We start from the raw sequence: 121,896 nt of genomic DNA, 5'->3' as shown, positions 1-121,896 counted from the left end.
TGGAACATGATGGAACATGACTTTATTTCTCAGAATGCTTTAATTTAACAAAGTATTTAAAATGGTTGTCAAACAATTTTCCAAAGTAACTTTCCTAACACTGAATGTATGTAAGATTATTTCTGTTGTGTGACACTGGAATTTATTTGAAGTGCCATGAATTTTATTCCACTTCCTGTCATTCTAATTCAAATTCAACTTCCTGTAGGGTGGAGTCAATTCAATTCAAATTCCAATTCATGAATTGAATGGAGTCCAATTCTGAATTGTGCACAAGCCTGCTATTGTGATTATGACCCTACCATGCTAAGAATATCATTATCATATCATTAACTGTTACTTTTTCACAATTTAAAAATTAGCAAATTCTTATATGAAAACAACCAGCTCAACACATATCATGTTTGCTTATCTTGCTTTATTAAAATAATACTTTAAACCATAATGCATAAGTTTTATTCTTATCCAAAAACTTTTGTGGCCAATGTGGACCGACTGACAGCCTACTGCTGTTGAGTTTGTGTTGCAAATCTTTCCTGGCTCCTCCTCCATGTTTTAGATCAAATAATTTCATGGCATAAATACTTATCTGTTCAGCTGTGTGTAAATCTCTTTTACTATGGCTCTAGTGGAAACACTTCTCCTGAATGTCTCCAGCACAGGAGCTTTACTCGCTGCTCTTCTGCTGCTTTTGGTTATTAATTTCTGCTTCAGGTCTCCAGAAGATGACCAAGAACCTCCAGGACCCAGACCACTGCCACTCGTGGGAAATCTGCACATTCTGGACCTTAAACAGCTTCATGTAAGCCTCTGGAATGTGAGTAGGATTTTATATTTTTATTCATTTTCCAGATGTTTCCTATTACAGTCCCAGTAGAATGGATAGGTGTCTATAGGGATTTTTATTGAAACTAATAACATATATATGTATATATATATATATATATATATATATATATATATATATATATATATATATATATATATATATATATATATATATATATATATATATATATGGAATTTCATCTTATATATATATATATATATATATATATATATATGGAATAAAAAATGGATGCTGAATAATGTTTTATATAGTCTAAAACATTTTATTTTTACTAAACTTGGGCTATTGTTGTTTACTTAGAATATATTTAAAATCCACCCTTTCACGCATAAGTTAAAAATATTTTAACTATTCATAGCGACGCGTCATGATTGTCACGTGACACACCGCAGCCACAATAACTAACAGATTATGCTTTGCAGTATACTATTCGTTTAATTTCGTTTTTCTTTTATTAATACTTACTTGTCATACAAACAAAAGATAAATGTCTACATAATGCTTGGAAAGTCTACTTTTAATATCGAATTCATAATCACAGGTGATTCATCCGCGATTATAAATGTGAAATTTCCCCGCTTGTCAATGAACTATGGCTCTGTGTAGTAAATGCCACTCCATTAGAAAGCAGCTGATAGCGATTTATTACTAATCAAGGAACCGGCTTTACTGACGAGATGCACGTGACAATCGTGTGCGATTTATTATGAAAGCACTCGACAAAACAACGTCCATCTGAACTTTTAATTCAAGGTGTGGATATTTTGAGAAAAATTTATTCATTTTTATATGTTTACTTCATATTTTTGCCAAGAGAAGTAATATTTAATCATTTTTTATTCCAAACACAGTGGTAGGAGCCACTGAGGGGACTACTTTTTTATGTTTAATGGTGGTTTGGTAGGGTGGCCATTCGTGCCAGTTCCGCCGGACACGTCCTGAACATGTTTTCGGGTTCGTTCTCCAGAAGTAGCGTTGGTCAACCGCATACGTCATCAAGGTTTAATATTTCGGGTTTAATTTCAGAAAAGCAACCGTTACATTTCAAGGTAAGAATGAAACTACAATGACTGTATGTCTTAAAATAAATAAATCTTAATTTTCTAATGTATTTTAACTAAAATGTGATGACGTATGCGGTCGAGCAACGCGACTTCCGGAGAACGAACCCGAAAACATGTTCGGGACATGTCCGGCGGAACTGGCACGAATGGCCACCCTATGGTTTGGCAAACCAGCTTTTGGTGCATTGGATGCTCATAACCAGTCTGAATAGGTGATAATGTGTGCCATGTGCAGATCCTCTAAATAGGGATGTCTGACAAACAATACTTTGAATGAATGCTTAGAAGATGAATAAACAAACATTAGCATAGCTTTTAGCAGTTTTCTCTAAATAGATTCACATGATATAGTTTTACGCAACACCTGTAAACCTGTTTAACTTGAATTATTGTGTAACCGGGATCATGCTTAAAAGGGTACAAAATGTTTTGCTTCTTTTGTATTTGTCACAGAGTGAAGTAAAGCGTGACTAATAATAGCAATACTTATTAAAGCTGCAAGCAGCAATGGAAGGGCCCTCGCACGTATGAGCACCGGCACCCGATGGCCTTAGGAAAAACTGTGAACAGTGGGGATATGAATTTTAGTGTGCAAATATATGTGGATATTTTAATTAGACTGACCAAATATGATGTTGATATTGTTAAATCTCTTAGAGCAGTGAATCAGTGTTTTCTGCTGCATCTAGGTGGCGCTATGACTGTATCTGTATTTTACTATATTGATGGTTTCAGGCCGGGCCCCTTATTAACCATGTGAAGTATTGGGCAGGTCGGACATTGTATGCCTGAATAACAACAGTTTCCAGTTTCATTGTGAAACATCAAACTTTGCCAGGCCGCCACGGACACACCTTCAAGATCTTTACAATTTATATATGCAAAGTCCTTAAGATCTGTCTGACCAAATAAGATGATGATCTAATTAAATTTCTATGAGCAGTAAATCACAGTGTAAAACCTGACATTTCTTGCTGCCAGCAGATGGCGCTATGACTGTATGTGAATAATTCCAAGTTGATATGTTCAGGTCAGGGCACTTATCAATCATGTGAAGCGTGGGTCAGATTAGACATTGTAAGCCTGATAGAACAACTTCCTGTTTAATGGCGAAAAGCAGAAATTTGGTAGGCCGCCACGGACACACGCTCCAACAAAAAGTCAAGATCTCCGCAATTTAGCATCGCAAAGGCCTTTAGATGACACAGACCAAATATGGTTTTAATCTAATGAAATCTGTAAGAGTAGTTTGTTATAGTATGATGCCTGGAAATGGCAAAATTTGCACTTAAACTACAGAGAAAATTAAAAATGGCTGACTTCCTGTGGGGTTTAGAGCTTGGCTCCAAGAGACTTTATTGTAGGTCATGGGGTGATACATTATCCTATCACATTTCATATTTGTACGTTTACCATAGCGGGGGGGCTGCTCTCTTAAGTTTTTGTAGGTGGCGCTATAGAGCCATTTTTACACCTCCAGTTCTAAAGCCTATTTCAAATAAAAAAATCATCACATTTTACACATATGCAACATTTCATGACTTTTTGAGTATGTTTAGGCTGTCAAAATTGCGATTAATTTGTCGATACTTTGCGAGGCCACCACGGACACGCCATTTAACGAAAAGTCAAGGTCGTTGCTAGTTATCATCACACAAGGTCTTGAGATTAGACTGATGAAATATGGTGTTGAAATGGTTCAATCTCTAAGAGCACTAAGTCACAATGTAAAACATGGTATTTCCTGCTGCCTCTAGGTGGCGCAATGACTGTTACTGAATTATTTGTTCAGGCCAGTACCCTTATCAAATGTGTGAAGTCAGGGGCAGATCGGACAATGTATGCCTGAATTACAACAACTTCATGTTTCATTGCGAAACATCACACTTTGCCAGGCCGCCACTTGACATGCCCTTAAACGAAAAGTCAAGATTTTCACAATTTATGATCGCAAAGGGCTTAAGATCAGTCTGACCAGATATGATGATGATTTGATTAAATCTCTAAGAGCAGTAAATCATGGCGTAAAACATGGCATTTCCTGCTGCATCTAGGTGGCGCTATGACTGAAGCTGAATATTGGCATGGAAATGTGTTCCGCACAGAACTCTTATCAAACATGTGAAGCGTGTTGCAGATTGAACATTGTATGCCTGAGTTAGAGCCACTTCCTGTTTCATGGCGAAAAGCAGAAATTTGTCAGTTTGCCACGGACACACCCTCCAACAAAAAGTCAAAAGCTCCGCAATTTAACATCGCAAAGGCCTTTAGATGATACTGACCAAATATGATGATGATTAAATCTCTAGGAGGAGTTCGTTAAAGCAACACTAAAGACTTATTGCTCTTTGCTCCCCCTACAGGTTAGAAGCGTAATTATTCATTACCACTGTCGTAAATATTGCAGCATAACTGGCTATGATTGGATTGTAGGTCTGCCGTAAAGCAAGTTTTTGTAGTTTTCACTCGAACTACATGACCACTACCCGACAGTTGGAAACTTCCTTAGTGCGGTTTTGGCCAATAGAGGGCTGCAAAGCGAATGTGAAAGTGCCATTCACCCTGTTTTGAGTGGATGAACCACTGAAACTTTTTTGGAAACGTTATTTTAACGTAAAAAAACTCTTTGGTGTTGCTTTAAAGTACGAAGCCTGGAAATGCCAACATTTGCACAGAAATCACAGAGAAAATAAAAAATGGCCGACTTCCTGTGGGTTTTAGAGCTTGGTTCCAATGAACTTTTTTGTAGGTCTTCGGGTGATAGATGACCCTACCAAATTTCGTATCTGTACATTTTTCGTAGCGGGAGGGTTGTTCTTTTGAAATTTTGCAGGTGGCGCTATCGAGCCATTTCTACACGCCCACCCCGATGCCTATACCACATGTAAATTTTCGTCACTTCTGACGCATGTGCAAAGTTTCATGAGTTTTCGAGCATGTTTAGGCCCTCAAAAATGCGATTCATTTCGGAGAAGAAAATGCAGAAGAAACTGAGCAAAAACAATAGGGCTTTAGCCTTCTGGCCTGCTCCTCGGTGCTCGGGCCCTAATAAAAAAAATAGAGCCTGAAGACTTTTACACATTGATTTGCACTGTGTCTGAAAATTTACATGTTATGTTTTGTTTTGTTTTCTTCCCCAACTATTTTTTTTATCAGTGCTTCCAATTTGTAATGTTATAATGTCAGACAGGTTTGGAGTATAGATGCATGTCCCTTTTCCTTGCTCTTGTTTCAGTTATCCAAGAAATATGGGTCAGTGTTCAAAGTTCATCTTGGACCCAAAAAGATTGTGGTTTTGGCCGGATACAAGACGATTAAACAAGCACTTGTGAACCAGGCTGACGAATTCGGGGAAAGAGACATAACACCCATATTCCAAGACATCAATGAAGTACATGGTAACACATCACTTTAACCGTTTACTGTTGACTATCAGTTAAACAAATTATTTTAATTTATTTCTATTTGTTTGTTTTTTGTTGATCTGTAATTTGAGAAAAATTTTTCAATGTTATATAATTCCAATGCATGAAGGTATCAAGGCACGTCTGAATCCAATGTTACGTTTACTTCCTGACGCCTGTGCGAGCCAGGATTTCAAATGGGCCTCACAGAGCCAATAGCCTCCGACCTCCAGCTACGTAGCCAAAATCAAGATGGGTTTGCATTGTCAGACCAGTTCTTCAGAAAACCCCGCCCTTAATACGCCTTCCTGGATCTAACGTCACACAATTCACAAAAATTGTGTTTCAACTATAGTTGAGGAGGAATGGCTAAACACCTATACAGATAGTGTGTGATAAAGTCCTTCAGATATGGAGTGCGAGCCCTTGCTTGAACCGGTCGGCTCTCCAATGTCATCGGCTGTGGCACAGCTTTGCCACCCTGATTAACGTCAAGCAGTGGCTGAAGGTTTTGAGACCCCAATGCTGGCAAAGATGGTTGTGGAGCCTCCCTGAAAGGGGAACCATGAAAATCCGGGCCTGGCCATGGCTATACTGGCTCCAGTGGAGGGGCCAGAAGGGGCATGTGCTGTGATGTCTCTCACTAGGCTCCCTCACCTGTAGGTACCTGATTGAGTTTGAAATCACAGAAATTTTCATTTAAAAAGATTGACATTGGATGCATAGTTGGTGCGATGGATTGTACTACCACAGTGAGCTAAAATTGTAACCACATAGCACAATCACGGTTTGCTCATATATTAAGGTCACCATATGAGGTCACTGCACACTCACTGGGAGCTCATAGTACCCATAAAGCATATGGGATGAAAAGTACCAGATGTCGCTCAGAGAACAATATTCTAGCGTTTGTTAATTGGAAACATGTTGCAGAGATGCCAGCATTTAATTGCAAATAATAGACTGACAATAAAAAAGTGAAAGAGACATGATTGTCTCTGTATTTAACCCCTCCACTGAGTAGTGAAGCCATCCAATGCAAGTTATGAACACACACGGCAACTATCACTGCAACACCCCAACAATTATTCACTTTCTGTCAGCTGTGGGAATCGAACCACCAACCACTGGGTTACACAGACACAAATCTGACTCTCTAACCACTAGGACACAATGCTTGGACAAAAGAAATCTGTGAATCCTGGTCATTTTTACCTCCAATCTTTGTGAGCTTTCTAAAACCCTTCTTGGCTTCTTGATGCCATAACGTTGTTGTTGACATTTTATATGGTATATACATTACACACCATGTATATGGCTATATAAAAATGCTGTGTAGAAAGTGTCCTAAATTTGATCCAATGATCATTCCTATAATATTTCTTAGAAATTATTATAGGTAAGAAGGGTGACATTCTACTCTTGGGCCAACATTTTCCAGACATGTATGCTGTCCTGTTACAACAGAATGAGTGTGCCGTTCCCCTAAAATTATGACCATAGTATGGGCGCACAGTGGGTGTGCCGTGGCTTCACGTTGTGACCATGATGTGAGTTACAGATCGTGACTCGCGCTATGGTCATGATGTGAGGTTATGGTACACACAAAGTATGCTCATCATGGTCACTATGTGAAGTCATGGCACACTTATTGTGCACTCATACCATGAACTCAACATTCTGAATTCACAATGAGCTCACATATAGCTCACACTGTGACTATAACATTATAAGAACAGTGTGACGTCACTGTGATCCTCCAGTATCCATCTTTTCCTAGTGAGATATAGGAAGTAGAATGCTTGTGTTGTATTGCCTCCTTTTAACCTGCTCAACATTTTAAAATCACATTGAGCTCACATATAGCACTGTGAATTATCACGGTATGAGAATGGTGTGAATTCACTGTTATCTCGTGTGATCTCACAAGTTGACTGGGCACTTTCACCCCTCAGAACTTGAAAAAGCTTTAAGACAGAGAGGACTGTATGAGTAATTTATTTGAAGGAGAGCAAAAAAAGATTCCCAGGACACCTGGTCTTGGTATGTCGTCCAGTCCCCCGTGAAGGGCCGGAATCTAGAATTTGGGGCCCCTCCTACATTCCTGTAAAATTCCACCCGCAATTTATATGAATGGGATTTCCTAGCGTATTCGTGGAAAAGGCTCAGAAATGCCCGAACGACCCGTGATCATTGCAATGCTCTCGTCAGGGGCCCCTCGGGCAAATGGAGAAGTTTTTGTTCGGGGGTCAAATGGTCAGAAAAGGGTCAAAACTGTATTTTTCAGGAGTATTTTTTTTGGGGGGGGGCACTTCCCGAACACCAATGACATCTAGGCTTTGACAACTTGTTCCTGGGGGCCCTGAGTGTCAACAGTCAAGGCCCCTAGGTTGCATGCTCTTTCTGACCCCTTTTTTGAGGCAGACCATAAAAACAGTAGTACAAAGCATTGAATAAATTGCATGTGGAACACCCAGAAATCATGGTCAGAATGGTCCAGGGATGCCAAAACCTTGCTGGTAGTAACATTGTTGGCCCCCAAACCGGGACCCATAATTTGGTTGCTCTGAATGCATTAAAAAAAATTTAAATTTAGGATGAAATCAGGCCTGTTCTGAGTGTCTGCCATTGAAATGAATGGGCAAGCAGAGCTCTACATTACAAATGAAAATATTTATCTCAGCCCTAGGTCTTATCCCTCTGGGTGTGTTGACCAGGGGCATGTGTCGCAACTCTGTGTGCGATTTCAAACCAGCTGCAGCCTCCCTTGTCTCGGCTCTCCAGCCAGCCGCAGCGCCCCCTGTCTTGGCGCCTGTCTCGCCACTGCTGCCAGCCACAGCGTCCACTGTCTTGGCGTCTGTCTCGCCTCCTCTGCCAGCCACAGCGTCCCCTGTTTTGGTCCCTGTTCACCGTCTATATGTGTCTGTGGTTGTGTTCGTTCACTTGAAAATTCCTGACAGTCTGACCAGGACAGGTGGTGTGGTAAGCTGGGACTTTAATGTTTGGATGGCCTCAGAGCATGCTGCAGTCCAGTCCCATGGTCCCTCTTTTTTTAGTAACTGGCGAAGTGGTGCTATGGTTTGGGAGTACTGAGGTAGGAAAAGAAGGTAGTAGGCTGTCATTCCCAGAAATGAGGCTACCTGGGAGGCAGAGGTGGGCTCTGGGATTTTGTTAATCGCCTCGATATTTGACTGAAGAGGGGGCGATGCCCCTAGATGTGAGGTAGAACCCTACAAAATCTATGGCTGAGGCTGCAAACATGCATTTCTCTCCATTCAATGTAAGGTTATGTGCCATGAGAGCACATACAACCATGTTTAGCACTTTTAACAGTGTTTTATTTAATTTCAAAGGGTTTTCTGTAAAATGCAACCCATTCTCACCAAATGTGTACAAATGACACGCAGTGTGATTATCGTGCAATAGATATGCCAAATTCCGCTTTTACATGCATATGATACGCCCGTCCCTCCCGTTCACTTATATGGCGCGTCGTGTTGTTTTATTTATTGTTTTCTCATTAGTTTTCTGTTTTTTAAACCATTTTCGCTTGGGTTTAGGGTTAGATTTGGGATTTGCTTTGGGATGCAATTTAATATATAGGTTTCTCCATGTTTTGTCTACTTTTAAATCATGGTCGCTTGGAGTTGGGGTTAGAGTCAGGGTTTGGGTTAGGATGTCATTTTATGTTACAAAAAGTTGTTCTAACCCTAAACCCAAGTGACTGTCACAGGTCGGAGCGGACCACAGATGTTGTGAGTCTCGCCGCTCCCTAGTTTCCACCCCGAGGAGGTCCCAAGAGCACCCCAATGACCAGACACACAAAGAGCGTAAGTATAATTAAAACAAACTTTATTAAATTCTTAAAAAAAGGGTAGGGGGAAAGGGGAAAGGGAAGCTAAAATCCAACTCTCCGGTTGAAGAGGAACAATCTCGAGTCTCTTAGACTCCGTCGCAGGGAATCTCAGGTGGGTCCTTCTCTCCTCTTTATTTCTGGCTATGCGACGACAATCAGCTTATTCACAAAGTGCCCCTTTTGCTCTGGCTTGCAGGGAGACCGTCCAGGGCCCTCTCCTCTCCTGGATTTAAGGGATACAGGTGGTAAGTATTGAGATTTTGAGTGTGTGATGGGTACCTGCGGTCACACTTGACGAGCTCCGAAATGGCCCAGCGGGTTGCACTCCTGAACGTCCAGATCTAGGTGGGGTTGTACAAAAACACAAAGATCTGTTGTTATTGTGAATGAACACATATTAAAGAAGACCCTTTACCGTTTCAAATGATGTCAAACACATAAGTGTATGATTATTAATGATGGAGTATTTTAAGTTGGTTCTGCCATGATAAGGAAAAAACACGTCAAAATGCGGCGCCGCGTTTTTGGACCCCAGGGGGTTACACCGTCCTGGTGGATGTATGGAGGGTTTCCGCAGTTGATGAATCACTGGGCAACAGGTCGATGTACAGGTAGGCGCTTCAGAAGGGATCTGCTAGATCTACACTGGAGCAGACAGGTAAGTATAACAGGACCGTGTACTAATAGTAGACACAGAGGCCACTGGATCTACAGGTAAGTATGCAATACAGTAAGTATATCGAAAAGGCAACCGGGGGCTCCTTTGGGCATACAGGTAGGTGTACAACACAATATGCTAGCTTTAACTTTTGGCATAAGGTAGCACATGGAAGGTAACTGGGACTTCACTTGGGCATAGAGGCGGGCATACAACACAATATGCTGGCTTTAGCTTTTGGCATAAGGTAAGTACATAAAGGTAACTGGGGCTTCACTTGGGCATACAGGTGGGCGTACAACACAATATGCTGGCTTTAGCTCTTGCATAAGGTAAGTACATGAAGGTAACTGGGGCTTCACTTGGGCATACAGGCGGGCGTACAACACAATATGCAGACTTTAGCTTTTGGCCAAACACGGCCTCCGCTGGTGTCACCACACAGGTAAGTTCAGGTAAGATGTCTCACCCTGGGTGTGCTACACTGAGTGGATCGAATGCTTCCCTCTCCTCTCTTCCAACCGACAGGGCAAGAGATCTGGACCGGGGCGAACCTTTGAAGAGACTCCACAGCAGGTAATGTTACACACACAGCTGATTTCCTCCTACAGCAGCCAACCTTCTCACCGTTAATATTTCCCACTTTATCCACACTGTTCTTACTTGGTTGACTTATCTCACTACCGCCTCGTGGGGAAGAAAGGTCAGGATGTCGCCAACGGCATATGAATGAAGATGTTTACTTCGCCAGCCTCAATGTTCACTTCTTTCACAGGAGTTTGTCCGGCCTAAAAGGTGGTTATTGACGACACGGACACAGCACAGCACTGCAGTTTTCAAGTGTATACACTCACAGCAAAGGACAAGACTCACCCACTGCACTTCACACACTCTTAGTGAATTAGGGTCAAAACCACGTCTGGCTGGGGACTCGTCCTGAAATTCATTGAGACAATAAACCAGCGAATGATCAGATGTAGATGTTGCCGTCACAACACCCCTGCGTCTTCCTTCGCTTGCTATTTCCGGCTCACCCACAACTCCTTTCCACAGTGGGGCCACTCACATGCTATGCCACAACTCACAAAGACTCAATGTTCGCTTAGAGGATTATGCTGCTGAGCAGTGATTTGGGGTACTCACACTGTTGTTGACACAAGGGGCTCTATTTTAACTATCTGAAACGCAAGTGCGTTTCATAGGTGTGGTTTGGGCGTAACGTCAAATAAACCAATCAGAACGCTATCCAACATTCCCTTTAAACGCAAGGGCGCAAGTTCCATGGCGTGTTGTTATTATTATGACGGATTTACCACACAGCAAAATCACCAGTGGTACCCATTTAAACACCAGCAGTGTACATTTAACACTGGTGATTTTGCTGTGCAGGCGCACGCCAGGAGCGGTTCACAGCCGAGGAGACCCACGTTCTTGTAAGAGCAGTCAAAGACAGAGAAGTTGATTTGTATGGGGATAGGAGAAACCCGCACAAATCAGCTTCGGTTAAACAGGCGTGAGAGGAAATAGCCACAATTGTCTCATCAGCTGGCATCCCCATCATTGTGCCAAGCGCTACAATGATGTCAGGAGATGGGGGAATCTCAAGCTTGCCAGCATAAATCCGGCACGCCGTGTAACGGGAGGTGGATCTGCCTCTACACAGGACCTGACGCCAGCAGAGGACATCACTGGGTCCACCCTCACCGCTGAAGTGTTTGGGGGCTTTGAAATCGGACCCAAGAAACGCAAGCAAGGTCCAACCCCAAAGTAAACTTACAAATCAAGTTCAAATACATTAAGGTTTCTTATTAAAACATTTTAATTATTATTTACATAAAATAAACTTAATACAGCCACATAACAAACTTATGAAAATATTTTAATCGTTATTTGCATGAGAATTTTTTAACGCAACGACACAATAAATAAAAACTATCACCACAATGCTCCCACTATGATTTCCCTTATCTCATGTGTTAATATTTTTTATTGTAACAATTAATGATTTGCAAAAATAACAGTTGCATCTGTGTAGATTAGATAAGCAAAGTGTGTCTGTGTTGTGCACGCTATACATTATGGTCAAGCATGCACCCTTAAAATAGCATAATGAACAACGCGCACTGACTTTAAACTAGTTTTTTTCTGGTCAGTGGTGCAATTGTTTTTTGAAACTGCAAAATAGCATCAGGGATTGTTTGCACCGGAACACGCCTCCTTTTTTGCGCTGAACCGCCCATGGAGCGCAAGTTCATTCCCTAGTTTACCGAGGTGCGTCTGTGGAGGGAAAAACCTGCTGTGCGCCGGTGCAAAATATGAATGATACATGTGTCACTGACAAAGTCAATTGCGCTGGGTGCAAGATAGGGCCCAAGGTCTCTATTCCTCTCCCTTTCAGCTACTGGATGATTTCGCCACTGCCGTGTGACTGTCTAAGAAACTGCCTCCTTCGGCAGTACTTCCGGTGAGTTTTCCTGCTTGCAATAACTCAAAAGTTGTAACACATTTCCATAGATCGTTCACAGATAGGTATTCATCTAAATATACTCAGCCCGGTCTCTATTCCTGCCAATTCCTCAATTCCTTCTTCGCCCAGCCAACAATATCCTCCGCCTTCTTTCCGCTGCACTTGCCCAAACACTCCAACTCACTCGCTGTATCGGCTAGAATAAAAACTGCACTCCGTTCGTCTGCTTCAGCCCTGTTCTCTTTCCACTCGCTTCCGTGCGATCGCCAGATTAACGGGGCCTTCTGACTCTTTAGAAGGCAATGAATTTCATCCGCCTATGGCGGAAATAAGTTCTCCCCAAGTCAACGGCGTCATCCTGTATTTCTGATGCTCTATTTGTGTGTCTCCTCTTCTCTAAATTGCCCAATCAGCAATCGCCATGCTCGTTTCCACACCTGTTGCTAATAAAACCCGATATGGGTTGCCATGGAGTTGGAGGAAGTGACTGGTGTTTGAGAATCATGGTCCAGGCAGAACTAATCTCCATCACTTTCGTTCCGCCCTTCAAAAGTCACTCCGTGACACGACAATGGTAAAAAAATAGAAAACAAATGAGAAAACAATAAATAAAACGACACGATGCGCCATGTGGGTGAGCGGGAGGGACTGGCGTATCGTGTTCATGCGGAGGCTGAGTTTGGCGTATCTGTTGCGCGGTGGTCACACTGCGTGTCATTTGTGTGCATTTTGGTGAGAATGGGCTCGTAAAATGATACCAAACTTTTGTATGTGCACCTCTGCAAGTGGGTATGGGAAGCTTTTTAAACTGGGTAAGTTGAACTCTTATAAAAGCTATTACAGAGTAAACGATTACATATCAAACAAACAGTATGAAAATGTCATAAACACAAACTAAGAGAAGCTCTTTTTCTGAAGGAATCATGTTTACAAATGGTGATAGGTGGAAAACCCTGAGAAAATTTTCTCTCTCAACTCTTCAAGACTTTGGGATGGGAAAGAAACTGAGCCAAGAGAAAATTATTCAGGAGACGCGATATCTGCGGGAAGTTTTTGAGACCTTCCAAGGTATATCAACTACAGTGTACAGTTTATAAATTCCAATTTGAGTGCTGATGTTTAACAAAATCTGATGTTCGTTTCTGTATCTCTTGCAGGAAATCCTTTTAATACAACCCAGCCAGTAAATTATGCCATTTCTAACATCATCTCAGCTATTGTTTTTGGAGATCGGTTCGAATATGAGGACCCAAAGTTTAACGAAATGGTTGACAGGGCAAACCAGTTAATCCTCATGATGGGCTCTGCTTCCATACAGGTTCCCATTTTAGCCTTAATTATGATGTTTGTGGTATTTATATGATCACATCTTTAAAAATGTGCAGTAATAGATTGTGTTTCATTTATTTTCTTTAAAGGTGCAATGTGTAACTTTTTAGGATCTCCTGAATAATGGACCCTTTTACAGCCCACGTGGTCAAATAGCCTACGCACGCATTTTAGCAACGGAAGTGGAGTTGTTCCCAAGTGGTTCTAACGTGTCGGCAACTCAAAATGGTTTCCCAGCATCAAAATGTCTGGTTGTTGCATTTGGTTTCACTAATATAATATACTATATAATATATATGCTCACCTAAAGATATCCTTACAGGGTTTTTCGATGTCTTTGCAGACATCTAAAAGACATTTATACAATTTTTAATAATGTTTAATTTCAGACATCCCTGTTGAACTCCATTTAAACCAGGTGTACTATTTTACTTAAGGCCACAGTTCAAAATGGTCTTAACACCAAATATACTACATAAGGGTTTGGACATCAACACTTTTTCAGGTACTGGATATTGACAGTGTGCACACCTACTGCTTTAAAATTTTAAATACGTATCCCCTTGGCTGACATGTACCTATCCAAGAACTATAGGTGTGCAGAGACATTTTGTAATATGGGTCACAGTATGTATGAAGGATGAAGAGGACGATGACGACAGGTAACACTAAACAGAACTGTATTTGACAGACTAAGGGTAAATACACACAACATAGACGAGAACCGACAATGAATAAAGACAATGGTGAGCGTGTCTGTGTGTGTGCGTGCGTGTGTGTATAAAATTTAAAGATGGTGGTTGAGGGGGTGCATAGGATTATGGTAATGTAGTCCGGTGAGTGAAGGCAGATGATCCCTGCGAACTTGCGCTGTTTAGAGCAATGAAGAGTAGGAAGGGGTTCTGGAGGCAGATGGATTGCCAGGAGGAAGAAAGATGCAGTCCAGGATGGGCCTTGAGCAAGGCGACACATGAACATGAGAAGCCATGGAGTAGTGGAAGGAGCCATCATGGAGGAGGCCAGGGTGCCGACTGATGGACACAGAGCTGCAGACGGTGGCGGAAGAGCCTGAGATGTAACCAGACAAAGACGCAGAGCCCGGCTGGAACAAGTGCTGGAGAGCCAAGGCTTTTATTGTGGCCAAGGGGGATTTAAAGGGATAGTTCGGCCAAAAATTATATTAAACCCATGATTTACTCACTCCCAAGCTGTCCGAGTTGCATATGTCCATCGTTTTTCAGACAAACACATTTTCGGATATTTTATAAAATGTTTTAGATCCTTCAGTTGATTAAATGTAATGTTACGGGGTCCACCCAAAGCGCCGCCATCTAAGTCGCGTCCGCATTCAGGAGAGAGTATAAGCATAGTCTACGCACTTTTCATAGTGACGTGTAACAAATTCGGAGGGCGGCGCACAAAGTAGCAGCAGAGTAGCCTCCGTAGGCTGCGTAAGCTCTCATCCTGAATGCAGACGCGACTAAGATGGCGGTGCTACCGGAAGGTATTTATTTTCGTTAATAAAGTTTTAAATATTTCTACAACAACACCGCGCGGATTACCTTCAGAAGACCTTTGTTTATCATCCTGGAGCCGTTTGTTTATACGTTACTCACTAAAAACAGTTGGGTTAAAAATAACCCAATAAATAACCCAATGGTGGGTTACTATAGCACCGACCCTTTGTTGGGTTATTTTAACCCAATGCATTGGGGTGAAAGTTTTACCCAATTAGTTGGGTTATGAAATAACCAATTTGTTGGGTTATTTTTGCAATGCTGTTTTAACCCCATTATTATTATTATTATTATTATTATTATTATTATTATTATTATTATTATTATTATTATTATTATTATTATTTATTACTATTATTTATTACTATTATTTGCTTTATAAATAAATAATACAAAACTTACAAATACATTTCTAATGCTTTATTTTCATTTAGTCATTTGCACCTGCATTTAAATGTATAAATACATACATGTATAGAAGCATAAACACATACACACATACATATATACATACATAAATAAACAAAAACATAAGAAAAGAACAAATGTACTCCATCTTATCCAACTAAAAACTGCTTAAAAGCATAGTTCACACATTTTGTCATCATTTTCATTCTCTCATGTTGTTATAAACCTGTATATAAGTCTTTATTTTGATAACCACAAAGGTATATTTCAAAGAATGTTTGAAATCAAACCGATCATGAGCCCCATTCATTTTCATAGTATTCTTTTTTCCTACTATGACAGTCAATGGGGCTCATGATCTGTTTGGTTTCAAACATTACTCAAAATATCTTCCTTTGTGGTCATCAGAACAAAAAAATGTGTACTGGTTTGTAACGACAGGAGAGGAAGAAAATTATGACAATTTTCATTTTTGGGGGAACTGTCCCTTTAAGCAGGTGACAGTGTGTTCAGGAAACATTACCTGGTGCAAAATGTATTGTATGTTACAGAAACTACTTAACAGTAGTAAAAGGCTTGGGATACTCTGTCTAAAATGTAAAAAATATTAAAGTACGTGTCAACTGCTGGTCTTGCTCCTGGGCCATGCCTCCCCACGATAACAAAGGCTTGTGATTAGTCAAATTCATCCCATAGCAGGACATGGGGTCTTCGTCGCACCTCCTCCTCCAAATACTGAATTATGTTTGTTTTCTGACCTTAAGACAGAATTTTCACAATGTAAATATGCACACATAAACAGGATAAAAAAGTGTCATAAATGATACTTACAGGTTGAAAATTAATAAATGTTTGCTTTGGCTCTTGGTACTGTAGGAAGGCTGAACCATCTTGTTGGCCATTTTGTAAGGTTTTTAATGCAACATCTCCAAGAATGTCTACATTTAATGAAAAGAATAATGAATTATTTAAATCTCAAAGCAAACACATCACGCTGAATAAATACTCTACTTTGACAGTAGATGTCGCTGAAGAGCAAATTCAATTGTTACCGGGGTTACCGTAAACAGTAGTATACGTAAACAGCACTTTATCAGGCGACAGTAAGCCGACAATAAAATAGCATTGAGTCATTTCTTAAGACATTTCCATTCAGAAGCACATTTATGTTACAGCTCTGTTTCTATAACACAGATCGGCTAAAAAAATATTTGGAGCCAAAAACAGCCGGTTGCATCCCTTACAAAAGTTAAAAACGTTTTTTACTACACTTCAAACAAAAAAGCATTGTCTGTTACCCAACGGTTTTTAGAGTGTAGACAATGACATTATGATTACTTCTTTTGGACGTGTTTTTGCTCAGTGGGCAAACGCGGGACAAACGCAGATGACATTTCTGACTGCTACAGTCTGGAAGCTAAAAAGAAACAAAGTAGACATGTATAGAAAAACATATACTTTTTGTATGTACACAAAAGGCCTATTTCTCATAAATATTGTTCAGAAATATAATAGAAAATATTTCAATAGAAATGTGTGTGTGTGTGTTCACATTCTATTACATTTTTTTGTTATAAATTACCAAGTAAACCTTTTCATGGTTTTACTACTGTTGAACATTCCCACAAGGCTCATTATGTGGCTCATTATTCAACTCAGCTGTCAATCACTGATTATTCAGGAGCTTTCCCGCCTCCACGCATTCAGCCTTTCCCCAGCAAAAGTGTCTTAGAAATTATAAATCAATATATTGTTTTATGTGAATGAGTAGGCCAAATGATTTTCACATCATTTTAAAGAAAAAACTCTAGACTACTAGATCCTGTTTTGAAAAGTCTTGTTAAAACATGTTAAGTATCAGTTTTGTGGACTTATATCAGTGACTTAAAAATTTCGCTTTTTCAAAAACCACGCAAAAACATTTTTCTTTCAAAAATACAAACATGTACATACATGTTGATCACAATGTCGTGATATGAATAAAATGTTGTGAACATAGTAGGTGTCGATGTACGTTCGCTAACTCAGACTTAGTATAATCATAATGTTAGTCTCATTTGTAGCAAAATAGCTAGCAGTTCAAGCCGCAAAAGGACAGACGTTATTTCAACATACTTCACTCACTCGGTTGCTCTGATTGGTTGTAGTTCTATTCATTTGAGTGCAGAGACATGTTTTGTCCTGGTTCTGTTGAAACACGACCCGTAATTACAGCCCAATGGAGCGGTATCAGACTGAAATTCTAACTAGAAATTAGTATGACAACGTCAGGCTACATTAACGCTAATAATGTAAAAAAGAATCTCAAAACTGAAAATCAAAAGTCAACCCACGGAATAAACATTTGAAAACTCGTATATTCTGGTCCAGCCCAATTATCAGTGGTGTATAAAGACTTTACCTATTTAACCATTAAGTTTTTATAACTTTAGAATGCGCCGTTTTTATCTCCATACACCGCTGCCCCCATACATGGAAGTCACTGCCATGTTTCCACAGTAAAATTAAGGACAAACTGCTCTATAGAGCACATTTAATCGCTGTGTTGTAGGGCTGCATAGCAATTAATCATAGCAACTTAATGTTTGCAGAATAATTTTTGTTTTGTTTACATCATATATGTGTGTACTGTGTATAATAATTATGTATATATAAAACACACATACATGTATGAAATATTTACATGTGTATATAATTTTTCATTTATTTATATTATATATAAAATCATGCATGTATGTGTGTGTATTTATAAACACATAATTATTATAAACGCAACACACACACACATATTATAAAAAAAACTTTTATTTTGCAAATGATAAGTTGCGTTATTTATTATGCAGCACTACAATGTAATATCAGACAACATGTTTTTTTTTTGTGGCAGCTAGTCTCGCGTACAAGGTCTGGTGTTTTTCGCTGCTTTTTTGGGCAATACCCTCCCATGAGGCCGTTTGACCGTTTTGTCGAGTTTGTTTTGTCTTGTCAAATAGCATCTAAATAAACATCATTACTCGCCATAGAACAACGATGTGCACTTTATCAACAGCCACTCCAATGATATGCTCCCAGTAAACATCTGTTTGAAGCATATCTCTCAACTTATTAACACCTACAACCAATTCGGGACGTCTTTTAGAGAGTCTATACCAGAAACATTTATATTTTTGAGAATGCAAATTTTAGCTGATCATGATAACTGCTCATTATTAGCCATGTAAACACAACTTATTCTCTTCGTCCTACGAATGTCAGAGCTTTGTTTCCCGGGGGACCGAGAATAATCTTGACACTCGCTTCTCTCGGAATTCCAAATCAGAAGACGACTTTGATATTCCCACAGGGTTTCCAGTTAAGTGTACAATACACATCAGACATTTAGCCAACATTCTGTGGGCGTGACGTCTGAGGCTGAGACTATGGCTGTTTCTTAATATGCATTCTTTAGCGTTCTTGCGTCCTTGTGTTCTCATCATTAACCGTCAAAGTTTATGGCTAAACCACGCCTTCAAACGCGATGAGCCAATAACAGTGCGCATAGCTAACTCAATACACTCGTACATTCTCTGCTTATATGTCCATTGAAATGCATTGCAGTTAGTTTCCTTCGTTTTTATGTATTTTCTTGTCATTTTAAGTTTAAAATGTTCAAACGGTGTGCATGGGGTACATGCAACTCAGACACAAGGTATCCCGAGAGGATGGGCGACGTTGTGTATTTTTACCCTTTCCCAAGCCACATCTCAACTGAGATAACTTTAAGGGGTGGTTCACAGACAGAGATTAGCTTAAACCCCGACTAGGCCTTGGATTAATTAGGAAATATAACTAGTCTTAACAAACATGCCTTACTACAAACATTACTGGCGTGCATTTTGAGGCAAAAAAAATGGCACTGATGTATTTTAAGATATGTGAGTGCAGGTAGTTTTCAGTTTGGACAGCTCTTACATTTATTTTAGTCTAGGACTAGTCTAATCCCTGTCCGGGAAACTGCCCCTAAGTGTCTGCTCTGGATTAGGTTATGCAGTAGACCACAACACCAACTAAACGTGGATAAATTAAACAAGGATGTCTACATCTGTTCTGTTCTATGCTAAGTCAACAACGTATTTGAACGTTATCCTTAACATCTCTAACGTAACGTTAGCCTAACATTAGACAATGTTAGCGTTAGCTTCTAGCTGCGTTGTACATCATGTCACTTAGCTTCATTAACGTATCTGTAAATAACCCAGATAACAAATGTTATTTGTAATAGCAATGTTGTGCTGAATGATTCATGTAAATACTGTAGCACCAAACTAACGGAGAGGTAAGTTACTCTTGGTAAAGATGGTAAAAGGGCTTGTCCTGGAAACATATGCAACTTAGACCTGTACATATTTAATTTGATCATGATGGCAGCGATATGCGGTTCATTGCGTTAACACTGTGACCTGTTCATTTTTGCCTGGAGCTAAAGCTTTCCATTAACTTCTCAACAATAAAATTATTAATATAACCCTCCAATGCATAGTTAATATGGAGCGAGATATTTATTACATGCGATAAATTAAATGATCTGAGAGAAATAAAACTATTTGAAAGAAAAAGTTATCACACTGATAGCAAAGAAGCATTTCATGAGAAAAAAAAGAATATTTGAGAGAAAAAGTTTTCATACCAATAGCAAAAAATAATAATATTCGAGACTAAAAAAAGTTTTGAGAGAAAGTATTTTCTCATGATAGAACATAAAAAATATAAATTTGAAATTTTTTTAATTATTTCTGAGAAAAAAAAATCTCTCAAGTATATGTTTTTTGCTATTAGTATGAAAACATTTTCTCTAAAAAAAGTGTTTCTATCAAAACGCTTTTCTTTGCTCTCGATCTAATTTCTTGCTCTCGTGTCAGGATTTTGCTTTCTCTGTGAAAATTGTGTCATGGGCGGGGTCACGTTCCTATTGGCCAGTCGGGTATTATATTATGTGTATTATATTATTAGCTTGCTAATCGCTAATTAGCCATCATGCTAGGTAAACTTGCAAATGCCAAATGAATGTTTTGATTCACTCCTTATTTAGTGAGTAGTGATCTAGTTTCTACCTTTGCACTTGCTAGCCTCAAAGCACCTGAAGAGTAACTGCTTGTTCATCATATACAACCTCATGTACAACTTTCAACCAACGTTAGTGTGCATGGAGGAAGTACAGAAAAATAAGGGACGCCTAGCTGCCGCAGCGCGGGGGGGACACACGTCGGGGCTACGGTGACCACATTTCCCGATGTCGTACGTGCCAGTGGTGGTATATCATAACTTAAATGTGTTTTTTTGTTTTCATAAAAATATTAACATTGATACCATTATAATAAGATAGCTGCTATTGAAATCAGTGTGAACAGATGCACTCAGTCTCTCAATATCACAACTTAAAGGTGGAGTCCACGATGTTTGAAAAACGGTTTGGAAAAGCAGACGGGCCAACTACCAAAACACACTTATAGCCAATCAAATCAAATCAAATGCCGGGTTGCGTATGTGTGGGGCGGGTCTATCAACAGAAGGTCCAGATTCTATTGGGGTAGGGGCGTGTTTGTTTAGGTTATTTCAAATATCAACATTGGCTTTCAAACATCATGGACTCCGCCTATAAGTGGTCATATTGAATACACAGCTATGACAATAATAAATAGGGCAACAAAGTAATAATAATAATAATAATAATTTGTTACACTTATTTAGCGCTTTTCTGCAACACTCAAAGCGCTTTACATATAAAAGGGGAATCTCCTCAACCACCACCACAAAAAATAAGCTTTGCAGGAACTTGTGAGATGTGAACCATATTTTTATTAACTTATTCAATTAACAGATCCATATCTTAGTAATTATAGATGAAACATATGCTTTGATACTCAAAAAAGTATTGGGGAAAAAATACTCCAGTCTCACGCATTCACAGTGAGACACACGCATTTCAGTCAGTTCACATGGTCACACACCTTGTATTTCTCACGCTGAGAAGACTTAACTTTTCCTGCTATATACAATTAATGGACGAGGCGCAGGAAGGTTCTCTGTCAAGTTCATAGCTGTCTCAAATTTTTCTTGCGCTCCTCTGATGTCATTTACTTGGACTTGATTTATTCAAAAACTCCCCAACTGCTTTGCAATCAGAAGCTTAAGCTTACCTGAAACTATAAGGAAAATAGACTATAGAGGCTTTCTGAAATGAATGAAGAGATGACTATTGGAGCATGTCAGACCTACTTTTTTTATAAGTGTAATTCTTGTCACCTTGTCACTTGTCACAATTTAACACATCATTGTGTTATGTTTGTAACAACACTGGGTGTGTTAATTTTAACACATTGTTTTGTGTTAAACTATTCAACACATTATGTTTTATTTCGTATTGATTTTGAGTTCATGTAAATAAAACACTAGATGTGTTGTCCTTATAAGAAAGATATCTCAATTTAACACATTCGTTTTAAGAGTGTATGTAAAATATGGGACAAATCGCGTCCCGTATTGATTTGATTTGACGATTCCGTGTTTCACGGGACGGGTGGCATTGCCACCTTCCATGCACACTAACGTTGGTTGAAAGTTGTACATGAGGTTGTATATGATGAACAAGCAGTTACTCTTCAGGTGCTTTGAGGCTAGCACGTGCAAAGGTAGAAACTACATCACTACTCACTAAATAAGGAGTGAATCAAAACATTCATGAATAGGAGTACCATTTCATTTTTAATGTTTAATCTTCAGTGCTGTGAACTTGCTCAGCCAGCTATCCATCAAGTTGTATGTCATCATCTTACTCAAACATTAGAGTGTCCGTGCTCAACTAAAAGCAGAGATGGCATCTATCTAGGTGAACCGAACAACGGTAATGATTCAGTTCGATTCCCAAGACAAGACGATGCTTACCCGTCTGGCCAATAGGAACGTGGCCCCGCCCATGACACAATTTTCACAGAGAAAGCAAAATCCTGACACGAGAGCAAGAAATTGCATCGAGAGCAAAGAAAAGCGTTTTGATAGAAACACTTTTTTTAGATAAAATGTTTTCACACTAATAGCAAAAAACATATACTTGAGAGATTTTTTTTCTCAGAAATAATTAAAAAAATTTCAAATTTATATTTTTTATGTTCTATCATGAGAAAATACTTTCTCGCAAAACTTTTTTTAGTCTCAAATATTATTCTTTTTTGCTATTGGTGTGAAAACTTTTTCTCTCAGGTATTGTTTTTTTTCTCATGAAATGCTTCTTTGCTATCGGTGTGGTGGCTTTTTCTTTCAAGTGGTTTTGTTTCTCTCGGATCATTTGATTTGTCGCATGTAATAAAGAAACAAAGAAATATCTCACTCCATAAGTTAAGGCCCTTTTGGTGACTTCGAGATGATATATAGTCTTGATGATATATAATCTTTCTGTCTCCAAAAGTCCCCAATTGCCTCCAAAAGCTGTCACGATTATGAAATTTGGCTAATGGTTAATTGTCTAAGAAATTGTGACGATTATTCCGGTTAATTGAAAAATTTTAGATCTTTGACAGGTATAATGATTAATTGACTGTTTTTTTTTACTTTGACATTTAATTCTCATACATTTTTGGTTTGTTCATGAAATTAAATTAAATATTTTGCAAGGTTTATCTGGGAGTAAATATTATAACACATATTTAAAAGTACTCTGATACGATCTCGTTTATACAGGCGCTGCAGCTCCCCGTTGTGTTTTTTAGAGAGATGTGCAATCATTGCGGTGATCAGAAATCATGATTATTTAATCATTGTGACAGCCCTATCCTCCTGTGACAGCTGCCTTAGCACCTGTCATCGAATGTTGATTGTTTGTCAGAGTGAGTGGAGGGGGCGTGGCTTAGCCATAGGTCAATTCTCAAGAACGCAAGTACAGAGGACGCATGAAAATACCGGGATGTGTTCTTGATATCGAGGATGCATCAAGTGCAGACTTGCGCACCGAAATCGCTTTATGCCCCAGAAGTCTTTGCGGCAAAACAATAGCGGAGGACAGGTGACCAACAGGAAGATCGCACACATCTCAATTCTCACAAGTGTGTTCTTGTGATCTTCTGAGTTCGTTCTTCCAAGGTTTCCTAGCAAGACCGATCTCCATGAGAACGCAAGTCCATTATTTTTTGTTCTTGGAATTGAGAAACAGCCTATGTGGCCGCTACCTTAGCTTGTCTTTGCATTTTGAAATTGAGGTTGGTTAATTCGCAATTATACCAGTAGATGCAGCTAAAAACACATTACACCTTTAAAACAAATTCTGTATGTCTCTACTGTCTGTAGTAACATGTATTTACTGTAAAGCTGCAACAAATTTGCATAATTGTTCTGTAAATTTTACAACAATGCAGAATTGTGAAAAGCCAGTTTTGATGTTTATGTTGTACTTTATCGTGTGGCTCGACATGCAGATCTACAACGTGTTTCCAGTGCTTAGGCCGTGGCTGAAGACCTGGAGACTGCTAATAGAAAGTGGGGAGAAATACCATGCTGAAATACAGGTGGTGGTGGATCGCTTGCGGGAGACTTTAAACCCTCTCGACTGCAGAGGATTAGTTGATGCCTTCCTCATCCAAAAACAAAGCTTAGAGGTAGAATATCATAAATTTATATACCAAATGTGTGGGTTAATATATATATATATACCGGCAGAACGTGATGCCCAGCTGATGCCTGACCAACGACCACCGGCATCTATGACCACCGTTTACTCAGTCATTTACACACACACATATATATATATATATATATATAAATCCCATTTATATATATATATATATAAATCCCAAGGGTTTTTTCCTACTAGGACTATTTTTCCCCAGCTAAAAAAGTTTTGTCCTAGTCCAGCCCTGCTCATTTACACACACACACACACACACACACACACACACACACACACACACACACACACACATATATATATATATCCAAAGGGATTTTCCCCAGCTAAAAAAGTCTGGGTTTTTTTCTCCTAGGGGGTTTTTCAACACGGGGAGTCAGCCTTCATTGGCTTAACTTAGCACCCTCTTCTATAAGTTACATTAGTAATACGCTCGCTTCTAATGTTGATTCATAGCCACAGCAAATTTTGCTGCTTATGTTATCTGTCGATTTTTCTGTGTTTCTTCCTGCCTCTATTAATGTAAAGCTGCTTTGAAACAATTACCAATTGTGAAAAGCACTTTATAAATAAAATTGAATTGAATAAATATGTTTAAAACTAATTCTCACCCTAAATAATAATGAACCATGTTTTTTTTTTTGATTTTAACAGAAATCTGGAGAAAATGATTCGCAATTTAATGATATGAACCTGCTCATGATTGTGTCCAACCTGTTTGGTGCTGGTACTGACACCACCGGCACAACGCTATGCTGGGGTTTACTGCTCATGGCCAAATATCCTCTCATACAAGGTCATAGCAGGTCAAACTGTTCTCTTTATATTTACAAAAATAAGAAAAAATATGAAACATTTTCTGTGTGATCTTCTGGGTCGCAGATCGGGTTCATGAGGAAATTGACAGGGTGCTTGATGGACGTGAACCGGTTACAGAGGACAGGAAGAATTTACCTTACACAGTTGCTGTGATCCATGAAATCCAGAGACTGGCGAATTTAGTGCCCTTGAATCTGCCACATAAAACCAGCCGTGATGTGAACTTCAATGGATATCTCATCAAGAAGGTGCGTCTTGCTCGTATTGTATAATATTCACACTTTACAGTCTGTTGTCCAGCTTTTCTTTCTCTATAGAAAGGAAATGTACTCGTTTCCAGACAAAATTAAGGCTCCAAAACCCCCAGTCTTTATCACACTAATGTTGTCTGTGTTTTTTTCTGAAATCTAGGGGACGTGTGTTCTGCCACTGCTGACGTCTGTTTTGAGAGATGAGAGCGAGTGGGAGACGCCCGACACTTTTAACCCTGAACACTTCCTCAATGAGAACGGTCAGCTGATCAAACGTGACGCTTTCATGCCCTTCTCTGCAGGTAATAAACTTTGCAGTGTTAATAGCAGTACAATAGACTTGTGTCTTGTGTTTGTACTGGCATGCTGCTTAGCATAAAATCTGTACTATATATAAAAAATAAAAACGTAAACTCAGCTTAAGCACATTGCCTTGACGCTGAAACATGCAGTATTGTTGGTAAATGTTGTATATTGCCCATAAATACAGTGCACTTAATGCAAAAATCGTGCAGTCTGTAGGTACTGTAGTATGTCATTACAAACATATTCCTTTCTTTTCTCTCAGGACGCAGGATTTGTTTAGGAGAGGGTTTGGCCAGGATGGAGCTTTTTCTCTTCTTCACTTCTCTTCTTCAGTGTTTTCACTTCACTCCTCCACCTGGAGTCTCTGAAGATGAATTGGATCTCACACCAGTTGTGGGTATCATCTTGAACCCCTCACCACACAAACTGTGTGCAGTCAGTAGGGCAGAACAAAAAAATCTCAAGTCATAAATAAAATAGCAGAATAACTAGTTAAATATATACCTCATAATTGTAAAACCTAAAGACTCTTACAGTGGCGTCCAGGGACTTCATTTCTCAGGCTCGTATTTTGACAAGACACATGATTGAAGACATATTTTGAAATTGAGCCACTCAGAGAAGTCACCGGTCGCCACTGGACTCTTATTTTATAAGACTCTTAGACTATTATATTATCTCAATAGCTTTCACATTATACATGTACATTTTGTGCCTTAACAAATTTAATTGTATTTCAAGTTGGTGTAAAAGTGTATATGCTGTATAAATATATATAGATAATTTATGCATTTGACAGATACTTGTATGCAAACTGATGTACAGGGCATTTAAGCTATACATTAATCTGTATTTGTGTTCATTGGGGATGATCTTCTTGCTGGTAACCCCTCTACAAGTTGAGCACAGGAACATGATATTTCTGCAATGACTGAATAAAATATTGTTCTAGAGGAAATCAAATCAGCTTAATTTGTATTTTAAAAAGAAGACTACAAATTAGTCACGGCTTTTGCTCATTTCACTACTTTTTCTTCATTATGTGCATAAAATAAATCAAACATCTTTAAATGAGCTGATGCTGCTCCCTGCTGGACATTTGTTACAAAATCAAACCTGGTATGAGAAAAGAGACAAGTGTGATACACATGTAAGTATTACTTGCTGTAATTTGACCAATGCGAAATACTTCTTACATCCTCACACTGGTAAATAATATTCGATTTCTTCCTTTATCAATTGCAACAGTACACATGTAGTATACCTTTTAAAATGTCCCAGTGGACTGGTTTATATAGCCCACATACAAGTCATCTTAAACTAAGGATAGCTGAACATAACACTTACGCCATGGCGAGACATTATAAACAGGCAAATCACATGGTTCACTCAAACTGAAGGTTTGGGGAAGTTTAGAGGTGGTGATATTATCAAAAAACTGCTATGCAGGAAAGCTTTATGGATACATACATTAAACACTTTGGAACCATTTGGTCTAAATGAAGAATTAAGTTTAACATGGTTGCTTGAAACATTTCAAAATATTAAATGTAGTATGTAAGATAAACATTTTTAGTTGTAGTGTGAATGTTTTGTATGTATCTGTGTTTGGGCATTTGCCCTTTAATGTAGTGATGTTACATTTGAAGCGAGGCTTCGGAGCTTGTGTCGAGCAAAAGTGGGCGTGTCAGATGAAGCTTTGATTCGAAGCTTGTGTTGTTAACGTTGAAATCACGTGACCAATGACAAACGAAGCTTCCCTCTAGAGGTTTTTTATGAGTTATTTGCCTTAGGGGCTGGACACACCAAAACTTTTAAGTGTTGTGCACACCAAAACTTTTACGCCTGCGGCCGGCGCATGTTTTCAATTGTTTCCAATGAAAGCTCTCCATTTTTCAAATAAGCCAGCAGCTAGCGGTTTTCTTGCGCGCTGAGCGCCGAGAGTTGAGAAATGTTCAACTTTGTATTAAAAGCTCCGCTCGTCAATGTCAGTTCTCATGCGGCCGTCCAATCACAGTGGAGGAGGGGCGGGACAAGTATCACAGCAACCAACCGTCTCACAGCTGACATTTTAAAAGTTTAAGGGGGCGTGCACACCAACGCTTTTACGCCCGCGGCCGGCGCATGTTTTCAATTCATTTCAATGGAAACTCTGCGTTTTTCTAATAAGCCAGCAGCTAGCGGTTTTGTTCCGCGCTGAGCGCCGAGAGTTGAAAAATGTTCAACTTTGAATGAAAAGCTCCGCTCGTCAATGTCAGCTCTCACGCGGCCGTCCAATCACAGTGGAGGAGGGGCGGGACAAGTATCGTGGCAACCAACCGTCTCACAGCTGACGTATCACAGCTACCAAAGCGCTCAGCTGAAAAACAGCTGGTATTCGGCGTCCTCAATGCGTTTTCAGCCGCGTTTAAAAGTTTTGGTGTGTCCAGGCCCTAAAAGTTTTGGTGTGTCCAGCCCCTTAAACGCGGCTGAAAACGCCTTGAGGACGCCGAATATCAGCTGTTTTTCAGCTGAGTGCCAGCTTTCTTCAGCTGAGCGCTTTAGTAGCTCTGATACTTCAGCTGTGAGCCGGTTGGTTGCTGTGGTAATGTCCCGCCCCTCCTCTACTGTGATTGGGCGGCCGTGTGAGAACTGACATTGACGAGCGGAGCTTTTCTCCCAAAGTTGAATCTCTTTTCAACTCTGGACCCTCAGCGCCGAGCGCGGAAAAACCGCAATGCGCCGGCCACACACATACACACGCACGCACGCACGCACACACACACACACACACACACACACACACACACACACACACACACACACACACACACACATATATAGGTATTGAAGATATCCATGAAGTATGTATGTATATTGAAAATATCACATTTCTGATTATTAGGGAGGAGATGTCCCTCTCAGCGTCTATTCTGATTATCACCCTGTCATGCAAAGAATATCATTATGCAAATATTCTCATTCTCAAGTCATTATTGTTCTGCAATATGATAAATTTAATATGCTTGTGTTATCATTTTTGTAAGTATATCTATAATAAATTAAACTAAAGTTTGCCATTTTAAAGTATTCATGGTGAAATGTAATCACACAGAATGGAAGTTTTGGAGTAAAGAAATACATGTTCTTTTCCCACTTCCTGGAGAATTATGTCATTGGTGAACTTAAGCTGTTACAGTTTCACAATTTAAAAATGAGCACATTTTTCTATGAAAACAACCTTGTCAACTTAACAAACATCATGTTTGCTTATGTTGGTTAATTGAAATAATACTCTAAAACCATAATCACACTTTTTCTTCTTATCCAAATACTTTTGTGGCCACTGTGGACCGAATGACACACTACTGCTGTTGTGTTTGTGTTGCAAGTCTTTCCTGGCTCCTCCCTCATATTTTATACTGAACCATTTCCTGGCATGAATTCTTATCTGTTCAGTCTGAAGACTCACTACAGTTGTTTGTAAATCTCTTTTATTATGGCTTTAGTGGAAACACTTCTCCTGAATGTCTCCAGCACAGGAGCTTTACTCGCTGCTCTTCTTCTGCTTTTGGTTATTTATTTCTGCTTCAGGTCTCCAGAAGATGACCAAGAACCTCCAGGACCCAAACCACTGCCACTCGTGGGAAACCTGCATCTTCTGGACCTTAAACAACTTCATGTGAGCCTCTGGAATGTGAGTAGGATTTTATATTTTTATTCATATTCCAGATGTTTCCCATCACATTCCCAGTAGAATGGGTGGGTGTCTTAATTGTTTTTTATGGATTTTTTTTTTTTTATTATATATATATTAAATGCCTTCACTTATGTTTTGCAAGTTTTAACAAGCATGTTAGATCAGTTTGATAGTTTATAGCAGGGTTGCCAACTTTGGTGATCGGTCTGGAGTGAGATTTCTTCCCAAACATGTACATGCAGCGGCCAACTGGAAGTTTTGGCCGGCGGCCACTGCTGACGCCACCACAAGCCCAGTACCATCTAAACCTACACCGACTACATTCATTTCCAAAAGTTTGATGTTTTTGTTTCGATAAGTTTCTTTTTGTTTCTGGCAAGTTTTTTTTTTAATAGGTTTATTTTAGTTCACTGTTACTTTGACTATTTGATTTATTATGTGATTGTTATGATCAGGGCATTCCTGAAAGATCCTCAAGCCCCCCTGAATAAAGTATGGTTGATGTTTAACTAAGGTCAAAATCTCTGAGGTTAATGCATGGGTGAGGACTATACATGGCATATATTTTACTTTATCATCAACTCATGATCTCATTCAATAGGTTGTGTTAATAAACTAAGGTTAATACACAGATGAGATTAAAACATGTTTTTTTTTTTGTTTGCATGAAACACAGTGAATAAAACAACGCATGGTGCTTACATTCAGGAAATTACTATATATTGGGCCCTTAGAATGGTCCATTGCCCCCCTGTCTGTCATAATAATTTTGCTTTGGCTAATTGTCTTGGGGAAAAAATAGTGGGAAAGTTTCTTAAAAACATTCATTTATTTACTGTATAGCGCTCACAAAGTCTTTACAATTGCCTTGTGAACTGGAACAAATAAACTGAATATGAGAACGTGTGAGAATTTCGAAATTCTTATAATGTCCCTCTTCGACCACCCTTGCCTCTATCTAAAAGGCAGGGATAAATCATAATTACATAGCATCCTTCTTTCCAATTGCACGATTATTAAAGATACAGTAGCCAATTATACACCCACTAGTCTGCAGAATAGCTGCTAAACAAATGCTGAAGCCTTTGCATCGCACCTAAGAGTCAGACCTCATATACCTGATATATTAATATATTTTATTTTTATACCCACACCCCTGATCCCCAACCCACATTTTTAGCCTACCAGAAAAGATAGGCTACTACCTATGTTTACACATGTTTATCATCTAGGTCAGGTGTAACAAAAAAATATCTTTGAGCTTACCTGATAATGCAAGGCTGAATTTTAAACTACTCGCATTAGATTTACTGTCTGTTAAAGGTAGGGTATTACATTTTGAAAAATGCTAACGGTAGCCGACTAGCAATGAAATCACGATCCCACCCTCCATTCAAATCGCCATCCAAAGTCACGCCTCTTTCAAAACACATGAACACGCACAGATCAGACGGTCAGATCTCATGTCTCATTCACCAGTGAAAAAACTTTGCAGTAGACATTTAAAAACATTACCAAAATAAAAAACGTAAACAACTGGTTTTCAACAGAACTAGATGAGGTTAAAGTTTGTGAACAAACTTTATGTTGGCTTGAGAAAGCCTAGTCTGAGAGTAATAGATGGAGCTGCACTTGGGGCAGTTGAGTTAGTTGGGGCAGATGGGTTGGTTGGGGCAGAATGGGCCATTTGGGGCAGAATTGGGCAGTTGGGGCATTTAGGGCAATTGGGGCAGCTTGGGCAGAATAGGGCAGTTGGGGTCGTTGGGGCAGAATGGGGCAGTTGGGGCATGTGGGGTAGAATTGGGCAGTTGGGGCAGAAATCGTTTTCAGCCGTGGCATTTATGAAGGACAGATATTGCATACACCTGAATATCAACGGTACGCACAGCTTCATAAATCAGGCGGTGAGAGGAGTGTAAGCATAATCTTACGTCAACATATACGCCCGTTTCTACGCAAGAATGATAAATGAGGGCCAATGTGTTTGTGTGTGTAATTGTGTGGTTGTGTGTCTGTGTGTGTTTAGTTGTGTGTGGTTCTGTGTCTGTGGGGGTGTAGTTGTGTGTGTTTGTGCTATTGAGTAAGTTTTGTGAGACAGAGATAGACTGAGAGAGGTTGAGAGAGGATGATGTAATGTTTTTGTATGTATGAAAGATGACAGTTAGAATTTGAAAATAAACACTCAGCCTAAACATTTTATGAATGTAAGTATATGGGACTTTTGGGATGTTTGATCGGACGGTTTAGGAGAACCGTATGTCCAATCCCTTAGAAAAGATATAGCAACTCAAATCAGATCAGACTCAAGGTCTGTGCAAAGTTTGGTGGTTGTAACTTAAAACCTCTAGGAGGAGTTAGAGTTAGAAATTTTGCTCGGAAGAATACGAATAATAAGTTTAAGTGCAACAACAGTATGTTGGCTTTCTCAGGGCAACATAATTAGTTAAAGCACATGTTCGGTTATGTAGATGTAGTAACAATATCGTCACGTTAATCCATAAACAAACACAAATTTCATAAGCAACACAATGTTTCATCAAAGTAGAATCTGAATACATCTCAATAGACCAGTTCAAAAGATGTAAACAACACTGGTCCAGAAGCACTTCCTGTTTCCGTTTTTAAACACTAGATAAACGTTGGGATAAAATAAACCAACAGAACATATAAACCTGAATTTACTGAAGTTAAACAAACATCTTAAAGATAATAATATATGTCAAATAAATAAAAAAATAACTGTCACAAACTGTAACAGGAAGTGTTTCTGGACCAGTGTTGTTTACATCATTTGAACTGGTCTATACAAGCATATCTGGTACCTACCTTACCAAAATAAACCCTTTCAGACCCTTTGCCTCCTGCAGCTGTTTGCATCTCATGGTAAAGCAGTAAAGTTACCGATGTTCATTTGGGTTTTTGCTCTTTGCTGATCCAGGCAGTTTTGCTGTTTTAACAAACCAAAAAAACTCCAAGGCACTCTCTAAAAAAGTAAAAAAGTCTTAATTGATATGGCTTGGTCATAATAAACCTAATAAAAAAACAACAGACATGATAAATTTGACACGTTTCGGCAAACAAGCCTTCGTCAGGGAGTAAACTCCCTCCATCTTACTTAAAGGTCAAGTTCATGATCCCATTTTTTAAACCCTAGTTTGTATGTAATGTTGCTATAACAGCATATATAATACCTGTAAAATGATAAAGCTCAAAGTTCACTGCCAGGCGATATATTTTCTCTTTCAAAAGCCTATAGCAAACGGCTGGTTTGGACTACAGCCCTCTACTTCCTGCTTTAATAACGTCAGTAAAACAGTTTTTTTCACTAAACTCCGCCCACAGGAATACATCAATCACCAGCTGGCTCAAACGGCTCTGCTAAGCTAAGCTGCTATCGAATCATAGCACACTAAACAAACTTCACAATCAGAACTCGTTACGTATTTCTGAAGGAGGGACTTCATAGAACAAGGAAGACATCAGCCTGTACGGACAGTGAAAACAGCGCTATACAGATAAGTAAATTATGTGAAAAATACTGTGTTTTTTACACGTGAAACATGAACACGTGTTATATTGCCCACTATTAACACAATCAAAGCTTCAAAAACACAGAAAGAATGGGAGCTTTAATGTGGTGCAGCGCAGACCTGTTGGCTTGTGACATCACACTACCGCAAGATCAATTTTAAAGCATACTGAATCATTTACTATTGAATCGGTCTCGTGGTGCTAAGACATCACATGTCGCGGCGCCACAAGAAGCTAAACGAGCGCTGAGCTTTGGGTTAAATAAGACGAATGTCAGTCGTCAGGGCTAACAGTCGTCGTCTTCTTTTATGTTTAATGACAGTTTGCAAACCAGCTTTTGGTGCATTTCCGCCACCTACTGGGATAAAGTATGAATACCTATGATGATGAAAAGGAAAACTAATTTCTAAAAACCAAAACAAACAAACAAAATATTTATATAAATATATATAGATAAATCCACACAGGCTGGAGACACCTGCTGGTCATAGTGTAAAAGCAACAAGATCTGTCCAAACATTTTACACTTTTTTACAAAGTAATAGCAAGACTTTTCTAAAAATATGTTTTTAGAAGAAAAAATATTATTTAACTTAATTAAGCCATTAAGTAAAAGTGTATTCTGTGCTTTTAGTTTAATTTACGGCAAACAGATCCATAACACTACCTCTTCTTTTAATTAAGCGACGTACAATCTTTAGACTAAAGCTTGTATATTTTAAACTAAATAAAATTTTAACCACTTCACGAGTTCCATGAGTCTTTTCATGACCTGCTCTCTAGGGGTCACGCGTATTAAAGATCACTCTCCGGCAGTTTCTGAGAACGCACGGGGTTTGCGTTCATATCTGCCGTAATAAATGTAATTCTGTCCACTATGGCAAAATAAGGGTTTATTTTAGATTTAGGGGATTCTTTAACCAAGTCTCTGATTAAGACATGTGTATACGCGCACCGATGGTGACAGAGAACTTATATCTGACGTTAATAAACATTTAAATGTTTTTAAGACGTCTTCATCCCATCTTAGGGGTTTATTTTTAATTAAAGGCTTCTTAAAACATGTTTGAATATGTGTATATTATACAAAGAGTCTTATATTGTCTGCTCTGACAAAAATAAAGTATAATTTTAGATTTTAGGTGAATTGACTGTGTGTAGCCTATCTTATAAATACAACTTGATATATAAGTTTGTTTTGTCAATTGAGACTTCTTTAAAATCACGCAAGAATAAAATATTTTAGTTGTAAATGGTTAAACTTAAATATGCAATTATCTATTTAACTATAAGCTATATTTTTCTGATCAGCCTCAAACAGAAGCTGCTCTGTGAGCGTCTGGGTGTTTGAGATAATTCACAGCAGGGGTCTGATTGTAAACTAGTGTCTTTTAAAAACACTGTGGTAATGTGTAATATGGTCACTCTGTCAAAAATAAAGCATTTACTTGTAACAAATTATTTAATGAAATATTCAGTATGGGTATAGCAATGAACTGTGCCAAAACCACCGGGGGCCGCCAATAACACATTCTTAAGACTAAAGGCTATTTATTTTAAACTAAATAAAAGTTTAATCTTTTCAGGCATAGTATTCTGATCACACCATTAGATCGCGCTCCGGCGTTTACAATAGAGAACATACAACCCAGTCTCCTGCTTCTGCGTATCTATACAACGAGTTTGCATTTTCGTTTGGCGTAGTATTTACACGCCAAAGTCACATTTTGCGTGCATATTGTACGCAAAACCCCTCCCGTTAACTTCCATTGATGTAGAATGCGTATGAATTGCACGCAGAACTGTAAATGGTTCACAACGTCATCATCATCATTGTCCCGCCCATTCAATCTTTTTTGTAAGATTGAACGATTATGCCGAAACAGAAACAGAATATGCTACGTTTAGATCGCTTTTATTACAACTAGCTGTTGTACATTACATACTGTGACGAATCTTGAAACATCTAACATTATACACTGAGCTGTATCGGACGATTGTTTTTACAGTTTAATTCTAAACAATCCGTTTCAGATGCGGAAACAAAAGCTTTCCAGACGCTTTATTAATTCAAAGTTTAAACAGCTGTGCTGCTAGTAGTTAAATATGAAAGCTGTCTGGTTTGTTTAATTTGTTTACTGCTTTTTGGCTTGTGTTCTATATAATATATTAATAAAAATATTTATATATCTCCGTGCTGCTTCACTAATGTGATTGCTTTTGGAAGATTTAAAGTATAAACTTTATTAACTAATAATAATAAAACATCATTTTAGTACTTCGCTGCTTCAGGAACCGCCCACTCCCGCTTGGAAACCAATCAAATGTTAAAACATCTTTCGCGTCGTAATCATTGTCCCGCCCCCGGTAGTTCGCTCAACAACATCGAGACGTGCGTGCGTTGTCGAAGATGCCAAACATCAACATACAAAAGTAACGTTAAGTATTTAGCAAAAATGAGTTATTTTTTATCCATATTATTGTAAATGCGATACTAATAACTTTCGACCTCTAATGTGTGTCAATGCTGTCTGCATCAAGCGTTATTGGCTGAAGAGAGCATGCGCAAGTATGCCTACAGTTGTCAGGCGAATAATGTCTTTTAAAAAACATTTTTCATATAATGTATTAGGGTAACATTTATTTTAACAGTCAGCAGTGCGTAAGGATTGGATGCAACATATGTTTGATTACGTTTTAATAATATCACTATACTTTATGTCCGTGCCAGACATCACGTGTAGATCACAGATGTTTGTATTAATCAAATCAGTGTAACCAACTTGTTTTTATGTTGTCATTTTCCCCATTGTACTTTGTTCAAGCAGAATGTCCAGGGGCTCTTTAGAAGCAGCACTTCTTCTTGGAGATGTGTTTCTTGATCAGATACAGGTAACATGAGTAATTGTGTCTTGAGTGATCATGTTTATTTTTGACTTCTTTTTCTGTCAGTAATGTAAGCAATACTACGGTCTTATAGGCCAATATATTATTTATGAAAGTCAAGTATATTCTACTTAAATGCTAAGTAAAAAAACAATTATAAACCCTTAAATGTACTATTTGAAATTTAGAAAGTGTAAAAAAGTCAAGTTAAGAGGTCTAAGGCCCATCCCACGACTGTAAAGTGGAGGCAAAGGGACAGAGATGGGAATAGGGTAAGGCCGCTTCGAGGAAAAACAACAATAAAGCCAAAACTGAAAAGAAAGGCTCCTAACCAAGGTGAGACATTTGTGAATTTACAATTGTCATTTAAATTTGCTTTTATTTTCATTTGTGCTATATGTTTCCTCCTAGTTTGATAAATGTTTAGATATGTGTAGTCTGTTTAATTTTTTATGTAAACTCATTTAGTGGGCATGCACACCAAGGCGTTTATGCCGGCATATGAAGAGTTTCGTTGCAAAATGAGATAAATCCATTTTTTTACATTTTTGTCAAAACATGTTTATTATTATGTTATCATGTTATTGTTTTGTTTTATGGTGCTACTTGGCTGTATTTTTTAAGTTATGAAGGTTTAAATCAAAACAAACCAACTGCAGTTGCATTGAAATGAATTGGAATGCACAACCAAAAAACAAGATTTCTGAACAATTAAAAAAACGGTGGTTATCTCGTTTTGCAACGAAACACTTAATATGTTTTCAATTGTTTTCAATGGAAGCGCGGGGCTTTTCAAAAAGACAGCAGCTGGTGGGTTTTGTCCATGCTCTGCAGTTTTTCCAAGAGTTGAAAAATATTCAACTTTTGGTGATAAGTTCAGCTTGTCAGTTCTCACTTGGCCATCCAATCACAGTAGAGGTCAACTAACTGGTGCATCATACAACGACTAATAAACAAACCAGAAGTATCGCAGCAACCAAGCGCTCAGCTGATAAAAAGCTGGCAGTTGGCGTCCGCCTGCCGTTTTTTTAGCCGTTTTTAAAAGCTTTGGTGTGCACACCCTCATAGATGGTTTCATGTTTTGTCTTGAAAATAACTTCCGGTCTGTGTTTGTTTATTGGTCTGGCTCTAAACTGACTTCTGGAACAAATACCTTGTTTAAAATAAAAATGTTTCAGTTTCTAAAACATGAGGGCAGACAGTGTGAAGGGGGTTAGGCAGCCAATCTGTAGTTAACATAAACATTAATTTTATTCAGTAACATTAGCTCAGTGTAATGGTTGATAAACTTCAGCTATGATTTGAACTAAGCTAATTTACTTGTTGTTTATTTTGCTTGTTATCAGAAAAAAATCTACATCTATAGGGAATCTGTTGTTATTAAAGGAACATGCCGACATTTTGGGATTTTAGCTTATTCACCATATCCCGCAGAGTTAGATAAGTGCATACGTACCCCTTTTATCTCCGTGCGTCCCTTAACTCTGCCTGACGCACCCTCCGCTGGCTTAGCTTAGCACAAAGACTGGAAGTAAATGGCTCCAGCTAGCAGACTGCTCCCAATAAGTGACAAAATAACACAAACATTTTCCTATTTATATGTTGTGATTTGTAGTCACATGTAAAAATAACAAGGTCATATGAGACACAGCCATCTTTTAACCATATACATACAGGGAACTATATTCTCAGAAGGCGAAGCACTGCTACTTGGTTGGAGTGATTTGCTCGCAGCACCCGTGAAGCCCCCTGGTGAGGAACAGAGAGTTCGGTCAGAGTTGTGCTAATCACTCTGACCAAGTAGCAGTGCTTCATCTTCTGAGAATATAGTTCCCAGTATGTATATTGTTAAAAGATGGCTGTGTCTCATATCACCTTGTTATTTATACACGCTGTGACTTTACAAAATCACAACATATAAAAAGGAAAATGTTTGCGTTATTTTGTCACTTATTGGGAGCAGTATGCTAGCTGGAGCCATTCACTTCCAGTCTTGGTGCTAAGCTAGGCTAGCAGGGGGTGCGTCAGACAGAGTTATGGCACGCACGGAGATGAAAAAGGTATGTATGGACTTATCTAACTCTGGGGGATACGGTGAATAAGCTAAAATCCCAAAATGTCAACGTGTTCCTTTAATTTTATTAATTATGCAGAAGTCTACCAAAGGTTAAGTTTGGGCCACAATAGCGGTTTGTTTGTTATTGCTGCTGAAACTGTCCATAGAAACGGATATAAAGAACCCACAAATGCTTATTTTTCATATTTTATTTTGTTTAAAGCTCCTACCAGTTTGCCCATCCAAGAGGAATTTATCTATCAAGCAGAAACTGGTAACTTTTCACTATACAGTAGTTATGCGGAATGGCAGTGGATTAATAGAGTTTTAAGTACCATTCTGCCAGCTGCAACATACTTAATTGCATAATTTTATACATTTTTTATAAATCTCCATAAAACTGATTATATTGTTTACTCACTTGTGTACTGACTGGTTTCTTTTTCAATGAAGCCTCACTTATTGAAGAATTGGAGCAAATCCTTAATGATGAATGTGATCAGCCTGAAGAGGTGTCTTTAGGGGATCGCACACCGGCCGCGCAGCTCGGCGCCGCGCAGCGCCGCGTCGCGCCTAGGAGAACTCGAAGGTATTGTAAACCGGAAGTGCACATTAAATAGCGCGAGCTTCGTCAGATAACGTCTATTTCAAAATGTAAAATATACGTTAGCAGCCAATGTTACTTGTTAATGATTTGGGACACATATGATGTTATGTAATGTTAAACTGTGTGAGTGGCGCTGTGTGGCGCGACAGGGATTTGAACAACTTCCTGAGTCACAGCTGGGCGGCGCGGACAGGCGCCACCTGGCGGCGCCGGTGTGCGTACACTCATAGAAAACAATGTGTTACATTTTTTTAGAACGGCGCGGCGCTGCGCGGCGCCGAGCCGCGCGGCCGGTGCGCGATCCCCTTTTGGCTATAACCTGGCAAAAGCGGCAATCCCTAAGCCATGAGAGATGGCAGATTGCAAGGGAGTCCATGGTAAGGAATCTTTTGGCAGCTGAATACGTTCAGGAATGTGTCTGCCAGCACTGTCTGTCTACTGAGGCTATTGTACGGTGCAGGGACTGTCTACCTAGGCAGTATCTATGCACCATTTGTGATGGAGATGTCCATCAGCATCTACCTCTCCATAACAGGGAGTCTATGGTCCATGGGTTTTTTAAGCCACTGTGTCCAACCACTGGAGTGAAGAGACATTCTGAGACATACGAGTTCTCTGAACAGGGTATGCTTTTCACTATCTTTTCAATTTCAGTTTGTACAATTTAAATGGCTGTTCATTGGTGTAACCATTATTAATACATTTAATAAATATATTAAAGGTATAGCGGAGGATTTTTTTCGAATTTTAAAAAAGAACCGCCATCTCCACGTTTTTAAAAAAATGAATTGCGAAACAATCCTGATTGACAACTAGGAGGACCAATAGTCTTAATGATCCACCCGGAAAAAGAAAATCCTCCGCAATACCTTTTAAAGGGGTCATATCGTGAAAATGTTAGCATTGCCACTTTGTAGGTGTGAGCAAAAATAGGTCATTGAAATTTGGCTTTCTTTATGATGTCATAAGGATATCTTATTAGAATAATACCGCCCCCTTAATGTACACTATCCAACCACAGCACTGCTATTTAGTGCAGAGAGAAAGAAAGAGAGAAAAGATAATTCACAGCACAATTGAGTTTGAATTGCATCAAACCACCATCATTGTGATCAGTGTTTGCACTTCATCAGCTCATTTGCATTTTAAAAGACACACCCAAAACGACACATTTTTGCTCAAACCTACAAAGTGGCAATGCTAACATTTTCACGATATGACCCCTTTAAGTTATATATTTAATTTACTTGTTTATGAATCCTTCACTGAGGAGTTTGCTATTAACATTGTTTTGCTTTTTAGTCCGATATCTTCCGCTGCTTTTGCCACAGAAAATCTGTGCCTGTTCAGAAAGTTCTTGCAGAGTAATCAGTGGCAAGCCTATTATCCTTATTAATTTAAATGGTAAGATGTAGTTTCTTTCTGTTTATGAAAACAACACATTAGGTTTATTACAGGAAAACTTGCATGTAATATCTGTGATTAGAAATTTATAAAGCTGTTGTGATCACATTTTAATAGGACGGTACAATCTCACCCTTCCATCACTGGAGTGTTTAAGCTGCGGGAAAACCTGGGCAGTGGGACTCAGTAATCTCCTCAAGTCTGGTTACTGGCCAGCCTCTATACATTTTGAGACTGTGTATGAGGCTGGCCTTTTTAGGTCTTTTCTGGACTTAAAACTTTTTGCTCCAGGTCTTTCACGTCAAGCATTCCTTGGAATGCTTGACCGAAGAACGGAGTACAATGGCAGGGTAAACACTGTTAAATCTATATTGTTAACATGTTAGCATGCATTAAAGTGATTGATTGGTTTGGTTATTTCAACAGAGTGGTAAAATATGTGGAGACACATTCCAGAAAAGCTTTCTGGAGTGGACCTTTGCCCAGCATGAGGTTGAGATGCTTTGTGGTGTCCAGCCTTTTAAATGTCCCGCCTGCAGTCCATCCATGCATGCAGTGTCAGTGGATGGTAACAGGAAACTGTACAGGTTCCATAATGCGAAAGGGTATGTTTTTTTTCACTTTTGGTACATTTTATTGTACTTCAATGTTTGTCATGTTTTCCTTTTTATAAAATTAAGGACAGAGAAGGGCTACTTCGATGGCGAATTTATAATGAAAGATGGTGATGTTTCCTCCTTTGTGGAATATGTTCATGAAAAGACCAAGCATGTAATAACTCTTTACTCATTGTCATTTGTATATTCTAATCCAACTGCCATTATTGACATAATAATCATTTGAATGCAATGTCTTGTAGGCCACAGGTAAAGGGGTTTGTGGCTCCTCTCAGTGGACAGCAGCCAAGGAGTCTGCAAAAAAGTCAACATCAAAGATTGATGAGGAAGGCCTTGAGATTGCTGTGTGCCGACATGGAGGACTTTTAAAAGCCCTAAACATGTTCAGAGGGGAAATTTTTGCCTATCCCCTGTTTCTTCAAAATGCCCTCTCAAAAGAAAATGTGACATTCTTCTGCTCAGATGTTGCCTGCAAGTACTGGCCATACCTAAAGAGAGTGGTTGGACACTGTCCGGAGCTAAGGCCTTTATTAAGTATGCACCCACTATTATCAGTTATGCATGCCAAAGCACATGAGTGGAGTTGTGAGATAAGATTCTTTTGTTACATATTTTTATGCTATGGACATGCACAACAGCCATTGTTTTTTTGTTTTGTTTTGTTGTTGTTGGTTTGTTGTTTTTGTGTTTTTGTTTTTTTTTGTAGATAAAATGGTCCGGGAAAAACCAAGAGGGAGCTGGTCTTACAATTGGAGAAGAGGTGGAGCAAGTCAACTCCTTCCTGTCAAGAGCTGCAATCTGCACTAAATACATGTCCAAAGCTGGTGAATATCTTTAAGTACTACTTTTAACCTATAGTTATTTCTAAATATTAATGAATTCTGACTAACATTGTTTATTTACTTTGACCAACTATCTACAACTCTATAATAAAAGCACGTTCAGACATGCTTACAGTTCTTGCTTCTGCATGGAACAAACGGAAATCTGAAAATCTGGCAAAATATTTGTCCCAGAGATACATTAAGGTATTTTACTGATGCAAATGTCAACCTATTATACAACCTATGTATTAAACAAAAAGAACAATTTTACGTACATTTGAGCAATTATGTCTATGGCATACATTGTTAAACTATAAACCTTTATTATCAAATTAATTTATAGTATTTGATATGTATTTAGACAGCCGAAAGGCTGAAAGTGGAAAGAGAGAGTTGTGCAAGTCTGCAGGCTGAGCTAAATATCAGTGATGATGAAATTCAGCAGTGGGTCAGTGACGTCCAACAGTGGGCTGCAGGTAATAAATACATTTTGAAGGACCTGTTTTATAGTTCTTATGCAATAACATTTTTTGATTTATAAAAGTTGTACACTGTCCAAGTCAAGTTGGCAGAATTTATCTAATTTGCAAGGCTAATTTGTGATGTAGGATCAAGTGCAAAAGATGACGCTGGACTTGAGGGCAGAATTCGAGGCCTTTATCTCAGCATAAAGCAGAGAAAAAATAATCTGTACCATAAGACAGGTCAGATAAAATGATTATGTAATGTACTGTATAAAATGTACTTCAGTAATTCCCGCTAAGGAATGGACTTGAATGCTGTTGTATTTATGTATGTTGTTGATTTATTAGATAGCAACAAAAGAAGGCACAAAATGAGGAGAAGAATGAATGAAGACAAGTCAACCTTGGCAGCTGCCATTAAGGACTTCAATGAACAGTCAACCCACCAGCTTCCTTCCGTGGATGAACTGCTTGCAGCTGATAATTTCCAATGGCCATGGGAATGCCCTGACACTAGTAATTAACCTACTATTCTCAGTGTATTTGATAAATATAGCTTGATGTTAATGCAGTGTTTAAAATGGCATTTTAAGACCTTCAACAATTACAGGTAACGGCAACCTCTCAACCAAGAAGGTGGTCTTTGACCGGTTCATGTTGCTTTCCCGACTGAAGGAGGAAGAGCAGATCATAGTGATGGAGGTCAAGCAACACTGGCAATCTTTAAAGGAGGCTGAAAGTTCACTGAGGGATCTTTCTCTAGAAATACAAAATAACAGTAAGTTGCCATAATAAAATTCAATAACCAATGCATTGCTTTATATTGAATAATAAGGACTGAATAGGGATTGATCATCTTTAATGTTTTCATTTCTTTTTTGTGTAGACTGTGACAGTGATCAAGAGAGCTCCAGTGGACTACTGTGCCTTCTCAAGAGAAAACTGGAAGACCTTCATTTTCTGCAAAATAATGCTAGGATGTTATACCGACAGTGTGTTCTGGGACAGGCTTCAGACAGCATTTTATTTGATAACATTTCTGATGAAGAAACTGAGGCAATAAACTACAGCTCAGATGACAGTGATGAGGGCTAAACCTGCACATGTGGAGTGATCAGACAAATATTACAGGGATAGTTCACCCAAAAACAAGAGTTCTGTCATCGTTTGCTCACTCTCATGTTGTTGGGGACCTGTGTGAGTTTCTTTGTTCTGATGAACACGACTGAGGATGTTTTGGGCAATGTTCGTGGTCGGACCGTTCGTGGGCCCCATTCACTTCCATAGTTGGAAAAAAGAATTCTGTGGAGGTGAATGGGGCTCACGAACTGTTTGATTACAAACATTCCTCAAAATATCTTCAGTGGTGTTCAGCAGAACAAAGAAATTCATACAGGTTTGTAACAACATGAGAGTGAGTAAATAATGACAGAATTTAGAGTTTTTGGGTGAACTATCCCTTTAAATAACTATTTTATAAGCCGCTATTTTTCACTTTGAGAAACATATTAACATATGTGTTAAATATTTCCACATCCTAAAGGGAAATAATAATAAAAAGCAGTACATATATGTTATGAATAGTATTTTTAAATCTCTTTAGTGTGTTTGAGACTCTTTACCTGTTTCACTGCAAGCATTTCATCCCAAGCATAGTACAACAAATGCACTGAATGCATGTTCTTCCCAACTGTAAGCTAAATAAAATACATGTATAGTCCCAGTCTTGTCTTTAACTCAGTTCAGGCAGGTTGTGCATGTAGTGTGCATGTGTCACAGATCAGCCAGGTTCCTCACCAGATCACTCACCTGAATTTTTATTCCGTAGCTAATCAGATTCACCCTTTAAAAGCCATCCACAGGCACACGTTCACTGTCCGGTCCCATCGCTTCATGCTGTTTGTATATTGTGTGGATTAACCTGACTCTCTCTCTCTCCCCTTTAGAGGATTCTATTTCATCGTCAACGGTGTTTAGGAGTACTTTGGATTCGCGGATTACATCGGCTGCTGCTGGAGTGTTCTTGTGTGCCTCTGGATACCTGGAGTGCCTCAACTCATCATTACACATTTACCATATCTCTCAATAAACTTTTAATTCTGTTTTACATCTGTCTCCGTTGTCTTCTGTCACTGACAGCAGAGAAATCTGCAGTATATTCTATTTTGACTAATACATACAATTCAGCTGAATAAATACTATAAAATAGTATTAAATAACATACATTAAAATTATGTAAAAATTGAATGTTAGGTAATAGAGCAAGTCCCTGTATATAGGTCCCTGTATATAGTTGTCTTGTCCCACCGCCTTCTATGATTAATACTTTGGGTTAGGATTAGAGTTGTCCTAATGTATAAAAAAGAAAATGTAAAACTTCACTCAGAAAGTGGCCGATTTTATTTATGTTTATAAATATAACAATAATTTAAAATAAGTATATTGGTTAAGAGATTTTTTTTATGGTGTATGCTATAATCAATTAATGTTTAATTAATATTGTTAAGACCAGTTCATTTGAATTATTACTGATTTATATTAGAGTTAATAAATTGTTAAATACAATGACACTCTTTCTTTGATCCTTTTGACTGGAAGAATGTGAAAGCATGAGATATGTATCACAAGCAGGACCCCATGCTGGATAAGGATGTTGGAGCTTCTCTTTTATCAAACCCATTCTCTGGCATCTTGAATCACTTTATCAAATTATTGATAAATCTTACCTTTGGCAGGTTGGACAGCTACACACATACATACATAGTCTTTTATAGAGTTTACTACAAGCTTTAGAATTGTTTTCATTATTTTGTGGAGGATTCAGAGTGAGTTTAAAACTGATAGGGACAGTTTCCCAGACAGGGTTTATCCTTGTCCCACACTAAAAAGCATGTTTAAGGTGCCTTAATTTAAAAACATCCAACATATATCAGTAGGCGATCATTGTTTTGTCTCAAGATGCACACTAGTATTGTTTTTTGTAAGGTATGTTTTTAAACATAATATATGCTATGCTTATATAATACATAATCCCCTGTGGCCGGTTGCATAAAACTTTTAGACTAGTCGTAAAAGTAAGTCATGAATTTTTTTCTTCAAGACTGATCATACCTGTTTTAAGTATGTTGCATAGAAAGGTAGATTGGTCTAATTTAAAATGATGTTTTATATAAACAAGGTTTGGGAGGAGCTGATCAGACAATGAACTCAGCTGGCCTTCAATCATTAATCAATGAACATGGCTGGCTCTTAATCACTAATCAATGAACTTGGCTGGCTCTCAATGAACACGGCTGGCTCTCGATGATTAAGCAATGAACACGGCTGGTTATCAATCACTAATCAACACAACAACTTAGTACCAGCTCTATAAATAATCATAGAGTCCTTACCCTCAATTCTCTGGGACATTATTGCAAGATGTCCAGTCAAACAAACCCAGCACAGGAAATTCACCATACCACACAGGATTATCTCGGGCCTTCCGACAGCGGTCGGGATGTTTCAATCAAGCCCGAGGCCTCCCCACAGGCCGGGCGATCTTCCCGCATTGCTACACGAATCCCGAGAAGAAAAGGACCGTCTCCTCGCACCTCGCAGAGGCGCTCCCCACCATCACCGGCATCTTCATACGCTTCTGCTTCTCCAGGAATCCCCGACCTCAAGAAATGGTCCATCCTAGGCCTCGAACTAGCTCTTGAAAATGCAGATAGTCCATTCTCACGTTAACAAACAAAGGCGCAACTGTTCAGCCTACTCCGCGATAGCCGGAGGGCTACTCAACCCCCGCAAACAGCCGTGACAGCAAGCTCTGACTCCTCGTCTCTGCAAGCACGGAGTACACCGTACACCCGAAAGACACCAGGGAAAACACGGAGGTCTCAAAGACACAGCATGAAGCCATGCTTCCGCTCACGGCAACGGCTTCGCTCCTCCCACTGTCGCTTCTTTCTACCGGCCAATGGCCAGCTGCCCCTCCGTCTCTCTATAACACGGGGTTGCGTTCAGCAGCAGCGCCGGCCGCCTCTATTTTTGCTTCTCACATGTCTCCCAATTTTTACGCCGGAGCAGACACGAGCGCGGCAACGGCTTCGCTCCTCCCACTGCTGCTTCCTTCTCCCGGCCAATGGCCTGCTGCCCCTCCGTCTCTCTATCACACGGGGTTGCGTTCAGCAGCAGCGCCGGCCACATCTATTTTTCTTTCTCACATTTCTCCCACTTTTTCCGCAGGAGCCGACACGAGCTCGACAAAGGCTTCACTCATCCCACTGCCGCTTCCTTCTCACGGCCAATGGCCTGCTGCCCCTCCGTCTCTCTATCACACGGGGTTGCGTTCAGCAGCAGCGCCGGCCACATCTATTTTTTCTTCTCACATTTCTCCCATTTTTTCCGCAGGAGCCAACACGAGCATGGTAACTGCTTTGCTCATCCCACTGCCGCTTCCTTCTCCCGGCCAATGGCCTGCTGCCCCTCCGTCTCTCTATCACACGGGGTTGTGTTCAGCAGCAGCGCCGGCCACATCTATTTTTCCTTCTCACATTTCTCCCACTTTTGCAGCAGGAGCCGACTCGAGCGTGAGGATGCCTCCGCTAACGAGTCAGGCCCCGGTTTTCGCTGCAGGAGCCGACACGAGCGTGAGGATGCCTCCGCTAACGAGTCAGGCCCCGGTTAACGCTCCAGCAGCCCACACGAGCGTGAGGATGCCTCCGCTAACGAGTCAGGCCCCGGTTTTTGCCGCAGGAGCCGACACGAGCGTGAGGATGCCTCCGCTAACGAGTCAAGCCCCGGCACCCTCTATGACTTTTCAACCTGATATTTTCGCCCACGGATTGACCCAAAGCGTGAGGCTGCCTCCGCTAGCGGCTCCAGCGGCTTCTTTTTCTGTTGATTCTGTTCCCCAGACTCGTCAGCCTTTCACGCTGGCTACCGCAGCACAAATGCCCATCCCACCCAACGCATTGGCCTTGGAACCTCCCCCTGTCATCAATTCCATCAGGCAACTGTTCCTCGCAGAAATTGATGCAGTTGTCTTTATTAGAGGATGTTCCCCCAAGACTAGTGCCTCCCTATTCAACTATATTATTCCCGTAATTCATCCACTCAATGACCTTCTTTCCGCCTCTCTAGATACTATAATCCAAGCAGTCTCAATGGGAACTCTTCAAACCTATCTGACAGCTTGGAGAAGCTTCAGAACTTTCCATCATTTACACCAGATCCCTTTAGCCAACTTCTCTCTACTTACCATAACATCATTCATATCGTACCTGCATAAAGTCAAACACCTTCGAATCAGCACAATTAAAGGGTATATGAGCGGAATCCAATTTTTTCACAAACTAATGTTAGGTTTACCCTCAACTGCTATCACTAATCCCCAGACCGACATGCTTTTAAAAGGTATTGAAAAAACCCAACCCAAGAGTCCAGATTCCAGGTTACCCATAACCATAGAAATCCTTTCAAAATGTCTAGCCACTCTTCGCAAAGGCTACTCCTCAGTACATACTGCCCGAACCCTAGACGCCATGTTCGTGTTAGCCTTTTTTGGTTTCCTCCGCTGTTCAGAATTCACTGTTTCAGCCACCTTTGACCCAAACCTACACCCAACCATCTCTGATCTAGCCATAATAGATGACGAAACCATCTCATTTTTTATCAAACACAGCAAGACGGACCAAATGAGAAAAGGACACCACATATACATTTTCAAAATTCAAACTCCCATCCAACCATACCAAGTTCTCAAAGCTTACACTTCCTATCGTTGCCACCAGATTAAATCCTCTTCCGACCCACTTTTTGGGGATGAATTCAACCGCCCAGTAACCCGCTTTTGGTTTCAGAAGCACCTAAAACAAGTTTTGCTAACATCTGGCTTCCCCCCCATGAATTTTCAAGTCATTCCTTCCGCATTGGAGCAGCCACAACAGCTGCTCAAAACGGACTCCCAGACTCCCAGATACAAACCCTAGGCCGCTGGTCTTCGGAAGCTTTCAAAAAATTACATCAGGGCAGATCGTGCTTCCATCAAAGAAGCCCACCAAACACTCACGGCCCAGCAAACGGACATAAGATCACACCGTCACACATAAACCCATCATCACCCTCGATACACTTCCCTGCCTCCGCAGAAGCTAGTACCGGCAACTCAAGCTGACACCCTCATCAAAATCTTACACAGCCCTACCACAACAGATTCCTTCTCAGATAACAACAACTGTCGCAGCGCGACCGCTCTTGCAGAAGCCCAAGCTTTTATTTCACTCTCTGCCACAGCAGATGCCTTTTTTAAGCCAGTATCGCAGCAGCGACCGCCCCCACAGGGGCCCGTGCTTCTTTCACTTCCTCTGTCAATAAAACCTTCCCTTTCCAACTCAGGCCAGTATCGCAGCAGCGACCGCCCCCGCAGGGGCCCGTGCCTTTTCCTCGATCTGCCGCAGCAGTCGACTTCTGAAGCCAGTATCGCAGCTGCGACCGCCCCCGCAGGGGCCCGTGCTTCTTTCACTTCCTCTGCCAATAAAACCTTCCCTTTCCAACTCAGGCCAGTATCGCAGCAGCGACCGCCCCCGCAGGGGCCCGTGCCTTTTCCTCGATCTGCCGCAGCAGTCGACTTCTGAAGCCAGTATCGCCGCTGCGACCGCCCCCGCAGGGGCCCGTGCTTCTTTCACATGCTCTGCCAATAAAACCTTCCCTTTCCAACTCAGGCCAGTATCGCAGCAGCGACCGCCCCCGCAGGGGCCCGTGCCTTTTCCTCGATCTGCCGCAGCAGATCATTTCAACCTCGAAGCCCGTATCGCAGCGCGACCGCCCCCGCAGGGGCCAGTGCTTCCTTCACATTTTCTGCCCAGCAGAATCTATGCATCTATCGCTGCCTAAGCAGTACTGCTCCCTCTGGAGTTTTCTTCTTCCCCAACTACCTCATGTCTGGCTCCTCTAGAGCACAGCCCCATCTCAGGGCACAAACTGCTTCCTTCGCTCCCTTGGAGTCCTACCTTGCTCCTTACAGCACTACCTCACCTATTACCTTTAAAAACTCCCCGCTCTTCTTCAGAGTACAATTTTCTCCCTTCCCTACATATTGGCAGCAGCAGATTTTGCTCCCCCGGAGCCCCCTATATTCTTCAAACTACAGCCTTTGGGTCCAGGCCTCTGCCCCACCTCATATATCCTTCTCAACCTCTTCACAGCACTTCTCAACAGTGCCCGCTCTCCAGAGCTGCCTTTTTCAATTCTACCCTCTACTTCAGCATTTTCCCCAATGAGGGCCAGCACCTCGCCTTCTCAAGCCAGCCTTCTTTGGGGAATTGTTGTTCAGGCGGCTGTCCTGCACCACCTGCTCTTTTTGGGGATAACCCGGGTCAGGGCACGCCCCAGGCCCGGGGCTCCTTCCCCGGTCAAGGGACGAACGTTCCGAACTCGGGGGGTATTTCCCGAGCTCGGAACCTTCGCCCCGGGACAGCACGCCACTCACGCATATTAGCAGTCCCTCGTTATTGTCAGTGAGGCGAACTCGTAAAATGATGTTTTATATAAACAAGGTTTGGGAGGAGCTGATCAGACAATGAACTCAGCTGGCCTTCAATCATTAATCAATGAACATGGCTGGCTCTTAATCACTAATCAATGAACTTGGCTGGCTCTCAATGAACACGGCTGGCTCTCGATGATTAAGCAATGAACACGGCTGGTTATCAATCACTAATCAACACAACAACTTAGTACCAGCTCTATAAATAATCATAGAGTCCTTACCCTCAATTCTCTGGGACATTATTGCAAACCCACCTCCACCCCTTCGCCTCACTACGTACATTTAGCTCAGCACCGGGGATAACCCGGGTCAGGGCACGCCCCAGGCCCGGGGCTCCGTCCCCGGTCAAGGGACGAACGTTCCGAACTCGGGGGGTATTTCCCGAGCTCGGAACCTTCGCCCCGGGACAGCACGCCACTCACGCATATTAGCAGTCCCTCTTTATTGTCAGTGAGGCGAACTCGTAAATCCAAATAATAAGACTAATTACTAACTAATTGCTAGTTAGTCAGAATCATTCCTAAGACGCAGTCTTAACGTCATGACTATGTTTATGCAACCGGCCACTGGTTTCACAGACAAGGTTTAAGGATAGTCCTAGACTAAAACACACGTTTGGCAGTGTCAACTGAAAACAACTTGCACTGACAGATCTTAAAATATCCCAGTGGCATTGATTTGTTCTTAAGATAAACGCCATCTTTTTTCTAAGACAATTGTTTATAAAAGATGCATCTTAATTTAACTAAGGCCTAGTCTTGGCTTTAGCTAAGCCTTGTCTTAGGCCAATATATCCTAATATAACTAGCCCTAGTCTTGGATTAATCTAAACCTTGGCTGGGAAACGTGGCCCAGGGTGTTTATTGGACTCCAACCACTATTCCTGGAGGGCACATGTCCTGCAGATTTCAGCTACAACCCCAGTCAAACACACATGAACCTGCTAATCAAGTTGTTCAGGGCTACCTAAAAATTAGAGGCAGGCATGTTGGAGTAGGGTTGGAGCTAAAATATTTAGGACAGGTGACCTCCACTGCCTCAGTTTTTTTTATCTGAGACTGAAAACATATTACAGCATGGCAAATAAATAAAACTGCCTCCGAGACACTCTTTGGGGAAGTTTTCCAGACAGGGTTTACAGTCCCTTACAAAAAACCCACATGGATTTCACGTTTTTTTTAATGTGAACAACATCAATTTCACATGTGAAATGTGTGTTTTTGGTCATTTTTGTGTGAATCCCATGTGACGTGCATGTGCATAATGTGGTGACAATTTTTTACATGTAATCACATGTGGACAACATGTCCCCTCATGTGATCCACTAATTTCACATGTGATCACATTGGTCTCACATGTGTTTCACGTGGGATTCACACTAAATATCCAAAAAATACACGTTTCACATGTGAAATTCATGTTACTTTTCTGTAAGGGTTAATCCAGGACTAGGCCTACAAACATACCTTACTATAACAGTAGTGGTTTGCATTTTGAGACAAAACAATGGCACTGATCTATGCTAAGATTTAATGATTTAAATTAAGGCAGCTCACACATACAGTTAAGTCTGGGCTATATAAGCCCTGTCTGGAAAACCGCCCTATTATGTTGCCCACTACTTTTGGTGCTGACATTACATAGGCCTACCCTACATCTTTACTCTATCTGCATTGCAAGGTCTTGTGTAGTGCAATTATCTGTGACATAGAAAGCTTTTCATTTTTCATCTGCATTTATTACCATACAATTCTCTTGAATCTTAACACACACACAAAAAAGTTTGCTCAAAAGGGATGTGTAGGCATCATTATTTGTTAAAAACATCTGTTTTGTATTATTAAAAGCATTGTTTGACTATACAAGGGTTATATTTGACAATTCTACTATGGTTTTACTAAATATCCATGAATGCAGAAGTGTTACTCAACTCACTCACTAGGTACATTTAGAAGGATGGTTTTCTATGTTATAGTGTGTAAATAGACTAATTCACTGTATGTATGTATGTATGTATATATATATATATGGGTCAAAGACGAAAAGGGGGTTTAAAGCATAAAAAAAATAAAAGTGTAAAAGAGCTTTAGATTTAGTCTTTTTCACATACATTAGAATATGTCCTGTTTAACTATATGTTTTTCTGAGCAAAAAATAATTACTACCATACATTTTTACTGGAATTGTACAGAAGACACCAACTAAAATGTCATTCAGTGTAACAATATTTTTATGCAAAAAAAATATTATCAGACATTTTTAGAAAAACTATTATTTGATGACACATTACAAGACTCTATTTATAGATCACAGTGCAGACACCAAATACTAACTATTTGTCATTTTAAAGCATTTTACTTCGCCAATATCCTTTAAACCATTAGGTTTTACCCATTTGTCAGCAAGAAGTTTTTGTAAGGAAGTGAAAATCTATTCAAATCAAATAAAATTTTTGAAGGATCAGACATTATTATACATATTTTAATATGTACAGCTCAGAATAAGTATATTGTTTAATTTCTACATAAATATATGTGTTACACCGAATGACCATGGTTTGTTACACTGAATGACATTTTTGACAAAAATAGTGTCATTGTTTCCATTATTGCAATGTTTTGAATATTATTCTGTATCATTTTATTCCTTAACAAATCACAGAAGTAGATGCTGAAATTAATAATCATTTTTATTCCATAATGCATATCATATTCGTAAAAATGAACTGAACAGGTGGTAATACTGTATAATAAGATCCAGAACTGCCCTTATACGTTTAGCTTCTGCCCTGTGTTTACTTTGATTTTCCCGCCATTGCTTTTGCCTCTTCTCAGCTGCAGCATCTGATAAATTCCTGATTGACGGGTGATCAGGATTTGCAGCCAAGGCAGCTTGCTTTCTTCTCTGGTTGCTGAAATACAGATTCCATGTAATTATTGACATAAAATTATTGACAGATCTATATAAAACGTGTTATTAATTAAAAATACTTTCTGTTTGGCAACATAAATGACATGTTATCAGGATTTGTATTATGGGCGGAGAATCCCCTCAGTGGCCTCTCTTAAAGGGATAGTTCACCCAAAAATGAAAATTCCGTCATCATCCACTCGCTCCCGTGTTGTTTCAAACCCGCATAAATGGAAGGAAGATATTTTGAGAAATGCCCGCAACCAAACCTTTCGTGGACCCCATACTATGATACTAAAAATAATACTATGGAAGTAAATGGGGTCCACGAACGGTCCGGCCACAAACATCACTCAAAACATCCTCCTTTGTGTTTATCAGAACAAAAAAAATCATACAGGTTTTTACCAACATGAGAGTGAGTGAATAATGACCAAATTTTCATTTTTGGGTGAACTATCCCTTTAACTTGTGGTATAGGTAGGGTGGAGTCTCTATCTAAAAACAGCAGTAAACTATTATTCTGTAGGGCTAGGCTTGGACACAAATTTCACGATTTGATTCAATTTCAAATCAATTTGATATTGATTAACATCATCTGAAAACAGCATAGACTGAAAGATTGATTATTGGGATTTACAAATCACTATTGTTTCTTCAAAATTAGAATTGATTAAAATCGAGAAATCTATCTTTTAAACCCAGCCCTATTATTTTTAATTGCACTCCTCAATACTTTTCTCGTCTCCTTGCTAAATGCATTGCCCAGGCTACTGGGTCTGCATTAACTTTCTGCCAGTGCCTAGAAACTTTCTCTTTGTTTGTGGGCATCTAAAAGAAATCAGTGCCAAAACGACAAAAATACATTAAAACATTAATATTGATAAAGTTTGATATTTTTTTTGTGCTAAACATCCCTCATTTATCTGAAATAGAAATAAAATGCTAAAAATGTTATCTAAACAGTGACACTATCATTCAGTGTAATGGATGACACTGTGGTGTAACATACAATTTGCATTACACCGAATGACAAAACATTACCCTGAATGACAAAACTTTTACTTAAGCTAATATTAGAAGTTAACAACTAGATACCTATATCAAACAGTGAACTTGACCAGAAATGTTTATCATCATTATTCACAACATCTACTTATTTTTCAAAAAATCTATCAATAAAAGTGTTTTTTTGCATTTCACTGAATGACAATCGTTTTTGTAACTCAAGATACCACACTATGAAAAGGTGAAATTATCAAATATTTAAGAGCAATAAACTTACCTTGCTGAATCACCACATGGTCTTCAGGGAGTCTTTTGATGATGTCACAGACTGCTTGATGACTATTGTTTGTTTATTTAATTTCAAAATGGTTTCCTGATCCCGTTACACTGAATGACCTCTGACAAACTGCATATTCGGGACAAAAGTCCCCTAGTTGTTTCAATATTTAACGAAAAAAATAACACATAGTCCTATTAATATAAAACAGCCAACACTTATGTGAACATGCCAAGGAAGAAAATATTTTTTTAACATGGTATTTTATACGTTTATTTAAAAATCTATTAGTGAAATCATAGTCCGGACCATTACGCTGAATGACGATTTTACACTTTGGATCATTATTAAACTCATATTTGGTCATTGTATTTTCACAAAAGTTATTTGAAACATAAAAGTAGACATTTTACTTTCATTTTATAGGTGTTTTTTGTATGTAAAATCACTTTTGTAAATTATATTTGATGCGGACACCAAAATGGTGACGTCTCGTCTTTGACCCATATATGTATATATGTATATGTATATGTATATATGTATATGTATATATATGTATATATATGTATATATGTATGTATGTATGTATGATTTGTATGTATGTATGTATGTATGTATGTATGTATGTGTATATATATATATGTATATATATATATGTATATATATGTATGTATGTATGTATGTATGTATGTATGTATGTATGTATGTATGTATGTATGTATGTGTATATATATATATATATATATATATATATATATATATATATATATATATATATATATATATATATATATATATATATAATACTGTATACACACACAAAAGGCTTGTATTAAACAGTTACTATGCAAGTCTACAAATGACTTCACACTTCCTTGAGACATTCGTAGTAGGTGGTTTTCCCATTGTTGCTGTTGGTTTCCTCTGGGCGCAGAAGTCTTCTCACTCCAAAAACATGCAAGTATGGTTATTCAGAAACTATTGGCTATTATTCTGTGTCATCATTGTGACAGACTGGTCACCTCTTCTGACCTTAGGTAGCTGAAATAAGCTCCAGCATCTAGATATTTAAAGGTATTGCGGAGGATTTTCTTTTTCCGTGTGGATCAAGAAGACTATTGGTCCTCCTAGTTGTCAATCAGGAGTGCTGCGCAATTGCATTTTTTTAAAAAGTGGAGAAGGCGGTTCTTTTCTAAAATTCGAGAAAATCCTCCGCTACACCTTTAAAATATAAAAACTTGGTGTTTTTTATAGTTAAAAGATGTAAATGAAAGACAAAGTTGCACATAGTAAAATTTTAAACCTTTATTTGTTTACTAGAAATAAAAACGGTGGAAAAAACCCATCATGTACCAGTAATGTACTGTAGTTAACACTGAGTGAGGGTAATTTGAACATGATCTTCAGGCTCCCAGGTGGGCGGCCATGTCTTCTTACTGGGAAAAAAATTGTAAAAAAATTACAACAATTAATAACTAATAAGAGTACAGTGGTGAATTAAATTGGCATGTAGGTTTATTTACCAGGATGGACATGGCTGCCAATGCACCAAAACCTCCTTACGTCCCTGTGAATTAGGTAAGAAAACAGAGCCAATTACAAAAATAACTTTACAATTTCCATCTCTACACATCATTACATCATCACTACATTTTCAAAGCATTTAACATAACTCAAAAATTTTGTCTCAAGATGCACACCAGTATTGTTTCTTTTAAGGTATGTTTGTTAAAACTACTTAATATATGCCTTAATATAACTATAATATAACTATAACCTATTTCTGGATTAATCTAAACTCTTTCCAGGACAGCAGCCCTACATGTTATATAGTTAGCTTATGATATATTCACAGTACACCGTAAAAGCCATTATTATATCAATTTACAATTCTTCACTGGTGTGTGCTCTTCAAACTCATGCTCTTTTGCACATACTGTAATAAGTCCAATGCCATGCACTTAGGACTAAGCAATTAAGAAGTCCATTCTAGATGTAAATTTAGCAATAAAGTACCCTTCACACTAGCATGCATTATATGTGGAGTTTTTAACATTACAACAGAGCCAGATATTTTATCCTAAGTTTATTATTACAGAAATTATGCTAAGAATGATCCAAAAACATAAATACTTTACTTTTTTATTAGGAATTATATAAATTAATTTACTGTACATAAAAAGGTCACCAGTATTATGGAACAAAACATTAACAGACTGTATATACTGATTAATTCAAACCTTTCTGACACGCCTTTTTGAAAAAGATTCCACAGGAAATACGTCCAGAGCCTCATGAAATTGACATTCTGAAATTGACAAAAGTAACATTTGGTTAGAAATTAATTGCTCAATTAGTAAATAAAGTGAATGGAGAATGTCTAAAAGTTCAAATGTAAAATAATCTTTAAACATTAAAAAACATTTAAATCTAAATAACAAATATAAACATCAATAGTATAAGAACTTTCCAAATGGATTACATGCAACAGTTAAAGGGATAGTTCACCCATTTCATCATTTACTCACCCTCAAAATATCTTCCTTTGTGTTCAGCAGAACAACGAATTTTATACAGGTTTGTAACAACATGAGGGTGAGTAAATGATGACAGAATTTTTGGGTGAACTATCCCTTAAGCAGTGCTAAGGAGCTAAACCACTGGTCTCAAACTCAGTACCTGGAGGGCCACAGCTCTACAGTTTTGCTCCAACTCTCATCAAACATACCTGATGCAATTAATCAAAGTCTTTTTCTTAATTGTTACCACTAACTATATTGTATAACATTAAATACCTGTGTCCATCTTTTTTCTCCGCTTTCTTTTTGCAACCATGTTGACAGCTGATTTGCTGTAAAGAAAGTAAAAAGTTTTTAGCATTAGTTCAAGTGTATGTCAAAGAACAGTTTTCACTGAGCCCAAGTTCAAATTTTTATTCTAATTGTTTTACCCAAAGTCCCTTTATGACAAGTCATGTCACTTTGATCATCAGTTCGGTCATTTCTAAAATCCCTCTCGGGCATGCAAGTGCAGCTCCTATCTCTTTAAATGGGAAAACTTTCAAATTTCATATTTGAAATCACTTATAAATCCGACAACAACTTTATAGTTTTATAACCTTTGTTTCTCGTGTTTAAAGGGAGTTAAAAAATGCTTACATTTCATTCCAGACAGTATATACGCAAGGGGTTTTCAAACCTGCACTAGAGGACCACCAATACTGCACATTTTGTATGTTTCCCGTTTGTGACACACCTTATTCAGATACATTACACACCCAGTTCAGGTGTTGCAGTCTCTACTAACAAGCTGAAGATTTGAATCAGGTGTGTCTGATGAGGAAGACACGCAAAATGTGCAGGACTACAGTAGGTGTCATCTAGAACAGGTTTAAAAACCCCTGCACTATACTGTCTGTTTCTATAGACGCACGTATGGTGAGACAATTACGCTTCTGGTTTCAGTTTTTTAATGGTCTGACTAGTTGCTAAAGTGAACTCTTGAACAAATACCTCTTTGATAATAACAAATGTTTTGGTTTCCTACGTAACCTACGTGTTGTTTATTTTGCTTGTTATATAAATAAACTACTTTAAAAGGACTTTGTTGTTATTTTTTCTTAGCGGAGTTTACCGGAAGTTACGTGTTGACCACGAAAGCTGCTTGTTTATGTTGTTACTGCTGAAACAGTCTATAGCAACAACAGCTTCTAACAACATCTGAAATTACATGATTACTTTTCTAATCAACAACTAGCATATTCAGAAAGCAAGATTAATTTGCCATATTGTGCATTACACTTTCATCTATTCTTAAGTAAATGGAGTGCAATGTTTTCCTATATCTATGTCTTTGCTTCACCTCTTCTTATACTCACCAATCTGCTTCCAATATGACTTCCTCATTTATATGTGCACCTGTTTCTATGTTATTCTCTCTTCTCTCCATTTCTCTCCTTTCCTCCATCTCAAGTGCTCTAATCTTTCTTTTCACCCTTTTTTCCTGTTCAGCGTTTTTTCTCTCAATCCCTGGTTCTCTCTCCCCACTCTGTTGTTCTTCAATCTGCTCTTCCTCCTCCAATATTTCCACATCTACTTTGTTCTCAAACAGAATGTCCTCTTCATCCTCTACAGTCCCTTTCAAGTCCTGACTTTCTGCCTCATCGCCCGTGACCTCTTGGTTTTTTGGTTCTCCCTCTTGAGTATCTGATTCTCCCTTCCCACTTTCTATCTGTTGTTCTTCCATCTGCTCTTCATCCTCCAATATTTCCACTTCTATATTGTTCTTCAATCTAATGTCCTCTTCATCCTCTATAGTCTTGTTCAAGTCCTGACCTTCTGCCTTATCACCTTCTGTGACCTCAAGCTCTTTTTCTGGACTAAAACCTTAAAAAAACATTTTTGAAAAAAGCAGCATTAAATTCATATTACAGGGTTAGTTCACCCCAAAATTATAGTTTTATCATAAATCCTTTACCCTGTCGTTCTAAACCACCAAGTCCTTCGATTGTCTTCAAAACACATTTTTAGATATTTTTGATGAAAACTGGGAGGCTTGTGTCTGTATCATAGGCTGCAGTTTGATTTTCACAATCAAGCCAAGAAAAGAATCAAAGGCATTGATAGAAAGGTCCATCAGTAGTTCAATAATACTATTATGAAGCAATTAGAAAACACTTTTGTGTGCAAAGAAAAGCATGCTGCTGATGTGACCTGTGTACGTTGGCAACTAAGTTAGCAGGTGACGTCGTGAACGCGCACTGAACAACCAAGCATGCAAACAAATTGTCGAATTTGTTTTGTTTTCTTGCACAAACAAGAAAACTTCATAATATTATTATTGAACGACTGATGGAACAAGGACCTTTTTGGCAATGTCTTTCATTCTTTTCTGGGCTTGATTGTGAAAATGAATCTGCAGTCTATGGGACAGTCACAAGTTTTCATCAAAATATCTAAAAATGTGTTTGGAAGACAATCGAAGGACTTGGTTGTTTAGAACGACACATGGGTAAGTGATTTATGATAAAATTGTAAGTTTGGGGTAAACTAACCCTTTAAAATACATAAAAAAACAACAAAAAAGTGCAGTTTAACAGAAATAGATACAGAGCTTACTGTATACATTAAAATATTAGAAAAACTTTTAAGTGCCAGTGCTTGCCAATAGGTTTTACCCTGTAAAATATGCTCAAATAGTATGAGCATTTTTTCAATCACTCCATGGCCCTCAGGTGGGAACTCAAATGGGCATTGGACCTCTGCTGTCCATTTTTGGGCCTTGGATGATTTTCCCAGTAAAAGAACTGGAAGGTAACCAAGGGCTTTAAGCTTTTCCATCTAAAATATAAGAATGTCAAACAGTAAACATGTTATTAAATGGTTCATATTAATTGTGAAAGTAACCGCTAAAAAATCTGCTAAGCCCCATGTCACTTTACGCCAACATGCTTTTTCTTGGTTAAACACAAAAACAGAGAAATTTATAAATGTCCAGACTTTTATTTTCCATACAACCTTCAACAATATTTACAAATAAAACCTGAATTCTTGTCAACCATACATCCATAAATACAAGCAGACTTATTTCAAAATAGATAAATCATGGCTTCTGCCGAAGATAAATTTAGGCAGCTTGGTTATGCAAGTTTAACTGATATTTACTTGCCTAACTTAAACTTAAATAACATATTCCAAAACTGCAATAAAATCTGACATGATCTGGGTCATATGATTTGTGTCATAAGTGCAAACTAAGTTCAAAACTGTATATTTTGTTTTGACTTAAAGCGCATGTGCAGTAGTTTCTACTTTCTATAGCAACTACAGCTCTCAATTGCAGCTGCAGTGATATATGATTTTACCAACTGCTAGTGATCTCTGCCCATTTAAATCTGGCACATCAATGGCAATAATATGAATTGGTTTTATCTGTACATGTATGGAAAACATCTTTAGAGGAACATGCCCGTATTTTGGGATTTTAGCTTGTTCACCGTGTCCCACAGAGTTAGATAAGTGCATACATACCTTTTTCATCCCCGTGCGTCCTGTAACTCTGTCTGACGCATCCACCGCTAGTTTAGCTTAGCACAAAGACTGGAAGTAAATGGCTCCAGCTAGCATACTGCTCCCAATAAGTGACAAAATAACACGAACATTTTCCTATAAATATGTTGTGATTTGTATAGTCACACTGTGTCCAAATAACAAGGTCATATGAGACACGGCCATCTTTTAAAGGTGCAGTGTGTAATTTTTAGGAGAATCTCTTGAGAGAAATGCAAAATAATATACAAAACTATATTATCAGTGGTTTATAAAGACCTTTAATAATAAACTGTATTGTTTTTGTTACCTTAGAATAAGACGTTTTTACCTACATACACTGAGGGTCCCCTTACATGGAAGTCGCCATTTTGTGCCACCATGTGTCTACAGAAGCTCTTAATGGGCAAACTTTTTTACTAAGTTGTTTTAAATGATGACATGTTTGTCCTTTGGCAGCTACCGTACAGTAGCTTCTCTATGCGTTTCAAAGCAAGGGGTGAGCTGTGAATTGAGCTCTTGGTTGCAATTTGCAACCTTACCGCTAGATCCCGCTAAAATTTACACACTGCACCTTTAACAGTATACATACAGGGAACTATATTCTCAGAAGGCGAAGGACTGCTACGAGGGCGGCAGCACCCGAGAAGCCCTCTGGTGAGGAGCAGAGAGTTCGGTCAAAGTTGTCACTCCGCCCAAGTAGCAGTGCTTCATCTTCTGAGAATATAGTTCCCAGTATGTATACTGTTAAAAGATGGCTGTGTCTCATATCACCTTGTTATTTGTACACAGTGTGACTATACAAATCACAACATATTTATAGGAAAATGTTTGCATTATTTTGTCACTTATTGGGGCCAGTATGCTAGCTGGAGCCATTTACTTCCAGTCTTTTTGCTAAGCTAAGCTAGCGGTGGCTGCGTCAGACAGAGTTACAGGACGCACGGAGAGGAAAAAGGTATGTATGGACTTATCTAACTCTGGGGAATACGGTGAATAAGCTAAAATCCAAAATATGGCGTGTGCCTTTAAATAATATAGCCACTTGTATAAATGATTTTGGTTAACAACAAAGTGTGAGGTACTAAAATTAGGGTGTTGAAATTTACTTACCATGACAGCTAAATTGTCAAGGACTTTGGACTGATTCCGAGACTTAATAGTTGTTTTTGCCCACTGACTGGCTTGGGCTCGAAACTTTGCCAACCGCATGGATTGTCTGTTTTTAAAATCAAGCAGTTTTCCACACTACAGAAAGAGAAACAGAAATACATTGTGTATCAAAAGAAGCAATACAATGTAAAGAAAATGTGTGAATTACACACAATCACCTTGACACAGCGCCGGTTTCTGCAATTCATTTTGTTCTGGCAGTGGGGACATTGCCGAATAGTTGAACCTGGCATTTTGACTACAAGAAAAAGAACACAAAATGACTAAACTTGATATCATAACAGAAAAACTTACAAGCCACTTAAAACTACTTTGTTATCATCAAGACGATTTAAAGGTTGGCCAGTATAAACACAGTTTTAGTACGTGATGATGATTGTGTCAATAAAAATCCAAACATCTGTGATCTACACGTAATGCCTTGCACGGACATAAGTGGGATTAATTAAAACGTAATCAAACATATGATGTATCAATAAAAAGTAATCCTTACGCACAGCTGACCTTTAAACAAATTTTTACCCAAACAGATTTTTTTAAAAATATATTTTTTTAAGACTAAATCGCCTGACAACTGTAATAAGCATACTTGCGCATGCTCACTTCAGCCAATAACGTGTGATGCAAACAACATTAACGCACAAGGGCGGACGTTATTAGTATTGCATTTACAATAATTTGTATGAACAAGAACTAATTTTGCGAAATACTTAACATTACTTTTGTATCCTATCCTGATAATATGATTAGATTGGCAGCTTCTTCATCCACGCACGTGCTCTCCAGGTTGTACTAAACTACCGTGTACCGTCCAATAAGGGGGCGGGACAATGATAAGGACGCGAAAGATGTTTTAACATTTGATTGGTTTCCAAGCGGGAGTGGGCGGTTCCTGAAGCAGCGAAGTAGTAAAATGATGTATTTATTATTATTATTTAATAAAGTTTATACTTTAAATATTCCAAAAGCAATCACAACAGTGAAGCAGCACGGAGATATTTAAATATTTTTATTAATATATTATATAGAACACAAGCCAAAAAGCAGTAAACAAATTAAACAAACCAGACAGCTTTCATATTTAACTACAAGCAGCACAGCTGTTTAAACTTTGAATTAATAAACCGCCTGGAAGCTTTTGTTTCCGCGTCTGAAACGGATTGTTTAGAATTAAACTGTAAAAACAATCGTCCGATACAGCTCAGTGTATAATGTTAGATGTTTCAAGATTCGTCACAGTATGTAATGTACAACAGCTAGTTGTAATAAAAGGGATCTAAACGTAGCATATTCTGTTTCGGCATAATCGTGAATCTTTGTAAGATTGAATGGGCGGGACAATGATGATGATGACGTTGTGAACAATTTACAGTTCTGCGTGCAATTTATACGCATTCTACATCAATGGAAGTTAACGGGAGGGGTTTTGCGTACAATATGCACGCAAAATGTGACTTTGGCGTGTAAATACTACGCCAAACGAAAATGCAAACTCGTTGTATAGATACGCAGAAGCAGGAGACTGGGTTGGAACATACGCGGATGCGTGTTCATATCTACCGTTAAGAAACTTTTAAACGATTAAAAACATTTTCATATCATCTTCTGGGGTTTGTTTTAAATTAATGACATCTTAAAACCAACTGTCAATATGTGTTTATTACACAATAAATGTAATTCTGCCCGCTCTGACAAAATAAGGGTTAATTTTAGATTTAGGGATTTCTTTAATCATGCCTCTGATTAAAACATGTGAATGCGCGACCCACCGTTGCCAGAGAACGTACGCTGAAGCGCTCTTAGGGCATTAAGAACCTTTTAAACGTTTTAAGACATTTCACACCATCTTCTGAGTTGAATTCATTAATGTAATCTAATATCCAAGTGCGTACATGTGTATTTACGATAAAGGTAACACGGTACGCATTGTCAAAATAAAAGGTTTCTTGAACATGGTATTCCAGTGTGTGTTTCTAGTCTTGCGAGTGCTCGTCATATTTATTGATGTGGGAAAAAAGTTTATTGTTTTGTGCGGTCGGTTTCTGGACGGACAGTTTTTATGAGTCTCTCCTCACCATACGTTATCACCCAGCGGCCCTAGTGTGTCTGAACAGCGGTGGTGTTCAGCGGACCATACTGTTTCTAAAACTCTGTGTTGGTAAAATAAGTGTAATTCAGCCCCCATTGACAAAAACTAAAAGGTTTATTTTAGATTTTAGGTAGAGCACCAGAGCCTATTTTAGGGGAGACACTGCAGTATCTAAAAGTTTGTAACATTACAAATTTATTTAATGAAATATTCAGTACGTCTATATTTAAGCAATGAATTGTAGCAAAACCACCGGAGGTCGATCTTTAGACTAAAGTCTATTTATTTTAAACTAAATAAATGTTGAAACATTTTCATGAACAGTATTCTGTTCATGACATCAAAGATCGGTCTCCGACGGTTACAATAGAGAACATACGCGGATGCGTGCACATATCTGTCGTTTTAAGAGAAACATTTTATCTCATTTCTGTTTTTTATTTAATGACACCTTAAACCCAACTGTGAATATGTGTTTATTACACAATAAATGTAATTCTATGCGCTCTGACTATATAAATGTTTATTTTAGGTGTATCATTATGCCACCACCACAACTAATGATTAAAACACGTTATTGCATAGAGCAATAAGCACATACGCGCACATATCTATGGTTTTAAAAACAAACTTTTTAAAGTTTAAGACATTTTGACCCCATTTTCTGGTTTGTGTCCACTGTGGATCCCAACCTCTAAGTCAGGGGTCTCAAACTCAAATTGGTTTGGGGCCATTTCTGAGATTAACATTTCATCGGAGGGCCGCAGAGCAATTTTAAGGTTAAAAAAGTATGATATTTCTGTAAATGTACTGTTTAAATTCTATTATTTAATGTATAATAATAGCAGTGTTTTTTATCTTTTAAATATACATTTCATATAAATAAATCATTTCTTAACCTTCTCTTTAATAACTAAGGCCTATTAAACCTTGCACTAAACTAACAAATAAAATTTCTGTATACATTTATAAACTATTATAAAAAATTACCATCAGTAAGTGTTTGTGTTTTGATTTATTTTGGGTAAGTTTTCAGTCATAATAGGCTATTGACTTTATTATGCTCCATCTTTGTTATTCCACAGTTTTAATGAATTTGCTATTATATGTGGGAAAAATATGAATAAGTGAAAGTGATTCTAATTTTTTTTAATGGGTAGTCAATGTTACATAAACTAGTTAAACAGAAAAATATATAATACTGCTCTGTGTATTTGCATAGCAAGCCAAATAATAACATATTATACTTCATTATAGCAGTACATACTTTCATCCTCGGTATGTTTCTCCTCATCTTTCCTCTTTTCTTAACCTGGGCACTTTGATGGCTCTTTTTCTTATCCGTAGTTTATGTGTTGCATTAAATCTACGGCTCTGCCTCATATTTGCGGTGTCTCCAGAAGCTATGACTTGTTGATGTGAACCCCATCGCAGCTCTTTTCTGAGTAACAGCTGATATCCACCCGGAAGTAACAAATCTTTTTTGGACAAACACTGCAAAGTCCCATCCAGATTAACTGGTTGCATGATATGATTGACGCGAGGTTCAGATGAGGAATTAAAGTCCGATCACGTATTCCGCTATCCTCGCAATCACGGAGCGCGCGCGGCTCATTGTTGCGTAGCAACGGATGAGGCCACGCCACGGAGCGCAACTTCCGCTCCCGAGCCCTTTCGAAAGTAAGAAACGCCTTGACTCGTTTTAACACGCGTTGTTAGACGCGACATGGGAACAAACCCTTAAACGTTTAAATTAAAAATCAAACGAATATGAAACAAAGTGAAAAAAAATCATTCTGCGGGCCAGATTATGTTATATTATTGAAAAGTGCCGCGGGCCACAGAGAGGGGGAGGGCGGGCCGCAAATGGCCCGCGGGCCGGGAGTTTGAGACCACTGCTCTAAGTGTTTATTATACAACAAATGCAATTCTGGCCGCATTTCTAGTTTTAGAACGCCTCTGATTTAAACGTGGGGTTTTTAAAATGAAGCACCCATGTGACTTTTATGACAAAATCAATCTTCAATCTTAATTTTTTTTTGTTTTTAACATCCAAAGCTTCTTATACACAATCCAGAATTAAACATTTAGGTGTGTATGAGTAAGTTTATATCTAATGTCACATGAGCAACACTGAGTCGCGCTTGTGTCTGTGTGTGTATCCTGTCTGTTTATGTGTGTGCGTGTTTATGCGCCCGTGTCTTTGGGAGGTGTGTGTGTGTATGTATGTGTGTGTGTGTGTGTGTGTGTGTGTGTGTGTTTGCATGGGGGTCTATGATGTCTCTGTTTGTTACTAAAGCCTTGATATTAAGTCTGTGCCCTCATTGTCAAAAAGTAAAGGGGTTTTTAGATTTAGGCTTCATTACACAGATACTGATTAAATCATGTTATCCATTATTTGCGATTTAAAGAAACTTAAAAGGTTTAAGACATTTTATCTCACATTTTGTTTTTGTTTTTTAATTAATGTAGCCTTAAACCCATCTGTTATCCATTTAGGGAACAATTAAATGTTTGCAAATATTATTTATCAATGTTGACGATGTTATAAGCCATGTTGTCACTAATGTGACAACCAACATTTCTTTAAAGACAAAACATTTAACAAAATTGCCATGGCTTACAGAGACACACTAGACTTTTTTTTGTGTGTGTGTGTGTGTGTGTGTGTGTGTGTGTGTGGCTTTGTTAAACATGATTGTGTGCTTCCATTAAACTATCTATATCAACAACACCAGATAGAATGTACCTCTACATAACAGTAAAATCATGTACACATATTAAATAGGTAAACCTTAACATTTATTAAAAAATAAAAATATACTATTCGAACATCCTAACCTGATGTTAGGTTAGATTAGGTTTTAAGGTCAATCAGCGTCTTTAGCTTTACGACTTACAGCACAAAACCCCCAGAGGATATGGGTGTGTGTGTGTGTGTGGATTGGTAGTTATCACATGATAGGGGGGCCCAAATGAGCAATGACAGGACTTTTATGAAGTGGAGCAGACCCCTGGTTTGTCTGAGGGGTTAGGTTCAACTTAGGTTAACATCTATCATTGCGTAATAAGCAAACATGAAATTATTTTTTACCTATGGTTTGTTACTGATGTTCCTAGTTTTGCGTATTTTTCTGAAACAAACTTTTCTTTTCAAACTTAGGCAGCATTCATATATTAGCCTTTTTTATACATTGTAAATAGATTTCTTCACTAGTGTCAACTTATGTCTGAGATTTTTTGTAAATTCATCAGATGTACTTACCCATGTATTTTCTGAAACAAACTTTTGCTTTTCAAACGTAGTTAGTCTTCACACTTTTGTCTCTTCATACACTTTTTTCTTCGCTAGTGTCAACTAATGACTGAGATTTTGTAAATTCATCAGATGTTCTTGTGTATTTGCTTAAACAAACATTTTGCTTTTCAAACTTAGGCAGTCTTCATACGTTGTTCATTGTTTTTATTCGTTAGTGTCAACTAATGACTGAGATTTTGTAAATTCATCAGATGGTCTTACGTGTGTATTTTCTTAAACAGACATTTTGCTTTTCAAACTTAGGCAGTCTTCATACGTTTGTCTTCATACGTTGTTCATAGTTTTTATTCGCTAGTGTCAACTTATGTCTGAGATTTTGTAAATTCATCAGATGTACTTACTTGTGTATTTTCTGAAACAAACTTTTGCTTTTCAAACTTAGTTAGTCTTCACACTTTTGTCTCTTCATACACTTGTTCAAAGTTTTTCTTCACTAGTGTCAACTAATGTCTGAGATTTTGTAAATTCATCAGATGTTCTTACGTGTGTATTTGTAGATGTATGCATCTTAATTTATATGTGCTTTAACAAACGTAGCCTCTCTTGTTTTGCGTTGTTTCATCGCATCTTTGTTGTTACATACAACAGACTCTCCACTTTATGTTAAAAGGTTTACTAAATAAAAACCTAATCAATCTTTATTATTTTGCAGACTTTGTTGTGTACAACGAGCTATTGGTGGTATTACCAGTTACAGATTCAAACATATTGCTCTCCTAGTTTGTTTTGCTGTAAAAGATTTAGCAAGTAAATCTAAAACACACTTTGCATTATTGTTTTAAACAGTTAGTACTACCTTTAAGAGTTTGACAAGGTGTTACATAAACTACAGAAATGAAACCAACTGTGTTCATAAAAACAATCACAGATATATGTTGTCACTTACAAAAGAAAACAAGACGACTGATATAAGTATAATATTGTCTGTGCAAATACAACTAAGAACATCTGATGAGTTTACAAAATCTAAGACATAAGTTGACACTAGCGAATAAAAACTATGAACAACGTATGAAAAGACAAACGTATGAAGTCTGCTTAAGTTTGAAAAGCAAATGTTTGTTTAAGAAAATACACAAGTAAGAACATCTGATGAATTTATAAAATCTCAGACATAAGTTAACACTAACGAATAAAAACTATGAACAACGTATGAAGACAAACGTATGAAGACTGCCTAAGTTTGAAAAGCAAAATGTCTGTTTAAGAAAATACACACGTAAGACCATCTGATGAATTTACAAAATCTCAGTCATTAGTTGACACTAACGAATAAAAACAATGAACAACGTATGAAGACTGCCTAAGTTTGAAAAGCAAAATGTTTGTTTAAGCAAATACACAAGAACATCTGATGAATTTACAAAATCTCAGTCATTAGTTGACACTAGCGAAGAAAAAAGTGTATGAAGAGACAAAAGTGTGAAGACTAACTACGTTTGAAAAGCAAAAGTTTGTTTCAGAAAATACATGGGTAAGTACATCTGATGAATTTACAAAAAATCTCAGACATAAGTTGACACTAGTGAAGAAATCTATTTACAATGTATGAAAAAGGCTAATATATGAATGCTGCCTAAGTTTGAAAAGAAAAGTTTGTTTCAGAAAAATATGCAAAACTAGGAACATCAGTAACAAACCATAGGTAAAAAATAATTTCATGTTTGCTTATTACGCAATGATAGATGTTAAGCCAAGTTGAACCTAACCCCTCAGACAAACCATGGGTCTGCTTCACTTCATAAAAGTCCTGTCATTGCTCATTTGGGCCCCCCTATCACATGATAACTACCAATCCACACACACACACACACCCATATCCTCTGGGGGTTTTGTGCTGTAAGTCGTAAAGCTAAAGACACTGATTGACCTTAAAACCTAATCTAACCTAACATCAGGTTAGGATGTTCGAATAGTATATTTTTATTTTTTAATAAATGTTAAGGTTTACCTATTTAATATGTGTACATGATTTTACTGTTATGTAGAGGTACATTCTATCTGGTGTTGTTGATAAAGATAGTTTAATGGAAGCACACAATCATGTTTAACAAAGCCACACACACACACACACACACACACACACACACACACACACACACCTCCCAAAAACACGGGCGAATAAACACGCACACACATAAACTGAAAGGATGCAAAAACAGACACAAACTCAGTGTTGCTCATGTGACATTAGATATAAACTTACTCATACACACCTAAATGTTTAATTCTGGATTGTGTATAAGAAGCTTTGGATGTTAAAAACAAAAAAAAAAATTAAGATCGAATAGCTTTTGTCATAAAAGTCACATGGGTGCTTCATTTTAAAAACCCCACATGTTTAAATCAGAGGCGTTCTAAAACTAGAAATGCGGCCAGAATTGCATTTGTTGTATAATAAACACTTAGAGGTTGGGATCCACAGTGGACACAAAACCAGAAAATGGGGTCAAAATGTCTTAAACTTTAAAAAGTTTGTTTTTAAAACCATAGATATGTGCGCGTATGTGCTTATTGCTCTATGCAATAACGTGTTTTAATCATTACCTTGTGGTGGTGGCATAATGATACACCTAAAATAAACATTTATATAGTCAGAGCGCATAGAATTACATTTATTGTGTAATAAACATATTCACAGTTGGGTTTAAGGTGTCATTAAATAAAAAACAGAAATGAGATAAAATGTTTCTCTTAAAACGACAGATATGTGCACGCATCCGCGTATGTTCTCTATTGTAACCGTCGGAGACCGATCTTTGATGTCATGAACAGAATACTGTTCATGAAAATGTTTCAACATTTATTTAGTTTAAAATAAATAGACTTTAGTCTAAAGATCGACCTCCGGTGGTTTTGGTACAAATCATTGCTTAAATATAGACGGCTTCATCGGACGCACGTGCGCTGACGCGATACACGTCTGGATCCGAACCTTACTTCCGGTTTCGTTTTTTTAATGGTCTGACTAGTTGCTAAACTGATCTCTTGAACAAATGCCTCCTCGAAAATAACAAATGTTTTGGTTTCCTATGTAATCTATGTGTTGTTTTTTTGCTTGTTATATACATAAACTACGTTTAAAGAACTTTGTTGTTATTTATTCTTAGCGGAGCTTACCGGAAGTTACATGCAGACCGCGACAGCCGCTTGTTTATGTTGTTACTGCTGAAACAGTCTATATACGTACTGAATATTTCATTAAATAAATTTGTAATGTTACAAACTTTTAGATCCTGCAGTGTCTCCCCTAAAATAGGCTCTGGTGCTCTACCTAAAATCTAAAATAAACCTTTTAGTTTTTGTCAATGGGGGCTGAATTACACTTATTTTACCAACACAGAGATTTAGAAACAGTATGGTCCGCTGAACACCACCGCTGTTCAGACACACTAGGGCCGCTGGGTGATAACGTATGGTGAGGAGAGACTCATAAAAACTGTCCGTCCAGAAACCGACCGCACAAAACAATAAACTTTTTTTCACATCAATAAATATGACGAGCACTCGCAAGACAAGAAACACACACTGGAATACCATGTTCAAGAAACCTTTTATTTTGACAATGCGTACCGTGTTACCTTTATCGTAAATACACATGTACGCACTTGGATATTAGATTACATTAATGAATTCAAACCAGTAGAGGGTCTGAAATGTCTTAAAACGTTTAAAAGGTTCTTAATGCCCTAAGAGCGCATCAGCGTACGTTCTCTGGCAACGGTGGTTCGCGTATTCACATGTTTTAATCCAACCCGTTCTCACCAAAAAGCGTACAAATGACACGCAGTGTCAATTCCGATTTTGCGTGCATATGATACGCCAGTCCTTCCCATTCACTTATATGGCGAATCGTTTCGTGACGTTTTATTTATTGTTTTCTCATTTGTTTTCTGTTTATTTTACCATTTTCGCTTGGGTTTAGGGTTAGAACAACTTTTTGTTATATAAAAATGACATCCTAACCCAAACCCCAACTCTAACCCCAACTCAAAGCGACCATGGCTTAAATATAGATAAAAACTTAGAGAAACCTGTATATTAAATAACCTTCTTAAACAAATGTGAAATCTAACCCTAAACCCAAGCGAAAATGGTTTAAAAAACAGAAAACAAATGAGAAAACAATAAATAAAACGTCACGAAACGATTCGCCATATAAGTGAATGGGAAGGACTGGCGTATCATATGCACGCAAAATCGGAATTTGGCGTATCTATTGCACGATAATCACACTGCGTGTCATTTGTACGCATCTTGGTGAGAACGGGTAGTTTAATCAGAGGCATGATTAAAGAAATCCCTAAATCTAAAATTAACCCTTATTTTGTCAGAGCGGGCAGAATTACATTTATTGTGTAATAAACACATATTGACAGTTGGTTTTAAGATGTCATTAATTTAAAACAAACCCCAGAAGATGATATGAAGATGTCTTTAATCGTTTAAAAGTTTCTTAACGGTAGATATGAACACGCATCCGCGTATGTTCTCTATTGTAAACGCCGGAGTGCGATCTAATGGCGTGATCAGAATACCATGACTGAAAAGATTCAACTTTTATTTAGTTTAAAATAAATAGCCTTTAGTCTTAAGAATGTGTTATTGGCGGCCCCCGGTGGTTTTGGCACAGTTCATTGCTATACCCATACTGAATATTTCATTAAATAATTTGTTACAAGCAAATGCTTTATTTTTGACAGAGTGACCATATTACACATTACCACAGTGTTTTTAAAAGACACTAGTTTACAATCAGACCCCTGCTGTGAATTATCTCAAACACCCAGACGCTCACAGAGCAGCTTCTGTTTGAGGCTGATCAGAAAAATATAACGTATAGTTAAATAGATAATTGCATATTTAAGTTTTGTCGTGGATTTTTTCAGGAGAATCAGAGATGGTTGAGATGTAAAATTCTCTTCAAAGTTTTTTATTAAAGAATTGTGTCAGACAGCTTGAAACACAATACTGGTCATAGGGTGTACACCTGGTAAAATGATAATGACAATGACCCCGTTCTGAGTTTTTCAGTATATTATATAGTGGTCCAATAGTGGTCCAGTAGCCCTGCCTTTCTTTCACTCTGTACTATCCCAATGCTCAGCAGACTCCTGCCTTTAGGCCCCTTAGCTCCTTCTCATAACTCATGACAAACTGGTGATGCTGTGACTTTATCTCTATAACATTCCAAGCTGGTACATAAATCCTCCCATGGGTGGTAAAACTCAGTGTCTTTGTTCTCTAACACATCATACAACTATTTCGCTATCCTTACCAAGGGCACCCTTATCTCCTCCAGGCCCAGCTATGGACCTACACATTCATGTTCAAGCAACAGAGAGACAACTTAAAACTTAATTCATGTAGACCTTAACCATGAAACATATTAAAAGCATACTATATAAAACATAATACTAATCTGTAAGATAACACACTCAAAATTTCTCTACCATATTTCCCCCCTTCGGAAACTAAATGTTTTCGATAACCACCCTGCAAATATGACTGCTGATACCAGAGAAGCCGGGCTAGGTACTTTAAAGAAAGAAAACATATAAAATAATAAAATACCCCTGACAATTAGGGCCAGACCCTCAGTCACTTTTCTAGTTTCAACACTCATTTCACACCGGTTATCCTTTAAATGATAATTAACAACCTATAAAAAAGGAATAATGATTAACAACATGAAAAATAACATAACATTCAATTTTAGATCAAAAGCAAGCATATCATCTTTTCAAAAAATTCTTTTCACTTTCTGGTAAGCCGTGCTAGGTGGATGTTTTACCTCCACCCCCAGGAGATTCCTGGACCATCAGTCACTTACCAGGCTTGTTACACTGTCATCACACCGTGGACAGTGATGCTTAAAACCATCCCTTTCCCTATTTTACACACACTTCAGGTTTGCAACTTGCATTACTAATAAAAGATTATAACTTGTAATGAAAATAATAAATGCAAAAGATAATACCTTGTTAATAAATGATAACAAATACAAAAATATGATAAATGTTAATAAAAAATAATAAATGCATTAGTATAGGTGACACCCTATGTCCAGTTTAACATTACCAGTAACATAATGATTCTCACATGAGCAGGGGCGGATCTACCGGGGTGGCAGTTGCCACCCTAAATAAAAGCATTGCCACCCCATATCCCACCCCAGCGCGGGTATCCGTATATATATAATTTATACCCGAGTAGGCTCTTTTAACCAGAAAGGCAATTTAGTTTTTCTCTGCGTGTGTTTGGGGGTGGGAGACACATATCTGACGATGATTGGTGTGTGTGTCTTAGAAGGGGTGGGACAACCACATAGCTGATGGCTTAATTTCCATTGTTAGCCAACCAGAGGCAGCAGAGTTCATACACAAGCATGCAGTCAGTCCGAGCAGAAAGTCTTTTACAGTGTAAAAAAAGTCCGCGCAGATTTGCCAACTTGGTCGCTAGATTAAGAAACTTTTTAGACCCCTTTAGCGACTTTATTAAAAAAGCGACTAGGACCAATCTAGCGATCTTTTCTGGCGTGGTTGGAGACGTTTGGAAACTGCGGTGAAAGGATGCATCGCCCCATCCAAGGCACTCACATGCAGCCCGGTTCTCGCGCTGCAGTCCATCCCTTCCGAGTCGCACAAACCGCAACAACAGAGCGATGGGAAGTACAACGAGCTCAAAACAAAGGTAGCGGACGCAAGCACAAAGTATAAAAAAGCACAAACGTTACTTTTCCATCGTTGAGGTTAAAGGCATGTTTATGAACGTGCAACTTATGCCCACGAAGAAAGAGTCTCTTCACGTCTGTAGCGAGGAATTCTGATCTAATAAAGCACCTCACATCATCACATGCTGCCAAAACATTAGTGGTTTCTCTTTAGTGTTGAGCATCTCATCAGCAAATCAGGGTACTAAATACGGTCATATTTATAGATAAATGTTGCATCAGGATAAAAATACAAAAATTAAACTGATGTTAAATATTGCATGATGTAGTTGCTTGGTAGTTAAAACAACTGAACTGCAGGTTTGTGTAAGGAGTAAATATATTTTAAGCAGTTCTTTCTAGAGTTAGCCCGTCATGTCTTAGCTACTGCAGCAATCAAAATATTCCATACGTGCATATGAAATCGCTCGTTATGATATAGTCTGATGTTTTTATTTGTCTTCGTTAAGGAGACAAAACTATTCAGTGTTGTGTATGTTTAGAAAGCTTGAAAGACAACTTAATGCGGCATTTTCCAGGATATTATGAAAAGAAAGGCTGATATCCATTCTTTTTACCAAAAAGAATAGAAAAATCAAATACTATGGGAGTGGAAGGTACAAATAAAACAGAAAAATATGTTGTGGAAGGGAAAGGAATAGATGAAGTAATGAAGGAAAGAAACATATGGATGGCAAAGAGCTAAAAAGAAGTGAAAAGACAGAAATCCATCATGAAGTGAGTGAAAGGATTAAAGAAGAGGGTTATGAGAGAAAGAGATGTTTGCCTTTCAAATATGTTTTACATTAATATAAACTAGGCAATCCTATTTTGTTTATATAACTGTCTTTATACCATTATGTTCAACCAGTCAGTGTTTTTAGATATTGATAAGCTGTATGTATTAACTTAGTATTAAGACAAAGGGTGCTACAGAGATGCTAAAGGTAGCTGCTTGGGTACTTACTTATAGGAACATTTGTTGTTGTGTTTATTAATGTTATAAAAATTTGAGGTCCAGTGTTCACCAAATATAGTATATACAGTATATAATTTCTTGAATCCACGACAACCATGCAAGGACGCTTACTTCATTGCCACCCCTTGTAGTTCTCATGCCACCCCCTTGCCACCCCATAAATAATTTTCTAGATCCGCCCCTGCACATGAGAGTGTTTTGCTCTGGTGGGCAGTCCACACAGAGTCTTTCTAAGAAACATGAATTCTATATGTATAGGGTGCATCTTCCAGCTTTCGGCGGTCTTCAACCCATGCGCTTTGCACGCGTAGAGGGTCGTGTGAGGGAGGAGGGTACTAGAGCCTCGTTGGTTTCCCATCACACATGGATGTTGTCCTCAAATTTATCTCCCTCGTCGTCCTCATTAATTTGTACCCGTTGGTACATTGTCTTACCCATTCCTTTGTCGATAGTTTTCTCAATCAAACCCTTGATACATGGTATGCAACAACAATCACACAATGCCAGGATATCAACAGCTACAGCAGCTGACATCAGTAAAGAAGTTATCAGTGTACTTCATTTCCCAAACCATTTCCATCATTTTTGTAAATGGGTCATCAATTCCAGCGTTCTAAGCCAATTCATTTGACAAGTCAGTCAAACCTTCTAATGCCCTTATAATGCTCTCATCAGGGGCAGTATTGTAAGAAATAAATTTTCAGCATCTATCATCTATAATTTTTTTAAACACCATCAGTGACGTTAGTCCCAATTGTTCAGTTATCCCCTTAACGTAATACAATGTATTAATCCAATCCACATTTTTATTTAGGGTTGACCACCAGAAAAGAATTGACTCAAAACTTGCAACAATCTGATTTCTCACTTTGTATTCATCTGGCACCCCCCTTGGAACCCCTATGGCATCAACTGTACACTCTATATACACATATTACCATAAGATCCACCAGGCAGATTTCTTTTCCCCCTGTTTATACTCTTACCACTTATTTCATAATGTAGGCTCCCAAAATCAGGTAATGAAAACATTTGAAATGGCATTATTAATTGTACAAGGGTACAGGCTATCTTAAAACATGTATAATTAACCTTATAAGCCTGTACATTTGGTGGGAGAAACATTTTCATTATTCAATTCAATTCAATTCAATTCAATTTTATTTATATAGCGCTTTTCACAATACTCAATTGTTTCAAAGCAGCTTTACATTAATAGAAGCAGTAAAAGCACAGAAAAATGACAGATAGCACAACATAATACACAATAGCATAAGCTGTCAAATTTGCTGAGGCTATGACTCGACATTATGAACGAGCGTATTACTAATGTAACGTCTAGGAGAAGATGCTAAATTAAGCCCAAGCAGGCTACCTCCCCGGGGTAAAAAACCCCCTAGGAGAAAAAAAACCAAAAACCCCGGGTTGTTGAGCCGAGGAAAAAAAAAATAAATAAAAAGTCCTAGGAGGGAAAAACCCTTGGGAGATATATATGTATATAAACACATATAAACGGATAAGGAGATTAAGCGGGGATTAAGCGGGGTTTAAGCGGGTTCTGCCGGTGGTCGTTGGTCAGGCATCAGCTGGGCATCACAGTGATGGACGACCAGTAGATCAGAGGTGAGTCGACTTTCACATCTACCGGAACTGGGTCTGTTTGTCCCATTGTCCTCAGGGTCGAGGACAGGACAGGGAGAGAAAAACAAAATCATATTAGCGTAGGGGCCGTTCACATGTAATGCAAGTGTCACACAGTGATGTGGTTTAATCAGCTTAGTTTCAGACAGACTAACTATTGCGGCATAATTATATTATCCACAGTTGAGGATTTTGCAAATTAGGGGCCCACTGCGACGGTATATATGGTAACTAAGGGTCACCTTCTGATTTTTAAGAGAAAGAGAAAATGGAACCTGTCGACCCGTTTGACTAAGGCCTGTAACCCCACTGTCGTCGTTAATGCAGGTTCAGTGGCAAACGGGTCTATATTGCATGCTATTTACAAGATCACGAGAAAACGCCAACATCGCAACCTGACCATACGTGCCAACCCGTTTGACTAAGGCTGGGGGGCCCCACTGTCGTCGTTAATGCAGGTTCAGTGGCAAACGGGTCTGTATGGCATACTATTCACAAGACACAAAAAAGCGCCAAAATCGCAACCCGACCATACGTGCCAACCCGTTTGACTAAGGCTGGAAGCCCCACTGTCGTCGTTAATGCAGGTTCAGTGGCAAACGGGTCTGTATGGCAAAGTATTCGCAATATAAAGAAAGCGCCAAAAGCCCAACCCAACCGTACGTGCCAACCCGTTTGACTAAGGCCGGATGCCCCACTGTCGTCGTTAATGCAGGTTCAGTGGCAAACGGGTTTGTATGGCATACTATTCACAAGAACACGAAAGTTCCAAAATCTCAATCCGACTATACGTTAAGATAAGGTTTTTATTTATTTATTTGGTTGGTCTGTTTTATGACCGCGAGTGCTTTGTTCGGTACAAATAACTATTTCGAGTTAAGTACTTTTACTAGACAAATTATGCGAATGCTTTGTTGAAGAGAAAAGTTTTAAGTCTAGATTTAAAATTATCGACTGTGTCTGATTCTCGGACATCGGTTGGTAAATCATTCCAGAGCTTAGGGGCTAAGTAGGAAAATGACCTTTTACTTTTAGACACTTTTGATAGTCTAGGGATAATCAAGAGACCAGAATTTTGTGACCGTAGTGTGCGTGATGGATTGTATTCTGATAGTAATTCTCTAAGGTATGAGGGTGCTAGGCCATTTAAAGCTTTGTAGGTGAGTAGTGATATTTTAAATGGTATGCGATATTTAACTGGTAGCCAGTGTAAAGATGCCAGAATTGGGCTTATGTGGTCGTACTTTTTAGATCGAGTAAGTACCCTTGCGGAAGCGTTTTGAACTAGCTGAAGCTTGTTTACTTGATTTGCATGGCATCCCCCGAGTAGCGAGTTACAATAGTCTATTCTAGAGGTCATAAAAGCATGGATAAGCTTCTCTGCGTCAGATGTAGACAGTATATGGCGTATTTTCGAGATATTTCTAAGGTGGAAGAAAGCTGTACGGCAGACGTTGGCGATATGACTATCGAAGGATAAGTTGCTGTCGAACATCACACCTAAGTTCCTAACCGTGGAAGATGGCACCACAGTGCAGCCATCTATGCGCAACGTGTAATCTGACATATTATGTTTGTAGCGATTCGGTTCAATAATAAGTATCTCTGTCTTATTGGAGTTCAGCTTAAGAAAGTTATGTGCCATCCAGTCACTAACATCGCTAAGGCAGTCTGTTAGCTTAGAAAACGTGTGTGTTTCGCTGGGATGTGAGGAGATGTAAAGCTGGGTATCATCCGCATAGCAGTGAAAACTTATGTTATGTTTCCTGATAATGTCTCCTAGAGGTAACATGTATAACGAGAACAGGATAGGACCTAAAACCGATCCCTGCGGTACACCGTATTTAACCAGGGAGTGATATGACTCTTCCTCGTTTACATAAACAAAGTGATAGCGATTGGTTAGATACGACCTAAACCATGCTAGCGCCTGACCACTGATACCAACATAGTTTTCTAGTCTATTGAGTAAGATTGTATGATCTATTGTGTCAAAGGCTGCACTAAGGTCTAATAATATAAGAATTGAGATTTCACCACGATCGGATGTTAATAGGAGGTCATTTGTAACTCTAAGCAACGCTGTCTCTGTGCTATGGTGGGGCCTGAATCCTGATTGGAACTTTTCATATGTACTATTATTTGTCAAAAATGTGCGTAATTGGCTTGCCACTACCTTTTCTAATATTTTCGAAAGAAAAGGGAGATTTGAGATTGGTCTAAAGTTATTAAGCTCTCCCTGATCAAGCTGTGTTTTTTAATCAGCGGTTTAATAACTGCTAGTTTGAAAGATGTTGGAACGTATCCTATTTCTAGCGATGAGTTAAAGATATTTAGAACCGGGGTTGACACTACAGGAAATACCTCTTTAAGTAGTTTTGTGGGAACGGGGTCTAATATACAGGACGATGATTTGGATGACGTTACTAGTTTAGAGAGCTCTTCTATTGTAGTAGGTTTAAATGAATCAAGATGTTCATGTGGTAGTCTAGTGTTAAGTGAACTAACGGGTAGAGTGGTGGCTGCCTGTGTAGCTACGATGTTTTCCCTTATAGCCGTAATTTTGTTAGAAAAGAAGTTCATGAAGTCGTTACTATTGTGTTGGAGTTTACTATTGGTTTCTGTTTGTTCTTTGTTTCTAGTCAGTTTTGCAACGGTGCTAAAGAGGAAACGAGGGTTATTAGAAACAAATAAAAAACAGTCATACAATCTTCATCCTCCATATCCTTAAATGCTTTGATCATACATTACCCATTCATTGTGATCTCCAAATCCAGTTTCTATGGTTCATCACATCACTAAATAAATAGAATCTAAAAAATAAGTTTACAGTGTTTATTTATTATATGGTTATTTCAACATAATGACATGGAGACAGTCGCCGGGGGTCGTCTTCTCTGGTACCTGGAAGCAATGAGTATTATAATACCACAATTTGGAACATTTTACCTTAACAGCTGTTGGGCTAGCTTCTGTGACCTCATACGAGCCTTTTCGTCTGGGTTCATCCGACTTACGCTAGTAAACTTTGATCTACACCCAGGTTTCTACAGAAAAAGGTGTTGCAGTCTCGTCACCAGGTGTCTCTTTGTGCCTGCTTTTAATCTGTAAAGTAGCTTTATGGTTTTTCATTAGTTCAGCAATATATTCATTAATATTCATTAATATATTCATATAATATATTCAGTGTTGGGTGTAACTAGTTACTAAGTAATTAGTTACTGTAATTAAATTACTTTTCCCTTGAAAAAGTAAAGTAAGGGATTACTCTTATTTGTCTTGTAATCTAATTACAGTTACTTCTGAGGTAACTAAATACTGTGTATGGACTGCATACTATAATACAATAGTGGATTTAACATGGTTTAAGTTTACAAATCTCACTATTAACTAGTTGATTATTAGCATTAATATTAATGAGATGCTGGCTGCTTATTAATACTAGCACATATTAATGCCTGATTCTGCAAAACCTTATTCTACGTCCTTAACCCTCCCCATTTCTACCAATACTTAAAATTAACAACTTCTTTAATAAGCAGTAGTTGGAGTAAATTGAGGCAAAATTTATTAATAGTTAGTTAATAATGAGAATTGGACCCTAAAGTGGGACCAGAATAATTGATGTACTTTTATATATTATTTCTTCGAGCCATTTCAAGCCTATCCTTCTATTATGTACTAAATAGGATTTAGGAAGTAATTAGTAATAAGTAATTAAATACTTTTTGGAGAGAGTAATTTGTAAAGTAATCTAATTACATGATTGAAGATGTAATTAGTAACTAGTAATTCATTACTTTTTTTGAGTAACTTACCCAACACTGAATATATTCATTAATATTCAAATAATTTTTTAGATCCTCCTCATGCTCCAAATTGATTTCATTTTGATTAGCTTTGAACATTTGTGTTTCTGTTACCAATTCATGAGGGGATAAACGTGTTTCCCTGTTAGTACTAGATCTTATGGCCATGATGAGCGCTATTGGTAAGGCCTAAACCCAATTTAGTTTAGTCTGTGCACAGATTTTGGCTATTTTTGATTTAATTAAACCATTACACCTCTCAACCGCCCCTTGAGACTGTGGATGATACACTGATCCAAATTTTTTGGTTATTCCTACCCTAGCAAGTGCTTTTCTCAACAGGTTGGCCTGAAATCCTGGTCCATTATCTGACTGTAATACCTTGGGAAGTGCAAATCTTACGACCACTTCCCTCTTAAGTGCTCCTGCCACTGCTTGCGCACTATGCGTTCACACTGGATTGAAGCTTCTGTCCATCTCAAAAATTTAAAACATTTTCTCCTTAATTGGGTGGATCATATCTACAAAATCCATCACTAGACGCACAAATGGTCCTTCCACACTTGGAAACAGACGCATTTGGTGTACTGCTGGTTTGACATTTCTATAAATGTCACATTCTGACAAAAATTCGCTAATTTTGTTTTGCATATTGATAAACCAGAAACCCTGTTGTCTCAAAATCTTATCTACCATCTCCCCCCTCACGCAATGTTCACTACCATGCGCGTTCATCATCACCATTTTCTCCATTCTAGATGGTATTGCTAATTGTTGTTGCTCTGTTCTCCACAAACCTTTTACATTGACAACACCTCTGCTTTGCCACTCCATCTTTTCAATTTGTGACGCTGTATTTTGCATGTCTCTGATTTCATCTACAGTTACGTCTGTGGAAATATTCACCTGTTTACTGTCAGTCTTATTACCTGACCTTGTCACTACCATGGTCATCGTTTCAGCTCGCTCTGGTTTTGCCGCACCTAATTTTGCTTCCTCATCTGCTTTTTAATTTCCTTTTTCATAAAATTAGTCTCCTTTTGTTTATGCTTCACACTTAATTACATTTACTTTAGCTGGTTTTTGTATTCCCTCAAATAGTTTTGTGATCTCTGTAAGATGTTTAATTGGGTGGCCGTTACTTCGCTTAAACCCATTATCACGCCATATTCCCCCAAAATAATGCACCATGCCATCATTTTTTTCCAATTTCCCTATCCAATATACTTCTGGTCTAACTAAAAGGGTTAGCTCCTGTTTAGTTATTTTGGTTAGACACTGCAACGTTAATCCCTGTGTTTTGGTTTTGATGGTAACATCTAATTTACACTAAATTTTCCTTGCAATTAATGTGATCGGAACCTGAGGTGCCATCAGAAATTGATTTACAACAGTTTTCTCTTCTATCTGAACCATAATTGGTTCTGACAGACACATTTTCATAGGTTTTCCAGAGAATCCTATTGTTCTAACAGATGATTGTGATGCAACAACCCCAGGTACCAATTTTGGATCAATTGAGCTACATGTAGCTCCGGTGTCAATTAAACATTCAATTTTTACTCCATTAATAATGCATGTTAATTTAGGTTCTTCCCAATCATTTTTGGATAATGCTACCTGTTGGTTAATTGGACCCTCCGAACACCCCTATTGCTTCCATGGGTTTGTTGGACAGTCACGCCTAGCCTGAGTATTCTCCCCACATCCCCAGCAAACATTGTTTTGCCCGAAATATGGACCCAGATCAGCGGATGCCCTGTTCTGAAAATATCCCCTTCCTCTGCCTCTTGGCCATCTTCAAAAATTAGGTCCACTAGGTGCCATTACATTCACAACTACTGGTTGAGACGGGGCTGCGCCCTGGGGATGCTGCCATAGGTTCCGATTTTGGGTTTAATCCGCAGCTTGTTTTGGCAGAACAGCTACCTGTTCAGACTTATTAGGGGGGTGTGTTGCAACCATTTCGCCCTTAGAGTGGCTCGCTGACTCATATGACCCTGCCCATCCCACTACATAGGTTCCCCTGGGGTCCTTAATAATGTCTTTGTGTCTTTTCTTTTCCTCCAGACTAACTTGAGCCAGCTTTCGTATAGTCTCTTTAGCTTGTTGCTCTAAGTCTCTTTCGTGTTTCTGGTGTTTGGAAGCATGGTGTTTTAGGGTCTCCACCCACTGGCTGTGTGGCATTGCATCTAGCCCTGGGGTGTCACTCAGTTTGTTTTGCACAGACACTGGCAGTGCGTCCAGCAGTTCCTTTCTGAAAAGTCTGGTTTCAAAGTCTCTTGGGTCAGTGGGATCTTTACTCAGCCCCTGCCCTCTCCAAGTTTGCATGTTTTTAGCAATCCACAGTGCACAGTCCTCCTGATCCAGTGCAGCGGAGGTCAGTTTGGTGCTGTCAAACTTGACAGGAAACTCAGTTCTCAAGGCACCCCAAAGTCTGCCTCTGTAACAGTCAATAGCCTGGCCGTCAAAATCAGATGACTCTGTCCCATACCTGCTAACCACAACACATCCTCCATTTCTCTTAAACTAGAAATTTATGTCACCCACCGCCAATCTTGTACCTTGCGTCTCTTTCTCCAACACAGCAATCCAGGGACCAGCACCGTCTCTTAAACTTGGCAATAAGTTTATTATAGTCTCTAAATCTCTATGAGCCCATGGAAAATACACAGCTGTTTTTCCTTCAATACGCAATGGAAATAGACTCACACCTGGCTCATTCATTCCACCTCTAGGGGTACTTTTCAATAATGGGGATCTGTCCTCTATTGGGTCAAAGTCTAAAGCTAATGTGTCCCTATACTCCATATCTCTGTTTCTCTCCTCTACCAACATCTTAGCTCTGTAAGTTCTTAATCCATCAGGTCCTGACATTTTTGTCATATCTATACCACCTTTAGAGGCTGGGTACTCTTGTGTCATTTTTGTTCTCCCTCAACAAAAATCTCTCTCTTATTTCACTTTTGTTTCATAACTTAACCAGTTACATCAAAACAACTAACAATCAAACCCACTGGTTTTCTTTCCTTTAAAAAGATATATCCGTACTCATCTCAGATACTCTTATTTAAATCAGCCCACTGGCTTTACAAAATTTTGTTTCAAAATTTAAGTTTTAGTTTGAGTCCATAAAATCAGCAAAATTTAGTATAATTAAATGCCCTCTTGGCTATGTTAATATTAATTTCCATCAACTGTTTCACACCTGGGTCCTCTTGACCCTCAGATAAGAGTACACCTACTCGGAAGACCAGGTTTCCCTATTAGAGATAATTTATCTTGTAATATCATCCACAAGTCCCTTCTCATTAATCGCAATACTAGTTAGTTTATGAGTTACAGAGAGAATTCAGGCTGTCTGTGTTTTCCAAACAGAGTCAAAAATCCCATCTATGCAGGTGAAAAAATGCTATAACGCTTTGCTTACCTTAATTTAAGAAGCAAGCGGCTGGCCAGCCTTAGCAGTTTAACACCCACAAAGCAGAGATGGGACCAAGTCACACATGTGCAAGTCTCAAGTAAGTCTCAAGTCTGAACCGTCAAGTCTCAAGTAAGTCCCAAGTATTTTTTTCTTGGGCAAGTCAAGTCAAGTCGAGTCACAGGCTATGTCAAGTCAAGTCAAGTCAAGTCCTGTAGTAGGTCAAGTCAAGTCCAAGTCAAGTCACCTTATTATTGTAATTTTACCTGCAGAATCTGATCTTAATAAAGTGACAAGATATACAGTAAGTAACTATCAGTAAATTACAATAATTTGGATTTGCATTGTAAATACTCATGTTCAGTAAAATACATCTTGGAATCAAACAAAATTGTAACTTCATAAATTATTTATTTTTCACTTCTGCCAACCTTGTTTGAAATTTTCCACATTGAGTCCATAAAACAAATAACAGCTTAACATCCAACAGACCTCTCTCTCTCTCTCTCTCTCTCTCTCTCTCATGTGCCCAGAAAAAACGAGCGCGTCGCACCTCTTCCGTTCACGCGCCTAAATTTGAAATAACGAACTTGAGCATGCAAAAGACATGACATGTGAACCGCCCCTAACATTGTAGAATCAAGTAATTTTTCTCTGTGTATGTGTTCAGTTGGCAAACTTGAAAAAGAAGTATTCAAAAATAAAAATAAGTATTTTCACAAATAAATCATAATTATTTTGCCCAGATTTGTCCCCAACACAGTATGATGAGGGCTACATTAGCTATTATTACATTAGCTAACTACCAACTAACCAGATATTAACAAATTGACAAGCACTTACTGGGCATAATGGCTCTTTAAATGACGACCAAAATTGGAGGTTGCCGTCTGGCTGCCTGTGATTTTAATGTTGCATGTCTTGCAACCAGTGTTGGGCAAGTTACTTCCAAAGTGTAATACATTATATATTACAAATTACTGTCATTTGAAAGTAATTAGTTACATTACAATATTACTGACTCTGAACTGTAATGAGTTACACTACTTTTGCGTTACTTTTGAGTCACTTTCATCAAAATAACAGAAGTATGACTAGGCATTATAAAATGTTAAAATGCAGTTTATTGATGCTTATAAATCTAGAAGTTATGTGTTGGCCCTCGAGCTTTGAATAGGCACAGAATATGGCAAAAAAACAGTAACAATGACTGTCAGAGTCATAAACATAGACAAATGATCTGGTAAAAGTCTGGTAAATTATGGTAGACATACCAAACACAATAAAGCTAGAGCCCACTGTAATGCAAACTATAGACTAATAACATGGCAAGACATGCAACCTCTTTTCATTTCTATTCTTTAATTCACTTTTAATTCAGATTCACAGCACAAACCTGGCATGCATTGGGTTGACACAACTTATCAAAAAGTGCTATTGGAGGATCAGGCCTCAAGGAAAACATCTCATTTCAGTACAATATAAGGATTACATGTAGACTAACATATAAAACATAGACAAACAGAGGAACACTGCTTTTTGCCAAACATTGCATATAGGCTCCCATACAAAGGCTGGTAAAAACTTTAAACAGTGATGTTTAAATATACTATTTAAATAACCATGTTTAAGTCTACATTAATGTTATGTTGTAGTTTAGGTTGCTGTTTGTAATAAAACTGTAGATAGCATAGGAATAGCCTAGCAATCTATTATGCATATGGACTGTAACCATAGCAACGTTAGCTTACCTTATCATTGCTGGTGTGGTGAAATGGATTTTACTGGCAAGATTTTTAAAAGTCTCTTTACTTCTGAGGTTCAAGCAGCACAGGAGACCGATAGAAACGTTCTGTTGCTTTTTGCTCTCATTCGCAGAATTTTGCGTGTGCGGCGCTACCGGACCTGATTGCGACCACTTTAGTCAATGCTTATACAGCCGCGGACTTCCCAGATTCGGCTCTTTAAGAAACGCGTCAAATACAAAATTAAAGTAAAAATGAACATGCTGCATACAGCACCTGGAAACAGACATACGCTGCGTCCCAAACCGCCTACTTCCATACTATATAGGCAAAGAGTACGAGAAGTAGGGCTTTTCGCCTACTATATAGTATGGAAGTATGCTGTTTGGGACGCAGCCATTACTATTTTACCCGCAGCTTTTTCCTGTGTGGATGCTGGTCACGCGCATTGGTCAGAAATAAAAAAATTAAAATAACACGTCTATTTTTGAAATGCATTGTTGTAACGCGCTCGTTACTAAGACTGTAACGAGTAAAATATTACCAAAATTTTATTAGTAATGCGTTATATTACTGCGTTACAGCTAAAACTAATATATTACTGTAATATATTATATTTTGTAATGCGTTACTCCCAACACTGCTTGCAACGCACTGTTCGTCTTTTGCCATCTTGTTGAAGCCGAAAGCGATGACCCTCCGTACCCCTCCGGCTGACATGTTGATATCTGATCTAAGTGGGCGTGGTGTGCGTAAGGTACGAGAGGGCATGACGAATGATAGTGTCGTGATTCAGTCATAACAACACCATTCTCAGCCTGCGCTCCAGCTGGGTCGACTTTATTTTTTTAAATAATTTATATATTTTATATTTAAACTGAAAACATGATGTGATTAACACTCAAGTCATTCAAGTCATCGTGTCTCAAGTCAAGTCAAGTCCCGAGTCTTTAACTTCCAAGTCCGAGTCGAGTCTCAAGTATTTTATTTTTTGTCAAGTCAAGTCACAAGTCACAAAAATAGCGACTCGAGTCGACTCGAGTCCAAGTCACCAAGTCACAAGTCCCCATGTCTGCCACAAAGAAGAAACAATCGACTCAGGATGGAGAACATCTCCCCCCGACCGTGAACGGCCTCTGAACGATCCCACTCGGTTGTCCAATGTTCTCTCTTGTAACCCTGCTCCGCAGCGCCAAAATGTCTTGGATTTTTTCAGGAGAATCAGAGACGGTTGAGATGTAAAATTCTCTTCAAAGTATTTTATTAAAGAATTGTGTCAGACAGCTTGAAACACAATACTGGTCATAGGGTGTACACCTGGTAAAATGATAATGACAATGACCCCGTTCTGAGTTTTTCAGTATATTATATAGTGGTCCAATAGTGGTCCAGTAGCCCTGCCTTTCTTTCACTCTGTACTATACCAATGCTCAGCAGACTCCTGCCTTTAGGCCCCTTAGCTCCTTCTCATAACTCATGACAACCTGGTGATGCTGTGACTTTATCTCTATAAAATTCCAAGCTGGTACATAAATCCTCCCATGGGTGGTAAAACTCAGTGTCTTTGTTCTCTAACACATCATACAACTATTTCGCTATCCTTACCAAGGACACCCTTATCTCCTCCAGGCCCAGCTATGGACCTACACATTCATGTTCAAGCAACAGAGAGACAACTTAAAACTTAATTCATGTAGACCTTAACCATGAAACATATTAAAAGCATACTATATAAAACATAATACTAATCTGTAAGATAACACACTCAAAATTTCTCTACCATAGTTTAACCATTTACAACAAAAATATTTTATTCTTGCGTGATTTTAAAGAAGTCTCTTGACAAAACAAACGTATATATCAAGTTGTATTTATAAGATAGGCTACACACAGTCAATTCACCTAAAATCTAAAATAATACTTTATTTTTGTCAGAGCAGACAATATAAGACTCTTTGTATAATATACACATATTCACACATGTTTTAAGAAGCCTTTAATTAAAAATAAACCCCTAAGATGGGATGAAGACGTCTTAAAAACATTTAAATGTTTATTAACGTCAGATATAAGTTCTCTGTCACCATCGGTGCGCGTATACACATGTCTTAATCAGAGACTTGGTTAAAGAATCCCCTAAATCTAAAATAAACCCTTATTTTGCCATAGTGGACAGAATTACATTTATTACGGCAGATATGAACGCAAACCCCGTGCGTTCTCAGAAACTGCCGGAGAGTGATCTTTAATACGCGTGACCCCTAGAGAGCAGGTCATGAAAAGACTCATGGAACTCGTGAAGTGGTTAAAATTTTATTTAGTTTAAAATATACAAGCTTTAGTCTAAAGATTGTACGTCGGCTCCGAAGTTTATGGCTTAGGGCAGGGGTTCCCAAACTTTTTTTCCTGCGCACCCCCTTCTATGTCCCAATGTTGTCTATGCCTATGTTGGCGCACCCCCAATCCCCACTTGAAAAAAAAAATGTTTTTAAAGACTCATGTTTAATCATGCATGCACAAATAACCAGGGGCCGGTTGCAACAGCCGGACGTTAAGAAGTTGGGTGTAAGTCCTACGTCGAGCTTAGCTACGTCTGACATTGTGAAACATATTTACGCGTGTTGCACCATCAGAAACTATGACCAGACGCAGCTAGTAAATGATGCGCGCCCCCGTGTATGCATTTAACCACTGTGATATTTAGATGCCATTCGAGTTAACTATGGTAAAAAACGTATACTTACTGCCGTCAGCTAATAGATGATATATGAAAGTTTCCTCATGTTTACCAGTGCGCTCTCCTTCTAGATGCGTGCGTAATGTGCAGACCCATCATTCACTTATAACAGCTCAAGTTTAAAACAAAATTAAATGAAAATTAATAAGTTCTCAACAGTGTCTTTGTAAGTATTTATGTATTTTATTATATAATTCATTGGCGGTCTCTTTACCATGCATGAAAACACATTGCTTGCGTATCCTGTGCATTAGACGTGCCCATGTCTCGTCACATTTCATTATTTCTATTTTTGCCATTAAAAAGTCTCTCTCTCTTGGTCCCTCTCCTCCTTCGTGACTAACAACTTTATCATAAGATGTCCCACACTTGACAGTTTCCCTGATTTCAGCCAGTTAAGCATATTTATAATATATATATGGAATGAATGAAACGAGTTGGCACGCATATAGCGGCTGCAGTGCATAACAGAAGAGTAGTGCGTAGAAAAAGACAGCAGCTGTCTTCTACGTTTCTATCAAAAACTAATTAATTATAGTTTTTTATTTAAAATAAAAGCGATAACAAAGGAAATGTTTACTGTTCATTTATTTATTTTTTTATTGTATGGAAAAATCCCACTTAAAGGAACAGACCGCCATTACATTTTTCCTCTCGCGCACCCCCTGGTGGCAGCTCGCGTACCCCTGGGGGTACGCGCACCACATTTTGGGAATCCCTGGCTTAGGGCATTGCTTAAACTATACACGTATACGGAATATTTAATTAAATAACTTGTGATGTAAGTTTTAATCAGAGCCTTGTTCAAGAATTTTCTAAATCTAAAATAAACCTTTACTTTTTGACACTGTTAAGGGTGAATTACTTTTTATTTTACCAATATTGAGTTTTAGAAATCTTTACTCATTTACAGTGGACAACCCGCTGTGAGACACAGCTGGGGTGGAGACACGCACGGGCTAGAAAGGAGGGAGGGAGAGGGTAGAGAGGGCACACACCGGCCGGTTGTATAAACTGACACAACCTGGACAGTCTAAAACAATACAACTTTTTTTTGACAGCAATAAACATGACAGTATACGCTTGACATAAAACACACAGAGGAAAAACAACCCGCTGATTGACAAGTCGTAAAACGATCACAGTCCGGACACTCGCTGTCTAAACTAGACAGCTTGTACAACTTTTGATTGATAGTCCCGCCCCCTGTCAAAACACGACCTGTCAAAACACGACCTGTCAAAGGGGTCATAAATCATTACTTTGACGAGAGGTGGTCCGTTATAACTACTATCATGACATAAAACAAGGTTAAACCTTTGATTCGGATTTGATACGGTTGTGTTTTTGTGTCAGATCTGAGGGTAAAGATCACTCACTTTAAGTTTTATAAATCATTATCGAGAACAAATGTATTTACTGAAAAGCAACAACATTAGTATCATAAAGTGTCATTCGTTTAATTATGTCATTTTTAATGCAAAGATAACATTGTTTGAAATTTCTTTGTTAACTTTACATAAACCAATACATCATAACTTGTCATAAATCTGTCATAAACATGACATGGCAAAATAATTATCAAACATAACAAACTACCTAGCTTTATTTGTTTCCCAACCCTGCTCCTGAAGGACCCCCAGCCAGCCCCGCCGCTCCCATAACGCGCATCACGCGCTGTGCGTAGGGCACCAGGTGCTGAGAGGGCACCAAAACAATAGTCTAATGAAAAAAATTATAATGCTGATAGAATTTCATTAGCCTAAAGAAATATTATTAGGCACTTTTTATCCATGTAAATGTTACAAAAAAGGGGGGACAAGATAATTTAATTGCGCTAGTATAGAAAGTATGCCCCCCAGCCTTTGATGGTCCTTGCTGGTTGATCCCGCGGGCGCCTGACGTTTCTCAATCCGAAGGCTGCAGCCTCCAGAGGTCGCATTTATAGGCTGCATTCATCATCAAAACGTTCTTATTTCGTAATTATAACGATTATGAAGTTGACTATTATTCTTAGTTAATCGTAAATTGTTTTAATATGCTTATGACTTGCTAATGTAATGTTCAGTTTACTGAAATAAACCAGGCTTGATGACGTATGCAGCCTGCATATGAGACCTCGCGCAGGTTGCAGCCTTCGGATTGAGAAACGGCCAGTCAGAAGGCAACTTTTGGAAATGGCCCGAAAAGACAGCAGGAGTCAGGATCGGAAAAAAGAAGAAACTGCGGGATGATGCCCGTGCATCACTTGCAGGTAAGTTCATCATGTTTAATCATTCCTAAATAAGGGAAATGTGCATGGGCTGCAGCTGCTGCTAATCGTAATGCGCCTCGAACTTGCGGTGCTGATATTAATGTTAGCAAACTATGTTGTTATAATTTATAACTTCAGTGCAAGCTAAATTGAGATTTTACTGTAAAACATTACCTATGCATATGCATTTTACAAATAACTGACGTCAGCTGTTACTTTCTTTACTACGTTTCTTTAGATATTGAGCAGTTAGTTCCCTTTCGAGGATCTCGAGCTGCGTCGCCATAGCAACGCTTTGGGGAACGCCTCGGCGTGACTAATCTGAAGCACGTGTAATACATAAACAATGATGAGATAATTGTATACTGACCGTGATGCCGTGCGGACCAGGGGTATAAGAAGGCATCCCACACAAACACACTTGCTTTTAGTGCCTCAGCAAGTGACTACGTGTATGTATTAACACACTCTGAAGTATGTCTAAGAAATTTAGGTTGTGCATACCTCCCTGTCGGCGTTACATCACAGACACGGACACACACAGCCTCTGTGTTAAATGCCTTGGAGCGCAGCAAGCACAGTTTGGTCTTGAGGGATCTGAATGTGTGCATTGTGAACGGCTTCCCATGAACATGCTGCGTTCTCGCCTTGCACTCTTCGAGAAGGGTGCTCAGGCTCGCGCCCCTCACGGCTCTGGTCCCGCTTCTGCTGAGGCAGATCGGCGACTACACTCGTGGGGGTCGCAAATGGATCTCACCGAGGAGATGGAGTCGGTTCCTCTCCCCTCCTCAGTGGTGTCACTCCCTCCCTCTGGTGTGCCAGGAGCTGTTCCTCCTGCCCCTGAAGGTAGTCCAACGCTCTCTCTGTCTTCTGAGGACGTGTTAAGTGTTGATGCAGGAGATATCGGAGACTTTGACGACGCACCTACGGTCTCCCCCGCGTACGATGAGCTGGTGGAGGCGGTTACTCTTGCTGTGTCTCAGCTCGGCTTGGACTGGCCGGCTGAGCAGGAGTGCGCTCGCCCTCAGAGCCGTCTGGATGAGCGGTATCTGAAGCAACCGGCACAGCCTATTAAGTGGCGCCTCCCCTTCTTATCCGATCTCCACGGTGAGCTGTCTAGGTCTTGGAGTCATCCCTATTCAGCCCGTACATTTACCCCTCAGTCCAACATTTATTCTAACATCTCGGGGGCAAAGGATCACGGGTATGGATCGCTACCCCAAGTGGAAACGACTCTGGCGAGTTACCTGTCTCCTCCCTCGGCTTCCTTTCTGAAGGCACCCTCGCTGCCAAATAAACCATCCCGCATCACGTCTGTGCTGGTTGGTAAAGCCTTTACATCGGCAAGCCAGGCGGGCGCTTGTCTGCACACCATCGGGCTGTTACAGGCGTCCCAGGCTGAGTCATTACAACAGCTGGCTAAGGATAAGGAGACGAACCCAGACGTGGTCAGTTCGCTGCATCTGGCGACGGATGTCTCCCTCGGGGCAACTCGCGAGGCGGCAAAGTCGGTCGGGCGTGCTATGGCTGCACTGGTGGCGGTTGAGAGGCATCTTTGGCTGAATTTGTCCAACATTAAATCAGCTGATAAGGTGTTTCTCATGGACGCCCCGATTGCTCCCTCGGGTCTCTTTGGCAACGCTGTTAACTCCGTGGTCGAGAGATTCCAGGAAACGCAGAGACAGGCTGCGGCTTTCAGAAGATATCTTCCTCGTCGAGATCCCTACGAGCCTGCTGGGCGTGCGCTGCCCCAACCATCTTGTAGTTACTCTCACATAGATCGACAGAGACAGAGTGTGGCGTCCCGTGCTCCCCCTCAGAGCTCACGGGGGACCGGACATCGCCCTCAATCACGGAAATCCGAACCGAGGTCGGATCTGAGACACGTCATCCAAGCGAGGAAGGCTTCGGCGAAGAAGAGATCCTAGTATCAGGCGTAGCGGGGGCTCCCCCTGCCAGGGCAGAGTGGTATGCACCTCAGTTTATGGTGCCCGCTGTGCCTCGGTGCTCCCTGCGCATCATGACGCCAGCTCTGCCGCACGTAGCGCAGCAGGGCAGAGCAGTCTTTATCTCACAAAGTTCACAAAGCACACAAAGCACACCAGAGACCAGTCTCGAGCGATTGGTTCCCTTGGTAAATTACATTGCGGCGTGGGAAAAGCTGCCCAATGTATCAAAATGGGTCATACGCACAATCGAGCACGGGTATGCCATTCAGTTTCAATGTCACCCACCTCGGTTTTCCGGCGTTCTGCCCACAGCGGTGCGACCCAAACAGGCTCTAATTCTAGAACAAGAAGTAAACTCACTCTTGTGCAAGGGGGCTGTAGAGATTATTCCTCCACACGAGAGAGACACAGGGTTCTACAGCAACTATTTTATTGTCCCAAAGAAGGACGGCGGATTACACCCATTCTGGATCTCAGGGAATTAAACCGCTCAGTTATGCGGTTAAAATTCAAAATGTTGACACTAAAGCACATTGTCACACAAATAAGGTCGGGCGACTGGTTTGTCACCATAGACCTCAAGGATGCGTATTTCCACATTTCCATCCTCCCCAACACAGGAAATTCCTGAGGTTTGCGTATCAGGGCACAGCATACCAATATCGGGTTCTTCCTTTCGGACTGGCATTATCACCCCGCACATTCACAAAATGTGTGGATGCAGCTTTAACCCCTCTGCGCATGAAAGGCATTTGCATATTGGATTATATAGACGATTGGCTCATTCTGGCGGAGTCAGAACAGATGGCGGTTCAGCATCAAGATGTTGTTCTTGCACATATGAGAGATCTGGGGTTGCGGATGAATACCAAAAAGAGTGTGCTTTCTCCTGTTCAGAGAACCACTTATTTGGGTGTGATTTGGGATGCCACGCACGGTGAAGCAGTTTCAGAGACTGCTAGGTCTTATGGCAGCCGCGTCCAGCGTTATCCCCGCGAGTCTGCTGCACATGAGACCTCTACAGTGGTGGCTAAAGACCAAGGGCTTTTCCCCGAAGAGGAACCCCTTTCATATGATCAAAGTCACGCACCGTTGTCTGCGTGCTCTGGCGATGTGGAAAAAGCCAGTGTTTTTGTCCCAAGGTCCTGTGCTGGGAGCGCGTTGTCGGCGTGTAACGCTGACAACAGACGCGTCTCTCACAGGTTGGGGTGCGATTATGGAAGGCCGTCAGGGTCAAAATCGCTGGAAACCGCATCATCGTCTATGGCACATAAATTGCCTGGAAATGATGGCGGTATGGTTTGGACTCAGGCATTTCCTTTCAGACCTGAGGGGCCATCATGTTCTTGTCCGGACAGACAACACATCTGTGGTCTCTTACATAAATTACCAAGGAGGTCTACGGTCGCGGAAACTTTACAAGCTGGTGCGACAAATTCTCCTTTGGTCACAGGACAAACTGTGCTCGCTAAGGGCAGTCTATATACCAAGCCACCTGCCTCCCCCCCGGTCACGTTGATCCCAGGAGTTCTGGAGAGAGTTCGCCAGGACAGAGTTCGGCTCTTGTTAGTAGCCCCCTTCTGGCCAGCCCGGGTATGGTTTTCGGACCTCATGTCCCTTCTTGAAAGCCCCCCGTGGGAGATCCCTATCAGGAGGGACCTTCTGTCTCAGGTAGGGGGTGCAGTCTTCCTCCCCCACCCAGAGATGTGGAAACTGTGGGTCTGGCCGCTGAGGGGGCCATGCTCATTGACTCAGGTCTCCCAGCTGAGGTTGTGGAGACCATTCTTAACTCCAGAGCTCCCTCCACAAGGAAACTTTATTCCCTTAAGTGGAAAGCTTTCACCTCTTGGTGCTCGGCTTGTCTGACAGACCCAATCAACTGCCCCGTCGACGTGGTGCTGAGGTTTCTGCAGGAGCGTTTCTCGGATGGATTAACTCCTTCCACCCTTAAGGTTTATGTGGCAGCAGTTTCTGCCTACCATACTCCTGTGGAAGGCTCGTCAGTGGGTAGACACCCATTAGTGGCTCGCTTTCTTCGTGGGACTCGTAGATTGCGACCTGTTAGTCGCTCTAGTGTGCCCACTTGGGACCTAGCGGTCGTGCTGGAAGGGCTCTCGTTGGCTCTGTTTGAGCCACTTGAGACTTCGCCAGATAGGCTTCTGGCCTTTAAGACTGTGTTCCTTCTGGCTATTACTTCTTTAAAGCGAGTGGGGGACCTTCAGGCCCTGTCGGTATCCCCGACATGTCTTGAGTTTGCACCAGGGATGGCTAAGGCTTTTCTACACCCAAGGCCAGGTTATGTTCCTAAGGTGCTGAACAATGTGCCGAGGCCCATTGTTCTGCAGGCCCTTTGTCCTCCCCCATTCAGGAGTGCGGACCAGGAAAAGCTGAATTTGGTGTGTCCTGTGCAAGCACTGGACCCATATGTTCACAGGACTGTTCAGTGGAGGACGTTCAGTTATTTGTGTGCTTTGGTTCACCCAGAAAAAGTTTACCGGCGACCAAGCAGACTCTAAGCAGATGGATAGTGGATGCTATCTCACTGGCTTATGAACTTCAGGGCATACTCTCACCCGTCGCTGTGAGGGCCCACTCTACCCGCGGTATGGCTGTTTCTAAGGCTTTATGGTCAGGCGCTTCACTCCAGGACGTATGTGATGCGGCCGGTTGGTCTTCGCCGCTCACCTTCGTCAGACTTTATAATTTAGACCTAGACTCCTCCTTGGGGTCCCAGGTTCTTTTGCCTTGACTGTGTTCTGTTATACACGCTACAGGCATTTGGTAGTATGGAAGCGTGGGCATCTCGTTCCCCAAAGCGTTGCTATGGCGACGCAGCTCGAGTTCCTCGAAAGGGAACGTCTCAGGTTACGTATGTAACCCTGGTTCCCTGAGAAGGGAACGAGACGCTGCGTCTCCATGCCATACTCCCTGCATCCCTGCAGGCACTTGCTTCGGCACTTGTAGCGAGTGTGTTTGTGTGGGATGCCTTCTTATACCCCTGTTCCGCGCGGCATCACGGTCAGTATACAATTATCTCATCATTGTTTATGTTTTACACGTGCTTCAGATCAGCCATGCTGAGGCGTTCCACAAAGTATTGCTATGGCAATGGAGCATCTCATAACCTTCTCAGGGAACCAGGGTTACATTCGTAACCAGAGACGTTTATTTTGTGGTTTATTTTGACGTGATGGTTAATACTTAGTTAATGTTAGCAGTCAGTGCACATGGTAGGCTAACAATTCCTGACTGTTAAATATATATAAATATAAAATGTCATCATGTATGATATGAAGCAAACATTACTGTGACAATTAGTTCTTTAAGAATTATTTAAGAATTTTGAGTATTCTTGTTATTGATGTTTATTTAATGTAATTTATTTATAGTGACTTATGGGAACATGTCTGGATTATTTTGATAATTTAAGTTTGGTATTTTTTCTATTTTGCTATTCTATAAAAGTTTGCACTTTCAAATGTGTGTGTTGACTAAAGCTGGGAAGATTTTACTCTCTGCTATTAAGTTATATGTTTGGTAATAAAAAGTGAAACTGGCAAAAACACACAAAAAATTTCTCAGGGTCGGGGTGGGGGGCATTATAAAGGAATTATGCTTAGGGCACCAAAATGGCTAGCAGCGGCACTGCCCCCAGCACTGCACATTTTCTTTATCTCCCTAATCAAACTCACCTGATTCAACTCATCAGCTCAGTTTCACATTTTGAGACAAAGAAAATGTGCAGTATTGGGCAGGGCTCAACATAAAGGAATGCCCGGTGGCCCGGGGCAAACGTGAGAGACATTAGGGCCAGTAAAAAGTTTTGTCACTTGCCCGATCGGGCCAGTACTTCACCCTTAGTTACTAAAATATACTTTTTTTTGTTGGGGCCAGTGAAAATTTTGGCAGGGCAAGTGAAAACCTGAACCACTGGCCCGACCATGTCAGTATAAAAAATTATTTGCGTTGAGCCCTGGTATTGGGGGTCCTTCAGGAGCAGGGTTGGGAAACACTGTGGGTCATTTAAATGTCAATAAGTGTTAATAGTACTATGTCAAATAATTTTAAATACCTTAAAAAATGCAACAGACTTCAAAGATTATACTCAACTTTACACTCTAAAAGCCATTGGGTTATTTGTTTTACCCAACAGGTGGGTTAAACATATTGGGATCTGTTGGGTTATTCCTAGCTTGTATTGGGTTATTTCTATAACAACCCAGACCGTTGGGTTAAAATCGGGCTCACGTCACGCAGTTTGAATTTCAACGGTCGACCGGTGCCACTGCTGAGTGCGGACAGACACGAGAGGTATGTTTTAAAATATATATCTTTGTGTTATGTTTTATTTTGCTACAAAGTGTCTTTAAGCTCTAACACACAGTTAACTGTCAGCCACGTTTTCTACGTTTACAAAAACGCTGTTGTCTAGTTTTGTCCGTTACACCTGTTTCATTCATTAACTGTTACAGATGCCAAATGCGTTTTTAAGCCATCATAAACATAGAAAAACATCGCAATTTATTTTAATACTAAACAGCACCAACATGGTCCCTTACGAAAATGAATAATTTCTTCTTTTAGTAGTATAACGTTAGTTTCATGGCGTATTGATTGCCATATTGCTTTAACCATGGTTTCTGTAACAGCCAATGCTTTTTTGGTTTAAAGTGTAGTAAAAACCGTTTTTTTTACTTTTGTAAGGGATGCAAAATAAATAAATTGCGATGTTTTTCTACGTTATGTTTTTTGCTCCAAATATTTTTTTAGCTGGTCTGTGTTATAGACACAGAGCTGTAATATTAATGTGCTTTTGAATGGCAGTGTTTCCCACAGGATTTTGAGAGACTGTGGTGGTGATGACGCCACCCACTAATTAGCATATATGTGACGTCATCATGTCGTGTTTCATTTGATCTCGTGTTGGCACCTGAAATGTGTTTCACTTCTACTCTTTGATCTGTATCTGTTTTTGTCAAATTTTATTTTAAGCCGAATTAAGCTGTTTTAAATAGTGAAATAAAAATGTAAATGGGAATCATGAAAATTCTATTTGTGGGGGCCAGTGTTGATTCTGTGGTGGGCCACCACAAATAAATCAATGTATGGGAAACACTGAATGGAAATGTCTTAAGAAATGACACGATGGCATTTTATTTCCGTTTTACCTCAATATAATCCCTGATCAAGCGCTGTTTAATTCTGCACATCTACTACTGTTTACGGTTGAATTTGCTCTTCAGCGCCATCTACTGTCAAAGTAGAGTATTTATTCAGCGTGCCAGATGTGTTTGCTTTGAGATTTAATACATTATTCTTTTCTTTAAATGTAGACATTCTTGGAGATGTTGCATTAAAAACCCTACAAAATGGCCAGCAAGATGGTTCAGCCTTCCTACAGTAGGCTACCAAGCATTTATTAATTTTCAACCTGTAAGTATCATTTATGACACTTGTTTTTTTATCCTGTTTATGTGTGCATATTTACATTGTGAAAATTTTGTCTTAAGGTCAGAAAACAAACATAATTCAGTATTTGGAGGAGGAGGTATGACGAAGACCCCATGTCCTGCTAGGGGATGAATTCCACTAATCACATGCCTTTGTTATCGGGGGTAGGCTGGGCCCTGGAGAAAGACCAGCAGTTGACACTTGCTTTAATATTCCCAAGCCTTTCACTACTGTTAGGTAGATTCTGTAACACACAATACATTTTGTACCAGGTGATGTTTCCTTAACACACTGTCACTTGCTTAAAGGGATAGTTCACCCAAAAATAAAAATTATGTCATAATTTTCTTCCTCTCCTGTTGTTACAAACCTGTATACATTTCTTTGTTCTGATGACCACAAAGGAAGATATTTTGAGGAAATGTTTGAAACCAAACAGATCATGAGCCCCATTGACTGTCATAGTAGGAATAAAGAATACTATGAAAGTGAATGGGGCTCATGATCGGTTTGATTTCAAACAATCTTTGAAATATACCTTTGTGGTCATCAAAATAAAGACTTTTATACAGGTTTGTAACAACATGAGAGGATGAAAATAATGACAAATGTGTGAACTATCCTTTTAAGCAGTTTTTAGTTGGATAAAATGGAGTAGATTTGTTCTGTTCTTATATGTTTTTGTTTATTTATGTATGTATATATGTATGTGTGTATGTATTTATGCTTCTATACATGTATGTATTTATACATTTAAGTGCGGGTGCAAATGACAACATGGAAATAAAGCATTATAAATGTATTTGTAAGTGTTGTGTTATTTATTTATAAAGCAAAAATAGTAATAAATAATAATAATAATAATAATAATAATGGGGTTAAAACAGCATTGCAAAAATAACCCAACAAATTGGTTATTTCATAACCCAACTAATTGGGTAAAACTTTCTACCCAATGCATTGGGTTAAAATAACCCAACAAAGCGTTGGTGCTATAGTAACCCACCATTGGGTTAATTATTGGGTTATTTTTAACCCAACTGTTTTAAGTGAGTATGTATGTGCACAATACATAAAAAACTGACAACTAACAGAACTTGATGTTCCTCACACAGAGGGTTCAAAAATTTTCTGACATAGAAGAAAAATCTAACAAAACATTTTATCAATTTAATTAATTAATTCCAGCAATATGGACCCAATGTCTTAACCCATTATTGTACTGTTGTCATTTAATTTTAGGTGACTTGGACTCCAAATGCAATAAAATATTGAATAAAATATATGATTTATCAATTTTAATTATTATTATTATTACTATTATTATTATAAATTGATTGATTTTATTTCTTAAACACATGCAGAAAACTTTAAAAAGACATTAAGAACTAATATTTGTGAGTTATAAAACGATTTGACCAAAATTTTTAAAATTTTATTGACAATTTCAATTTGTATCACTGGTAAAAAGTGGTCAGTTATGTTGTCTTGGTAATGTCAAGTTTTCATAACAAAGACATCTCAAACAATATCATCGTTGCATAACATGACATAATTAAACGGATGACACTTAATGACAGTTGTCATAGATGTGCATAGAATCTCCTTCATTTTCGTGAAACGTGTCGTGTCATGGTTATGAAGTAAAGTGTTACCAAGCGTTACAAAGCAAATAAAAAAACGGCAAAATTTACCTAAAGTTAAAAAGTTGTAAAAAATGCAGAAAACAATATGCATTCAAGTATAAAGCACTGAACAAATGCTCAAACTTGCTGCATCCGAAACACAAGGCAGCTGACTTGTTGCCTCGCTGCCTCATGAGGCAATGACTTCAGTGGCATGAAGGCAGCTTCGAGCAACGCATTCGGACACATTTCATAGGCAGCGTCATGGAATTCTGTTTGAAATATAAACAGAGAGCGGTTTTGTGATAACTAATCCCATATTTGAACATTGTAATACTAATTTCTCACTAGAAAGGCAATTAAAAGGTGTAAAAAGTGAAAATATCACTTTATTTACAGTAAATTGCTCCAGCCACTTTCTTCGCCACAGCGCAGCATTTTAGAGCTTTCGGACGTAGTGTTAATGAACAGAAACTCACGCTCCCTTGGTTGGAGTTCTGCTCAGCTGTGTAATGTAATTGGCTGGAATTCACGTTCATCTTAAGAAATACCTGACTTCATTCATTTGATTCGTTAAAATTCTTGCTTGCCATGTAATGGCTGGAAGTCATTCATGGTGGAAAACTTACATGCATAACAGCAAACCAGCCCATATTGCCAAGCGGCCCACTGGGAAATCTCCCAGGGCTCTAGATGAAAAGTTTGCCCCTGTGTCCGCGTAACCTCTGATCGGGCTAGTCACCCCAAAGTTGCCGGTTAGATTCGCAAGACTGGCAGGAAACGACTGAGGTGCAGATATCGCTAAATGTTTACAATGATCATTATTGTTATAATGGTATACCTGTTTTCTGTCTCTTAAAGATCAGTTTGCTGTTGTTGGACCTGTAGATCCTCTCCTCGCTGTATTTGGTGAAGATGTGATTCTGCCCTGTTCTCTCAAACCCAACATCAGTGCTGTAAACATGAGAGTCGAGTGGTTTAGACTTGATCTCAAAGACTCAGTAGTTCATCTCTATGAAGATCATGAAGACAAAAACACAAATCAGCTTCAGTCGTACAGAGGAAGAACTGAAGTGTTTAAAGATGAACTACAGAAAGGAAACACATCACTCAAACTCTCAAGAGTTAAAGTCTCTGATGAAGGACTTTATAAGTGTTTTATTCAGTCCAAAACCAACTATGATGACATCACTGTTGATCTCAATGTTGAAGGCGAGCAAACTCCTGTTTTATTGTTCTTGTACTTGTAAGTGATGTTCAGTAGCTTATTGGGTTAAGTGGAAGTTGTCATAATCATAAAAAAAATGTTTTTCATTCTTGATGTGTAGCTGTAGGAAGTCCTCCACTCATCACTGTAGATGGATTTGATGGTTCTGGTGGACTTCATCTTCAGTGTGAATCTAAAGGTTGGTACCCTGAACCTGAACTTGTGTGGCTGGACAGTGAAGGAGTCACTTTGACATCTGAAACTACAAACACACAGAAAGAGACAGATGGATTCAGAGTGAAACACATGATCACTGTATATAACAGAGACGGTAAATATCACTGTAGAGTCAAACTGAGACATCACATGAAGGAGACTGAGATTATTACATCAAGTAAGTACACACACACTGATTCTGAGTATGTTGTTTATTTTATCTCATGATGATTTGATGCAGTAATACATGAAAATATTCATAATTGAAGTGAATATAATCAATGATATTAGATAAAGAGAGTTTTGTATTACAGGTAAAATGTTTAACTCTTGGAGAACATTAATGATCCTGATTTCTGTTGCTGTTTTGTTCAGTGTGATCGCTGTAATATTGATCGCTGTGTTCATCTATAGAAACAGAGGTAACCTTCATTACAGTGCATTGAAAATGCGCTGTACTGTTCTTACTGGGCTTTTTATTATTAGTGGTGCTTGCATTTATGCAAGGCATCACTATTACTATTGTCAAAATTATTATTATTAGTGGTGCTTGCATTTATGCAAGGCATCACTATTACTATTCGTCATACTTATTATTAGTGGTGCTTGCATTTATGCAAGGCATCACTATTACTATTGTCAAAATTATTATTATTAGTGGTGCTTGCATTTATGCAAGGCATCACTATTACTATTCGTCATACTTATTATTAGTGGTGCTTGCATTTATGCAAAGCATCACTATTACTATTCCTCAGGGATATTATTAGTGGTGCTTGCATTTATGCAAGGCATCACTATTACTATTCCTCAGGGATATTATTATGTTGGCTTGAGAAAGCCAACATACTGTTGTTGCACTTAAACTTATTATTAGTGGTGCTTGCATTTATGCAAGGCATCACTATTATTATTGCTCAGGGATATTATTTTTATTCTTATTTCTGGACAAAATTTCGGCGCGTAACTCGTCCCGCACGGTTTGTCGTAGACCGATGAAAGAGAGCTCAAATCAACCGGCTTATTGAGGAGATGGTGGCTATATCTTTTATAAGCGATCGGGTGCAGGGTTTCCGAAAGGGGGGCGAAAAACCACCCGAAAAATCCCATTGACTTAACATTGGGCCCAACTTTGACAACTCATAGCTCCGCTCGAGGATTTTGTAGAAACTTGTGGGTTATAACATTTGAAGAGGGTGGTAGGCTCTGTAAGAACATACATGACATTGGGGTGTAAGTTGTACCCCTGGGGTGTAAGAGGCCCCCGAAATTTCCCATTGACTTATAATGGGGCAGGGAACACGCCCATATAAGGGAATAAAACCGTTCCAGATGGGATATCTTTGCTTTACAGTGTCGTAGAGATAAGTGGGTGGGCTCATTTTACTTGGGCATCCAATCAGTCTCTCAGGATCATCCCAGAGCTATTAAGCCACGCCCCTAGCAACAATTTTGGGCACCCTAGCAACATCTCCCATAGACTGCCATTATAAAATACCCAGATGGATATCTTTGCAGCACAGTGACATAGAGACATGGGGGTGGGCTCATTTTACTCAGGCATCCAATCAGTCTCTCAGGATCCTTACATAGGTATTAAGCCACGCCCCTAGTAACCACTTTTGAGCACCCTAGCAACATAAAATTCAAACAGTTATATCTCGGCATCAGAACATCGTAGAGACACGGGGGTTGGACCGTTTGACTCGTGACTCGGCGGGTAATCACTATGGGATGCCAATTTTTTCCCTAGCAACCAAATACAGTACCCTAGCAACAGAGTAAACAAAGCCTTATATCTCCGCATCAGAACATCATAGAGACACAGGGGTTGGACCATTTTACTTCTGACTCGAAGTGTAATCACAAGTGGATGGCAATTTTCTCCCTAGCAACCAAATACAGTACCCTAGCAACAGAGTAAACAAAGCCTTATATCTCCGCATCAGAACATCGTAGAGACACGGGGGTTGGACAGTTTGACTCATTACTCGGCGTGTAAACACTATGGGATGCCAATTTTTTCCCTAGCAAACAAAAACAGTACCCTAGCAACAGAGTAAAAAAATCCTTATATCACCGCATCAGAACATCGTAGAGACACGGGGGTTGGACCGTTTGACTCGTGACTCAAAGTGTAATCATTATGGGATGCCATTTTTTCCCTAGCAACCAAATACAGTACCTTAGCAACAGAGTAAACAAAGCCTTATATCTCCGCATCAGAACATCATAGAGACACTGGGGTTGGACCGTTTGACTCGTGACTTGGAGGGTTATCACTAGTGGATGCCAATTTTCCCCCTAGCAACCAAATACAGTACCCTAGCAACAGAGTAAACAAAGCCTTATATCTCCGCATCAGAACATCGTAGAGACACGGGGGTTGGACCGTTTGACTCGTGACTCAGAGTGTAATCACTATGGGATGCCAATTTTTTCCCTAGCAACCAAATACAGTACCCTAGCAACAGAGTAAACAAAGCCTTATATCTCCGCATCAGAACATCGTAGAGACACGGGGGTTGGACCGTTTGACTCGTGACTCGTAGGGTTATCACTAGTGGATGGCAATTTTTTCCCTAGCAACCAAATACACTACCCTAGCAACAGTGTAAACAAAGCCTTATATCTCCGCATCAGAACATCATAGAGACACGGGGGTTGGACTGTTTGACTCGTGACTCGGAGGGTAATCACTAGTGGATGCCAATTTTTTCCCTAGCAACCAAATACAGTACCCTAGCAACCGGATAAACACAGCCTTATATCTCCGCATCAGAACATCGTACAGACACGGGAGTTGGATCGTTTTACTTTTGGCTTGGAGTATAATCATATATGGTCCCCAGAATTTTGCCACGGCAAGCACCACTCACATTTTCTTCAGGAAATGTACCTATCTAGTTAGTGGTGCTTGCATTTATGCAAGGCATCACTATTACTATTGCTCATACTTATTATTATTATATCTTATTCTTATGTCTGCACACTTTTTCGGCGCGTAACTCGTCCCGCACGCTTTGCCGTAGTCCCATGAAAGCGGGCTCAAATCGACCGGTTTATTGAGGAGAGGTGTGCTATGACTTTTATAAGCGATCGGGTGCAGGATTTCCGATAGGGGGGCGAAAAACCACCCGAAAAATCCCATTGACTTAACATTGCGCCCAACTTTGACGAGTCATAGCTCCGCTCGAGGATTTTGTAGAAACATGTGGGTTACAACATTTGAAGAGGGTGGTAGGCTCTGTAAGAACATACATCACATTGGGGTGTAAGTTGTACCCCTGGGGTGTAAGAGGTGCCCAAAAATGCCCCATTGACTTATAATGGGGCAGGAAATATGCCCATATAAGGAAATAAAAAAGTTCCAGCTGGGATATCTTCGCTTTACAATGTCCTACAGACAAGTGGGTGGGCTCATTTCACTCGGGCATCCAATCAGTCTCTCAGGATCATCTCAGAGCTATTAAGCCACGCCCCTAGCAACAATTTTGGGCACCCTAGCAACATCTCCCATAGACTGCCATTATAAAATGCCCAGATGGATATCTTTGCACCAGAGTGTCATAGAGACATGGGGGTGGGCTCATTTTACTCAGGCATCCCATCAGTTTCTCAGGATTGGAAAAGACTTACTAAGCCACGCCCCTAGCAACCACTTTCCAGCACCCTAGCAACATAAAATTCAAACAGTTATATCTCAGCATCCGAACATCGTAGAGACACGGGGGTTGGACCGTTTGACTCGTGACTCAGAGTGTAATCATTATGGGATGCCATTTTTTTCCCTAGCAACCAAATACAGTACCCTAGCAACAGAGTAAACAAAGCCTTATATCTCCGAATCGGAACATCGTAGAGACACGGGGGTTGGACCGTTTGACTCGTGACTCGGCGTGTAATCATTATGGGATGCCAATTTTTCCCTAGCAACCAAATACAGTACCCTAGCAACAGAGTAAACAAAGCCTTATATCTCCGCATCAGAACATCGTAGAGACACGGGGGTTGGACCGTTTGACTCGTGACTCAGAGTGTAATCATTATGGGATGCCAATTTTTTCCCTAGCAACCAAATACAGTACCCTAGCAACAGAGTAAACAAAGCCTTATATCTCCGCTTCAGAACATCGTAGAGACACGGGGGTTGGACCATTTGACTCGTGACTCGGCTTGTAATCACTATGGGATGTCAAATTTTTCCCTAGCAACCAAATACATTACCCTAGCAACAGAGTAAACAAAGCCTTATATCTCCGCATCAGAACATCGTAGAGACACGGGGGTTGGACCGTTTGACTCGTGACTCGGCGGGTAATCACTATGGGATGTCAAATTTTTCCCTAGCAACCAAATACAGTACCCTAGCAACAGAGTAAACAAAGCCTTATATCTCCGCATGAGAACATCATAGACACGGGGGTTGGACCGTTTGACTCGTGACTCGGCATGTAATCACTAGTGGATGCCAATTTTTTCCCTAGCAACCAAATACAGTACCCTAGCAACAGTGTAAACAAAGCCTTATATCTCCGCATCAGAACATCGTAGAGACACGGGGGTTGGACCGTTTTACTCGTGACTCGGCGTGTAATCACTAGTGGATGTCATTTTTTTCCCTAGCAACCAAATACAGTACCCTAGCAACAGTGTAAACAAAGCCTTATATCTCCGCATCAGAACATCGTAGAGACACAGGGGTTGGACCGTTTTACTTGTGACTCGGCATGTAATCACTAGTGGATGCCAATATTTTCCCTAGCAACCAAATACAGTACCCTAGCAACAGAGTAAACAAACCCTTATATCTCCGCATCAGAACATCGTAGAGACACGGGGGTTGGACCGTTTGACTCGTGACTCGGAGTGTAATCATTAGTGGATGCCATTTTTTCCCCTAGCAACCAAATACAGTACCCTAGCAACAGAGTAAACAAAGCCTTATAACTCCGTATCAGAACATCGTAGAGACACGGGGGTTGGATTGTTTTACTTGTGGTATGGAGTATAAACATATAGTGTCCCCCGAAATTTGCCACGGCAAGCACCACTTCACATTTTCTTCAGGAAATGTACCTATCTAGTTATTATTATTATGTTGGCTTGAGAAAGCCAACATACTGTTGTTGCACTTAAACTTTTTTTATTATTATGTTGGCTTGAGAAAGCCAACATACTGTTGTTGCACTTAAACTTATTTTTATTTTTATTCTTCTTTTTCTTCTGACCTAAAAATTTCTAACTCTAACTCCTCCTAGAGCTTTCAAGCTACAGCCACCAAACTTTGCACAGACCTTCAGTCTGATCTGACTTGAGTTGCTATATCTTTTCTAAGGGATCGGACTTATGGTTCTCCTAAACCGTCCGATCAAACATCCCAAAAAAGTCCCATAGACTTACATTCATAGAATGTTTAGGCTGAGTGTTTATTTTCAAATTCTAACTGTCAACTCTCATTCATACAAATACATTACATCATCTCTCAACCTCTCTCAGTCTATCTCTGTCTCACAAAACTCACTCAATAGCACAGACAAACTCAACTACACACACACACAGACACACACACACAACCACACAGACACACAATCACACACAACTACACACAGACACACAACTACACACAGACACACACACAATTACACACACAAACACAAAATTATATATAACATACTGTCACAAAAACACAGACATGCACACACACACACACACACACACAACCACACACAGACACACAACCACACACAGACACACAACCACACACAAATACACATAGACACACAACTACACACAGACACACAATTACAGACACAAACACAAAATTATATATAACATACTGTCACAAACACACACACACACACACACACACACACACACAAACACACACACACAAACACACACACACACACACACACACACAGAAAAACAATATTACACACACACACACACACACACACACACACACACACACACACACACACACACACACACACACACACACACACACACACACACACATAAATGCCCCAAATGCCTCATCTGCCCCAACTGCCCCATTCTGTCCCAAATGCCTCATCTGCCCCATTCTGCCCAAACTGCCCTAAATGCCCCAACTGCCCTAAATGCCCCAACTACCCACTTCTGCCCCAAATGCCCCAACTACCCCAAATGCCCCAACTACCCTAAATGCCCCGTCTGCCCCAAATACCCAATTCTGCCCCGACTGCCCTAAATGCCCCATCTGCCCCAAATGCCCCGTCTGCCCCAACTACCCAATTCTGTCCCAAATGCCCCATTCTGCCCCAACTGCCCCATTCTGCCCCAACTGCCCTAAATGCCCCAACTGCCCTAAAGGCCCCATCTGCCCTAAAGGCCCCATCTGCCCTAAATGCCCCATCTGCCCTAAATGCCCCATCTGCCCTAAATGCCTCATCTGCCCCATTCTGCCCTAAATGCCCCAACTGCCCTAAATGCCTCAAATGCCCCAACTGCCTCATCTGCCCCATTTTGCCCAAACTGCCCTAAATGCCCCAACTGCCCTAAATGCCCCATCTGCCCTAAATGCCTCATCTGCCCCATTTTGCCCAAACTGCCCTAAATGCCCCAACTGCCCTAAATGCCTCAAATGCCCCAACTGCCTCATCTGCCCCATTCTGCGCCAACTGCCCTAAATGCCCCAACTGCTCTAAATGCCCCAACTGCCCTAAATGCCCCAACTGCCTCAAATGCCCCAACTGCCTAATCTGCCCCATTCTGCCCCAACTGCCCTAAATGCCCCAACTGCTCTAAATGCCCCAACTGCCCTAAATGCCCCATCTGCCCTAAATGCCCCGTCTGGCACAATTATCCAATTCTGCCCCAAATGCCCCAACTACCCTAAATGCCCCATCTGCCACAAATGCCCCATCTGCCCCATTCTGCCCCAACTGCCCAATTCTGCCCCAACTAACACATCTGCCCCAACTAACTTAACTGCCCCAACTGCAGCTCCATCTATTACTCTCAGACTAGGCTTTCTCAAGCCAACATAAAGTTTGTTCACAAACTTTAACCTCATCTAGTTATTATTATTATTATTCTTTTTCTTCTGAGACCAAAATTTCTAACTCTAACTCCTCCTAGAGCTTTTAAGCTACAGCCACCAAACTTTGCACAGACCTTCAGTCTGATCTGAGGAGGTGTGCTATATCTTTTCTAAGGGATCGGACTTACGGTTCTCCTAAACCGTCCGATCAAACATCCCAAAAAAGTCCCATAGACTTACATTCATAGAATGTTTAGGCTGAGTGTTTATTTTCAAATTCTAACTGTCAACTCTCACTCATACAAATACATTACATCATCTCTCAACCTCTCTCAGTCTATCTCTGTCTCACAAAACTCACTCAATAGCACAGACAAACAAAACTACACACACACACACACAACCACACAGACACACAATCACACAAAACTACACACAGACACACAACTACACACAGACACACAATTACACACACAAACACAAAATTATATATATAACATACTGTCACAAAAACAGACATGCACACATACATACACACACACACACACACACACACACACACAATCACACACAGACACACAACCACACACAGACACACAACTACACACAGACACACAATTACACACACAAACACAAAATTATATATAACATACTGTCACAAAAACACAGACATGCACACACACACACACACACACACACAATCACAATCACACACAGACACAGACACAAAACCACACACAACTACACACAGACACACAATTACACACACAAACACAAAATTATATATAACATACGTCCACAAAAACACAGACTCACACACGCACGCACGCACGCACGCACACACACACACACACACACACACACACACACACACACACACACACACACACACACACAACCACACACAAACACACACACACACAGACACACACCCACAAAAAAACACACACAAACACAATATTACACACCCAATCATACTCACACAAACACACACATAAATGTCCCAACTGCCCTAAATGCCCCATCTGCCCCATTCTGCCCCAAATGCCTCAAATAACCTAACCGCCCCATTTTGCCCCATTTGCCCCAACTGGCCAATTCTGCTCCAAATGCCTCATCTGCCCTAAATGCCCCATCTGCTCCAAATGCCCCGTCTGCCCCAACTACCCAATTCTGCCCCAAATGCCCCAACTACCCTAAATGCCCCATCTGCCCCAAACACCCAATTCTGCCCCAACTGCCCTAAATGCCCCATCTGCCCCAAATGCCCCGTCTGCCCCAACTACCCAATTCTGCCCAACTGCCCCATTCTGCCCCAACTGCCCTAAATGCCCCATCTGCCCTAAATGCCCCATCTGCCCCATTCTGCCCTAAATGCCCCAACTGCCCTAAATGCCCTAAATGCCCCAACTGCCCTAAATGCCCCAACTGCCTCATCTGCCCCATTCTGCCCCAAATGCCCCAACTGCCCTAAATGCCCCAACTGCCCTAAATGCCCCATCTGCCCTAAATGCCCCATCTGCCCTATTCTGCCCAAACTGCCCTAAATGCCTCAAATGCCCCAACTGCCTCATCTGCCCCATTCTGCCCTAAATGCCCCATTCTGCCCAAATTGCCCTAAATGCCTCAACTGCCTCATCTGCCCCATTCTGCCCCAACTGCTCTAAATGCCCCAACTGCTCTAAATGCCCCATCTGCCCCAAGTGCCCCGTCTGCCCCAATTATCCAATTCTACCCCAAATGCCCCAACTACCCTAAATCCCCCATCTGCCACAAATGCCCCATTCTGCCCCAACTGCCCAATTCTGCCCCAACTAACCCATCTGCCATAACTAACCCATCTGCCCCAACTGCAGCGCCATCTATTACTCTCAGACTAGGCTTTCTCAAGCCAACATAAAGTTTGTTCACAAACTTTAACCTCATCTAGTTATTCTTTTTCTTCTGAGACCAAAATTTCTAACTCTAACTCCTCCTAGAGCTTTTAAGCTACAGCCACCAAACTTTGCACAGACCTTCAGTCTGATCTGAGGAGGTGTGCTATATCTTTTCTAAGGGATCTGACTTACGGTTCTCCTAAACCGTCCGATCAAACATCCCAAAAAAGTCCCATAGACTTACATTCATAGAATGTTTAGGCTGAGTGTTTATTTTCAAATTCTAACTGTCAACTCTCATTCATACAAATACATTACATCCTCTCTCAACCTCTCTCAGTCTATCTCTGTCTCACAAAACTCACTCAATAGCACAGACAAACACAACTACACACATACATACACACACACAGACACACAACCACACAGACACACAACCACACACAACTACACACAGACACACAACTACACACAGACACAATTACACACACAAACACAAAATTATATATAACATACTGTCACAAAAACACAGACATGAACACACACACATCCACACACAGATACACAACCACACACAAATACACATAGACACACAACTACACACAGACACACAATTACAAACACAAACTTATATATAACATACTGTCACAAAAACACAGACACGCACACACACACACACACACACACACACACACACACACAACCGCACACAACCGCACACAACTACACACAACTACACACACACACACACACACACACACACACACACACACACACACACACACACACACAACCACAAATATACACACACAAACACAATATTACATTCTGCCCTAAATGCCCAAACTGCCCTAAATGCCCCAACTACCCAATTCTGCCCCAAATGCCCCAACTACCCTAAATGCCACATCTGCCCCGTCTGCCCCAAACACCCAATTCTGCCCCAAGTGCCCTGTATGCCCCAACGACCCAATTCTGCCCCAAATTCCCCATTCTGACCCAACTGCCCCATTCTGCCCTAAATGCCCCATCTGCCCTAAATGCCCCATCTGCCCTAAATGCCCCATCTGCCCAATTATGCCCACACTGCCCTAAATTCACAATCTGCCCTAAATGCCCCAACTGCCTCATCTGCCCCATTCTGCCCCAACTGCCCTAAATGCCCCAACTGCTCTAAATGCCCCAACTGCCCTAAATGCCCCAACTGCCCCAACTGCCCTAAATGCCCCAACTGCTCTAAATGCCCCAACTGCCCTAAATGCCCCAACTGCTCTAAATGCCCCAACTGCCCTAAATGCCCCAACTGCCCTAAATGCCCCCACTGCCCTAAATGCCTCAAATGCCCTAACTGCCTCATCTGCCCCATTCTGCCCCAACTGCCCTAAATGCCCCAACTGCTCTAAATGCCCCAACTGCCCTAAATGCCCCATCTGCCCTAAATGCCTCATCTGCCCCAAGTGCCCCGTCTGGCACAATTATCCAATTCTGCCCCAGATGCCCTAAATGTCCCATCTGCCACAAATGCCCCATCTGCCCCAACTGCCCAATTCTGCCCCAACTAACCCATCTGCCCCAACTAACTTAACTGCCCCAACTGCAGCTCCATCTATTACTCTCAGACTAGGCTTTCTCAAGCCAACATAAAGTTTGTTCACAAACTTTAACCTCATCTAGTTATTATTAGTGGTGCTTGCATTTATGCAAGGCATCACTATTATTATTGCTCAAAGATATTATTAGTGGTGCTTGCATTTATGCAAAGCATCACTATTGTTATTGCTTTCGGTTATTATTAGTGGTGCTTGCATTTATGCAAGGCATCACTATTACTATTGTAAAAATTATTATTAGTGGTGCTTGCATTTATGCAAGGCATCACTATTATTATTCCCCATACTTATTAGTGGTGCTTGCATTTATGCAAGGCATCACTATTACTATTCCTCAGGGATATTATTAGTGGTGCTTGCATTTATGCAAAGCATCACTATTGTTATTGCTTTCGGTTATTAGTGGTGCTTGCATTTATGCAAAGCATCACTATTATTATTGCTCAAAGATATTATTAGTGGTGCTTGCATTTATGCAAGGCATCACTATTACTATTGCTCAGGGATATTATTAGTGGTGCTTGCATTTATGCAAGGCATCACTATTACTATTGCTCATACTTATTATTATTAGTGGTGCTTGCATTTATGCAAGGCATCACTATTATTATCTTGCATACTTATTAGTGGTGCTTGCATTTATGCAAGGCATCACTATTACTATTGTAAAAATTATTATTATTAGTGGTGCTTGCATTTATGCAAGGCATCACTATTACTATTGCTCAGGGATATTATTATTATTATTTTTATATCTTTATTCTTATGTCGCACAAATTTCGGCGCGTAACTCGTCCCACACCGTTTGTCGTAGATCCATAAAAGAGGGCCCAAATTGACCGGTTTATTGAGGAATGGTGTGCTATATCTTTTTTAAGGGATCGGGTGCAGGATTTTCGAAAGGGGGGCGAAAAACCACCCGAAAAATCCCATTGACTTAACATTGCGCCCAACTTTGACCAGTCATAGCTCCACTCGAGGATTTTGTAGAAACACGTGGGTTACAACATTTGAAGAGGGTGGTAGACTCTGTAAGAACATACATGACATTGGGGTGTAAGTTGTACCCCTGGGGTGTAAGAGGCACCCGAAATTGCCCATTGACTTATAATGGGGCAGGAAACATGCCCATATAAGGGAATAAAACAGTTCCAGATGGGATATCTTTGCTTTACAGTGTCGTAGAGATAAGTGGGTGGGCTCATTTCCCTCGGGCATCCAATCAGTCTCTCAGGATCATCCCAGAGCTATTAAGCCACGCCCCTAGCAACAATTTTGGGCACCCTAGCAACATCTCTCATAGACTGCCATTATAAAATGCCCAGATGGATATCTTTGCATCACACTGTCATAGAGACAAGGGGGTGGGCTCATTTTACTTAGGCATCCAATCAGTCTCTCAGGATCCTTACATAGGTATTAAGCCACGCCCCTAGCAACCACTTTTGAGCACCCCAGCAACACAAAATTTAAACAGTTATATCTCCGCATCAGAACACCGCAGAGACACGGGGGCTGGACCGTTTGACGCGTGACTCAGAGTGTAATCATTATGGGATGCCAATTTTTTCCCTAGCAACCAAATACAGTACCCTAGCAACAGAGTAAACAAAGCCTTATATCTCTGCATCAGAACATCGTAGAGACACGGGGGTTGGACCTTTGACTCGTGACTCAGAATGTAATCACCATGGGATGCCAATTTTTTCCCTAGCAACCAAATACAGTACCCTAGCAACAGAGTAAACAAAGCCTTATATCTCCGCATCAGAACATCGTAGAGACACGGGGGCTGGACCGTTTGACTCGTGACTCAGAGTGTAATCATTATGGGATGCCAATTTTTTCCCTAGCAACCAAATACAGTACCCTAGCAACAGAGTAAACAAAGCCTTATATCTTAGCATCAGAACATCGTAGAGACACGGGGGTTGGACTGTTTGACTCGTGACTCAGAGTGTAATCACTATGGGATGCCAATTTTTTCCCTAGCAACCAAATACAGTATCCTAGCAACAGAGTAAACAAAGCCTTATATCTCCGCATCAGAACATCGTAGAGACACGGGGGTTGGACCGTTTGACTCGTGACTCAGAGTGTAATCATTATGGGATGCCAATTTTTTCCCTAGCAACCAAATACAGTACCCTAGCAACAGAGTAAACAAAGCCTTATATCTTAGCATCAGAACATCGTAGAGACACGGGGGTTGGACTGTTTGACTCGTGACTCAGAGTGTAATCACTATGGGATGCCAATTTTTTCCCTAGCAACCAAATACAGTACCCTAGCAACAGAGTAAACAAAGCCTTATATCTCCGCATCAGAACATCGTAGAGACACGGGGGTTGGACCGTTTGACTCGTGACTCAGAGTGTAATCATTATGGGATGCCAATTTTTTCCCTAGCAACCAAATACAGTACCCTAGCAACAGAGTAAACAAAGCCTTATATCTCTGCATCAGAACATCGTAGAGACACGGGGGTTGGACCGTTTGACTCGTGACTCAGTGTGTAATCACTATGGGATGCCAATTTTTTTCCCTAGCAACCAAATACAGTACCCTAGCAACAGAGTAAACAAAGCCTTATATCTCCACATCAGAACATCGTAGAGACACGGGGGTTGGACCATTTGACTCGTGACTCAGAGTGTAATCATTATGGGATGCCAATTTTTTCCCTAGCAACCAAATACAGTACCCTAGCAACAGAGTAAACAAAGCCTTATATCTCAGCATCAGAACATCGTAGAGACACGGGGGTTGGACCGTTTGACTAGTGACTCGGAGGGTAATCACTAGTGGATGCTGTTTTTTTCCCTAGCAACCAAATACAGTACCCTAGCAACAGAACAAACAAAGCCTTATATCTCCGCATCAGAACATCGTAGAGACACGGGGGTTGGACCATTTGACTTGTGACTCGAAGGGTAATCACTAGTGGATGCCATTTTTCCCCCTAGCAACCAAATACAGTACCCTAGCAACAGAGTAAACAAAGCCTTATATCTCCGCATCAGAACATCGTAGAGACACAGGGGTTGGACCGTTTGACTTGTGACTCGGCATGTAATCATTAGTGGATGGCAATTTTTTCCCTAGCAACCAAATACAGTACCCTAGCAACAGAGTAAACAAAGCCTTATATCTCCGCATCAGAACATCGTAGAGACACGGGAGTTGGATCTTTTTACTTTTGATTTGGAGTATAATCATATACTGTCGCCCGAAATTTGCCACGGCAAGCACCACTTCACATTTTCTTCAGGAAATGTACCTATCTAGTTATATTTTATTCTTACATCTGCACGTTTTTTCGGCACCTAACTCGTCCCGCACGGTTTGTCGTAGACCCATGAAAGAGGGCTCAAATCGACCGGCTTATTGAGGAGAGGTGTGCTATGACTTTTATAAGCGATCTGGTGTAGGATTTCCGAAAGGGGGGCGAAAAACCACCCGAAAAATCCCATTGACTTAACATTGCGCCCAACTTTGACGAGTCATAGCTCCGCTCGAGGATTTTGTAGAAACGTGGGTTACAACATTTGATGAGGGTGTAAGAACATACATCATATTGAAGTGTAAGTTGTACCCCTGGGGTGTAAGAGGCGCCCAAAAGTGCCCCAATGAAAAGTCAATGGGGGAAAATCCCATAGACTTAACATTGCAAAAATTTTGACGGGTCATAGGTACGAGTGAGGATTCCTTAGAAACATGTGGGTTACTACATTTGAAGAGGGTGGTAGGCTATGTAAGAACATACATGACATTGGGGTTTAAGTTGTACCCCTGGGGTGTAAGAGGCACCCGAAAATTCCCATTGAGGAAACATGCCCATATAAGGGAATGAAACAGTTCCAGATGGGATATCTTTGCTTTACAGTGTCGTAGAGATAAGTGGGTGGGCTCATTTCACTCAGGCATCCAATCAGTCTCTCAGGATCATCCCAGAGCTATTAAGCCACGCCCCTAGCAACCACTTTTGGACACCCTAGCAACATCTTCCATAGACTGCCATTATAAAATGCCCAGATGGATATCTTTGCACCACAGTGTCATAGAGACATGGGGGTGGGCTCATTTTACTCAGGCATCCAATCAGTCTCTCAGGATCCTTACATAGGCATTAAGCCACGCCCCTAGCAACCACTTTTGAGAACCCTAGCAACATAAAATTCAAACAGTTATATCTCGGCATCCGAACATCGTAGAGACACGGGGGTTGGACCGTTTGACTCGTGACTCACTGTGTAATCATTATGGGATGCCAAATTTTTCCCTAGCAACCAAATACAGTACCCTAGCAACAGAGTAAACAAAGCCTTATATCTCGGCATCAGAACATCGTAGAGAAACGGGGGTTGGACCGTTTGACTCGTGACTCACTGTGTAATCATTATGGGATGCCAAATTTTTCCCTAGCAACCAAATACAGTACCCTAGCAACAGAGTAAACAAAGCCTTATATCTCGGCATCAGAACATCGTAGAGAAACGGGGGTTGGACCGTTTGACTCGTGACTCGGAGTGTAATCATTATGGGATGCCAATTTTTTCCCTAGCAACCAAATACAGTACCCTAGCAACGGAAAAAACAAAGCCTTATAGCTTCGCATCAGAACATCGTATAGACCGGGGGTTGGACTTTTTTTCTTGTGACTAGGAGTGTAATCACTAGTTGATGTCAATTTTTTCCTTAGCAACCAAATACAGTACCCTAGCAACGGAAAAAACAAAGCCTTATATCTCTGCATCAGAACATCTTAGAGACACAGGAGTTGGACCGTTTGACTCGTGACTGAGAGTGTAATCATTATGGGATGCCAATTTTTTCCCTAGCAACCAAATACAGTACCCTAGCAACCGAATAAACAAAGCCTTATATCTCTGCATCAGAACATCGTAGAGACACGGGGGTTGGACCGTTTGACTCATGACTCAGAGTGTAATCATTATGGGATGCCAATTTTTTCCCTAGCAACCAAATACAGTACCCTAGCAACGGAATAAACAAAGCCTTATATCTCTGCATCAGAACATCGTAAAGACACAGGGGTTGGACCGTTTGACTCGTGACTGAGAGGGTAATCATTATGGGATGCCAATTTTTTCCCTAGCAACCAAATACAGTACCCTAGCAACAGAGTAAACAAAGCTTTATATCTCCGCATCAGAACATTGTAGAGACACGGGGGTTGGACCGTTTGACTTGTGACTTGGAGTGTAATCATTATGGGATAACAATTTTCCCCCTAGCAACCAACTACAGTACCCTAGCAACAGTGTAAACACAGCCTTATATCTCCGCAGCAGAACATTGTAGAGACACAGGAGTTGGATCGTTTTACTTTTGGCTTGGAGTATAATCATATATGGTCCCCAGAATTTTGCCACGGCAAGCACCACTTCACATTTTCTTCAGGAAATGTACCTATCTAGTTATTAGTGGTGCTTGCATTTATGCAAGGCATCACTATTATTATTCCCCATACTTATTATTATTATTCTTCTTTTTCTGGACACTTTTTCGGCGCGTAACTCGTCCCGCACGGTTTAACGTAGTCCCATGAAAGAGGGCTCAAATCGACCGGATTATTGAGGAGAGGTGTGCTATGACTTTTATAAGCGATCGGGTGCAGGATTTCTGAAAGGGGGGCGAAAAACCACCCGAAAAATCCCATTGACTTAACATTGCGCCCAACTTTGACGAGTCATAGCTCCGCTCGAGGATTTTATAGAAACATGTGGGTTACAACATTTGAAGAGGGTGGTAGGCTCTGTAAGAACATACATGACATTGGGGTGTAAGTTGTACCCCTGGGGTGTAAGAGGTGCCCAAAAATGCCCAATGAAAAGTCAATGGGGCAAAATCCCATAGACTTACCATTGCAAAAATTTTGACGGGTCATAGGTACGAGTGAGGATTCCTTAGAAACATGTGGGTTACTAAATTTGAAGAGGGTGGTAGGCTCTGTAAGAACATACATGACATTGGGGTGTAAGTTGTACCCCTGGGGTATAAGAGGCACCCAAAAATTCCCATTGACTTATAATGGGGCAGGAAACATGCCCATATAAGGGAATAAAACAGTTCCAGATGGGATATCTTTGCTTTACAGTGTCGTAGAGATACGTGGGTGGGCTCATTTTACTCGGGCATCCAATCAGTCTCTCAGGATCCTGCCAGAGCTATTAAGCCACGCCCCTAGCAACAATTTTGGGCACCCTAGCAACATCTCCCATAGACTGCCATTATAAAATGCCAGGATGGATATCTTTGCAGCACAGTGTCATAGAGACTTGGGGGTGGGCTCATTTTACCCAGACATCCAATCAGTCTCTCAGGATCCTTATTGAGGTATTAAGCCACGCCCCTAGCAACCACTTTTGAGCACCCTAGCAACATAACATTGAAACAGTTATATCTTGGCATCAGAACATCGTAGAGACACGGGGGTTGGACCGTTTTACTTGTGACTCGGAGTGTAATCACTGGCCACATCATTGGCCACTCCCAAGTCACGCCCCTAACAACCAAATATGAGCACCCTAGCAACATAATAAACAAAGCCTTATATCTCTGGATCCGAACATCATAGAGACATGGGGGTAGGGTCTTTGGGTCATGTTAGCTTCATGCTAGCTTAATGCTAAGTCATACTAGCTTCATGCTAGTTTCATGCTAGCTTAATGCTAATTTCATAATAAATCTTGCTAACTTCACGTTAAATCATGCTAGCTTCATGCTATCTTCATGCTAACTTCATGTTAACTTCTTACTAATCATGCTAACATCATGCTAGCTTCATGCTAATCATGCTAACATCATGTTATCTTTATGCTAGTCATTCTAACATCATGCTAACTTCATGCTAATCATGCTAACATCATGCTAACTTCATGCTAATCATGCTAGCATCATGCTAATCATGCTAACATCATGCTAGCTTCATGCTAACATCATGCTAGCTTCATGCTAATCATGGTAGCTTCATGATAACCATGCTAACATCATGCTAGCTTCATGCTAATCATGCTAGCTTCATGCTAGCTTCATGCTAATCATGCTAACTTCATGCTAACTTCATGCTAATCATGTTAGCTTTATGCTAGCTTCATGCTAATCATGCTAACATCATGCTAGCTTCATGCTAATCATGCTAGCTTCATGCGAATCATGTTAGCTTCATGCTAGCTTCATGCTTATCATGTTAGCAACATGCTAGCTTCATGCTAACATCATGCTAGCTTCATGCTAATCATGGTAGCTTCATGATAATCATGCTAATATCATGCTAGCTTCATGCTAATCATGCTAGCTTCATGCTAGCTTCATGCTAATCATGCTAACTTCATGCTAACTTCATGCTAATCATGCTAGCTTCATGCTAACATCATGCTAATCATGCTAACATCATGTTAGCTTCATGTTAATCATGGTAGCTTCATGATAATCATGCTAACATCATGCTAGCTTCATGCTAATCATGCTAGCTTCATGCTAATCATGTTAGCTTCATGCTAATCATGTTAGCTTCATGCTAGCTTCAGGCTAATCATGCTAACTTCATGCTAGCTTCATGTTAACTTCATGCTAATCATGATAACATCATGCTAATCATATTAGCATCATGTTAGCTTCATGCTAATTATGTTAGCTTTGTGCTAGCTTCATGCTAATGATGTTAGCTTTATGCTACCTTCATGCTAATCATGCTAACTTCATGTTAATCATGTTAACATCATACTACCTTCACGTTAATTGTGCTAACATCATGCTAGCTTCATGCTAATCATGCTACCTTCAATAAACAAAGCCTTATATCTCCACATCAGAACATCGTAGAGACACGGGGGTCGGACCGTTTGACTCGTGACTCGGATTGTAATCACAAGTGGATGCCAATTTTCTCCCTAGCAACCAAATACAGTACCCTAGCAACCGAATAAACAAAGCCTTAAATCTCCGCATCAGAACATCGTAGAGACACGGGGTTTGGATCGTTTTACTCGTGACTGTAGGTATAATCATATACTGTCCCCAGAAATTTGCCACGGCAAGCACCACTTCACATTTTCTTCAGGAAATGTACCTATCTAGTTAGTGGTGCTTGCATTTATGCAAGGCATCACTATTATTATCTTGCATACTTATTATTAGTGGTGCTTGCATTTATGCAAAGCATCACTATTACTATTGCTCATACTTATTAGTGGTGCTTGCATTTATGCAAAGCATCACTATTATTATTCGTCATACTTATTATTTATAATTATTCTTCTTTTTCTGGACACTTTTTCGGCGCGTAACTCGTCCCGCACGGTTTAACGTAGTCCCATGAAAGAGGGCTCAAATCGACCGGATTATTGAGGAGAGGTGTGCTATGACTTTTATAAGGGATCGGGTGCAGGATTTCTGAAAGGGGGGCGAAAAACCACCCGAAAAATCCCATTGACTTAACATTGCGCCAAACTTTGACGAGTCATAGCTCCGCTCGAGGATTTTGTAGAAACATGTGGGTTACAACATTTGAAGAGGGTGGTAGGCTCTGTAAGAACATGGATCACAATGGGGTGTAAGTTGTACCCCTGGGGTGTAAGAGGTGCCCAAAAATGCCCAATGAAAAGTCAATGGGGCAAAATCCCATAGACTTACCATTGCAAAAATTTTGACGGGTCATAGGTACGAGTGAGGATTTTGTAGAAACATGTGGGTTACTAAATTTGAAGAGGGTAGTAAGCTATTTAAGAACATACATGACATTGGGGTGTAAGTTGTACCCCTGGGGTGTAAGAGGCACCCGAAAATTCCCATTGACTTATAATGGGGCAGGAAACATGTCCATATAAGGGAATAAAACAGTTCCAGATGGGATATCTTTGCTTTACAGTGTCGTAGAGATAAGTGGGTGGGCTCATTTCACTCGGGCATCCAATCAGTCCCTCAGGATCATCCCAGAGCTATTAAGCCACGCCCCTAGCAACAATTTTGGGCACCCTAGCAACATCTCCCATAGACTGTCATTATAAAATGCCCAGACGGATATCTTTGCACCACAGTGTCATAGAGACATGGGGGTGGGCTCATTTTACTCAGGCATCCAATCAGTCTCTCATGATCCTTACATAGGTATTAAGCCACGCCCCTAGCAACCATTTTTGAGCACCCTAGCAACATAAAATTCAAACAGTTATATCTCCGCATCAGAACATTGTAGAGACACGGGGGTTGGACCGTTTGACTCGTGACTCAGAGTGTAATCATTATGGGATGCCAATTTTTTCCCTAGCAACCAAATACAGTACCCTAGCAACAGAGTAAACAAAGCCTTATATCTCCGCATCAGAACATCGTAGAGACACGGGGGTTGGACCGTTTGACTATTGACTCAGAGTGTAATCATTATGGGATGCCAATTTTTTCCCTAGCAACCAAATACAGTACCCTAGCAACAGAGTAAACAAAGCCTTATATCTCCGCTTCAGAACGTCGTAGAGACACAGGGGTTGGGCCGTATGACTAATGACTCGGAGTGTAATCATTATGGGATGCCAATTTTTCCCCTAGCAACCAAATACAGTACCCTAGCAACAGAGTAAACAAAGCCTTATATCTCCGCATCAGAATGTCGTAGAGACACGGGGGTTGGACCGTATGACTAATGACTCGGAGTGTAATCATTATGGGATGCCAATTTTTTCCCTAGCAACCAAATACAGTACCCTAGCAACAGAGTAAACAAAGCCTTATATCTCCGCATCAGAACGTCGTAGAGACACGGGGGTTGGACCGTATGACTAATGACTCGGCGTGTAATCATTATGGGATGCCAATTTTTTCCCTAGCAACCAAATACAGTACCCTAGCAACAGAGTAAACAAAGCCTTATATCTCCGCATCAGAATGTCGTAGAGACACGGGGGTTGGACCGTATGACTAATGACTCGGAGTGTAATCATTATGGGATGCCAATTTTTTCCCTAGCAACCAAATACAGTACCCTAGCAACAGAGTAAACAAAGCCTTATATCTCCGCATCAGAACGTCGTAGAGACACGGGGGTTGGACCGTATGACTAATGACTCGGCGTGTAATCATTATGGGATGCCAATTTTTTCCCTAGCAACCAAATACAGTACCCTAGCAACAGAGTAAACAAAGCCTTATATCTCGGCATCAGAACATTGTAGAGACACAGTGGTTGGACCGTTTGACTCGTGACTCGGTGTGTAATCATTATGGGATGCCAATTTTTTCCCTAGCAACCAAATACAGTACCCTAGCAACAGAGTAAACAAAGCCTTATATCTCCGCATCAGAACATCGTAGAGACACGGGGGTTGGACCGTTTGACTCGTGACTCGGAGTGTAATCATTATGGGATGCCAATTTTTCCCTAGCAACCAAATACAGTACCCTAGCAACCGGATAAACACAGCCTTATATCTCCACATCAGAACATCGTACAGACACGGGGGTTGGACCGTTTTACTTTTGGCTTGGAGTATAATCATATATGGTCCCCAGAATTTTGCCACGGCAAGCACCACTCACATTTTCTTCAGGAAATGTACCTATCTAGTTATTATTATTATTATTTTTATATCTGGACACTTTTTCGGCGCGTAACTCGTCCCGCACGATTTGTCATAGACCCATGAAAGAGGGCTCAAATCGACCGGATTATTAAGGAGAGGCGTGCTATGACTTTTATAAGCGATCAGGTGCAGGGTGTCCGAAAGGGGGGCGAAAAATCACCCAAAAAATCCCATTGACTTAACATTGCGCCGAACTTTGACGGGTCATAGCTCCGCTCGAGGATTTTGTAGAAACATGTGGGTTACATTATTTGAAGAGGGTGGTAGACTCTGTAAGAACATACATCACAATGGGGTATAAGTTGTACCCCTGGGGTGTAAGAGGAGCCCGAAATTTCCCATTGACTTATAACGGGGCAGGAAACACGCCCATATAAGGGAATAAAACATTTCCAGATGGGATATCTTCGCATTAAAGCGTCGTAGGGACAAAGGGGTGGGCTCATTTTACTCAGGCATCCAACCAGTCTCTCAGGATCCTTACATAGGTATTAAGCCACGCCCCTAGCAACCACTTTTGAGCACCCTAGCAACATCTCCCATAGACTGCCATTATAAAATGCCCAGATGGATATCTTTGCACCACAGTGTCATAGAGACATGGGGGTGGGCTCATTTTACTCAGGCATCCAATCAGTCTCTCAGGATCCTTACATAGGTATTAAGCCACGCCCCTAGCAACCACTTTTGAGCACCCTAGCAACTTAAAATTCAAACAGTTATATCTCGGCATTAGAACATCGTAGAGACACAGGGGTTGGACCGTTTGACTCGTGACTCAGAGTGTAATCATTATGGGATGCCAATTTTTTCCCTAGCAACCAAATACAGGACCCTAGCAACAGAGTAAACAAAGCCTTATATCTCGGCATCAGAACATCGTAGAGACACGGGGGTTGGACCGTTTTACTTGTGACTAGGGGTGTAACAATTGTGCACATAATTGTCCACGTCCAAGCCACGCCCCTAGCAACCAAATTTGAGCACCCTAGCAACCGAATAAACAAAGCCTTATATCTCCGCATCAG

At 39.9% G+C, this 121,896-nt stretch overlaps 3 protein-coding genes and 1 long non-coding RNA gene across 6 annotated transcripts; 3 read left to right on the top strand and 1 right to left on the bottom strand.

Annotated features, from left to right (window-relative positions):
- Nucleotides 1-584: 584 nt before the first annotated feature.
- LOC141351181 (cytochrome P450 2K1-like) lies at nt 585-26,965 on the top strand. The gene is made up of 9 exons (XM_073857736.1): nt 585-817; nt 5,150-5,312; nt 13,218-13,367; nt 13,457-13,617; nt 23,998-24,177; nt 24,861-25,002; nt 25,089-25,273; nt 25,437-25,578; nt 25,845-26,965. The coding sequence occupies exons 1-9, from the start codon at nt 620-622 to the stop codon at nt 26,051-26,053; spliced, it is 1,530 nt and encodes a 509-aa protein (XP_073713837.1). The 5' UTR covers nt 585-619; the 3' UTR covers nt 26,054-26,965.
- An 8,162-nt stretch (nt 26,966-35,127) lies between these two features.
- LOC141351173 (uncharacterized) lies at nt 35,128-38,256 on the top strand. Its single transcript, XR_012359414.1, has 5 exons — nt 35,128-35,225; nt 35,621-35,684; nt 35,867-36,014; nt 37,958-38,008; nt 38,188-38,256. It is a non-coding gene; the product is annotated as an uncharacterized lncRNA (long non-coding RNA).
- Nucleotides 38,257-38,700: 444 nt separating this feature from the next.
- LOC141351172 (uncharacterized) lies at nt 38,701-42,879 on the top strand. 2 transcript variants are annotated; one of them, XR_012359413.1, is made up of 9 exons: nt 38,701-38,965; nt 39,644-39,745; nt 39,863-40,095; nt 40,172-40,350; nt 40,426-40,516; nt 40,605-40,896; nt 41,069-41,186; nt 41,299-41,390; nt 41,548-41,595. XR_012359413.1 is itself a non-coding variant. In XM_073857721.1 (8 exons), the coding sequence occupies exons 2-8, from the start codon at nt 41,174-41,176 to the stop codon at nt 42,743-42,745; spliced, it is 861 nt and encodes a 286-aa protein (XP_073713822.1). In that variant the 5' UTR covers nt 40,758-40,896; nt 41,069-41,173; the 3' UTR covers nt 42,746-42,879. The 2 variants fall into 2 exon arrangements, 1 of the variants encoding a protein (XP_073713822.1); XM_073857721.1 differs by lacking the exons at nt 38,701-38,965; nt 39,644-39,745; nt 39,863-40,095; nt 40,172-40,350; nt 40,426-40,516 and adding exons at nt 41,795-41,890; nt 41,999-42,166; nt 42,261-42,428; nt 42,537-42,879 and having other exon boundaries at nt 40,758-40,896; nt 41,548-41,662.
- An 11,790-nt stretch (nt 42,880-54,669) lies between these two features.
- On the bottom strand, nt 54,670-61,419 carry LOC129418136 (uncharacterized). Of its 2 annotated transcripts, XM_073856763.1 has the most exons (9): nt 61,320-61,419; nt 60,758-60,837; nt 60,540-60,674; nt 58,556-58,718; nt 57,257-57,764; nt 56,175-56,230; nt 55,620-55,687; nt 54,903-54,946; nt 54,670-54,815 (listed from the first exon to the last, which is right to left on the bottom strand). In XM_073856763.1, the coding sequence occupies exons 2-9, from the start codon at nt 60,830-60,832 to the stop codon at nt 54,749-54,751; spliced, it is 1,116 nt and encodes a 371-aa protein (XP_073712864.1). In that variant the 5' UTR covers nt 60,833-60,837; nt 61,320-61,419; the 3' UTR covers nt 54,670-54,748. The 2 variants fall into 2 exon arrangements, with proteins under 2 accessions (XP_073712864.1, XP_073712865.1); XM_073856764.1 differs by lacking the exon at nt 61,320-61,419 and having other exon boundaries at nt 60,758-61,117.
- Nucleotides 61,420-121,896: the final 60,477 nt, after the last annotated feature.

The sequence above is a fragment of the Misgurnus anguillicaudatus genome, chromosome 19, assembly GCF_027580225.2.
Source record: "Misgurnus anguillicaudatus chromosome 19, ASM2758022v2, whole genome shotgun sequence".
In the NCBI taxonomy this organism is placed as follows: Eukaryota; Metazoa; Chordata; class Actinopteri; order Cypriniformes; family Cobitidae; genus Misgurnus; species Misgurnus anguillicaudatus.
Note: the sequence above shows the minus strand (reverse complement) of the source record. Positions and strands in the feature narration are given on the sequence as shown.

What these genes read in the sequence shown, in the direction of transcription:
- LOC141351172 (XM_073857721.1), top strand. An exon ending in CGTCCAACAGTGGGCTGCAG is followed by an intron (nt 41,663 to 41,794) that starts GTAATAAATACA and finishes TTTGTGATGTAG; the next exon opens with GATCAAGTGCAAAAGATGAC. An exon ending in ATGGGAATGCCCTGACACTA is followed by an intron (nt 42,167 to 42,260) that starts GTAATTAACCTA and finishes CAACAATTACAG; the next exon opens with GTAACGGCAACCTCTCAACC.
- LOC129418136 (XM_073856763.1), bottom strand. Translation starts at nt 60,832, where the DNA reads ATGCCAGGTTCAACTATTCGGCAATGTCCCCACTGCCAGAACAAAATG. An exon ending in GTCATATTGGAAGCAGATTG is followed by an intron (nt 56,231 to 57,256) that starts GTGAGTATAAGA and finishes CTTTCTTTACAG; the next exon opens with CAAATCAGCTGTCAACATGG. An exon ending in TGGCAGCCATGTCCATCCTG is followed by an intron (nt 54,816 to 54,902) that starts GTAAATAAACCT and finishes TTTTTTTCCCAG; the next exon opens with TAAGAAGACATGGCCGCCCA.
- LOC141351181 (XM_073857736.1), top strand. Translation starts at nt 620, where the DNA reads ATGGCTCTAGTGGAAACACTTCTCCTGAATGTCTCCAGCACAGGAGCT. An exon ending in TGGGCTCTGCTTCCATACAG is followed by an intron (nt 13,618 to 23,997) that starts GTTCCCATTTTA and finishes CTCGACATGCAG; the next exon opens with ATCTACAACGTGTTTCCAGT. An exon ending in TCCAAAAACAAAGCTTAGAG is followed by an intron (nt 24,178 to 24,860) that starts GTAGAATATCAT and finishes TGATTTTAACAG; the next exon opens with AAATCTGGAGAAAATGATTC.